Below are 144,179 nucleotides of genomic sequence, written 5' to 3'. Positions count from 1 at the left end.
TTCTGTCTCTTATGCTTTTATTCTTTTTTATCCTTTATCAGTGAAAGATACCATCCTCTTCACCTCATTGTTCAGGCCAGAAATCTAACTCCTTTTTCTTACACCCATTTGCAATCAAAGCCCAAGCCTTATCTACTGTTGCTCAGATCTATGCAATTTGTTATTCCTGTTCTTATCCCAGCCATGGCCATTCTGGACCTTTTCTTGGCTTACTGCAGCAGCTTCTCAGTTCAACTCCACAACTCCCATAATGCCTCTTCTTCTGGACATACTCATGTTGTAGCCAGAGTGGCCTTCCAGAACCTGCTAGCTTTTGCAGCCCCTTCTGTGGAAATGCCCCCTCCAACTACATGATGATCAGCTTCTGTGACCCTATGTTTCTTACTTACTACAAAAAATTTCAAACAGAATGGATATCTGGGCCAATCTGATACTTTGGGGGGGATGGGATTTGGGGTTAACACTAAGAACTTCTAATTTATCTTTATTAAATGTTTTAACTGGAAGAATTTACACATGTGATAGTTATGAGGCAGTATCTTCTGCCATGTGTACAAGGAAGCAATGAATCTAGCTCGTGGAGAGAGAAAGAAGAAGTGTACATACAGAAAGGGGCAGAGGTAAGACCTCATTGCCCCAGAAAGAGAGAGAAGTGTGCTTGGCTTTGGAATTCCTAGCATCAGCCCTGCATAAGGCTCAGCCAGTCTTTCAGGTTCATGATTTATCCCTGAGTCTATAATTTCATATAATGCATCTGAGATTCCCCAGCTGGTATGCTGAAGATGTGTGCTTCAATATTGACCCATCAAGCCCTTGGGGCAGCTCAAGTCCCCAGGCTGATTGCTTCCTGCCACAAGCAGTCTTGTCTCTTTTCTCCAGGGTGTTGTATAAATATTATTATTTTCTGTCTATGCCAGGATATGAAAAAGGTTGAAAAGCACTATAATATATAGTTAATAAATTTTTCCTTTTTGCTTAAGTCAGCTCAAGTGGGATTGTGTTTTACCACTGAGAGCTTTGACTAAGACATCTTTCCAAAATGTAGATTTGAGCTTATTTTTTCTTCTATGTAAAATCTTCCCTAATATCTTGGGGGTTTAATTCACACTCCTGGTGTAACATATAAAGAAAGAAGATACTGTTTTCTATGGAAAGTATGTTAAACTTCCTAAAAGAAAGGAGATACTGTTTTCTGTGGAAAGTATGCTAGACTTCGAAAATTGTGGGTCTTTGTACCCGCCAAATCATGTATTACAACATTCCCCCCACTCCTCTCTCCCTTTGCTTGGTTTATACCTACTGCTTTTGACACTGTTGTTATTTTCTTTTTTTTTTAATTTTTTTTTCAACGTTTTTTATTTATTTTTGGGACAGAGAGAGACAGAGCATGAACGGGGGAGGGGCAGAGAGAGAGGGAGACACAGAATCGGAAACAGGCTCCAGGCTCCGAGCCATCAGCCCAGAGCCCGACGCGGGGCTCGAACTCACAGACCGCGAGATCGTGACCTGGCTGAAGTCGGACGCTTAACCGACTGCGCCACCCAGGCGCCCCAACACTGTTGTTATTTTCAATTGAGGTGGCATGTGGTTTGGAAAGTCTTCTTCTAACTCACAAATTAGATGTTTTGTGCCTTTGCAGAGGTCTATGCAATAAGTTTCTATTTGGCTATATCATACTGAATGGTAACTTCCCATTTACTTTCCTAATCCCTGCTTGACAGCAGAGTCAGTGTCTACTTTATTGATTATGGTGCTCCCAACATCTACCACATGGGAGGTGAACAAGCAATGTTTATTGTGGGAGCAACTCTACTGACAAACCTTGGATTTGTCTTCAATTTTTCTTCCATTCCCTTTCAGAATTATTCTAAATGTACTCCATCCTCTTCAAGCCCTCTTCTCACCCCTACCCCTTATATAATCCCCTTTCTTATTCAGTGGAGGACTTGAGGCTGCCATATGCATCCTTCTTCCTCTCCTTATCCTTTCATGCACACTTTCCTCTACTCTCTGAGAATAAGACCCCACTTGCTATTCACAGCCACATCCATTTCCACTTCCCTCAACCTAATTCATTTTCACCTCTTTAAGGACAGCCATCGTCTTTCTGTATCTATCCTTAAGATCTTTGTTGACTTCTTCCCTTAACCTGTAAATATATCCAGTTCTTCCATCTTAAAAAAATTGAGATTTTTTTCCTCTGGGAGTACTAAATTTCTTGGAATTTTTTACTTGTTCTCAGTGCTTTTATATTATTTTGCTATGCAATTCCTTCCACATGGAATTAGCCACTCTATCTACTGAAATAAAATCTTAACCATCAAGGTGCATCATCGCCACCATTGCATCCATGAAGACCTTCTTGAAATCTTAACTGGATGTAAGAATTTTACTGTACCTTTCCTGAGTCATTAATTAAAATCCATTTTCTATTATAGTTTTTTGTGTGTATTTGCCTTAACACCTAAACCATAGCTCTAACTCAACACATCCAAAACTATAACTTAAATGCATTGAAAGTGAAGACTGTATCTTACTCATTATTGTGTTTTCACAGTATCTAGCATGAAATTGAAAGGTAAGGCACATTGTATAACAACAATATTAAGAAATATTTAATATTATTTACTTTTTTCTAGTCATTTTTATGAATTTATTCAATTTGCATAATAATCATTGAAGTTGCTATTATCCCATTACAAAAATAAAGCAGGTTGAAAAAGCATATATTTGTCATAATGAAGATGGAAGCTTAAATCTTGACTCAGCTACCCACTGGCAGTTAGATCTGGAAAGTTATTTAACCTCCCTGAGTCTCATCTGTGGTGAAGCCTTGTGTCATGAGGTTGTTATAAATATTTAAGGAACTGATAGTGCCTGCCTTGTACAATTTACTTAATAAACATTAATTCCCTCTTTCTCTCCTTTTGTACACACAGATACTCAATAAATAGCTGTTGAAGTAAGTTGAATATCTCTGTACGTGGGTATTACCACAGATAGGGCTAAAGAATATGTTGTTCCCATGTGCCTTCTGAATTGCTGATTTAGTCCTGAAATATGGTTTTTCCATGTCTAACCTCTAGAATTTTATTGAACCTTCATAGGAGATTCAGTGATATGGAAAGAATGGAGTAGATGAGGTAGCACTATGTCTCATCATTTCTTTAAACAATCAAGAAGTGCACCGATGATAGAAGCCAAAAATAGAAAACAAAAACATCAAGTTCATATTTCTAGTATGATGATGTTTCAGTTACTATGGCTATATAATAAATCATGCAAAATATATTTGAGTGAAACAACATTTATTATGTCTATGGACCATGAGGGTTAAGAGTTGGGGCAGGGCACAAAGGGGACAACTTATCACTCTTTCACAATGCCTGGGGCCTCAGTTGGAAAACTCCAAGGGTGGGGGTTGAAATCAAGTGGAGTTGTGACTAGCTATTGGCTAGAGTATTCCGTTTCTTTCCACACTGAACTCTTTATATGTTCTCTCCATGTTGGATAGTATGGTCTTGCATACTGCATGGTGGCTGGGTTTTCACAGTGACTGGAGACAAAGAGGGAGGATGAAGATAGAGATCTAGAGAGAATAAATAGAGACACCCTACCTCTTGATTGAAGTGTTTATTTCAGATTGTAAGAATATGTAATATGTGATGTATACATTGGTGCAACCATCTTGGGAAAATATACTCTGCCACAGAAGTTACCTATATCTGTACCTGGCATTTCCATAGCCCATTACTAAGGTTATTAAATGTACACTTCAAATTGTAACTTTCAAGGGATAAAATTTAAAAATCAAGGTGATGCCTTTGACCAATTTTTATCTCAAAGCTGACAGTTTAATACATCTAATAGTTGATCCAAGTACAATTTAAAAAGGCAAGACTTCATTTTAGAAAGTGGGCAAAATGAGGGGCGCCTGAACGGCTCAGCCAGTTAAGTGTCTGACTTTGGCTCAGGTCATGATCTCACAGTTCATGAGTTTAAGCCTCACACGTTGGGCTCTGTTCTGACAGCTTAGAGTCTGGAGCTGCTTCATATTCTGTGTCTCTCCCTCTTTGTCTTCTCCTCCCCCGCTTGTACTCTGTCTCTCTCAAAAATAGATAAACATTAAAACATACTTAAAAAAAAGTGGGCAAAATGATAGAAAGGGGAAATGATTCTGATGCCTTTTTAGTCATCAAGAATCAGGTACTTCAGCAATTATTATCTGCTTTCCCAAGGATGTCTCCATTCCCATTTCTTTCCCAAGAATATATTTTCTTTTCCTGAATATTTTCAAGTATTAAATGAAATAAGAGTTGAAATATTTTTGGCACTAAATTTGACATCATTTTTCTAAAGCCAAATATTGCTTTTTAGCTTTAAATTAAAATGTCAAAACTCTACTTCTTAATCTTTTTGGAACATCTGTCAGAGGAGCAGAGTAAAGAAAAATACTCTTAGGGTCACAAAGTCAGATTATAATCAGATAAACAATCAGCCAAATTCAGGGGTGCCCGTGTGGCTCAGTCGGTTAAGCATCTTGACTTCAGCTCAGGTCATGGTCTCATGGTTTGTGGGTTCAAGCCCCACATCGGGCTCTGTGCTGACAGCTCAGAGCCTGGAGCCTGCTTCAGATTCTGTGTCTCCCTCTCTCCCTGCTACTCCCCTGCTCACAATCTGTTTCTCTCTCTCAAAAATAAAATAAACATTAAAAAAGAAAAAAAGATCAGCCAAATTCATACTCCAGAAATGAACTGTCCTTTACTGTTTTTATCACAACCTTCCTATCACTTCTTTTCCTTATTTGATGTTTGATACTATTTAAAAGTATCTTTAGTTAGAGTTACTGCATTAAATATTAAAACCTTTTGATTAAGGTAGCTTACATTTACAAAAGAATTTAATTCATATTTATAGTACTGTTTCTTCAAAGCAGATTTTGATTGGAAGAGTGTTTTGGGGGGCTCACAAATACTGGAATGAGAGGAAACATTCAGACTGAGGAAGAAGAGACACCTGAAGTCAAGCTTCCGCTTGTTTTTTCCCTTGCCCAGGCCCATTATGTACACAGCCCTAGTTTAGACAATTAGGAAGTTGGACAGAAACATAAGAAGTACTAAGTAATGTGCATGAGTGAAATAAACATTACAGGGTTACATAATTTCAATCAGGAGAATTGAGCTATGGGATAAGAGAAGATCAGCAGCAGGTCCGCTAACCTGACATACAGAGTTCAAATGTTTAAGCAGAACTTATAGCATGGAAAATCAAGGCACATATAAACCAGATCCTTTGATGATAGCCATTAACAGTAACGGGGCCTGGTCTGCATGGAAAGGACCAAGAATTTTAAGCATTGTTCAAGTGTAACGTCAGGTAGAGATGAGGACATAGGTAACAAGAGTCACCTTTGAGTATCAAAGGATGATGACAGCATCACTACATTTCTGAAATTCTCAAGTCTTTATGATCCAAGAAAATGAGGACCTCCTGGGTGATTTATGGGATATTTTGTCATGAAATTTATTGCAGGACGTTTAGGACATTTATCTTCTTGCTTAGCTAAAGATCTTAGGCTTTCTCTATATTCTCAAAACTAAACACACACATGTTTTGCTACTTTGATAAACAAATAAATGCTGAGCTAACATTTTAGACAAAAGAGATGACTGGAGAAATACAGTGGTATATAGGTGGGAAAAGATGCACAAACTAAAAAGAAAGAGAACAAGGAAATAAGTGAAAATTCTCTTTTCAGCTATAAAGCACTAAACAGATACAAATATAAAGGTAGTGGTAGTATATATAATATTGTTATTTGGATGGCAGTTTGGGTACAAGAGAGCAGTGCTGTGTGGAAGAAGGTTCTGAATTATTCACAATAAATCTTTTTTGAAGTAAGTTTTTAACTGACTTCTAAAACATCCCTGCATAAGGAATACATACATTTTTAAAGGAATGACCAGGGGTTAAAGGATTTATTTTCCATTTAGCTCCCTGTGTCAGCTTTCTGAATCATTATTTTCCCACAGTTATTTTAATGTAGACCTTAATGGGTTCCACTCCTAATCAGCTTTTCATGGAGCAATCTAAAGCCAGGATTACAGGGCACACATATCACAGAAAAGGGTCTCTTTGTCCCACAGCAATACATAGGTAGATATTAGAAAACTATGAATTAAAAAGCATAATAATTATTAAATGTAACAATTATGTAGCCGAACTAATTACTGTTCAGGTATTTCGTACTTTTGTCAAATGATTGAGGTTTCAAATGATTACCTGTCTTGAGTGTAGTTGTTTAGTAACTAAACTAGATTAAAAAATAATTTTTATGGGTGCCTTGGTGGCTCAGCTGGTTAAGAGTCAGACTCTTGATTTTGGTTCAGGTCATGATCTCAGGGTTCATGAGATCTAGTCCCACCTCGGGCTTTGCACTGACAGCACAGAGCGTGCTTGGAATTCTCTCTTGCCCTCTCTCCCTGGCCCTCCCCCACTTGTGCACTCTCTCTCTTCGTCTCTCAAAATAAATAGATAAAGACTTAAGTTTTTTTTAAAAAAACAAATCTATGAAGTATCAGCTTGGCTCTTACAATGTGTATTGTAACACCATCACTGCATTTCTAACAACAGGAAAAGACACTGAAGTAAAAGAAACCCAGAGTAAGCGGGACGGAGCTCTGACTCCCAGTTCTGGGTCTTAGTAGCTATAAAAATTTGGGCAGACTGCATAACTTCTCTGAGCCTCATTTTTCTCATCTAGAAGTAAGAAAACTTGTTCTTTTTTTATATCTTGAGGTTTTAGAAATAGTTGGATTGAATCAAGTAGGCAAATGAGAATGTATTTTGTAAACAGAAGCCTAGGCTCTAACCCTATGGATACATTAGGGACATATGTAAGCTTCATCTGATCCTGTTTGACTTAAGTAACAATCTCTCATTGTTCAAATAACTTCCAAAATTTCTCCTCTCTCTGTAAGTTGCACTAAATTGATGAAGAAACATGAATCACTTTTATTCAACAAATTTATATTAAGTGAAGTTCATGTTCCAGGGGAATAGAGCTCACATGACTACATACAACAAAAATATGAAGATTGCTATTAATAGGTAAGATATATTTGACATATACAATATGAGAAATACATGAGCTCATGTTTACTTCTGCACCTGATTGTCTTTATGTCTATTTTCTAGCTCTTAATAGGGTTCCCTGATTTCATTTAGGTCTTGGGGGCAAGGACTATGTGTCATATGCTAGCCTGGTATAATTTATTTAATCATATAAAATGCACGTTCTCATTTTCAAATGAGTAAAGTGCTGAGAAAATAGCATTGGCCATGTTACATATAGTAAAAGTGTGGATGCTAAGAGCCAATGTAATTTAAGCAAATGGATGTTTATAGAGTAGCAAAACTAATGGTTTCTGACAGTTGCTCTGGCCTTTATCTTAACCTCTATTTTCCCAGTTACAAATAGAAAGTAGGATATCTAAGCTGCCCTGGAGGGATGCTAAAAATGTATTATGAGTATCATCCCTAGAAGTGGAAAACCTCAAGTTTAATCTTGATGATAAACTTTGGATCTCTTTTTTGTTGTCCATTTACAATATCCAACATGTGAAAACCTTTGTATCTTCTTCACCTAGAGATATATCAAAGGGTCAGTATTCTAAAATAGAATAGACCCCTTTAGACTTTGAACATATAAAATATGAAAGTGGAATATATCATTATTTAACGTTTGGAAATGTAATGTATCAGTACATTACATTTGTATTGAAAAACAACAAAAACAACAATAAATGCCCTAAGAAGGAGGACTCTTGGCTTGATCCAGTGAAGTTGGGCAATGTAATGTCTCTAGTCCCTAGTTGATTCTGATAAAACAAGACTGTATGAGAACATGGGGAGTAAATCAGCTGATTTTTTACTAGCCCTAAGATCTATGATTGTTAAGATTATAATAATGATGATATTCACCAATGACTTAGAGGCTATTGGGGTAAAATTCCATATCATAAGAATGCTTAATATTCTTCCATCAGAAACCACTAAAATATCCTGAAGTTATATTTTCTGTGTCAGGTTAATGCATTTAACAAGAACCTATTAACTGTGTGCAACACGCTGAGTGTTCTCTGAGACCCTGAGGGGAAGGAGCAGGGAAATGAAGATGAGTAAGTCACAATGGCTGCTCCAGGGGGTATTTCCAATTTATAGGGCAAATAGGCACACAAACAAATAATTACAATAGAGTATACTGAATATGATAGTGGCCATTTGCATAGAGAACTATGAGCCGAGCAGGAAATGAAAGGCTCTGGGATAAGGTTAATAGAGCAGTTATGACAAACCTTAAGGCAGTTGATGCAGCATTGTAGTATGATGGGTGTGCCACTGAATGAGGAGCCAGAACACCCAGGTTCTGTTCTTACCAACTTCTCTTCCTGTCAACTCTGCCTACACACCTGGTAACCTGGAGCAAATCTCTTACTGTTTTCATCTAGAAAATGAAGGGGTTTATGCTAGCTAGGCAGTTCTAAATTCTACTCAAGTGCTAAAACTCTGTGACTCTGGCAGAAACATCAGTTGTTTATCCGATAGTTACTCTCTCTCTTTCCTAACAAAAAAGAATCTTAATTTTATTTGGGGTTACAATATATTTGGGTAAAAACCTGATGTCCCAGCTGCCTTTATTTTTTTAAATAGGGGTGACCATGTGACACATTCCAGTCAATAGAAACAATATAGAATGTTTTAATTTCCTGATATAGACACTACTCTTCCTCCTTCTCACTTCCTTCTTCTTCCTACCTAGAATATAGCACAGCACAACAAATGCAAACGCAACATTAGATGGAAGGGTCCTTAATGGGTCCCTTAACAGCTTCATTGGCCCTAAAATACCTACTTACAGACTTGTTATCTAAGTAATGTTTGTAACCTGGCTTCTATTACAGGCAGCTAGTATCAATCCTAAGTGATACAGATACCCAAGCTTTAATGTCATAAGATGATATATTTAGAAGGTGGGCTAAATTATATTCAACATGACATAGTTCATATATTAATATCTGAGTATGTGTGTATGTGTGTGTTTGAACGTGTGTGTGTATGTGTGTGTGTGTGTGTGTGTGTGTGTGTGTGTGCGTGCGCATATGTCATATCTGGACACTTTATAAATTGTAAGTCAATGATTCCCAGATTTATATTCCCCACTCAAGACTTCTGTACACCTCTAACCAATTGTCATTTTCATATATCTTCTTGAATGTCTTAGAGCTTCCTCTAACACAAAATAATCTAAAGCAAACACTGAAAGTACACATTTCCAAATCCAAGAGTTCATTTGATATTTGCCATCTTTGTTTTGGCATTTCCACCCAATCAGATACTTAGGCCAGAGAAGTTGAAGTTAGTTGTGACATTATCTGCTCCTACACAAGATGTAGTGAAAAGTTTCTTACATCTTCTCTCATTGTACTTGGTATTTAATTTCTTTAGGCTTTGTTTTTCTCATTTGTAAAGTGGACATAATAAGGTCTGTGGTAGAGGAATGTTTTGAAGATGAAATTAGTTAATACATGTACAGTATTAGATGAATACCTGACACATGCTAAAGTGTTCAACACATATTTCTTATTAGTAATATGGGAATTACAGTTGTTCTGAATTTACACACTTTGATATTGGTGAATATTGATAGATGTATATTTTTTATTTGTTTCAATATACAGTATGAGTGTTGTGAGAGTCCAGTCTCTCTGTATATACTTTGATATATACCTTGGAAGTAAACTGAAAAATTAATGGATGAACCTTCATTCATGCAATAAATATTTAATGAGCACTTTCTGTAGGCCAGGCACTCTTCTTTGCATTGAATATACAATGGTGAACATGTAAATTCCATAATAGAACTTTGAAATTCCATGTCTGCTTCCTCACCAGCAAAGTAAAATGGTTGAATTAGAAGTAGATGTTGTCTAATTTCTTATGGCTAGAAGCATATCTAAATGTATAATTATACAAAGGGGTGTGCTATCAGTGGAATGACCAAAAACCTGGAACATGGGAACCCATGAATGCTAAGCTGTGTATGGCCACAGTTTAATGTACACTAGAGAACCAATAACAGAATTTAACTGGCACCAGAAGAGTTATACTTTAAGCAGTTTAGCTGGGAAGAATTGAGAAGGTGGGTTGGATTCAGGAGTTTCACAGGAAGAGATATCATTTACCTGAAAATAGGAAATGGTGATTAGCAGTGTACCTGGAAGAGGTAAGGCCTCTAGCCCTTCTGGAACTATACAATAAGGTAGTTCATGGAATAGCATGTGAAATAGAAAACTCCTCTAGATCTGGGCTTGTTTGAAGAAAAAAAAAAGGGTTGTGTGTTATGTGTGTATAAAGAGAAGGATATGTGTTATTAAATAATTTCCATACCCGGAGCCCAAGTGGGAGGTATGTGGAACCATGAAACCTAAGCATGAGACTATCTTGTTTATACCTTCATCTAGGACCAAGCATGGATGCAGTAAACACTTTATTGAGTAGGGCAGGAATTGTACCTGTATCAGTTATCAGTGTTAGGCAGCCACAGGACAGCAAACAGGAACAAGGGCGGTCCTCTGACAGGACATGCTTTCCGGGATTCTATCCCTGAGGTGGTAGTAACCAAGACGACCCTTCAGGTTAAGAAATTATCCCTGGGGATCTAAGAGCAATCAATAATGAGAGGATTTTGAAAAAATGGAAAAGAGCCTCAAAAAACTTAATTTTAATAAAATAAATGTAACTTAATTTTTTACCTCATGCTGGTAAATGGGACATACTGACTAAATTAGAATAGAACTCTAATAATGATGATATTATAAAAGACTAGGATCAAGTAACAGAAATATCAAGGAGATGTTGATGGAATTTTTGGAGTGAGAATTCACTCTTTGTGGAGTGAGACCTGCCACATACTCTAAGAACTGATTTATTTTATGTTTCAGGGATATAGGCTGTGTCAACTTTTATCATCATGTCCAATGTGCTTTTTCAAATACTGCACCATTTATTTAGAATTCTGTCACATCTTGCTCCATATTCTGCCTGACAGAAGCCCATTCATTGTTGAAAATCCAGCTCAGGTGTCACTTCTTTCTGGAATCTTTTATAGACTTTAACAGAGAGAATTAAGTCCTCCTTCTTTTTTGAGATTTTTATAAATGATGTACTTTTATGTTGTTGCCCTTGTCACACCATTTTATTTGTTTCCTCTATTACACCATGAGCTTCTTAGTTATGTTCATGTCAGAATGTTTATTGCCCATCACAGTGCCCACAGAAGGCATTGATAAGTATTTGTTTAATGAATGAATAAAAGTTCAACAAAATTATATTGATTACTAGTTACATACCTGTACTAAAATAGTGATCAGTAGTGATTAAAAGAGTTATAATCTCTGTCTCTAGAACTTGCAGTCTATTGCAGGGGAGAGGAGTATGCAAATAAAATGCCAACTATAACCTGGTACGAGAAGCATATATATAGTCTGTATTTATGTTTGTGGAGGCACATAGGATGAATATGCCTCCTGTGTCCAAATATTTGAGTATTCCATATGATATGAGTAATATAAAATATGAGCAATCATATTATTCAGAAAGCAATTAATTTTAAAGCTAAAGAGGGAAATGGCTAGGAATGTGGATGCTACTAAATTATGAATATTAAGCTTTGGTTTTTAGTGTTTACCCTAAACACTAGTTTAGTTACCCTAACCCTAATTACATTACTATTGAAGAATAATTTAATCCAACTTTATAAAAATATGTCTTAGGTGATGTGAACTGGACCAATGATTTTTGGAGAATGTAGGGTTAAGAGAATCAAGATGTGATGCCATCATCTGCATTCAAAGTGTAAATTATTGTTTCATTCTGACATAGTTAGATAAACTCTAAAAATGGTTTACTTTTTAAATATCTTATCCTAGGATAAAAATGGTACATTTTTAAAACTAAATACTTAAATAACAGTAAAGATCACTGGCTGTATAATGTGATAGTCAGGATGCTTTTTTTACAGCATTTCCTCCCACAAACTCCCAAGTAATTGGAGTTCACTGCACCTTAGTTGTCCTGTTTTGTAAAAAAAAAAAAAAAAAAAAAAAAGATTCATAAGCTTTGGAGTAGAGAAACTCTTCCTTATGAGTCCATCAATAAGTACATATGCATTTAAAAATCAGATGCATGTAGTTACCTGTGTGTGCATGTATGTGTATATAATTTGTATATTTCAGCCCTTTGCTGTGAGCATACGTAAAATATGAGTAGACTCTCTCAAAATAAAAATTACATCTGCAAAGTTCTCTTAGGCACAGTAGCAAATACTTTATTATTATCTTTCAACCTAGTCTAATAGATATAGTCTGCTTAATATGGTATATTTTATGATTTGCAAATAGAAATAAAGTTGTGAACTTCTTTCAGTCAATCATTTTTATTATGTAGATTATTAGAGATGAAAACAGTATAGCTAGATTTTCATCTGTTTACAACATTTCAGAATAAGTTTGTAGGGTGGGGATTGCCAAATTTTATTCATGGTTACTATCTTTAAATATTATTTTTCATTTCTGTCAGACACAAAGATTATTTTAAAATTAGATGATGAGTTATAAAAATGAAAAACCTTACATAATCAATATGACAGGTTAGTATCTTAATTCTAAATAATATAGAATAGTACATTGAAATATGCCAATTGGGAAAAACTCTGAAAAATTCAGGGATTTCAGTTTCTCAAGATTATTTTGTTACTTGTTTTCATTTAGACTGCATCTTGCATAAGTATATTGACATAGATTCTGATTACTTTTTCAACTACCAAAGAAATTTTTTAATTTAGGTAAATGATTTCCTATTAAAAAGGTAAATGTAGAGTAACAGATTGTACTTAACTAGAGCCCATAAATAACTCCCCCTGTAACTCCTCTTTTATTTTATTTTGTACATAATGGAATATTGATAAAATGTAAATAAAGTAATAATAGTACCTGATGGTATTACATTATTTGGAAAATATTAAGTACTTTTTACTGACAGACTACCAAAGTAACTGAATTGTGGCTATAAGGAAATGTGACTAGGGAGTGATGTCACCAAGATGACAACACAGGTTGTTCCTGACTTTGCTTCCCCTTGCAAGAAAAACAACTGACAACTATTCAAGAATAAGGCACCACTGATAGAATCCTAGAATTTGAGGTGAGGTTGAAGTACCCCATGACCACAGTCACGAAGACTGACCACATTAGAAGGGTAAGAGAAGTGGCTGTACATTAACCATATTGCCCACTCCCCCAGCCAGCTCCACACCACACAAAGTGGTCTCCCCTGAACCTCCAGTTCCCCCAGTGAGAAAAGATAGCCCTGGGGGGGGGGGGCAACCATACACTCCCGGGATTGCAGGTTGCTTTATGGGAGCTCCTATTCTGATCCTGTACCACGGGATTACAGGGCTCAACCTCTGGGAATTTGTGACAGAAAAAGTGAGGTGGCTTGCAACGACTAGCACATGGATCCTGGCAGACTGAGTTCTACCTGCAGTGCTCAAGTAGTATTCCCAACAAGTTCTACTTGAGTTGCAGTTCTACTTGAGTGCTCAAGTAGTATTCCCAACAAGTGGTTTTGCTCGTCTGCAGAACCAAGTCAGGAGGACACTCTGACCAGGAAACTTGGCAGGGTGTAGATCTGTCTGATTCAGATTCTCAAATGAGGGCTTTTGCTGGCCATAGAGCCCAGTTTACCCTACACCAAGACAAAATGCTGAGTCATAGCATAGCCCTACTTGCTGTGGAGAGCATATTCCAGCCCCATCTGAACAGAATGTCTGGCAGCAACTCCTAACTGCTGTGTGGTCCAGTGACACTGCAGCCAGGGGGTAGGTGAGCAAAGCTGATCACTCCAAGAATAAGGAGCATGGAATGTTCTCATGCTAGGTCAGCGGAATTAAATCCTAACCAAGGCTGAGGGTAGCTCCTGACCATAGAGCCTGTTTGGGAAATTAAGAGTAGCTTGGAGTGGTCACTTCCCCTCCAGCCCAAGCAAGGGAGCTGAGAATCCCACCCACTCTGGAGGGTATGTCCCAGTCCCATCTGACCAGAAGGGCTGCCAACAACTCCTAGAAACTGTGCAGCCCAGTGGCACTCAAGCCAAGAGAAGGGCAGGCACAGCTGATAGTTTGCAGAACAAAGCCAGTGGCCCAGTTCAACAAGGAAATTTGGGGTGCAGGTTGGATTGAGTTAAGAAAACAAAAAGCTTTACTTGTTTTAAAACTACTTTCACTGTGCCTGAGAAGGGAATCTAATTTAGAGCCCCACTTACTACTGAATATAACCTTCTACTGGTCTGACCAAAGACCTAACCAGAGCACACAGGAAACTATATAGCCCGTTCAGTAGCCCTATGTATAGTGGCACTAGAACAGAGAGCACAGCCTGTGGCTTCCCCATCTGCAGAGCAAAACCAGTGACATTCTGACCAAGGAATTCACACTCAGGCCTGATTTGGACCTCCAAAGACAACCTATATAGGCCCTGAGTCCTGGCCTGCTCCCCTGCCAGGGCAAGGAAGCTTATTCAAAGCCCCTTCTACTACTGAACTATAGCACCGGTCCTGACACTCTCATAAGCCTGACTAGAGAGTCCAAGAGATGTCAGAGCCCATCCTATGGCTTCCCTTGGGTAGGGAACTAAGCTAACATTCATATATAACTGTGGTGGCACACTCTCTTATCTCTATCTTCCGCACTCAAACAGTTGTCTTGCTCAAAAGTAGACCATAGTATAGCCCCTGCCTATTTACGGACATTATTAACAGAAACACCCAGAAACCCAAACTGAGTTGGGTAAATATAATTTAAATATATATAAATATATATACCACAAAATATAATATAATATAATATAATATAATATAATATAATATAATACCACAAAAGAAAGCTTCAGAAAGAAAGATTCAGAATAATCCTTTTAAGGAAGTTTAATGAACTACAAGAAAACATAGACAACTAAACAAAATTAGGAAACAACACATCTTGTTCACCAAGGAAACAAGATGTTCACCAAGGAAATTATAAACATCAAACAAAAATCCTAGAATTGAAAAATACAACAACTGAACTGAAGAATTCAATAGGGGGCTTTCAAAGTAGACTTGGCCATGCAGATGAATCAGCAACCTGGAAAATAGAAAATAGAAAATTTGAAGTTAGAGAAGACAAAAAGAAAAAAGAATGAAAAAGAGTAAAGAAAGCCTTCAGGAATTATGGGACACAATGCAAAGAAGCAATATTCACATTATGGGAATTCCAGAAGGTGAAGAGAAAGAGAAAGGGACAGAAAGTATATTCAAAGCAATAATAACTGAATACTTCTCAAACCTGGGAACAGAACTGCACATCCAAATCCATGAGGCCTAAATGACCTGAAATAGGGCTACATTGAGACATTATAATTAAATTGTCAAAAGTCAAAGACAAAAAACTTTAAGAGCAGCAAGAGAAGTTACACATAAGGGAACCCCCATAAGACTATTGGCAAATTTCTCAATAGCAACATTTCAGGCCAGAATAGAATGGGATGACATATTGGAAAAAAAATAACTGTCAATCAAGAATTCTGTACCCAGTAAGTTTGTCCTTCAGAAATGAACGAGAGATAAAAATATAAAGATATACCCAAACAAACAAGAGCTGAGGAAGTTTGCTACCACCAGACCTGCCTTACAAGACCTTATACAAAAGAACATGATAAAGAAGTCAAAGCATACTGATACCAAAAGATATCAACACACACAAACACACACACACACACACACACACACACACACCCCATGGATAAGAAAAAAAAAGAACAAGGAATCTGAAAAACAACCAGGAAACAATTAAGTAAGTAGCAATAGTTAGTCTTTATCTTACAGGAATTATTTTATTTTTTTTTACAGGAATTATTTTAAATGTAAACAGATTAAATTCTCCAACCAAAAGACTGAATGGATAAAGTCTGAATGGATAAAAAAATAATATCCAACAATATACTGCCTACAAGAGATTCACTTTAGCCTTAAAAACACATATAGACTGAGAGAAGGGATGGAGACATTTCAAGCAAATGATAACCAAAAGAAAGAAAGAGGAGCTATGCTTATATCAGACAAAATAAACTTTAAAAATGGTAAAAAGAGACAAAGAAGGTCATTATACAATAGTAAACAGGTCAGTATGTCAACATACAACAATTGTAAATATTTATGGGCTGAATGGTCAACACCTAAATATATAAAGCAAAAACTTGCAGGGCTAAAAGGAGAAATAAAGAGTAATATACTAATAGTTGGGAACTTTAATACCCCACTCTTAACAATGGATAGGTCATCCAGACCTATAGCCCAAATGGATCTCTAGACCAAATGGATCTAACAGACGTATACAGAACATTCTATCCAATAAGAGCAGAATACACATTCTTCTCAAGTTCAAATGGAACAATTTTCTAGGACAGACCATATGTTAGGCCAGAAAACAAGTCTTAGCAAATTCAATAAGACTAAATTCATGCCATGTATCTTCTCTGACCACAATGGCATGAAACTAGACGCCAACAACAAAAATAAAACTGGAAAACTATGAACACATGGAAATTAACACTCTCCTGAACAACCAGTGGCTCAACAAAGAAATTAAAGGGTAAATAAAATTTCTTGAGGCAAACAAAAACAGAAACATTATATACTAGAACTTATGCAATGCAGCAAAACAGTTGTAACAATAAACTCCTTACATTAAGAAGCAAGAAAGATCCCAAAGAAGTAACTTAATTTTATGCCTTAAGGAACTAGAAAAGAAGAACAAACAAACTGAAGAAAGGAAATAATAAATATTATGGTAGAAATAAATAGAGAATAGTATAAAAAAAAAGAAGAAGAAAAGATTAACCAAACTAAGAGTTGGTTCTTTTAAAAGATAAAATTGATGAACCCTTAGCTAGACTAGCCAAGAAACAAAGAGAAAGGACCCGATCAACAAACTTAAAAGTGAAAAAGGAGACATTACAACTGCTAATTCAGAAACTCAAAGTATAAGCTCCTACCGTGAACAATTATATGCAACAACCTGGGCAACCTAGAAGAAAAAGAATTCCTAGTAACATACAACTTATCAAGACTAATTGGGAAGAAATAGAAAAACTGAATAGACCCATTACTAGGTAGGAGATTGAATCAATAATCAGAAATCTTCCACCAAAGAAAAGCCCAGAACCCCAGATGGCTTCACTGGTGAATTTTACCAGACATTTAAAAAATAATTAACATCAGCCCTCAAATTCTTTCAAAAAATCGAAGAGGAGGAGCACTTCCTAACTCATTTTAAAAAACATTGTCCTGATACCAAAACCAGAAAAGTACACTACAAGAAAACTACAGGCTAATATCCCTGATGAGTATAGACATAAAATTTTTAGATAAAATACTAGCAAACCAAATTCAGCAGCACATTAAAAAAATTATTCACCATGATCAAGTAGGATTTATCCCTGGAATACAAGACTAGTTCAATGTATGCAAATCAATTGTGTGATATATTGCATTAATAGAATAAAAGAAAAGAATCATGATCATTCCAATAGACACAGAAAAGCATCTGACAAAATTCAATGTCCATTCATGATAAAAATTCTAAACAGATTCTAAAAGGCATAGAAGGAATTTATTTCAACCTAATAAGGTCACATATGACAAGCTCACAGCTAACATGCTTAATGGTAGAAGATTGAAAGCTTTTCCTCTAAAAGCCAGGAAAAAGACAATCTGCCCACTTTTACAATTCCTATTCAACAGAATACTGGAAATCTTAGTGCAATCAGACAAGAAAAATAAATGAAAAGTATCAGAATTGGAAAGGAAAAGGAAAAGTTATTTCTTTTGCAGATGACATGATTTTATATGAAAAAAATCCTAAAGACTCAACTTAGAACTAATCAATGGATTCAGTAAATAATCAGAATACTAAATTAATATATAAAATAAATAGCATTTCTATCACAGTAGTGACATTTCTGAAGAAGAAATAAATCAGTCTTATTTATAATACCATCAAACAATAAAATACCTAGAAATAAGTTTGAGGTGAAAGATCTCAGTTCTGAAAACTATAAGACATTAATAAATAAAATTGAAGAAGAGACATATAAATGGAAAGATGTCCTGTGTTTATGGATTGGAAGAATTACTATTGCTAAAATGTCAACAATACCAAAAACCATCTATAGATTCAGTGCAATCTCTATCAAGATTCCAATGACATGTTTTACAGAAGTAGAAAAAACACTCCTATCCCCAAATCCTGAGAAAGAAGAAAGCAGGAGGCATTACACTTCCTAATTTCAAGTTACTCAATAAAACTGTAGTCAACCCAGCAGTATGATATCAGCATAAATACAGACAAATAGACTAATGGTACAGAACTGAAGGTCAAAAATAAAGCAAAGTATATCTTTGATAAGGGAGTGGACAGTGTTCAATGGAGAAAGGACAGATTTTTCAATAAATGGCATCATTGGATATTCACACGTAAAAGAATTAAACTGGACCTATATTTTATGCCAGTCACAAAAAGTAACTCAAAATGGATTAAAGAGTTAAATGTAGGACCTGAAATCATGCAACCCCTAGAAGAAAATACAGGAATAAAGATTCCTGAATGGGTCTTGGTAATGATATTTTGGATATGACACCTAAAGCACTAGCAACAAAATAAAAAAATAAACCAGCAAGACTACGCCAAACAAAAAAGCTTCTGTACGGCAAAGGAAACCATCAACAAAGTGAAAAGATAACCTACAGAATGGGAAAAAATATTTTCAAACCATGTATTTGATAAGGGTTTAATGTCCAAAACATATAAAGAATTCCCACAACTGAACTCCCACAACTCAATAGCAAAAAGCTAAGTAACCCTATTACAAAATGGCAAAGGACCTGAACAGACATTTCTCCAAAAAAGATATACAAAAGACCAACAGGCACATAAGAAGATGCTCAACATCACTATAGCCTTAGTGAAATACAAATTAAAACTACAGTGAGATATCACCTCATACTTGTTAGAATGACCACCATCAAAAAGATGGTAGATAACAAATGCTGGCATGGATGCAAAGAAAAGAAAATGCATGTGCACTGTTAGTGGGGATTATAAATTGGTACAGTCACTGTGGAAAGCAATATGAAGATCCTCAAAACAGTAAAAACAGAACTACCCTATGATCCAGCAATTCCATTTCTGGGAATATATCCAAAGGAAATGAACACACTAGAAGACATCTGTACCCCCATGTTTGTAGTGGTATTTTTTTACAATAGCCACAACATGGAAACAATCTAAGTGTCTGTCAGTGGATGAATGGATAAAGAGTGTGTGTGTGTGTGTGTGTGTGTGTGTGTGTGTGTAGATACATATAACGGAATGCCGTTCAGCCATAAAAAATGAGGAAATTCTACCATTTGTAACAATATAAATGGACTTTGAGGGAATTATGCTCAAAGACAAATACTGCATGATCTCACCTATATATGGAATCTTAAAAAAAAAAAAAAAAACCCACCAAACTCATAGAAAAAGAAACCAGACTTGTGGCTACTAGTGACAGAGGGAAGGGGAAGGGAGAATTGGAGGAAGGTGGTCAAAAGGTACAGATTACCAGTTATATGATAAATAAGTAGGGGGATATAATGTATAACATCATGACTATAGCTAATGCTGTTGTATGATACATAGAAAAAAATCTTAAACTTCATCTTAAGAGTTTGTATCACAAGGAAAAAGTATTTTCCTTTCTTTTCTTGTTATTTTATCTGTATTAGAAGATGTATGTTTGCTAAACCTATTGTGGTAATTATTTCACAATAGAAGTAAATCAGACCATCACGTTGGATACTTTAAAGTTATACAGCCATGTATGCCAGTTATTTCTCATTAAAACTGGGGACAAAAGAAAAATGGAACAGCAGAGTTCACTTCAGATTCTATAGACATTAAAAGGATAATAAGTGACTATTGTGTACAACTGTATTCCAATAAATTTGATGACTTAGATGAAGTGGATAAATTTGTTGAAAAACACAATTTAACAAAACTGTTACAAGAAATTAAAATTTTAACATTTCTTAAAGAAGTTAAATTCTTAATTTAAAATTTTCCCCAAAAGAAAACCATAGCTCTCAATAGCTTTATTATGAAATCCTATCAGTGTTAAGGAAGAAGTAGTACTAATCCTATACAAATTATTTCAGAGGAAAGAATATTTCCCAAACTTATTTTATGAGGCCAGTATAACCACATTCCAAAACCATACAGAGACAATAGAAGAAAAGAAAATTACAGACTAATGTTCCTCATGATTAAAGACACATACAAAAATATATTAGCAAGGAGAATCTACAAGACATAAAAAGAAAATTAATCATTAGCAAGTGGGCTTCATTCCAGAAATGACTAAAACGCTCAGCCAACTAAGAATAAAACAAAACTTCTTTAATCTGATAAACTGCATTTTTTTAAAAACCTGCAATTAACATACTGAATAGTGAAATATTGAATGTTTTCCCCTTGAGATAGGAGCAAGGAAAAAATATCAGCTTTTATTACTTTCATTCAAGATTAAACTGGATGTACAATAAGGCATGAAAAACTAAAAGACATAAAGAAGTAAAGTTAAATATACTTCATCCTTATCATCAGTCAATTCAGCATCTAGGTATTTGTTGAAATGAATGCAGATGTCCACAAGAAACTTTTCATAAATATATGCATAGCATCATTATTCTTAATAGCCCCAAACTGAAAACAGCCTATGTTCCATGAGCAAGAGAATAGATAAACAAACCATGCATGTTCATACACTTGAGTTCTACTTAGCAATAAAAAGAAATAAACTAGTGACATATGGAAAACCATAGATGAATCTCAAACAAAATTATGCTCAGTGAATGAAGCCAGATGCAAAAGATTACATGCATTCATATGAAGTTTTAAAACAGGCCAAGTTCATTTATGGTGATAGAGAACAGAACAGTTGTTGCTTCTGGCAGCAGAGGAACGGGGAGTGGAATGGTTAAGATAGTTGGGAAGTGACACGTGGGTACTTTCTGGCATGATGGAAATGTTTCATGTTTTGATCAGGGCTGGGTTGCAGTGGTGCATACATTTGTCAAAATTGATCAAACTTTAAATCAGATCTGTTCTCTTTGCTCTGAGTTATACTTTAGTATAAAAAGTAAATGTGGATTTTTCAATAGCTAGTATTGCACCTCAACAAGCCTACTACTTTATATCTTATATTTCATCTGTAAGTTGATTTAACATGTATCAGTGTGTTGGAAATGAGGGCATGTCAAAGCTGGGCCATTTGAAGCTGTCCTCTAGTATTATAAAACAATGTCAGGTATCAGGATGCAGGTATAGGCTTATATGGAAATTAAATTTCAGTTGAGCCTCAGGCATATGTAGATGTATAGAACATCTCACACCTATCAGCTAACATACACATTTATTCACCTGCTAGTAAGAGAGTGACTGTTTTTTTAAGATCTTTGCCAAAAAAAAATGGTGACTAAATCTATATTCATATATGTTACAAAAGACAGTCAGAATTTCTCACCAAATTTTATGTTTACAGACACTGAGCTTTGAGACCATGTGGCCTTCTGATTTGAATAAAAATATAAAAGCTTATTTTTAATTACGTTACTGATTTCTTTTTGAAAGTGCAATTCACTGAAGTACATGAGGTTAAATGGTAATAAAACATACCAGCAATCTCTAAAAGCTGTGAAAGTTTATTTAATATAGTCCTCTTAATCACTAGAGGGGAAAAAAATCACACCATTTGAGAAATTCTTGTGAAATTTTGCATTCTGAGTACTGTGCCAAAACATTACTTAGAGAGGAAATTGAAATGATATTTTAGAGTATTTCCTTATCAAAATATATAGTCAAAACTGAATAGAAGATTTAAGAAATAATATTAAATTCCCTGTTTCCCAAAGATCAAATTATGGCCCTCATTCTTTATTGGCTATCAGGAATGAAATTTATGTTTAAATTTTAATTATGCCCAATTTCTGCCTAAAATTATCATGAGAGGAAAAAATGCTCTTTTCTTAACACTTGGAGCTCTTCACTATCATTGAAGCTGTATGAACATTACTCATTGAGAATGTGCTAAAATGTGGCTGCAGCAGGGGACAGGGTGAGCAGTGATTAGAAGCAGCAGTATGATATTGGTCCAACAACTCTCTGCTTTATGATTTGGCAGATGAACTAATTGTTCATCTCCAATCATTGACCTTCAAAACTATGTTCATCCATCTGTGAAATGGCCTTAACTTCATCATCAAGGAACTCTATAATGCAAAAATTATCTGTTAACTCTCAGATCATTTTCTTTGCATTGCATGGGTGTGAATGCTGGTCATGAAGCCCTCTTGATTCATATTGAGGATTGTTGCTTATAAAACGAAATTATGTTTGGCCATATCTATAATACCCATATTTATAGTTTTCCCATTTTTAGTATAGCAAGGATAACACAAATTTCAAAATCTTCAAAAATGAAAAAGTTCAGTGACTATTGGTATCTTTAGCAGGTAGATGTAAAGTTTTGAAAATATTGGATTTCCATAGGGCTGACTCCAACATTATTCTTCATGATATACTGCAAATATTTATAACCAAATATAATTTTGAATACTATAAATTAGTGAACAAGTTATAATCTATATTTCCCAAGTTGATGAAGTTTTTAAGAACCAGAGTCTTGAACATGATTTCATGAAAACATATGAACTGGTCTGAGGGATGAAAATCAACTGGTCTGAGGAATGAAATGTAATCATTCTTAGCAGTATTGAGTTGTTGCCAAAAAATTTTCCAGAGAAGCTCTCAAAGATAGCTTCCAGAGAGGGTGCCTCTGTGGCTCAGTCAGTTAAGCATCTGACTCTTGGTTTCAGCTCAGGTCATGATCTCATGTCTTTGTGGGTTTGAGCCCCGCATCAGGCTCCACACTGGCAGTACAGAGCCTGGTTGGGATTCTCACTCTCCTGCTCTCTCCCCCACTCCTCCACTCATGCTGTCTCTGTCTCTCTCAAAATAAGTAAATAAACTTAAAAAAAAAATTATTTTAAAGTTAGCTTCCAGAAAAGTATTTTAGAGAATTTGGGGGTGAAATCTCTTTATTTTGAAACACCTGGGCAGGCTTCTGTATATACTGTTATACATTTATGAAGTGATTAGTCTGCATTTAAAAAAAAAGTCAAGGCGGGGAGCCTGGGTGGCTCAGTCGGTTAAGTGGCCGACTTCGGCTTAGGTCATGATCTCGCGGTCTGTGAGCTCGAGCCCCGCGTCGGGCTCTGTGCTGACAGCTCAGAGCCTCCTGTTTCAGATTCTGTGTCTCCCTCTCTCTGACCCTCCCCTGTTCATGCTCTGTCTCTCCCTGTCTCGAAAATAAATAAAACGTTAAAAAAAATTAAAGTCAAGGCAACTGGCTTGGTATTTGTGCTCTGTCCTCCACACCACCCCAAATAATGGGATATGTTTTGTATGTGTGATATAAAATATTGTCTTAAGAGATAAACACAGAGAATAAAAGCTTGGTTACTACTGTTGTATGTAACATTAGAAGTTATGACAACTGGTGTTTTTAGGATCAGCAATATTATTTTGAAAATAGCAATAGCATACATACACACATATCTTTGTATATTTCTATATGTAGCAATATATTTATGATACACATAGGTGGATAGATAGATAATTACTGGAATATTTTTAAAAACCCTTTTTTTTCCTAAGCTAACAAAGTAAAGAGGACAGGTAAATGAGACTGAGAAGAGATAGATAGCATGCTGGGAGTCACAGATCTGATCAGCAAAAGGAAATGAGTCTGGGTACCCTGACATCCACACCCTAGTTGTTGTTTCTGTATAACCCAGATTATCATTTACACAGAGTCTGAATAATCTATAATTTCCATTTTGAATTTTTCTATAACCTAAAACATTTTTAATAATGCCTTTATATTTTCTGTAATTATAACCTTTTTTTCTGTCATTTGGTGTCAATATTGAGTTCTGTTGACCCAAGGTTAATTAAAAAAAAAAGACCTGTATGAATTCTCCATATTGAAATATATTAACCTTTTATGCATTACCTATATTATATATTAATTATTACATCTACGAGCATATGACTGTTAAAATTCACCATGTTAAAAATGTGATGCAGATCCTCTATGTTCTTATGTATTGACATGTTTGATTTGTATAGTTGATTGGCCCTGCAGCATCAATTCCTCCTTTTTCCTACCAATTATTTTTTCCATGACAGATTCACCTTACTCCCATTCTCCTTCAAATGGTTTGGGTGAGATTGCCTTTACCTCTATTACCATGGGTAGACCATCAGTCCTGACTAGCTCAGGCCTATGAAAGTGAGTGAACCCCGGGGCTCACACAGCAGCTACCAGAGCAGAGCTCTGTCTCATGCTAGATGTTGAAAAAATCTGAGATTTGTAGCAGTGCCAGTTACTGTTTGACCTTGAGGGGATGGCCAGGAACTGGCTAAAGGGTCACCATTTGGAGCCTGAAGGTGAAACTTCGGTTAACATGAAAGATTATATAGAAAACCGGAGAGAAACATCCTTAAGGCCTGCTATTTGCTATTTAGATTTTTTTTTCACTGCCATGATTTTCATTTCAAAGACTTAATTCTTTTTTCATAGCAGTCTGTGTTTTTGTTTGTTTGTTTGCTTTGGGAACTTTTCCTTTCCTTTCTTCTTTCTTTCTTCTTTCTTTCTTTCTTTCTTTCTTTCTTTCTTTCTTTCTTCTTTTTCTTCTTTTTTTAAGTATAGTAGACACACAATGGCTGTCTATTTTTATTGTGTGGATATGATAGCCCTTTGAATTTCTCTGAGAATAGTAATATTACTCATTTTAAAGTTCTCTTTTACCTTTTACATCAACATTTTCATTTGGCATTCATTCAGAATGATGATTTTGCCCCAAATGCTTGGTGATGTTGGATTTATTCATATTTATAATACTATTAGGTATATGCAGTCTTCCTAACACAAATGAAAAATGCTCTTCCTCTACCAAGGAATGATCACAGAAAGTGCTGGCTTCAGTTTGTGAGGACAGAAAGTTGCTGGTCCTTTCGTGTCTAGAGTTTGCTCTCTAGGTGGCCTCTTGTCCACCATGATGACTGCCATTGTGACTACCTGGGGGGAGGGGGTACTGCCTTGCTTTTCTTCTTGCTTCCATCTTAATTCTGAGAGTTTCCTTCAACAAATCTCATTTTATTGAGTGACTTCTAATAATAGCTTTTTCTTGGAGACAAACATTGCAACTGGAAATTGAGATTGGGATAAATATGCCACAGCTTTTAAATTAATTTTCGTGCCTACTGCTATACAGCTCACTGCTATTCTAACACCCATTCCTGATCTTGGGGTTATTTTTTTGTTTCTGTTGGGTTGATCTGTTTTTTGCAGAGATCTATGTTGGGTTTCATAGTTCGTCTGTTTCTAACTATTCTCTTTTTTCTAGAAATTCTTAATTTCAGTTCTGTTGACAGTAGTGGTTCTATAATATCAGATTTATTCTTATTTGTGTATATCTTCTTTCATTTTAATGGGCTTTGTCAAAAGAAACAAGGTAAAAGTTTATGCTTGGTCAACCATTTTAGAATGGAAAATCTTCCAGGTAGTCTACTAAGTACAATTGTCACTAATCATTTTTATCCTATTTGATATTCTTTTCCAGTAGAAAAGTATGATCTTAAGTTGCAGTAATTTAATAAAAATGGTAATTTAAAAATATATAATTACCTTATAGTCTTGCAATTCATTGCTAATAAGGCCTTTTGCTATTCAGTGACATAAAAGTAATAATTAATACACATATGGGCTCAATCTTCAGATCAGTAAGAAAACCTGATAGTCAATTTCAGGCTAACAGTGGTTGTCAATCTTCTTTACCCAAAGATTTTCAGAATTTCAAATTGAGATTACCTGAGATTCAAGGTAATAAAAGCAGGCAGTTGTCAAGCTTGTCCTCCACATCTCTCCAAATTGCACTGATATATGGACAGAGGATTGTGCTTATGACCAAGAGTGTGAAAATGAGGTGTGAAACTCTCCTTCTCCACTTCTCACTCATGAACCATTACCTTCTCTAGATTCACCGAGTCTTAACCAAGGGGTACATTCATTCCCTTTCATTATATAGTGTTGAACATCTCTGCCTTGAGAAATTTCAATAGAAAAAATATTTGTTTAGAAATCAGACCATCTCAAGGCTTATCAGGCTTAATTTCCTCTACTAGTTAGGCTTTCTATCACTGAAGATAAAAAGAAAATAAATATTGCCTTACTGAAACTGGTACAGGCTTTCGGTTATATTCAGATGATTAACTTCCTGCGTGACTTAACGAATGTAAAGTGGAAGACCTAATGCTATTTTGGCCATTTTAGAACATTTCGTTTAGGAAGGAGAGAAAACCAGAATAAACTGACATGTGTAGCTACTGATTTCCAGGAATATCACTGTATAATAAGGACTAAGAGATAAATGAAACCTATGTGCAGCGATGCATTCAAAATGATTTTTTTTCTAACCAAGGCACTGCTTTTATGAAATGACCACCAGTTGTTAACGCCAAGGTTATAGAGCTTAGAATGACATCCTATCTAATTTGTGTTAATTTAGCCACTGGAAAGAAGGTTAATTGAAGGTAGGATTGTAATGACATAATATCCCAGTGTGGGACTTTCTTTATAAAAGTAAATTCACTAACACAATACTGTCCAAAAAAACCGTGACACAAGAACTTAAGGGGTTAGTGTGATGATAGTGTAATGTGAAGTTCTTCAGTAAGGAGAAATACAGTTGAAATGATTTTTCTCTACTAAGAGAAAGTAATTTTGCAAAACAATACTACAATTTATGATATTTTTAAGAGAAAAGAGTTGACATTTGGTGGTTGTGGCTAGTTAGTGTAGTGTAAATTAAGGACAAGGATACAGACTTGATTCCCAGACAGATGTCTTTTTCTTTCCCCCAAATATCTTAATTGGCTACTGGTTTATGAAAACAAACTGTTATCCTGTGCCAAATCAGTATTCTCAGAAAAATTATCCCATGATTGCAAAGTGGTCCAGAAGAACCTATCAACATAAACAACTAAAAGCATAAGGACTTCAGGGCATGAAAATGTTGTAATATTTTGGTTACCATAGGTTAGCATATTAAGCCCAGTTAGCTATGTGGGGAGGGTTTCTGTATATACTCCTGTTTCCACTATTATGGCTTCAGTATTTTAGAGAAAATACTAATTAAAGTGTATGTTTAAGAAATTACTGAACCAGATAGCAGTGGAACTGGCTGGCCACTTAGCAATTTGTTTTAAACATTTTCCATTGCTTTAATTTATTGAAGAGTTGACTGGGTGTCAACTAGTCCAACTCTCAAATGTATTAACTCTGGTCTTCTGAGGGAAATCCCAATTTTATGCCAGTGAAGAAAAAACATTGATGGTAAACCATAAGGAAGCAGAAAGATTCAAATTGATACCATGGCAACCATTAGTGTCTAATAGGGATGGACAGAATTAAATAGTGTTCTCTGTAAGCCAAATTCCCATTGATAACTCATCAAGGTCACTTGACACTCCTGCTCTAGATGAAGAAGAAAACAGAGATGCAAGGAAACATGACAATAAGATCTAAAGAAAAGCGACAACTCTTTATGACAGAAGATACTGGGCTAGGGAGTACAATAATCACTTGGAAAAGATAGGGAGACCTTTCAGCTACTGACAAAGCTGGACTGTGTGATTATTGACACATAGGAAAATAAAACTTCTTTCTCCTGTAGTACTATGCATCAGGTTATTTTATTTGTGAATACATGTTTTAAATATATAAGTTTTAAACGAAATTACAATAGCATAGAAATAATATAGCTCTTCCCCTACTAAATTCATATTGCCTTCCAATTTTTTGGTCATATGTTTATATGCCTTTTTATAATTTCAGTCTCATTTACTCAAGTTTGCATTCCTTTTTCAATTACTATTTCACAAATATTTTCTTTCAAGCATTAGGCATGTATCTGCTTTAATGTCATGAAGAGTTTAAAGTTCACATTGGACAATGCATCTATACAACATTTTCTGTGTTCATACATCCAGAAAGAGAAAAAGAAGAATTTGGCTTAGTTTTGAAAAAAAAAAGCAACTGGATTTTTTAAAGTCCATGTTTATTTCCCAACCAACTGAGATCCTCTGGCTTACTCTTTGTGAAAAGCAATATATATATATATATATATATATATATATATATATATATAATGAGGTAAAAATGAAGTTAAAGAGAATTAGTAACAGGAATTTCAACCCAGATGTTGCTGATGGAGATAGCAATAGCTAACTGTACTGAGTATTCATTATGTGCCCGGCACTGTTCTAAAAGCTTTACATATATTACCTTATTTAATCCTTCACATAACCCAAAGGAGCACATGCTCTCATTATCCCCACTTACAGCTGAGAAAACAAACACAAGGACACAAATTTAAGAAGTGGCAAAATTGAAGCCAGGCATCTGACCCCATAGCCTTTGCCCTGAACTACTAAGATTTGCTGTCAGTGAAGTATGCTTCCCTTTCACAACCCTTATTGATTTCTGTTCTTCTTCAAAGATTTATCTTAAGTCTCATATCTTCCACAAAATCATTCTTTTCATTCCCTATAACCAATTTTCTCTGAATTTCCATGATTTCTGTACCTATTTATATAATACATTCTAGCATTTGGGACAGTGACATTTACTTTTTTGGTGTCTCCACCCCTACGCCAGGCTTCCCTCTTCTTTCTGACCCTTTACCCATCCCTCAATAGCATGACATAGACAAGCTTAATTCATAGATGTTGACTGTCTTTCCTTAACCCATTATTTTATAGGCAGCTGTAGCAAAAATCTGACAAAGAAAAGAAAAGAAAAATCAACTCTGTAAGTTTCTGTAAGGAACATGCATCTCTTACTACCTATTCTCAGTTAGCAAAATTTAAATATGATTTAGATGGCAGATATTGCTCTTATTTCAAACATTTAATACCTCTGTAAATCTATTTTTCGAACTAATTTTAGGCCTAATAATCATTCTGCGTGAGTACCAGTAACCCATGTCGCGTGACATCCTAGCTCTGCTGGAAAGCTGCTTTCTCTGAGAAATGGTTGGCAAGTACCAAATTTATTCTGTGCAAATTGTTTTTATAGCAGCCTGATGTTCTTCAATCTTTTCTTAAATTGAACATTGGTAAGATACAATGTAAACTGCCTTGCAGCTACATTGGATTTGCCATGCTAGCTCTCCACACTTGGAATTAGATTGATATTTCATTTTATACAAAGGATATTTTAAATAGCTCAGAGTATACCTCTAGACTACACACATTACATATTTCCTCATTATTTTAATATTTCTTCAGTTTCCTTCTGTGTTTTTTTTTTTTATTTTGGAGTTTTTGTTTTGTTTTGTTTTTGTTTTTTAAAAAACCAGACAGCAATTCGATTACTTTCTTGGGTCAGGAGAACAACTCCTATTTTCTTTTCTTTTCTAACCTTTTATATATTTTTGAGAGACAAAGCACAAGTGGGGAAGAGGCAGAGAGGGAGGGAGACACAGAAACCCAAGCAGGCTCCAGGTTCTGAGCTGTCAGCACAGAGCCCAACACAGGGCTAGAACTCACAAACCGCGAGATCATGACCTGGGCCAAAGTCGGACAATTAACCAACTGAACCACCCGGGCGCCCCTGACCACTCCCATTTTCAATGAGGATTCAGTGGCAGGTTTTCAGAGTTACTTCCAAATTGTAGCTATGACAGTGATCCCTTCGAGCTAATTAGAGGCTAAATCACAGAGTCTAAGCTTGAATCTTTAAAAGATAACCCTAATTTACAGGTATATTTTATCAAAATAAAAATATGCTGTAGGAGGAGAAATATTCACGGAAACACTTTTTCTCTGAGATACTTTTTAAGACAGCAGTTTTGTCAGTAGTTTGCCAATGATTATCAATTCATCTCCTTCAGCACATAATTCAGTCTTTTCAATGCGTACTATGACAATGCTGATGAGCTCTTAATTCTCCTCTACTTATTGCAGTAAATGTAGCAGTGACCTTAATGAAACATCTATTAAGACAAAAACGTCAGTGCCATACTTTTAAAGATGGGCTTAAGTGTAAAAGTTTCAAAGGTCAACATGATATTTTGAAGTGGATCAAACAATTATTAACTTTTAAAAGAATATCACTGAAATCGCTCTTTAATTTGATACATTTTAAATTTTTTAATAGAATAGGTAAGCGCAGCCTAAGTTTAGAAAGTATTGACACTGGTCTGATTTTACTTTTACTTGACTGGTCCAAATCCCCTAGAAGTATAAATTTTACTTTCTTTTGTAAATTGTTAGATCCTATTGGTAGTATAAGGTTGGAAAATGGAAAGTATAGTCAGCTGACATGGCCCTTTTGATACACATAACATGAACTGACTTAAGCACTTTGATAACAAAGAATCACATTGTCTTAGAAAATTTAGTTGTTTGAGTAAATCTGTTGAATTGATTACTTTTGGACTAATTAGCTGAATTGGATTGAATGGATACTTTTGAATTCTTTATGTCATAGTAGTCTCGACATGAAATAAGCTGTAACATCAATTTCATCACAGGTTTTAAGAACCTGCTGTGTTCAAGGTTCTCTGTTCGGCTCTGTGGAGATAAATATTAATACTCTATTCCTGTCTTCAAGGAGTTTACAACCCAGTAGGAACAATAAGAGACAACAGCCACAACAACAAATATATAAAGTAAATTTATTTTAACCTCTGACTCACTAAAAAGGTTATTCTATTTCATCACAGATAGTTCTCTAGTCACTGACCACTGCCAGCAAAGGGGCTACCTCAGTGCTATCCATTGTTTTGTAACATTGAAATGTAATTGGAAAATTCTTCATTGCACTGAACTAAAATCTGTTTCTTTCTTTTTTTTTTTTTTTAAGTTTCTTTATTTTGAGAGAGACAGGGACAGCACAGATTGGGGAGGGGTAGAGAGATTGGGAGACAGAGAATCTCAAGCAGACTCTGCACTGTCAGCACTGATGGAGCCTGATGCGAGGCTCGAACTCACAAAATTATAAGATCATGACCTGAGTCAAAACCAAGAGTCCGATGCTTAATCGATGGAGCCAACCAGGCGCCCCACTAAAATCTGTTTCTTTGCAGGATCCCCCTGTCCCATTCATTTTTGTTCTGGTCTTTTGAATCAAGAACAATCTACTACCTCTTTTGCAGGATAATCCTTCAAATATCTGAAGACCCTTATGTCCCTATTTTGGTTCTGTTTACTTCAACAAATGGCGTTATTTGTTTCTTCTAGCTAAACCTCTCTAGTTTTTTTTTTAATTATGTAATAATATTTTAAGACACTTTTGCCCCTTCCCTCATGTTCCCCCATTTGTCTGGTTTGGGTTAGAAGAAAAAGCCCATGTGGTTTGGCAATAAAAATGATTAATTAGTACAATAGCATGATAATGACCAACTATGTTCGGAAGTTGGACGACACTGAGCACATAATGCCACAGTATATCACAATGTGTGAATGCTCAGTACTTTTAAAGGGTTATTGTTGTGAGTCAGATTTTTCAAAAACTTAAAAAAAAATCTGCTCTGTCAGTGCTCACAATCTGGATGTATGGGCGTTGCTGATGCTGGAGAAAGCAAAGCGACGTTCTCCACACTGCAGACACATAGACATTGCCCTTTCATTTTCAGCTGCAGCCACCACGGGAGGATCTGTTTCATTTCCTCACAGTCTGCTTGACACCTTTAGTCAAAGAGTCACCCTGTCTTGGTATACTTCCTGCCATATTGTTCTGTCTATCAGTGATGCTTCAAGTTCATTCTCAGCTCTGCCATGCCACTTGAAATTGGGCTGCAGTGTCTCTAGAAAGCTGCTCAGTTCAACCTGTTCTTCAGCTGCCATTTGGACTCCTGCTGGTTTATGTTTGTTATGTGTCTCCCATGGGGCAGAGGTATATAACCACATTGGCTGCTGTTTTATACTGACTGCTTCAGGATCTTTTTGGCAACCCCAGATTGTTTCATTTTATGCTAATTTTGGTTGGCTGCTGACATTAACGAGATTCAGGGAAACTGCTACAGCATCAAGGTATGTCAAAGACATAGCAGGCATCTTGAAGATCAGACACAACCAGTGCACAGATCCACATTTGGGTCTGTCCCAAAGGATGTGAATTTTTTTTAAATTAATCTATTTCTTTTTTTTTTTTTTTTGTCTTGTCAATTAGCATTGCTCGACAAATCTGCGTTCAGACTGAAGAACTCAGAGATAGTTTTTGACTCTTTAATGCTCAGCATATTCTTAGGTCTGAGAAGGTTATTTTGTGCTTTCTATTTTATTCAGGTTTATAATAAATAACAGCACTAATAATGATGACAACAAATTCCTACTAAAAGCTATGGAACATGTTATATACTAGAACAGGGCCTTTTGACCAATGCACCCTTTCCTTATGTTTCTTGAAGGACTTCCTGCTCATGTTCCAGGACCTCCTTCTCTCCTGGGGATCTTTTCAGATCAATGTGTGATGGTGAGGACACAGGTGTAGGGGCACAGGACTTTAGATTTCCATCCTAGCCTAATTGCTAACTAGTGTGGGACCTTGAACATCATATGGGATAATAACACTGACTTCAGAGAGTTATGCATGTACATTAAAAGCATCTAAAGTCTAGGCCTAAGTGTATGTTGTCCTTGCTTTGTAGTCCAAACCAATTCATGTTGTACTTATGAGACCTTGTCCCATGCTCCATCAGAGTCATTTATGTATTTGCTTAGCATCCTGATGGCAGGTCCTCTGTCTCTTTCCTGATTGGATACCCAGCTATGAATGATACAATTCTTAGTAAATTCTCCCATCCAGAAGCTAGGGCTTTGCTGAAACTATGAGTCTTCTATGTTTGGATTACCTCCTAGAGACACAGCACTAGGCTCAGAACCTATGACAAAGTATTAGAGAAAAAACTATTATTTAGTTGTCATGTCCCCTCTCCAACCTCCCTGTTCCTGTCAGAAAGCCACGCAAATTTGGATCCAGAATAGGTTCTAGTAAATATTTACCTTGCTGTTTCCGAAAATGTGTGGCACACAGCACTAACTCTGCAAGATGATAAATAGGAATTAGTGAAAACTCTGATTCAATCAAGATTAAAAATATGTTTTGGTCATGAGACTTTTCAGCACTTCTAATATGCTAATATAGTATTTATAGGCACAGAAAATCAACATGGAAGAGAAAAATTGTTGAGTTTTAAGAATAGAATTAACCTTAGACAATTATAAGAACTTCTTTCCATTGTATAGCTAATTACTAGACCCCCATCATTTTGGGGGGACATCCTTATTAAGTATCTAATTTGTTTAATTTGGTATATTTAAATATTTTCTTCTTTTTTTATAGACAATGGTTATTGCTGCATAGAGTAAGCCTGCCTGCTTACACCTTAAAAACCAGAAAAAAACAAGAGTCTGGATTCTCTTGAATTCAGATAGTGATGAAATATTCTTATAGCTGCTCTGTGTAGGAGCTGTGAGCACCAGAAAGGATATTTGTTCATGAAAAAGAGTGAGCATTCAAAGGCTATTAACTAGTTAAGGGATCAACTCTCTGAAAATCCAAGAAAAGCCATGGACTCTCCCTCTTAGAAAAATTAAAATGATGTATTTATGTATAATTACAGGTGTTCACAAGAACCATAGAGTTTATAACTAAACTCCCTAGCATCTAAAGATTCCATGTTAAAACTCCAAAAAAAACATATCACCCTTTTCATTTTCATGCCTCACAGGGGAGAATAGGGTTGTTTTCCAATTGAAGGAAAGAAAAATTACCAAAGAAATGAACTGACAGATAAAGAAATATTAGGTCTTCAGATTCCCTAGTAGGTATATCCCAGGAAAAGAGATATCTCGGGATGGATCTTGGCAAAAGAAACAAAAAAATAACTGAAATTGTGCTTGATGGATGCAAGGAGTGGATTTGGTCACACACTGCTTCCAATCTTGGTCCCCGAAATGGGTATCTATTCAGTGGATATCTACCTGTTCAGCATCAGTTTCCCTTTGAGGGAAACCTCAATAATAACTTCCTGCCTTTCCCTTTGAGGAGGCAGTCTTCTATAATTCTTTTTTTTTTTTTTTTTCGTTTGTTTTTGGTTCAGATATGGCTGAGTCCTCTCAAGCTCCAGAGTCTGGCACGTAATCTGAAATTGGTACAGTGGTTGGTTTAGGGAAGGATCTGTGAGCTAGTTTGGGAGCTTATGTTCAACTTGCAGAAAAAAGAAACCCTCTGTGGTGGCTAGGTTGATAAATTGAGGCCTGGAGCTGCTACTGGTCTTTCTGTTACCATGAGAGGAAAGCATGTCTAACAGTGAGGGTAACAGAGAGTAAAGGTGTAGGGGATGGAGACCCAGCCCTGAGGGTATCCTGTTGAACTGTGTGGGATAGCTTCTATTTGCCTATTCAGAGCCACACTCCACCTTTCCCCATAGGCACTCTAGTTCAGGTGTCTGACCTGTGGAGACTATTCACATGAATTACTTCTGGCTTCCAGATGGAGGGCAGGAGGCTGAGGAGGCCCAGCAGAGGGAGATGAGGCAGTTTGGTCCCTTAGATCCCTTGACAGGACTGTCTCAGGATGACTTGTCAAAACTCCTTCCAGGGTCTAAGAACTTCTCCCTCCTCTCAGATCATCAGGCCTAGAGGTGGTAAGAGCTCTAGTCTCACAAAACCTGGGTTACTAGCTCATTTTCACTCACTATTCTCACATCTACATAGTAGCCCTTGTGTAAATAAACTGTTGTCATTATTTTTGTGAGTGTGCCAGCTGTTTCCTGTTGAGATACCCAATGATACACCAACCTTGCCTGTAGACATCACACATACATGAGCACGAACATTTTATTTTTTGCTTAATCCATTTTGAGAAGTGTTTCTATCACTTGCAAGCAGAAAGAGTCTTAACTAATACAATCTCTCTTAGCCCCCTTCGGCCACCTTGTATATTCTACTTGGAAAATAATTACTTTAGAAACATGGAAAGACACATTATGAGAGTTAAAACTCACTCAGGTTGGAATACAATTCTCAAACCAATCCATCATGTCACTCATGATCTACTAAATCTTGTCCTGTCAAATTAAAGTAACCATCCTGCCCATGTTAAAAAATATGACCTCTGCTGCCTGCAGAATTTCAACCAAATTCTTATTCACACATGTTTCTAACACATAAAATAGAAGTATGAATCAGACCAAAACATACTTCTTCCAATTAAAAGGTGTGAAAAGAGCAAAGAGAAATGGCCTTTTCTATTTACTCAGCTCAGCAGCTGAGCAGTTCATTAGCAAATCCTGATTGCACGTAGGTCATAAGCTCCAGGAAAGTGAAGACTGCTTTATAAAGCAATCTTAGAAAGGCAACCTTTAAGTCAAAAGTACTATTCCCTAGTGAGGGTTATTAATTGAATCATTTGTTTACAAAAGGTGAACGTGGCTCTAAGTGACAGTACTGTTTGCATAGTGGTATCAATATTAGGAAAGCTTATGTGTAATGCATTAGTAATGTAGAAAAAGATGCCGCCTGAGTCAGGAGTATTTGTTTAGCACTTTGAAATCTAGTAATTTTAGCAGCTCCCTGAGCATGAATTGAATTAACTTATTAGGGTTAAAAATAGTCTTTAAAAATACTGCTAATGAGTACCATGAAGTACCTACCACCTTCTCCATTCTTGGCAGAGACTTAAATCCTTGGTTGGATGTTAGAAAAGGGGGAAAGAAAGAGGTTGGTGTTTAGGTCCCAGTGTTTACTTCTTTACTATTCTTCTTTAGCCAATGTTAATTTTTACCAGAAGTGATTTCTGGAATGAAGACTGAAATTAATAATCTTTGTCAGTAATTTTTTTCTCTTATTTAAACCATAATTCCTTATGGAGAATATGCAGGAGGAATAAATATACTTAACTAAAGTTACACCTTTAAAAAAAAACAATTCAGTTTTACCTTATAATATTTCACTGATGAGCTATAATTTTAATCTGGAGTAATGCAGTTCTAAAATTGAATGAGAAGTTTAAGTATTTTGATCTTTTGACTGTGATAATGTGAACTTCTTTTTCCTATGTGCAGACATGGCTAGTTGCCCATAAAAAGATCCCCCCCCCCCACTTCTAGAGTACACAGGTGGAACTGGGGAGTTATGCCAAGCCAGGGAATGCATTTGACAGACCTTGCAGCTAAGTGTAAGCATGTGACTACCTCACAATGGACTATGAATGGAAAAGATGTGTTCTCTTCTGCTCTGTCTTGTTAGAAGTACACATGCCTCCTTTATGCTCTATTTTCCTTTAGAGAGCTAGATACAGATGATCACAATGTCCAGAGCCTTAAAAGAGAAGAAATCTGGGTCACTCCCTGAATTGCCAAGTGGAAGAGAGGTTCCCAACAGTTACATCAACTTTGGATTGTTCACAAGTAAGAAATAGGATTTTTATTGCATCTGAACCATATGTGTTTGGCCTCTGTGTTTTAAAATCTACACTTAACCTATTTTAATATAATACACCTTTTCAACCCGGTAACCACGGGCCATCTAAATATAACCCCATTAGGTAGATAAAACTCCAACATATACAATAGAAAGTGTTTGGCTGACTGAACTAGAAGTTCAGTGGTGTGGAAAATACTCCTCTCCCTCATTCCTTTTGCATGTTCTGATATGTATGGGAGCATTTGTTTGTAAGGGAAAGGAGAAGAGTTCAACTGGAAACAGGTGCTAATAGAATGTAGAGGATATTAAGAGGTCTGTTCCCTGTCTAGCTAGGCACAAGGTCTGAACTTGAACCCTCATAAATGGAGGAGAGAAGACCAGAAACTAACAAACAGAGACCACAGTCTAGGCTTGACAAAATGATGGGTCTAAGTAGTTCTATTTGGGACCAAGAAAAATAAGCCAAGAATTTAAAGAGAGAGTTAATCTTCCTACCTTTTTCCTGAGCTAAGCACTAAAGAAGGACAGCCTTGGGACACCTGAGTACAGAATGCTTGACCCAGACACTGGCATTCTCAAGATGGGTATTCACAGTGGGGGCAGTAGTGAGGCTGAAAACAACTCCCCTCTCCAAGACATGATAATAATCACTAACATGTATTAATCATTCATCAGAAGTCAGACATTATTCTAAATGTTTTACAGATGTCTCATTTATTCCTCATAACATGAGTCTGAGTGGTAATTACTAGGAGGTAGGAAGGTAGTATTATCTCTGTTTTACACCTCAGGAAACTGAGGTATATAGAGATCAAGTAGTTTGCCGATGTCACGTGGCTAGTAAGTGGCAGTGTTAGGATTCCAATCCAGAGTCTGAACTCAGAGCCTGAGCTGGTGATTGCTATGCCATACTTTTTCCCAATCCACAGGGAATAGGTTACCCAAAAAAACAGTGAGCCTATTACCTAATGACCATTCCAGTTAGTCATGTGAGAACAACTGGCCTTTCTAGAAACAGGCCTTTCTTTCAGGAACACTTGGAGAGAGGATACTATATAGAATTTCATATTGGTAGAAGCTTCAAATCATTTTTTCTGTGCAAAAATGTAAATGTCACCTTTGGTAGCCATAGTCCAGTGAGTCCAAGGGACTTACGGATTTTATTAACTCATCAGTTCCTCTTTAGGTCATGGTCAATAGGATTGTGGCATAGATAGGCAGATGACATGGGTCTGAATTAGTAGATGTTTAACTCTAATGGAAGAAATTAGTACGGTTGCCACATAGTATCATAGTATATTTTTTTTATTGTAAAACCAACTCTAGGCCACTTACATTTAACAGATGAAATATTAGGGAAAAAGAAGAAAATCATACATTAGGACAGTGAAAGAAAAAATAGATCTCAATGTTGTTACTCATTTAGCTGTTCCTTAAGGGTTAAGGGTGACTTCCTCCATCAGTGTTTTATTTATGTGAACATAAATGACTAAGAAGGGCCAATCTGGCCATACATTTCCCAGCCTGGGTTGATAATTGCATGTGCTATTTCTCCTGATCCTATTTTTCTCTCTTTCCACATGAAGGATCAAAAAATGAAGTATTTCTTGCTGGAGTGTTTTTCTTGTTCCTTTTCAGCATTAGGAGGAATAACCCAGGGTGCACTGAACACTGGGCTTCTGTTTTGAACTTTCTGAATGACTGTGCTGGTGACTGAGAGGGCGCTGCCCCATGTTGTTCTGCTCCTATATTTACCTACGTGATTTGCCATTCTGGGCCTTCTATCTCAGCTCCCAAATATTACCAAGGAGCTCTTGATATTATCCCACCACTGTTATGAATAATTCTCCCTTATAAGGCTTTGTGCTCTCCTGGCTTCAGCACTTGCCCCTGTTGAGTCTGTTTTCCACACAACAGCCAGGATGATCTTTTTTTTTTTTTTTTTTTTTTTTTTTCATAAAATATGAGTCAGATCCAGTCACTACCCTGCTGAAAGCTCTCCATAGCTTCCCAGAACACTGAGAATAGCTATCCAGCAGTTTTATAAAACCTACCCCTGGCTTTTTCTCTAACTTCATTTGCTTCCACTCACCCCTCACCCTTCCAGGGCCTCTGCTCCCACCACCCTGGCCTCCTCTTCTCCAATATGCCAAACTCATTCTCCATTTGGCATGCCCATAGTTATCATCTGGCATCAATATCCCAGACACCATCTTACCTCAATCCCATACTTCATTCTGGGCTCTATTCAAATATCTCATTCTCAAAAAGGGCTTTCCTCACCACCTCTTCTCAAATAGCACCCTTAACACTGTACAACCTCTTACTTTCTTCATTTCTGTTCATGGCTCTATTACTACCAGGTCGGTCAAGAGGGGCCTTGTTAGCCATGGAAGAGGCTTTGACATCTGTGGATTACATGAGAGGCATCAGGGGGTTTTGAGCAGAGTTATCTGCTAACTTACCTGTTCACAACTTCATCTGAGCTATGATTTTAAAGGACTATGTTGACTGTTTTGTTGAACTACTAGAAGGGATAGGGTGGGAGTTAGGAAGCTATTATATTATTCCAGTAAGAGATGATGGTGTCTTTGACTAGGGTGGTAGAGTACAGAAAGTGAAAAGGGGTCAGATTTTGGATAAAACTGGAAGCTACAACTGTCTTTCAGTGTGTACTTTGCTCATAGAAAATCATTAGGGAGAAGCATATTTGTGAACACCTGCAACTTGCCTGATCCATATGACCATGTGGGCCTGTGTGGGCCTCTTCAGTGCGAAGACTTATTCAATAGTGCCTCTGAGACTCTTTTATCCATCCATGATGATTCTGCTACCATTTTGAATGTTTTTCACTTGCAGAGTATTTCTGTGGAATTGAAACAAACTAAGAGCTTATTCTCTATTCACTGGGAGTTACAGGTTCCAATTAGAAAACTCACCAATAAATTCCTTTTTGATGCTTTTTAAAAGATTTGCAATTACTTTATATAAGTGAATTTCATTTGATCAGAAGGATACTTGTCCTGTAGTTTTACATCCTCAGTTCTTACCCCCACCTCTGTTTCAGAAAAAAAGTGATAACCGATAGTCATATGGACTCTGTCAGAAGGTTTAGAAAGGAGAAGGAGGCTCAAATGATAGTTTCTATTAAAAAAGAAAAAAAACTTTCTTTGACTATTAAAATTATCATGCATTTACTATGCATTAGATTTAGGGATTTTTATTTTAATGACTTTATGGAGATACTTAATCTCACAGAGCCAGAATACTAATTACTGAACTGTGTTGCAATAGGAAAAACAGCAAATTACTCAAATTTTAATTATGATACTCAGTTTTAAACAAGTGTATAATAATTGACTTTGTGTGCAATAATTGATTTGTCATTTAAGCAGTCATTTTTTATGCAAATGGACTACTTTATATGTGTGAATCAGTTATTATAAAATTAATTACTGAATATAATATCTTGCAGAACTGACTATCAAGAGTTCTTCTAACTGGCTTATCCATTCATGCAAAATCTGGGTTTTTATGTACAGTGATGAGCTTCATAACCAAAGGAAACTAAACCACATTTTACATGCCTGCTAAATGTGCCTTTCATTGTAATTATCCTTTTCAAGTGCTTCACAAATACTCTTCCTCAAGGCTCTTTATTAATGAATTTTCACAGTAACCCTAAAAGCTAGTTAAGCATTTTAAATCTTCCACACTTTGGAGATGTGGAAATTAATTCTGTGGCTAAATATTAAATATTTGGGTGATATTCTCTCTGTGGTATCATGAACTATATTTGCTGGGCTGGATTCTCTAGTAAGAGAGAAAAATCTTTTTTGGATGCTTTGTCTCTGGCAGGTAGAGAAATCAGAGACAATTGAGAAATATGAATGAGGATTTTTTTTTTGAGGTGTAGACTTGAAGAGGAATCCAGAAGACCCATGAAATTTGTGCACATCTATGTAGCATATAGCTTCTCATGGGCATCCTAGCACAGCCATGACAGCACTATAGGAACTTCTGGGAACTTCTAGATATTTTCCAGGAAACTTCTCAGATCTTTCAGTTAACTTAGACTGGATATTTGGTCTGAGCCATTTGTCGTCATTTTCTCCTAATTTCCATTTTTGGCCCTAAGCTTGCCAGTAGGAAAAAGTTGGCAATCACTTCTTTAAAACAATTTTTTTGAAAACGAAGATGGCTCATAATTGAGGCTCTAGAGATGAAGTAACCATATAACACATTTTTTTTTGCCTTCAGATCTATTTATCTTCTCTAACAGTGCCAAAAATTTAATATTGTTTTTGTATAGTTTAGCTTTTCATAGTTTGCAGGGATGCTCCACAAGGCAGAGATCTTGGCTGTTTACCAGTGCATCCCTGGCATTTAGAACAGTAATACAGTAGGCACTCAATAAATATTGGTGAACAAGTAAGTGGTTATAATACATCATCTTAAAATTTTTATTAAGAACTAAAAACACTGTTAGTATTACAAGTAATGAGAAAGTTTGCACTGAGTAGATTTTCTTCTAATATTGATGCTAAAAATGGAGACTACACCCTGGGAAACATAGTTATAACTGACTTTATTCTTGAGAATACTTTTGAGATCATTCATAAAATCGTCTTTAAAAGTTATTCAGTTGTGGTTAGCATATTAATAAGGATTTCCTCTCAAAATAAGTTACAGTGAAAATAGTATTAAAAGTTGTTGAGGGACACCTGGGGTGGCTCATTCGGTTAAGTGTCCAACTCTTGATTTTGGCTTAGGTCATGATCTCAGTTTGTGAATTCTAGCCCCACATCAGGCTGTGTGCTGAGCAGCCTCAGCTCTCTCTCTCCCTCTCTCTCTGCCCCTCCCTGGCTCATGCACACTTATGTGCTCACTCTCTCTCTCTCTCTCTCTCTCTCTCAAATTAAATAAACATCTCTTTTTAAGTGGGATAAAAATGTTTGGGCTTCAAATCTTAGTTCTACCACTTAATGGCTTTCCCCAATTTCCTTGAGCCTCAGCTTTCCTTAGCTACCAACCCTCTTACAGGTAAAGTTTCTCTACACCTGCCAACTGACCTTGGCTTAGACAATTGAAAGTTGAATCAAAAGAATTCATTTACATATGGGGAAACCGGGGAAGGATAGGGAAAGAAATACCTGTTTTGCAAGAGAGAAAGGGAGCAAGAAACAGAGAAGGAGGGAGAAGGCCCGAAAAAGAGAGACAGAAGAAAAGCAACTGAAATGTTTCTTTAAAAATACTTTGCTCTTCTTAAGTTTTAAGTGGAATTTAAAAAAAAAATTTAAAGGGATAAGAATTCTTGAAGTTCTTTGTTTTGGCCAGAAAGGACCAACAGGAGATGCCTAAACAGTTACCATTTACCTATTGAAGGATTACTAGAATCTGTTCTAGAATCACAGTTTGGAGAAAAAAAAAATCTTCCTGAAAAGTTCATTTAATTCCCTAAAGCCATAATATCCAGTTACAGAATTATAACAGTGAATTCATGAAACATCCCCCAAGTGGCAAACGACTGTTTTTATATCTTGTAGTAAACAGAAGAGAGCAATGAAATGTGATGTCCCCAGATACCCTGCTGGCTTTACACTTGTATAAAGTCCTCATTTGCCTTCTTTGGCAGTTGTATTTCTTGCCTGAAAGACATCACTCCTGTCAGCTTGGCTCAGTTTTTTCCATCCTTTCTTGAAGTGTTAGTGGTACAGACCAGCGAAAAACAGGGCAGACAAGAAAGTTCTCAAGTGTGAAATTGAACCCTTAGCCAAACACTGAAAATACTCTCTTTGTGGCTCAGCAAAAGTTCCATTAACTTTTATTTCTGGGTGCCACAGTAGTTCTTCTTGATTATATCTAGTCCCAGCTGTGGAAGTAATAGAAATGTCTTGTGAATCAATTAGTACATGGCAAACTGTTGTACTATAAAAAATTTACAAGCACCTGAGTTTGAGAATGTTTATCTCATCTGTACCTTAAATTATGGAAATTAAACCATTCTTATTGCAGATTAGCTTGATTTCTAAGAACTTTTAAAAGTTAGGCATCAGAATTAATGAACTAAGATTTTGTTACTATCTAAGATTTTGTTACTATCTATTTTTCTGCCACAAAACAAAATTTCCCATGGAATGGCATAAGAATTCCTGTTGGAAGGAACTCTTTCATTTACAGAGATTTTTGGTGAATATGTGTCATTTTAAAATCCATTTCTCCCAACATTATTTCTCTTTGCAATTACTCATTTTCAATATTCAAAAATATGATTATTATCTTGAATGTGTGGTTTCTAAGATGGAAAAAAGTATCCTTGGTAGGCAAATCATCCAAGAAGGTACAGAGATTTGGGTGCAGTTTATTGGTTTATTTCTTTAAAATATTTAGAGATTTTTTTAAACAAAACTATTTTCTTTTTGATAAATGTACCTAATACAGTTATTACCCCTCTTTAAAATATATCATTCAACACCAGCAACTCTCAAACCCAGTAGAAAGAATATTCCAGCTTTCCCCCTAAAGTCAGGAACACAACAGGGATGTCCACTGTCACCACTGTTGTTCAACATTATTCTGGAAGTCCTAGCCTCAGCAATCAGAAAACAAAAGAAGTAAAAAGGCACCCAAATTAGCAAGGAAGAAGTCAAACTTTTACTCTTTGCAGATGACATGATACTCTACATGGAAAACCCAAAAGAGTCCACCAAAAAACTGCTAGAATTGATACTGAATTCAGCAAAGTTGCAGGATATAAAATCATCATATAGAAATTGGTTGCATTTCTATACACAATAATGAAGCAGCAGAAAGAGAAATCAAGGAATCGATCCCATTTACAATTGTGCTGAAAACCATAAGAAACCTACCTAGAAATAAACCTAACCAAAGAGGTAAAAGATGTATACGCTAAAAACTATAGAAAGCTTATGAAAGAAATTGAATAAGACACAAAGAATTTGAAAAACATTCCATGCTCATGGATTGGGAGAACAGATATTGTTAAAATATCAAAGCAACCTACACATTCAGTGCAATTCCTATCAAAATAACACCAGCATTCTTCACAGAGCTAGAACAATCTTTTTTAAAAAATGTTTTCTTATTTTTGAGACACACACACACACACACACACACACACACACAGAATCCAAAGCAGGCTCCAGGCTCTGAGCTGTCAGCACAGAGCCCGACACAGGGCTTAAACCCACAAACAGTGAGATCAGACCTGAGCCACAGTCAGATGCTTAACTGACTGAGCCACCCAGGTGCCCCTAGAACAAATAATCTTAAAATTTGTATGGCACTAAAGAAGACCCTGAATAGCCAAAGTACCATTGAAAAAGAAAATCAAAGCTGGAGGCATCAAAATTCTGGACTTTAAGCTGTATTACAAAGCTATAATCATCAAGACAGTATGGTACTGGCACAAAAACAGACACATAGATCAATGGAACAGAATAGAGAACCCAGAAGTGGGCCCACAAATGTATGGCCAACTAATATTTCACAAACCAGGAAAGAATATCCAATGGAAAAAAAAAAAAAGACAGTTTCTTCAGCAAATGGTGCTGGGAAAACTGGACAGCAACGTGTAGAAGAATGAACCTGAACCAATTTCTTACACCATATACAAAAATAAATTCAAAATGGGTGGAAGACCTAAAAGTGAGACAGGAAAACATCAAAATCCTAGAGGAGAACACAGGCAACAATCTCTGTGACCTCAGCCACAGTAACTTCTTACTAGACATGTCTCCAGAGGCAAGGAAAGAAAAGCAAAAATGAACTATTGGGACCTCATCAAGATAAAAAGCTTCTGCACAGTAAAGGAAATAATCAACAAAACTAAAAGGCAACCGATGGAATAGGAGAAGATATTTGCAAATGACATATTGGATAAAGGACTAGTATCCAAAATATATAAAGAACTTACCAAACCCAACACCCAAAAAACAAATCATCCAGTGAAGAAATGGGCAAAAGACCTGAATAGACACTTTTCCAAAGAAGACACCCAGATGGACAACAGACACATTAAAAGATGCTCAGCCTCACCCTTCATCATGGAAATACAAATCAAAACCACAATGAGATACCACCTTACACCTGTCAGAATGGCTGAAATGAACAATTCAAGAAATAACAGATGTTGGCAAGAATGCAGAGAAAAGGGAACGCTTTTGCATTGTTGGTGGGGATGCAAACTGGTGCAGCCACTCTGACAAACAGTCCATAGGTTCCTCAAAAAATTAAAAAATAGAACTACCCTATGCCCCAGAAATTTCACTTCCAGTTATTTATGTAAAGGATACAAAACTGCTGATTTGAAGGGACACATGCACACCAATGTCTATAGCAGCACTATCAGCAATAGCCAAACTATGGAAAAAGCCCAAATGTCCATTGACTAATGAATGGATAAAGATGTGTTTTATATATACAATTGAGTACTATTTGGTGATCAAAATTAATGAAGTCTTGCCATATGCAGCAACATGGATGGGACTAGAATGTATTGTGCTGAGTGAAATAAGTCCAGCAGAGAAAGACAAATGCCATATGATCTCACTCATATGTGGAATTTAAGAAATAAAACAGATGAACATAGGGGAAGGAAAGGAAAAATAAGATTAAAATCGAGAGGGAGGCAAACCACAAGAGACTCTTAATACAGAGAACAAACTGAGGGTTGCTAAGGGGTTTTGTGTGAGGGGATGGGCTAAATGGGTGATGGGTATTAAGGAGGGCACTTGTGGGGATGAGCACAGGGTGTTACATGTAAGTGATGAATCACTGAATTTTACTCCTGAAACCAATACTACACTGTATGTTAACTAACTTGAATTTAAATAAATATTTTTTTAAAAATGAAAGAGTATTTCATATATATAAAAAAGAAATCTGTTTAAGGGCAATTTACAACTGGACAAAGAGAGCTTAACTCTTTTTCAAGCAGTCATAATTTTCAATCAGTCTCATATAGCCAGTGAACTGTAATATAAAAGTTAATGTCATCAAGAAAGATGAAACCTCAGTTGGTGGAAATGAAGTATATAAACCAGTTATGGTTAATGTTGTTCATTGGACCTCTCTGGGATATGGTCCATTCTCCCATATGCCGCATGACCCTATAATTATAGGAATCCAGCTCTTATATCTACACACAACTGTTTGTACAGGGTAATATATAACACCTGGCACACTGGTGGCCTTCATTAACTATTAAGTAATAATAATGCACATACTGCCTCACTCAAAGAGTAAAACCTTATTTTAAAAGGTGTTAATTTTTCATCTATGTAAGGTACTTTACCCTGAATTTATGGTGCTGTTTTTTTAAAATGTTTACTTATTTTCTGAGGGAGAGAAAAAGCAAGCAAGGGAGAAGCAGAAGAGAAAGAGGGACAGAAGATCTGAAGCAGGCTCTGTGCTGACAGCAGAGAGCCTGACGGAGGGCTTGAACTCATGGGCTGTGAGATCATGACCTGAGCCAAAGTGGTAGGCTTAACTGACGGAGCCACCCAGCCATCCCTCTAGTGCTGTTTTTCAATTATTTGCTTTATGGTCTGGTTTTATAAGTGAGCTAAATTGCCCAGGTTTTCAGGGTCACATGAGAGCCGTGGTGGAAAAGCAACCTTGCCTCTTCAGCAGGCAGCATAGCCAGGGGAATTGCACACACGCAAGCTGGACGGCAGCCTGCTATGCTGCTACAGGACGTGATGACTTTGCTGCTGCCGCTGTTCCTCCTGAGGCTGACGCCTGCTGTCGCAAGGGATGTAGACTGACCTGATCTTCTTCCTTTCCTCCCTCCATGGGATCTAGCGTGAAGAAATCATCACTAAAAAGATGATTACTATTGATAGAGATTATCATGCTGTATTCAAATGGCTCTACCTCGGCCTGCAGTCTTCATAGGCCACTCAGGCACACATTTTATCACAGATGTTTCAAACTGTTTTTTCTCTTTTATGGTGTAGACACACTCATACAGGTGATACACCCCTGTATACAATTCTTGGTGTCTTAGCTTTAACCTCACTCTTCCTCTGCCTCTTGAGAAAGTAAAAATAAACTCAGTGCCACCACTACTCCCTTCTGATGCCGGGGACTTGTTTCCCAGAACCCCCTTTCCTGTCTGGTTTCAGGCTAGTCTGCCAAAGAGCAGCACCTGTGGAAGATCTGGAAGGCAGTGGAAAGAGAAAGTTGTTATTCCCGGGAGACCACCATTACGGCAATGTCAGACACTTCCCCACCAGCGTCTGCTTTGCAGCCCCAGTGGCCAGACGGCAATTCTTAGATTGACCACCAGCCCAACTTTCCCAGCCACTCCAGGACTTAAAACTGAAATCACTAGTGATTGTTTCTTTGGCCCAGTGCTATAGCTGTCCAACACCTGCCACACTTGTGAAACCCCAATTTCTGTATTGAATTCTTTATTTCTAGAATAATTGCAGGGAATTTGTCTTCCTGACCAAACTGAGACTGACCAAACCCAGGGAGAGTGATATAGCTTGTAGCTGCTCTGATTTAGGAACAAAAATTATTCACAAGCTTCAGCACTTAATAGTTATAATACTTAATGTACATTTCATGAAAGACTATGGAGAACATACGAATTGTGACACCATGGTTAGGAAACTCTTACTCCATTATTGTTATTACCATCATTACTCCTCTGTCCTGTATTAGCTACTTAGGTTCCGTCTAGTAAAGCAATAGTATGAATGGATGGATGCCTCATTGTTTACGTAGTAATTCCTCAAAAATATATGTATACAAACACACACACACACACACACACACACGTACATGCTTTATTTACCTTTATTACACAAACCCTTCCTTGGGGGACATACCATACACTCCTTAATTCTCTGCTTATTTTTGTAACCTGAAAGCTACCACAGTGACCCACTGTCTCTCTTGGCTAGCCAGTTACAAACAATCCCCTTCCCCTCCTGTCACCACTTTGTATTAATTCTTCTTGTTTTTTTGAAGGTCAGGATCCTTCTGAGTGAAAAGTGATTGTTGACATTCTATCAAGCAGTGGAACAAATATGGACTTTGAGTAGAAAAACCTGTATTTGAATCCACTTTTTCCTGGACACTAAATGTGGCGTGTGCTCTTTAAGCTCTTGGGCTCTCAAAAGTCTCATGTATAAAATAGGGGAGAATTCTACATGTGAAAGTACATGATAAAGATCAAGTCACATAAAAGCCCAGCAGTGTTCTACCGCATCAAAGGTGTTCAACAAATGTTAGTTTACTAAGCAAGACTCGATTCCTCTAAACTTTAGTTTCCCCAACTATGTAAGTAAGCATTAATTATATTAATCCATGAGGGTTTTGTGAAATGAAATGAGATTATGCTTAGCACAGGACATGGCAGAGTGAGAAGCCTGTCAGTGGCAGCTGCTTCTGTTGTTAATCCCTCACTAGAGATATGATTTATGAGATTCTCAAACACAACTGTCTTTCTTTTTCCAGTCAATCTCAGGGTAGATCTGTCTTTCTAAAAATTACATTGGATGTCCAGAAAAATCTCCTTTGGCCCCGGAGCCTCCCTTGCCACTGTGCAGAGGCTTTAACACACACTTTGCTGACTTGCTGTTCCAACTCTGCTCAGGCATCTCTTTTTATTCACTGAAATCTGTGGTAGTAAGTTTTATGTGTCAAGTTGGCTAGTTTTTTAATCAAACGCTAGTTGTGTGAAGGTATTTCTTCAGGGATGATTAACATCTACAACCAGGTGACCTTAAGTAAAGGAGATTATCCTCCATAATCTGGGTGAGCCTCATCCAATCTGTTGGAAAGCCTTGAGGGTAAAACTGATGTTTTCCTGAGGAAGAAGAAATTCCCTCTGTAAACTGCAAGGTCAGCTCCTGCTCAGAGGTTTCCAGGCCACTAGCCTTTGGATTTCATACGTAGCTAGCCAGCACCCCCTATCATGTAAGAGTTTTTTGCACTAAGTCTCTTAGTGAACCCTGCTTCTACCTTCTCTGTGGACCTCTGTTTGATTCAATATCCTAATACCGTATTACTATATCTGCTTCTATCTCACTAATTGCAATTTAGAGGAATACATAGTTTGCTCATTATGACTTTTAAGATTAGCCTTAAATGATACGCATATTAAAACTCTAATGAAGGGGCGCCTGGGTGGCTCAGTCGGTTAAGCGTCCGATTTCGGCTCAGGTCATGATCTCACGGTTCGTGGGTTTGAGCCTCGCGTTGGGCTCTGTGCTGACAGCTCAGAGCCTGGAGCCTGCTTCATATTCTGTGTCCCCTTCTCTCTCTGCCCCTCCCCTGCTCACACTCTGCCTCTCTCTCTCTCTCAAAAATAAATAAACATTAAAAATTTAAAAAAAAAACAAACAAAACCAAACAAAACTCTAAAGAAATAATAAAGATTGAATAAATAACTGGGATCCATGTTTTGCCAATAAATACACTTTTTTTCACTGAACTTCGCATGGATTTGTCAAATGCGTTCTCTGCATTCATTGAGAAGATCATGTGGTTCTTTTCCTTACTTTTATTGATGTGATGAATTACATTGATTGTTTTGCAGTTATTGAACCAGCCCTGCATCCCAAGTATAAATCCCACTTCATTTTCCTACCCACTGTATTCCTACTACCTCTACTCTAGGCTAAGAAAAAAAAAATTAGCTTAAATTGTGGAATTAGTAATTAGATGCTTAAGACAGTATGTATTTTATTTAGGATAAACAAACATAAGCAATAAAATCAAGTATTATTAACAAAGATTATAGGTGGTCAAGTGAGAAGGAAAAAGATGAGGAAAGCTACTGACTTGTACATATTTGCATAGAACATTTCATGAAACTTATAGTCATTACTACAAAAAGAGTAGGTAACTTGTAAAACTATATATTCTTAAAAACTTACATAGGGATAGGAGCCAATAGTATAATATTTTCCTTCTGCCTGCCTTTAAAATCCTCACTTCGTACCTATACTGCTATAGCACTAACAGGATTTGTTATTATTTAATGGATAAAATGTTTCTATAACTAGTATTACTGAGTGTGTACTAATAAGTAGTGGAAAGTACTAATACTCTAATCTTAGAATCTTAATTAAGTAACTCAATGCTATGAATGTAGAGATCAGGGATCCATGGCTTTTTGTAGTTTCTTCTGCTGGTCTTCACATGCCTTCCTCCCGCATCTTCCTTTCCTTCTTATGTCTCTGTTCTCTTTATATGCCATCCATGGTCACTTCTCCCTCTTTCCTGTCTTTCTCCTCTAATTCAAATTTCCTTCTTTCCTCCTCCCCCTCTTCTTTTGCATTAGTCTTTCCCTCCTCTTCAGGACAGTTTCACAAGCAACTCCTTCTTCTCTTCTCTAAAGCGTGTTAGCAACCCAAGACTCCTTCTTCTCTTCTCTAAAGCATGTTAGCAATCCAATCCTTTCACAAGCCAGTGTTTCCTCCAAGGCTCAGAGCCACACTGTCAGTTCGTGTGTCTGCATCTGTTGGTTTGACACGGTACTCTGTGTGCCAAACATTGTTTTCTTTTAGTTCTACCTAGCACTGGAACACATGTCCTGTTTCTGGAGAACTCCCTGCTCCTTTGTCATTGCGGTCGTGAACATATGAAGTCAGCCTACCAACAAGCCATAGCTTCAGGAGATTTAGACTTCTGGAGAGGTTCAGACACGGAGAGTCTAGTTCTTCCACCTGATGGGGAGCAGGCAGAGGGTACTGAGGCAGGACAGTAGGACAGTTAGAGGCTTAAGCAGATCAGGCCTATAGTTTGACTCTGGCTGTGTTCTCTTTACAGAGCTTAGTTCTTTTGACTTTCTGTGAGTTCTGTGAGCTATGCAAGATCTTTCCTGTATATTCCTTTCCTGCTCAATGTAGCCAGTGTTGTTTCTCTTGTTTTTAATCAAGAACCTGGAGTGGCTAACAGACTTTAAATGTTTTCTGTCACTTTAAGTGGGGTGTTGTGGTGTCTTTGCTAAATGATATAGGGGATTAGGGGTTAATGGGCAGGGACTATATCTGCTATTTGAAAAGGTCTCCTTACTCCTGAATATCCTGATACAGAGACCTATACTACTTGACTGCTTAATAAATGGTAGCAACTTGATAATTGTTTGAGTTTTAGGACCTTTGCCAGTAGTTTCTAGGAGAGGATGATGGGCAAACATTCCTAAGACCTTCTGCCATTGGTTCCCTGAAATATTATTTGCAAGTTACTCATTGTGTCTGTAAAGTGAGAATACGTTAGGCTTCAGCCTTGCTAAGAAACATGTCAAATTACAAATGAGTGAGTATATATGAATTTACAACTCCTTGAAAGAAATTATATAGGAATGACAGGTTTTGTTATTAGTCATTCATCAAAAAATTGTAAGAATTATTCTTCCCATTTATAAAATTAGTAAATACCTGGGTCAAAAAACTTAGAACATATAGAAAAGCATAAAGGAAGAATAATAATTTGTAATCTTGGACTCAGTACATAGTTAATATTTTGTATAGTCACTAAAGATTTTCTGAAGGCAGAAATCTTTCTTTTTTCATGGTTTTAAGAATAGAATTTAGTGATTCATCACTTACATATAACACCCAGTGTTCATCCCAACAAGTGTCCTCCTTAATGCCCATCATCCATTTAGCCCATCCCCCTACCCAATACCCCTTCAGCAACCCTCAGCTTGTTCTCTGCATTTAAGAGTCTCTTATGGTTTGTCTCTCTGTTCTTAACTTATTTTTCCTTCCCTTCCTCTATGTTCATCTGTTATGTTTCTTAAACTCCACATGAGTGAAATCATATGATATTTGTCTTTCTCTGACTTATTTCACTTAGCATAATACCGTCTAGTTCCATCCACGTTGTTGCAAATAGCAAGATTTCATTCTTTTTGACTGCCGAGTAATATTCCAATGTATGTAAGTAGATAGATAGATAGATAGATAGATAGATAGATAGATATAGGTATATATATATACCTCATCTTCTTTATCCATCCATATGGGCTCTTCCCATAGTTTGGCTATTGTTGATAGTGCAGCTATAAACATTGGGGTGCATGTGCCCCTTTGAATCAGCAGTTTTGTATCCTTTGGATAAATAACTAATAGTGCAATTTGTGGGTTGTAGGGTAGTTCCATTTTTAATATTTGACAAATGTCCATTCTATTCCCCAGAGTGGCTGCACCAGTTTGCATTCCCACCACTGTGCAGAAGTGTCCCCCTTTCTCTGCATTCTTGCCAACATCTGTTGTTTCCTGAGTTGTTCATTTTAGCCATTCTGACAGGTTTAAGGTGGTATCTCATTGTGGTTTTGATTTGTATTTTCCTGATGATGAGTAATGTTGAGCATCTTTTCATGTATCTGTTAACCATCTGGATATCTTCTTTGGAAAAGTGTCTATTCAAGTCTTTTGCCCCTTTCTTCACTGGATGATTTGTTTTATGCGTGTTGGGTTTGGTAAGTTCTTTATACATTTTGGATACTAACCCTTGATCCAATATGTCATTTGCAAATATCTTCTCTATTCCATCAGTTGCCTTTTAGTTTTGTTGATTGTTTCCTTTACTGTTTTCCTTATCTTGATGAGGTCCCAATAGTTCATTTTTGCTTTTGTTTCTCTTGCCTCTGGAGACATGTCTAGTAAGAAGTTGTTGTGGCTGAGGTCACAGAGGTTGTTGCCTGTGTTCTCCTCTAGGATTTTGATGGTTTCCTGTTTACATTTAGGTCTTTCATCCATTTTGAATTTATTTTTGTGTATGTTGTAAGAAAGTGGTCCAGTTTCATTCTTCTGCATTTCTCTGTCCAGTTATCCCCACAACATTTGAAGACAGTCATACTTCTTTGCTGTTCTGATTATAGAATTTTATGAAAGATTGAGAATTGCTTAAGTTCATATATTTTATTTATGCAGAATATTTATTTTTTAATGTCATAGTATTTTTAATCTAGAGATCAAGTTACATACAACTCTAGGGGATGATTAGACATTAGTCAGCCTTCTTTGGTGAGTGTTTGGTGCTTCAGGCAAAGACAAGGAGAGGAAGCCAAAGTCTGTGGATGTGAGAGAGTGAGTTTTGTCCAGGGATGTGAACAGAGTTCAACATGGCTGGAGGTCAGTGTAGGGAGGAGCCATAAGCATCACATCACAAATTGCTCAGACATTTGAATTTTATCCTGAAATTAGTGAAGATCCTTAGAAGGAATCTCAGCAGCATAGTGAGTTCATCAGATCTGCTTTTTTAGAAATCTGACTCATCAGCAATTCAGGAGAGGATGGGGGGTAGAGCAACCCAACAAGGAAGTTACTTCATCACGATAGTCTAGCAACAATGCTAAAACTGACGAAAGCAGTGGCAATGCCATGGAGATGGGGCGAAGACTATGAGTCACTGGTTAAGGGCCAGTGGAGAAATCGCTGACTGGATGTAAGGGTGTGGAGTGAAGAAGGCCACCTTACTAACACTGTGTGGTTGATTACCCCATGCTTAATTGCAGAAGCAAAAAGAAGCTGCTTAATATCCACTCTAAAATTCACTCTCTTACTCAAACTCCTGCATAATGAGACTGTGTAAATGACGGTGGTTTAACTCACATTCTCAACTAAACTGTTCTTGCTTGGTTCCATCCAGGAACTCTCAACTTTCCCCAGAGGAAAGTAATAAACAAGTTCATACTAATATGTTGCAGAGTGGTTTCAGACAATGTGGACCAAGGATTCCCTGTATCAAAATCTCAAAGGGGTGGGGCCTGGATATCTGCATTTTAACAAGCATCCAAGATTATTTTTATGCCCAGTAAATTTTGATAATCACTATGACAGAGACTTAACATCTCAACTCTCCCAGGATTATTTTAAGAGAGGAACACACAAAACAAAATAATCCAATTCAATATGTGTTTATTCAGTATGTTTAATGCCTTCCTAAATGCTGTTTGCTCTTACAGATTACACCCATACACAGGAGAAGAGAAAGGAGGGAAGGGAGAGAAAGAGGGAAAGGAGAGAAAGAGGGAGGGGGGAAAGGGGGGAAGGAAAGATCTGCCCACTAAACAAATAAGTAAATAAGCACTGCTACAATTTAGATATTCATCAACAGATCAGTACAAGAGATATTTTTGTAGTGTGAGTGAGATAATCCCTCTCAAAAAGCCCTACATCCCCATCCTTGGGCGAATGCCTATTCCGTTTCTATATACAAACCCTATATTTTCAAGAGAAGTCAAAACATAAATTTTCCTAACTTTTTAATCTTAGAGATTTTCTCAACTGTTATTAGTGCCACAAATAGGACCCAGCCCAGACCTGCCATATGTTTTTATTGCCTTTGTATTTGCAATTGTAAATGGTTTTGTAATGTTCTAGATATTTTAAACATAATTGATTTTAACAAGGAATTAGCAATAAAGCTTATTCCAGAGTCTTTTAGCTTTAAGTGGAAGTTCATAAAAAGAGAACTAAGAAATGCTGAAAAATTGATTGAATCTTATAAACTAATGTATGATCTAAAATAAACATTCCACATCACAAAACAATTATCTTCAGTGATTTAATGGGAAAAGTTAAAAATCTGATTATTTCATTCTTAGCTAAGCAGGAAGAAGTTGAACACACCACACTGAGAGTGTTTAAAACAGAAAATGTATTCAACATCTGTTTAACCACAGTTGGAAAGAGATCTCCTTGAAAGTATTTTTTATGCATTTTAGATTGCTTCACATTATTGAGGGGCTCTATTTCCACAATATATAACTAAGTATCTAAAGGGCTGAACAGCTTTATAGGAGGATTGGGCTATAGTTGAAAATATAAGAAATTCAATAGATATAAAAACCTGGCTTAGTTTTCATTGCTATTGTAATAGAGTAATGTTAGATCATTTTAGGTTAATAGAGCAAAGTATTTTTAGAAATTACTGGACCTTAAATAGATTCCAAGGCAGTAGAAATAAGATTTGAGAACTTTAAAAAAATGGAAAAAGATTCACATTTACAGCTTTGTCATAATGTGAAAGCATTAGAAGACATTTTGCCTTATTATGATTTTTAAACAGTGAGCCCTTTATTGAGTATAAGATGAGCTTGACAAAGAAAACTTATTTCAAGAGTAATAGTTGATTTTCTGTAACATTAATATGAGCATTCATGTCTAACTCCTGCCCTCCTAGTTGACTAGTGAAATGGAAAATAGAATATAAAAGTGGGAAAGCTACATCAAGTGAAGATTAGGAGAATGAGATATTCATGTCCAAAAATTTTGAGAAATTTCTGCAATGTAAGTGCAGCTAAGAATATAGCTAAGGAAGGGAAGGACAGTTTATGGATCTCCACCTGTGAAGTCATTCCTTGCAGGGGAAACAAATACAAGGCTTCAACATCCTCCCACCCCTACCCTAACCCACCCCACTGCCATACAATTACCCCCAACTCATAGGGGCAGAGGCTGGAGGCACACACCCATGTGACTGTCCACATTAGTTGGAGAACCCTTGATAATACTCTCTGCCCCCTTCTCATACAAACACTTTTGATGTGGGCTACCAAGTCAGGCAAAGAGTTGGCGAATGGCTATGGTTGCCTTTCATCAAGAGGAAGTAAGGACAAGCACATAAGAGAAATGAAGGTTGAAACAGAATACCTCAGCAAATTTCTGACTGCCGTATCAAGGGGAAAGACACCCTCAACTGGAAATAAAGCTTTTTGTTGCACCTGGCTTGGCCTCAGGTGCCATCCAGACTGGTTCCCAGAGAAGTGAAATTTGTAAGTAACAAAGTAACACTACAGTAAGTCTAAATTTTATTTTTCTCTTTTAATCTAATCTATCAGATCAAAATAAAACTCCAAGCACTCCTATAAAACCAACCTCTGCTCCTGTCTAGACAATAATAGACCTTCTTCTATAGTGATAATGATGATGGTTATGATGGGGATGAGAGCGATGATTATAATGGCAGCATTCAGTCATTAAGCAGTTATCATATACATTGCACTATGCTAAGTTTTTTCTTGTATTATTTTAGTTAATCCCTATAAGATCTCTAATAAGGTAGGTGCTATTATAGGAATTTTTTTAATAAGCAATCTGAGTTTGGAGAGAACTACTAACTTACCCAAGCTTATATATCTAGAAAGAAGCAGAGTTAGAATTTGAATTTAGGATGAGAAAACAGAAACATCACTGAGTTCAAGAGGTAGTACCTATTCTGAGGAATCAGAGCAAATGAGAGAATGAAGAAGGCTAAAGTTTGGAAAATCTCTGACCCATCTTCTTTAAAGGATACTATGCTTTAAAGAATACTATGCATAAAATTAGAATAATCCAGGATCCGAAAGGCCTGGCTGCAGTTTTAAAGAAATTAAAAGTTTTCTAAATTAAAACGTCCTGTTGTGGTAGAGCATAATAGACTTTTAAACATTAAATCAGGATTAATTAAAGTCAAAATCTTGGAAAAGAAGAAAAATAATGAGAGAAAAAAGAAGAGATGTGAAAAGCAGCTCTGGGGGCTATAACATACAAATAATAGGAATCCAAGGAGTAGATAAAGAAAACAAATAATGAGAAGGACAGTGTCTTAAAAAAGATTTGTGTGTTTCAGGCAAAAGATCTAGAGAGGAGAAATACAAAAAGATCTGCATAGATACAAGAGAAAAATTAGAGATAGGAAACAAAGATTTCCTACCAAAAAAAAGAGTATAGTCTAGCAGAGAGAAAGAGAGAGAGAGAGAGAGAGCGAGAGAGAGAGAGAGCGAGAGAGAGAGAGAGAGAGAGAGAGCTAGAGGAAAAAAATATTAATACAAATCTAGAGAGTAAAGGGAATAAAAGATTGTCATTCAAGAATTCTATTTTGTCAATGAGGCAGGCCAAAAAAAATTTTTTTGGAGTGCATGGGTGGCTCAGTTGGTTAAGCAGCTGACTCTTGATTTTGGCTCAGATCATGATCTCATGTTTTGTAGGTTCAAGCCCCACACTAGGCTGTGCATTGACAGTGTGGAGCCTGCTAGGATTCTCTCTCTCCCTCCCTCTCTGCCCCTCCTACACACACACTTTCTCTCTTTCTCAAAATAAATAAATAAAAACTTAAAAAAAAAGTATTCTGTCAAATTGTTGTTTATGAGTAAGGATAATTGAAAGCTATGCTCATGGGTGGAAGGATATAGAAAATCCCACATTTATACCCTTACTGATAAAAACATTCTTTTTCTCATATAATTAGTTGTTTAGAGTAAGATTTAATCCAAGTAGAAAACAGGAATAGTGAAGCAATGGTATTAAGAAAATTATTAGTGAACAACAAATCAGCAGAATATAAGTAGCTATGATAACTATGATGCATGAATTTCTATTATAGTAACAAGTCACCACAAACTTTGCAGCTTAAACAATACAAATTTATTATCTTACAATTCTATATATCAGACATCTGGCATGCATCACACTGGGCTAATATCAAGGACTCGATAGGTCTGCATTCTTTCTGGAAGCTCTAGGGGAGAATCTTTTTTTTTTTTTTCTTTTGCCTCTTTGAGCTTCTAGAGGGTGTCAACATTTTTTTTTATTCATAGTTCTCCTTCTTCACTCATCTTCAAACCATTAGTATTGCATTTCTTTGACTGATCTTCTATAGTACCATCTCCCTCTGGCTCTCTTCTGCTTCCTCTTTTTAAAGCACCCTTGTAATTAGATTGGACCCACCAGAATAGTCCTGGAAAATCTTGTCATCTTAAATTTCATAACTTAATTACATCTAAAAATCCTTCTTGCCATGTGAGGTAACATATTCACAGGTTCCAGGAATTAGAACATAGGCATCTTTGGAGGGGAGGGGAGTTTTCTATATATCACATATGGCAATAAAATGATGTAAGCATTCAAACTATTCTAAAATTTAATAATTATAAAAATTAGTATTTTAACTCTTATTCTAAGATTTCTTGGTTATTTGTTTTCCTTGTATATTTCTTTTGAGTCTGTCCTTTAATGTTCCTGTTCTTGACTTTGGAAACTGACTCCTCTAAGTTCCTACCTTTGGCTTTGAAACCTGGCATTGATTTCAATATCTTCTTCTGAGTTGGGGTGAGAATAAGACAGTTCTATAGGAGGACACTATACAATATCACAGTCCTATGTAAAACCTAGAGATAGAGATGAAATGAAACTTCCTATCATTACATATATTCTTCTACCTTAGATGGGTTTTGTGAAAGAAGGGAGATAGAAGTTAGTATACTTACAGAAAAGTAAAGAGAATTCAAGGAAGCCAAATTTTGGAAGATGACAAGAGTAAATATAAACTCATATATAATATTAACCAGATATAAATGACAAGATTATTCTTAAATTTTTCAATTGACGTGGTTTGGTCTGCATTTAAAGCATTAAATCATGATTTCTAGTACCATCTGTAACTTAAATTGATAGAAAAAGTATGTATGTATGTAAAACAGACATATACATACATATTTACACATGTATGTATATAGATGTATATGAAGTTATCATGGAAGAAGTAAGACTTCATCTCAGAGAAGCTGTTACTTGAAGCACTTTTTCACATGCCGTTGCTCAAAGGGTGGAACTAAGAGCAACACGAATGTAGGTTATGCTTGAAAACCTGCTTTGGCTAAAACCCTGAATTCTTTTTAACTGATGAAAGAAAAATGGAATTACAGCAGGTATTTCCAATCCAGTTAAAAAAAATAGTGTTAACTTTTGCCTGGTAAAGGAGGTCATTATTTGAAACTTAAATCTGTTGATATTTTTGTTGGACATTGATTCATTAAAAAAAAAATTCACAGGCAAGCCATTTCTGCCAGTTGTCGGAAAAGCAAACTGAAATAAATTGGCATGAGAGGTTCTGGACAGGAATGAGAACTCAGGTTCTTGCTACCTTCCAATGTGTGTAGGAAAAAACTTGTGACATTATTTCCAAATGGGAAATTTTGGCCAGACTATACCCATGCTTCTGCATTTTAAAGAAGTAGATACATAAAGAAAGTTTGGCAGGGTTTCTAAACTATTATATATTCAATGAAATATATTACTGGAACTATGAATTTAAAGCCACATTTTATAATGAACTCCAGGTAATTGTGCCTGAGGTGGTAGGAACCATGCCATAAGACAAATGAGTGAATGAATGGGAAAACTTCCATTTGAAGAAAATAAATTTAAGAAGGACACAGAGCAGATTTATTCTGCATTGTACCCTGAGCTAGATGTCTCCTAACTGCCACTTCAGAACCACTCTACCTTTCTAGATCCATGGACCTACAATTCCTACAATTTCTACACTCTACAATTTCTAGACCAGAATAAGAAAACTTGCTCTATAAAAGGCCAGATAGTACTTACTGAGACTTTGTGGATTATATGACCTCTGCTGCAAATACTCACCTCTGCCATTGTAGCACATATATATGTGTTATATATATTATGTATATAAACATTATATATATAACATTATATATATGTGTATATATATGTATGTGTGTGTATATGTATGTATGTATATATATGTTTATATTATATATAAAAAGCTGTGGGCCTGTTCTAGACTTCAGCCTGCAATACCCTATTGGGGTATGTAGTGTATGGATGATCAGCCATATGATATGGAGAGAACTCAGAAAATAGGATTCGTAGAATACCAGGAAAAAATAACATCATAATAGTAGAAAGATAGAGCTCCCTTTTAAATTATAAGACAGTCATCAGATCTATGAAAAGACTTAGTTTTCTAGAAAAACAAGAAATCATTCTGAGGAATCATTTTTTAAGCCTCTATGATATAAATATATTTATGAAATAAGAAAAAAAAAAACATGGGGAGGGGCAGGATCATTGACAAAGCTCCAGCTCCAAGCTCAAGGAGCACAAGGCCTGCCTGAGAATGAGGCCTGAGCAGGACAACAGAGAAACTCATCACTAATATAATAACTTTAGGAACTACCAAGTAATAGGGGCACCTGGGTGGCTCAGTCAGTTAAGCCTCAACTCTTGACTTCAGCTCAGGTAATGACCTCAGTGTTCATGAGTTGGAGTCTCGCATCAGGCTCTGCATTGACCATGCAGAGCCTGCTTGGGATTCTGTCTCCCTCTCTCTTTGCCTCTCACCCACTTGCTATCTCTCTCTCACAATACATAAATATAAACTTAAAAAAAAATACCATATAACAGACAACAAATGTCTGTCCCTGAGAAAGAGGTAAGAGAATTGAGACTCCCACCATGAGATGAAAGCACAAAGGGAAGGCTGAAGGCTGAGGGTGGAGCAAGAACATTTAGGAAAAACCTTCTGGAAGCATAGCTCCCAAGATTAACACAAGATAACCTGAAGGAAACAATAGCAACAACAAAACTCAAACCAAAGCTCAGAGACTCAGTAGATTGACTCCACCTCCCACACTACTGATTAACGGAAGAGACATACCCATTGCCCAGCATAAATATTATTTGCCTCACTCCCTACTTGTGCCACAGGCAATGACTAGCATTCAATTAAGAAATACATATACATAACACACAAATAAGAAAAAAGAACCCACTATCAAGAGACAAATCAAATTACAGAACCAGACTCAGAAGTGGCACAAACATTGGAAATGTCACTTAGGAAATTTTAAGTAGCTATCATTAGTAAATAATAAATTATAATTTCTAGTAGAAAATGTAAACAGGTCTAGACAGATACAGAATTTAGCAAAAAGATGAAAGCTATGAGAAAGTGTTAAATAGAAATGCTAGAAAGACCATTTAAAAATGGAGGTGAAATAAAGTTTTTGAGACTAAAGGATAAGTTAATTAATTAATTAACTAATTAATATTAGCAGGCCTGCACCACAGGAAATGTAAAACAAAAAGAAGTCTTTAGGCAAAAGGAATATGACAGTAGGCAGAAACTGGAATCTATACAAATACTTGCAAATAAAGAACTCTAGGAATAGTTAAAATGAAGATAAATGTAAAATACAGTTGATCCTTAAACAATGCAGAGAGTAGGGGTGCTGACCCACTGCACAGTCAAAAATCCACATGTAACTTTGGACTCCCCCAAAATGTAACTACCAAGAGCCTACTGTTGATCAGAAACCTTACCAATAGCATATATAGTCAATTAATGCGTATCTTATATGTTATGTGTATTACATACTGTATTCTTCCAATAAAATAAGCTAGAAAAAAGAAAATGTTAAGAAAACCACAAGCAAAACATACTTTAGAGTATTGTATTTACAAAAAAAAATATGTATAAGTGAACCCATGCAATTCAAAATCATTGTTCAAAGGTCAACCATACATTTTCTTTACTTTTATCCATTGCAGAAAATAATTAAGTGTTGAAAGAAAAGCTAGTAGCAATGCATGAGGGGTTTATAGCATATGTAAATGTAAAATGGATGACATCAATAGCACAAAAAACGAGATGGAGGAATTGACAGTGTGCTGTTTTAAGAATTGCACTCTAAATGAAGCAGCCTAATATTTGAAAGTACATTGTTATTAATGGCATACATGGAAAATTCTGGGGCAACCACTAAATTTTTTTAAAGCAGTATATATAATAAGCTAATCATGGAGATAAAATAGAATTATGTAAATTATTAAATCAAAATTAGCCGAGAGAAGGAGACAAGAAAGAACAAAGAACAGATGGAATAAATGGAAAACAGCAAGATGGTAGATTTCAATTAACTCTATCAATATTTATACTTTATAAAAATGGATTAAATACCCTAATTAAAAGAGATTGTCAGGTTAGATAATGTCTTAGTCTGTTCAGGCTGCTATAACAAAATACTATAGACTGAGTGGCTTATAAACAACAAAAATTTATTTTTCAGTTCTGGAGACTGGGAATTCAAGACCAAGGCACTGTCAGATTTGGTTTCTGATGAAGGAGAGAGCCCACTTCATAGACAGCCATCTTCTCTTGTGTCCTCATATGGCAGAAGGGGTGAATGAGCTCTCTGTAGTCTCTTTTACAAGGGCACTAATCCCATTCATGAGAGCCTACCAAAGGATTCCCTTGTAATACCATCACATTGAAGTCTAGGATTTCAACATATGAATTTGTGGGGGACACAAACATTCAGTTTTTACCAGATAAAAAAATAAGATCCAACTTTACTTTGTCTAGATGAAACCATTTAAGTATAAGGAAAATGTAGATTAAAAGCAAAACAACACAAAAAGATATATTATGCCAACACTAATTAAAGGAAAGCTGGAGTGACTCTATTAATATCAAACATACAGACTTCAGATCAAGGAAGACTACTAGGAAAAAAAGAGGACATTATGTAATCATAAAGAGTGCAATTAAACAGTAAGACATAGCATTCCTAAATGTGTATGCAACAAAACTTCAAGTTCCATGAAGCAAAAACTGAGAGAATTAAGGGAGAACTTGATATACCCACAATTAATTTTGGAGACTTAAGTGCTCCTCTCACAAAAATCAATGGAAGAAGTAGACAGAAACCCAGAAGGATACAAAAGTCTTGAAAGACACTATCAACTAACTTCATCTAATTAATATTTATAGAATTCTGCATCCAATAATAACAGAATAAATATTTTTCCAGTACTCATGGGACATTCACTAGTATAGATCATACCCCAATATATAAAGCAAATGTTAACAATTTTAGAAGAATTTAAATCATATAATAAATTCTCCATAACATAATTAAACTAGAAATAAATAATTCAAAGACATTTGAAAAATATTCTAATATCTGGAAATTAGATAACACATTTTTAAACGATCCTTGAGGTAAAGAAGAAATCACAAGGGAAATTACAAAATATTTTGAATTTAATGAAAATCAAAACATATCACATATCAAACTTTGTGGGATGTTGTTTAAATGGAGCTTACAGAGAAATTTATATGTCAAATGCTAATATTAAAAAAGAAAAAAAAGGTTTTAAACCTATCATATAGGTTTATACCTTAAGAAATTACAAATAGAAAAGCAAATTAAGCCCAAATTATGTTTAGTCAGAAACATAAAAATAATAAAATGAAGCCAAAAAACTATTTTTGATCAATAAAATGATAACATTCTAGTGAGGCTGATCAGGAAAAAAAGAGAGAGAGAAGAAGAAGACACAAATGACCAACAGCTGGAGTGAAAAAGTGCTATCACTGTAGAAATAGCAGATATTAAAAGGACAATAACAAGCTATCAGTTCTGTGTCCTTAAATTTGACAACGTGGAAGAAATGAACAAATTCCTTAAGTAATGCTACTATAATGCACATTGAAGAAGAAAGAGATAATCTGAATACTGTGACATCTATTAAATAAATTTTGTTTATGGTTAAGAAGCTTCCAAGAAAGAAGACTCCAGACCTAGATGCCCTCACTTGCAAATTTTATCATGTTTTTAAGGAAGAAATTGTGACAATTCTACAAAAACTTTTCAAGGAAATGGAGTTAAAAAATACATTGCTATCTTGTTTTATGAGGCCAGTATTACCCTGGTATCAAAACCAGATAGAGACAGTACAGGACAAGTCCAAAACAGTTTTCATGAACATGTATAGAGACAGAGGTGACAAGACCAAATGAGATTCATCCCAGGAATGCAGCGCTAGTTCAACACCTCAAAATGAATCAAAGGGCCAAGTTATATTGATAGAAAATTGATTAGTTGTTGCCAGGGACTGGGATTCTTCTTGGCTTGGGGGAGGAGTTGACTACAAAGGAGCCTAGAATTCTGGGTAGGAATGAAACTTGCATATTTTGATGGTTATGGCAGTTATATAACTATATATACATTTGTCAAATCTCATGCATCTATATGCTAAAAAAGGTGACTGCATCTCAACTGTACCTTGGTGAATCTGTCTTTGAAAAAAGTTGTCATCCTACATTCAAGTGAAGTAAGTAAGCAATACATTTATTTCCACAAATATTTATTGAATGTTTGCTATACAAGTGACAGTATTTGAAGACTATTTTCTAGATATACCTCTTTTCATTTTCTTTTCAATAGACACGAATTGTGTGTGGCAGGGTGATATCTTACAGTAAATCTTTTCACTGACATCAAATATTACCTTAAAGTATCAATTAAAGAGTATTATTTAAGAAAGCTTTTTATACTTTTTCTTTTATTCTGAATCCCCCTTCTTTTCATGCCAAGTCTGTAAACAAGTAGGTAAAATCATAAACAACACCATTTTGTTTGTTTTAAAAACTCAGAAATTCATTGTGAAGTAAATAATGTTTTTGTTCTTATTCCATTACTTGGGAAGGAAAATTCTTATTTTGATGATTATTTTAAAATTAAAATTGGTAGAGCTTTTTCTATACAATCCTTTTGACAATTAGCATGCCATCATATGGAAAGAGAAGTAGGAGTAAAAGTATCAGAAGTGATGTAGAGACTTTGAAGTACTTTTTTTTTCATGCAGTGCCATTGATAAACCACTCATCTCACCCAGTAATCCATGCTCACTACAGTATAAAACTCATTACCATGAATTAGAAAGAAGTGAGAAATGTTGGCTTATCCTTTAAGTGCTAATGCTGTAATACTTGGCATCATTTTAATGAATTGCCTGTGACTTACTCATCATCTAGCTTTAATTGGAAAAAAAAGGTATCTCAGGTATTACTAGACATTGACATAGATAAAGAAGAATTTTTGGAAATAAGGCAAAACTCCATATAAAATTTCTTTCTAGACACATATTTGGAGTCACAAATTATTTTATGAACTTAGAGTTAAAATGTATTTCTGAGAGAATATATGTGTTCTCACACCTGAAGCTCTCTATGCCACATGTTTTAGTTGATGCAGGCTAAAATTTGTTCAAAGGAAGGTAAATATATGTAATATTGACTAGTGTGAATTAAGCCATCTCTCTGTTTCACAGTGCACAACTGATTATCATGTGTGTTTATATTCCTGCTTTACGTGAAAGGGAAGAAAACACCCCAAATTTTCATTTTTATTTCTTATTATACAAATATTTTAGAAATTGTAGTTAAACACCAAATAAAAAGACATTTGTTCATTATCCTGTCACCTTAACAAATCATACTTTTTAGTTTTTCATTATCCTTTTGAAGCTTTGACAATATACATATAAAAAATTTAACATAGTATTTACATAGCAACAAAACTATTTATCCATTCATTTGCCAAATATGTATTAAGGCCAACATCATTTTAGGAAGTTTGTGATGTATAAGACCAAAAAAAAAAAAAAACAATAAACAATAAACAAAAAACAACAAAAAAAACCCTCTGCTTTCATGAAGGTTAAATTCTAGGGGATTGAAGACAATAAAAAAGTAAATTTATATTACTTTTAGAAGACGATAAATACTTTGGTTAGAAAACAGAGAGAATATGATGGTGTCTGGAGTACAAGGGAGGAGGAGGGACATTATAGTTATATAACATATGCATAAACAGAGTAGGTCTCCTTGAGAAAGCAACATTAGAACAAAGACTTAAAGGAAGTTAGCCGTGTGGCTTTCAAGGTTGAGAGAGTTCCAGACATAGAACAGAGCCAGGCTAAGGCCTCTAGCAGGAGCAGGACAGGAGGCCAGTGTGGGTGGAGTGCAGGGAATATTGCGAAGAGGCAAGAGATGAAGTCAAGAGAGTCAACGCAGGGAGGAGTCAGAGTAGGGCTTCGTGAGCCACTGTAAGGCCTTGAGCACTTTTATTCTTGTTGCTTATTTTTTCTCACTTACCATCATATCAAAAGTATTTTCCTTATCATGTCATCCTCTCCTATGATGACCATATGGCATGATAGAAAGTAATTCCCCAAATGTTGTTAGTCTGACCAGCAGAGCATAAGCAACCCTCTATACAAGATGGATGGATGGATGGATGGATGGATGGATGGATGGATGAATGGATGGATAGATGATATAGATACAGATATAGATATATGGATGTATATAGGTCTATACAAACCAGATATATTCCCTCTTCTTTCTCATAGTTTATTTCAGTTTATCCTTTCCCATCTCCATTACCTCATATAGGTGCCCAGAGGGGAAAAATAACTGTTCTAATATTCATATACCTTAAAGTGTTAGGGACTTGATGTTTAATTACTGTTGATATATTAATTTTGGATGTGAAAGAGGCAATGTTTAACACAAAGGGAAAGTACAAAGAAAGCATTTCAGACATTGGAACCTTCAGCTGGCATGTGTAAGGAAGACCCTGTCTGAGGGAATGCTAGAATATGAACACAATAATAGTTGATCTAACAGATGAGTCCTTAGTAGGCCAGTGTGTTTCTCTCCTATGAATGTGCATGGATAAAACTGGAATTTACTGCAAAAGTGACTAATTATAACCATATCATTCTGAGGCATTTCTTATAGCTTTAAGAAATTCTGTCTTTTTCAGGCGCCTAGGTGGCTCAGTCAGTTTAGCGTATGACTTTGGCTCGATCATGATCTCAGGGTTCATGAGTTTGAGCCCCATGTCGGGCTCTGTGCTGACAGTTCAGAGTCTAGAGCCCGCTTCAGATTCTGTGTCTCCTTCTCTCTGTCACTCCCCCGCTTGTGCTTTGCCTCTCTTCTCTCAAAAATAAATAAACATTTAAAAAAAGTTAAAAAAAAAAAAAAAAGAAATTCTGTCTTCTTCCGGGGAGATAGTATTATAATTGATCTGTCTCACACCAGTGTTTCATATCTCTGTGCTAGCTATTCTGAGAGCTTTACTCATTTTTCCAAAACTATTGTCAGTATCCTTTGTATATGCAATAAATAGAAACCAGACCCTACTCATTACTATGAAATGCTTTCATGATCTCACATTATTATTTCTTTTTAGATGCAGCCAACTAAAATGTGTTTTTGAAATGTGGCAATTAAACAACAGATCCCAAATTTCCTTTTTCACTTTCAAGTGACTAGTTAATTAGATGATTTACTATGTAAGTTCCACCCAACCTATGTGACTGTTCATTATATTTATTTCCAGCATAAATATAAACTTAAAAACAAACAAACAAAAAGCTTAGGATAAATAGTAGTTACATAAAATTGAATGCACTCATTTCATTTTATGTGATTTTGCCAGTTTCACATTAGATGTGTTTCTATGCAGAAGCACATTGGTCAATCAAATTAATTCTCTCACATCTTAATCATTTATTCTTTATAGGAGTCATCATTCCTAGGAAGTACAAAGGAAATATTTCAGATTTTGTTACACTTAGAGCCATGGTATATTTAGACAATCATTTCCCTTGTAGTCTAACTTGAGATACTATCAGTTTGTAAAAACATAGTTTCAATTCCTATAGGTCTATACTTTATTTCATTGATACAAGTATGTGGATTTCAGTACATTTACACCATTTATAGGACACAGAATTATTTTGTTAAATAGAGTAGGTATCCTCCTTTTTCCTCATTTTTGCTTCTAAAACATTTCTGGTGCAGCAGTGCCACCCTCTTTGAAGTACATTCTATCAGCCTTTCTTCTTCCTTTTTGCTGTCACCTCCCAACTCCTGCAACTGCACTCCCCACCTGGATCCCATACGTGACTCACTGTAATCATCTTCATTCTGGCCATTTATTATCCATAGCGATGACCCATCCCACAGCTGGCGTCCAGTTCCTTGGCATGCCCCCCTCAAAGGATATGGTCCTCCTTAACTGCACTACTTTAAAAATTCTCCGTTTCAAGCTGTTGAAGCTGTTGCTCTGGCCTTCAGTCTTTTCCATCTGTTGCTGTGTGTTTGCATTCCAACCACTCTTTGACACATCAGGTCCTCCAATCCATTCACTCTCCTATTTTTCACTCTCGGTCGCCTCCATGTCCTTCTGTCCTTCCTTACCCAGCTTGGGTTCTGGGTCTATCAAAATAAACACACCTTTTCTCTCAATACCTTTGCCCCTCCGCAAATCCAAACATTCTCTTACTCTTTATCCACATCCATGAATCTTCATGACCATTCACATGCTGCCAGGTAATCATACTTCTCTAATGAAAATGAATATTTCAGACCTGTTTGTTGTGGTGGTAGTGGTGGTGGTGGTTGTTCTTTTTGAGTTTCTGACATTTCCTGTTGTTTTCATCTTGGCTAATTAATTGCTGTCTCATATTGAGAGAAAATTGATGCTATCAGATGAGAACTGCTTCCTGTTCCCATAAGAAAATTCACCCTACATCTATACACAAATCTCCATTGAAATAGAAGAAATGTCTTTCTCCCTTTCCATTGTTAACCCTCTAGTTGTGTGTCCTTCAGTTTTCTGAGGTAGTACCATGCAGTCCTTAACACTGAAGATAAAATATTTCACCTGTGCACTTTAGTTTTCTCATCCATTACCTAGGGACGATAGAAGTACCTCATTCAAAGTGAGTGGGGAGTAATTAGTATGTGCCAAGTGACTACGTTAGGACGGGGCATAACAAGTACTTTGCAAATGTTAACCATTTTTATTTTTTCTCAAAATTTTTGTTCCTGCAAATTTTCCCATTATCTCCTGCATCATTTTCTTGCTCTGACCTAGATTGTCCCCATCAGTATACATAGGTAACTTCAAAACTTCCACTAGATACCAAGAAGTTCTGCTTCCGTCTAAGCCCTATACTCACTATATGTATTCACTGCCTATGCTCCCTGTCTCCACCTCCTCAAGTTTCACTTCTCTCTTCAATTCTCTTTAATCAAACTTTTGAACCCAGCACTGAATTAAATCTAAGAAAGGTCTCATAACAGCAGTTGATGTGGTTGACTTCTTTTATCTTCTAACTCTCCATTTTATAGGCTTTTCTTTCACTGCATTCAATAATACTTACTTTTGCTAATTTACCCACTTCTTCTAATTTATTTCTATTATTTATTTCATTTTGGGAAACATTCAGCTCATGTTGCAAGCAAAGGCACTGGGTGTCTTCATTTCATACTATTTTTTTTCCCATGCATTTTTGTATAGCAAATAGGTGGTGTTTCTCCCCAGTACAAAGGATAGCTTTGTTTACTGCCCAGTATAGTAAAAAAATGTGTTTCTCTGGGCCAGAAGTGAAAAAGGCTTACTCTCTATTAGAAAGATTTGAGTCTCTAAGTTCACAGTTCTTCAGTTATGGCACAAATCTACTACATGTACAGTACCCACCTGGACCCCTTGGCATCGTCTACCATGAAACTTGGGAGCAAGGGGAGTTGATGAAAACATGCTCATGCTCACGCTACCTGCTCTGTTAGGAGTAATAAAGCCCTTTGCTTTTGACCCAGGAGCCTCATGTCTTTTGCAAGGACCCCTGAAACTTTACCAAGCTAACTTGATAGCTTTCAAGAAAGTCAAAATCTCGGACTTCTCACAATTTGCCACTTCTTAGTAACCAAGTCCTCTTCTATATGTTAGAACGTTAGCCCTTGTCATGTTTTCTTCTCTATTAACATGTTCCCCCTTGTCAATCTGAGGCAGTATTCTGGCTTTAAATAGTTTCTACCCTGCTAACTCCCAGATGTCTGATTCCAGCCCTACCACCAAGCTCCAGATATTTAGATACAACTTACTCTAAACTTGGACCTAGCCATCTAATAGCTCTCTTAAATTTAATATGGTAAAAATAAAGCAATTAATATTCAGCACTCTGTGCTATTCTCCCAAATCTATTCCTCCCCAAACATTTCTCCTCTCAGTAAATTCACTATTATATACTCAGTTGTTTGGTGCAAAACCCTTAGCCCTTTCATATTTAGCTCTAATTTATATAATAAATGCCATCAGTTTTGGGGCACCTGGGTGGCTCAGTCGGTTAAGTGTCTGACTCTTGATTTCGGCTCAGGTCATGATCCAAGGGTCGTGGGATCGAGCTCCACATCAGTCTTAGCACTGAGTATGAAGCCTGCTTATAATTCTCTCTCTCTCTGCCCCTCCTCTGCTTGCACACACGTGTTTCTCTCTCTCTCTCTCTCTCTCTCTCAAAATAAATGAATAAACACACATATATACATACATATATACCATCAGGTTTCATCACCCCAGCACCATCACTCTGGTTTGAATCCCTTAAAGCTTACATCTATATTACAGCAGTAGATTCCGAATGACTTTCTTAGCACTTTACAATTATCTATGTGTTTTTTTTCTTAAGTTGTAAGCCAAATGATGCCACTCTCCACTTAAAAATCTTAATTTTTTTTTATTCTCAATAGAATAAAGTCCAAATTTCTTACTTTGAATTATATACATAATTTCAAAATCCAGAGGCAAACATATTTAATAATCATTTCCTCCTAATCTTTTTTGCTACTTTTGTGCATAAAATATATCATTTATAAGTTCAGTTTTACCTCTCACTTTTTAATTTAACAGAATTAATATAAGAATTCCCTTATGTCATTAAAGTTCTTTATGATTCATAGTTTTAATGGCAGTACAATATTCCATCATATGAATGGAACATAATTTATGTAACTAATATCCTAGTGTTGGACATTTGATTTTCCTGGATTGAGAGAATAGGATCTCAGTTTGACTTACCAATAGAATCTTATGGCACTTGCAAGAAAATGCATTTTCTAACAAAATTAGGAAAGGAAGGTATAGGTTTAAGAATGGGCCATACCTAGATTATTAGTTCCCAACTGAGGACTTTCCCAATAAAATAAAGTTTGTTTATATACAGTAAGTATATGTTAAGTAGTTTTCATGACATTTAAAATAACTGATCTGAAAATAACTTTGGAAGAGTTTAAAAAAGAAGTAAAGTGATAAGGGGGAGCTGAGTGCATACATTTTTGAGGTGTAACAAATGTAAGACCTAGAGACCTTTAACCAGGACTGGTTTCTAAGACAACAGGGCCTGCTGTTACACTCAAAATGAATCATGTCAAAATTAGAGTGGTTTGGAGGAAAAGGATCTATCAAAGATCTATCCTTCCCAAAGACTTCAAAATAAATGTGTATGGTTCCATAATACTGACAAAGAATAAATTTTTACATTAGTATCATATTTACCCAGAATTTACCAATGATAGTTTTAACAAGCAGTGATGCTGTATTTTATCACGAACAAAGATTATTGCCATAAGGCAACATGGATTTCTTTCTTGATTTCTTATTTTAAAAGAATTTCTGTCCAGGAAATGCATATACATATAGAGACATAAAATTTTGTGTGCCCATTCAGGAGACTCAGAGATACTCTAAAATAAATTAAGGTTTCATTCTAACTTAAAAATCACAATCAAGATGGGGTGCCTGGGTAACTCAGTCAGCTAAGCATCCAGCTTCGGCTCAGGTCATGATCTCACAGTTCATGGGTTTGAGCCCCGCATTGAGCTCTGTGCTGACAGCATGGAGCCTGGAGCCAACCTCTCTCTCTCTCTCTCTCTCTCTCTCTCTCTCTCTCCCTCCCTCCCTCCCTCCCTCCCTCCCTCTCTCTCTCTCTCTGCCTCTCCCCCACTCACACTCTGTCTCTTTCTCTCAAAAATAAACATTAAAACTTTTTAAAAAATCACAATCAAGAAAATGAGAATTAATAGAAAGTATTCAGAAATATTCTCATAGGCAGTAACAAGCAATGTAGCCTTCTGGTAAATGAAAAGTAAAAAAAGAAGAAAAAAATCTATAAAATAATTACAAGATCTCAAAAGGCATGGGAATTTATTATAGTGGCAAATGGCTTTATATATCTCAGGTGATAACTCCATGATTGTTTAGTTGGATTTAAACAGTATTATGATAGATGTTCACAGCACATTCCCAGAAGTTATCAAGAATGGCTGAATCATCTTTGGAGTTTCTATCTTAAAAGGCACTTCAGAAAGGGTTCTACTAAAAATGGCCTAGTATTAGAAATTTTAAGCCACATGCTTAACAATTCCCCAGAAGAGACCATTTCATTCCCCAATGATGCCAGATATAAATAAGTTGCTACCATGACAATATCAGTCTTCAGCATTTCAGCTCTCTCCTCACATAAAAAGTTTTCCTATGTTACTATATAATTTCAACTGAGAGGTGCGTTCAGGGCATCACCTTCTTCTAGTAAGAAACCTTTGCAGTTTTGCCAAATTTGATTTTTGTAATAAGCTGGCATAACTTAAATGAACAAGAGAACTCATAATCTAAAGAAATCCTGTGGTTGGCAGCTTCTTCAAAAAGTTAAACACATGACACAAGAATTTCACCCCTGGAGCATGTGCCCAAGAGAATGGAAAACGTATATCCACATAAGAACATGTATGTGAATGTTCATTGCAGTCAAAACATGTTAGTAATGGCCAACAAGTGGAAACAACCCACATGGTAAACAAAACTTGCTATGTCTGTGCAATGGAATATTATTCAACCATAAAAAGATTGAAATATTGATTCATGCTTCAACATGGATAAATTTGAAAATGTTATACTAAACAAAAGAAGCCATACACAAAAGGACAAATATTATGTAAAATATCCAGAGTAGGCAAATCAACAGAGACAGAAAGTAAGTTAGTTCAAAGACTGATAGGAAGAGGGAATGGGGAGTGATTGCTAATGGGTATGGAGTTTTTTTCTAGAGTGGTGAAAATGTTCTGGAATTAGAGGTAATAGATGCACAACTTTGCCAACAGATTAAAAATCACTAAACCTTACAGGTTTTTTTTTAATTTTTTTAAATGTTTATTTATTTTGAGAGAGTCAGACAGAGCCTGAGCCAGGGAGGGGCAGAGAAAGAGCGGGAGAGAGAGAGAATCCCAAGCAGGCTCCATGCTATCAGTGCAGAGCCCCCTGCGGGGCTCCATCCCACAAACCTACCAACCATGAGATCATGACCTGAGCCAAAACCAGGAGCAGGACACGTAACTGATGGAGCCACCCAGCTGCCCCTAAACCTTACATTTTAAATGGATGAATGTTATACATGTAAATTATATCTCAATTAAAAAGTCACTTTTAATACATTTGGATCGTTCATGTGTCAGCTTTTGAAATGAGACACACCACGATTTATTTTTCCTGGTGTATGACATTTTTGTAGCTGAATCCAGAGGCTTTAAAACAAAGGGGTAGCTCTGATAGAGCAAAATTATATTTGTTTTTTTTTAATTTTTTTAAATCTTTATTTATTTTTGAGAGAGAGAGAGAGACAGAGCATGAGCAGGAGAAGAACAGAGAGAGAAGGAGACACAGAATCCGAAGCAGGCTCCAGGCTCCAAGCTATCAGCACAGAGCCCAACGTGGGGCTTGAACCCACGAACTGCGAGATCATCACCCGAGCTGAAGTTGGATACTCAACCGACTGAGCCACCCAGGCGCCTCTGATAGAGCAAAATTATTAAAAAGGAAAAGGGATAGCGATTTTAAGGCCTGGTCATATCAACAAAATGACAATTAGTAAATTGTTAGGTAAATATCTGAGAACAGTAGGGCCCAATTATATTAGTGTCTCCTTCTCTTGCTCCCTTCTCATCCCCCCTTTCCTTCTTCCTCCTTCCATCTCTAATTACAGACTCCTGAGGGATATTTCTGTGGCAAAGTAAACACCTCTGCCAAGAAGTTGCAAGAGGGAGCTGAGCACTTTCTTTGGTACTCTATTTCTTCCTGATTTATGCAGTTCAAATTAAGTATTTGATCTTTTAGCTACAAAGCCAATGCACCCCAGCCTGGGGATGCTGAAAATTGTTAATTAGGAAAATGACAGAGGGAAGGAGAAGAAATTTCGCAAATACACTTAAGCTTTATATGCAGAAAAGTAATAAACTTCTAAATAAACATCTGTGGTTTATGAAAGCACTCTATACTTTATTATTAAGCAAAAATCATGAGGCAGCAGAGAATACACTAATGATGGCATATATTTGCCAGAACTAGATAAATTGCCTGAGAATAGAAAGGTTACATTTGTTAATAAAAACATCATAAGATTATTTTATTATTTTCCCTCAGGAAAGGATTTTTCAATATTCTACAGAGTGTAAAGGATTCCCTCTCTTCAGTCACGGTTTCAGAGACCTTGTGTGTTTTTATCTAATGGAAAAATAACACTCATTCAACAGTACAAACTATTGTATAAACTCTGAGGCTTTTTCCTCCTGGGCCTTAGCATCTGAACCGTATATAATTTGTAGCCCTGTCATCAAACGACTGAAAGTTCCTCCCTTAATTCTCAGTTGACATGAGTAGACCTAGAGGATTCTGGGTAATTGTTGCATTGGAATTTTGCTTCTTTCCTGGAGTATTTTGTTATAATGATGATATGCTTGGTTACAATGCCCAACCTGTTCATTTCAAGTTCATCTGGGAGACATTTCCTTTTAGAAGAAAAATAATCGTTGTGAATCATTGCATCCATAAAATTTTGATGATTGCTTATAAGACGGTCAAAATGATTCAGCAAGTTATGTAACAGTGTATAGTGTTCAGTGGTCTGTAAGGAATTACAACAAAGGTTGACATACTTGAGGCATGGAAATCACAATTCAGAACTAGTTTATTTTGTTGTTTTTTTTAATTTTTTTTTTAATTTTTTTAACGTTTATTAATTTTTGAGACAGAGAGAGACAGAGCATGAACGGGGGAGGGTCAGAGAGAGGGAGACACAGAATCTGAAACAGGCTCCAGGCTCTGAGCTGTCAGCAGACAGCCCGATGCGTGGCTCGAACTCACGGACCACGAGATCATGACCTGAGCCGGAGTTGGCCGCTTAACTGACTGAGCCACCCAGGGGCCCCCTTTTTTTTTTAATTTTTAAATTTACATCCAAGTTAGCATTATAGTGCAACAATGATTGCAGGAGTAGATTCCTTAATGCCCCTTACCCATTTAGCCCATCCCCCCTCCCACAATCCCTCCAGCAACCCTCTGTTTGAATTCAGAGCTAGTTTTAAATAGGAAGATAAGAATGTATCCAGAGCATTGCTAAAAAGTTCCATATTCAGAAATCAAGACATGTGGTCAGTTTTCTTTAAGGAAAGAAGAAAGAGTATGTTAATTTAAAAAAAGTGTCACTGCATAGCTGTTTTTGTCAACTCTATTTCTGGCTGTAGAGGAAGGAAGATAAAGAAATGTGTAAATTCATAGATGAAAAGTGTCTCTAAATATAGAATGGAGGATTAATGGGATAAAGAGGGCCGGGAGGAAGTCAGTAAAATATCAATATTTCATAATGTTAATTCACACTAGTCATGGTTGAAGAGAAGGTAAAACTGAGTTCATGAAATGATCAGGCTCGGCTGTAGCAAAGGACAAGGATTTGGTGTCTTGGAAATAGGTGCTCTGGTAGTGACAGATATGGGAACATTTAATGTTAGTGACCAGTTTACAGGAAGCATATGGAGGCAAAAAAAATATCTTTCACTGAAACATGAATAGAGAGATTCCAATAGTACTTTCTCCAATTTCTGAAACTATTTCCACCCTGATTTTTTTAGTCATTTCTTTTCAATCTCCATCTCTTTCTGCGTGAGTCATCTCCATGATCAGCATGACTGCCATAGGCTAGTTCGAACAGCCTAGTCTTACTCTTCATTATAAGAATGTGGCCACAAATCCTTCTGATATTGACAGAGAAGATCAGATACCACCAGGTCTGATTGCACTGAATTGATGTAATAACCTATGAAAAATGATGACCGTGTAATATTAGTGTCAAATATTTTGTGAGCTATAGGCACAGTTCTTTGCGCACCTGGAAATATTAATTCCAGACAACAGTGACACTATTATTTATATAATCATTACTAATTATTAGGTGACTTCTCAACACTTTCTGCAGTTTTATCTTTTTAGATATGACTGGTTCTATTATCTTTTGAATGACAGTTTTAATATCACATCAGATATGTGATCCTTTGAAAATAGGAAAGAGTAAGCAAGATATATTTAAGGAAACTATTCCTAAAAGAAAATATTATATTGTGAGAAGTTTAAAAAATTATTTCTTAGGAGTTTCTTCCAAAGATATTTTATTTGTTTGTTTATTTATTTATTTTGCTCAGACATTTTCACTGAGCTCATGCATCCATTTCACATACGGGTGAGCAAGTGGAATAAATCTTCCATCAAACATAGCAGAAAATGGCCCATGACCGAGATCATGACAAAGGCCATCTTCTGAACACAAAGCACATCTCATTCACTTTATGCAGCTCTGGTTGTTTTTCACGCAGTGCGTGAACCAGACATCCTGCTAGATATCCTACACCTAGACTGTGTTCAAATCAATTGTGAGAAGCACCTGTAAAAATATAGTAACTGCCTCCCAGCTGTGCGATATTTCAAAGCCACTGAAATTCAGGTGTGTCCATGATTCGGATGAGGAGAGGGTGGAGTTCAATGTGGCCCTGGATAGGATCAGTAATTATCTTCGTTGCATCAACATGAATTTCACTCAGTTGTTGGGTATAATTACGCACCTTCTTTCTGTCGCCCAAGATACTTATTCCAAGACCTTCAAGATCACACTCATTAAGGTGGAGCAGTATTGAACCTGTGATTTTATTTGCTTGGAAGCGTTCTAGCAGTCCGGGATTACTGAGGCCCCTGCACTTCAGGAAGCAGCACCCCTGCTTGGGGCCCAGGTCTAGTGGTCAGGGTGGAGTTTGGGGCTCAGGGACCTCTCTGCCAGCCTCAGACTGGGTGTTTGGTGGGCGTTCCTGGGCTGCCAGTGCATTCGGGAGGCTTGAAGGGCTGGTCTGAGTCTGCTCCCTGCATGGCTACAACAGACGCCCGGCACAGCACAGTCAAGAACCCCGGCACTTGGACTGAGCCCAAAGATATTTAAATCTACCCAAATTTAAAGTTTCACTCTGGTTTCTTTAACATTTTCTATCTAGGCCTCCTTATTTTCTAATTTGTTTTAAGCCTTAACGATGTATGGATTTGTTTGTATTTTTGAGTTGTGTTAAGTATAAAGGTGTGTTAGTTATACCCCTCAGCTAACTGCACATTGTCATCATTGGTCACTTCAAGTCTTCAAACTACTATTTTTCTTCTTCCTTCTAACACTGCTTCCATTCTCCACATACACATAGGTACCACCCTATTTGTGACACAGGTCTGTGCACACATCCCCATAGTGCTGTTGTGTAGGAGGGTATTTTTTTAACTTGCATACAGGATATTTTACTGCTAATCTTGCCTGTTTCTTACTTTTCATATCGAACACATTTGAAATCTGTCCACTTTGTGGGATGTACATTCACTTACTTTCCTTCTTATTTTTATTTATAGATGGTTTTCCCATTATCTTCATGGTTCATGTTTTACAACAACCCAGGTAGTTTCCACCTTCCTGGAATCATATGTATGAACATTGTTTTACATGTTCCCTTAGGAAGCTGTGTGAGAATTTCTCTGGGTGTGATTCAGGTTTGGAATCCTTGGGTTATGAGGAAAATGAATAGTTTAATCCAGTAAATAAAATACCAGTTTTCTTTCAGAAACATCGGTACCAATTTATATTCCTAGTGGCTGTTTCTGAGAGTTTCTCTTTCTTCTCACCTTTACCAACATTCGTTATTAAATTTTTTTTCGTATTTTTGCCATTCTGACTGATGAAAAGTGATATCTCATTATTGTCTAATTTTGCCTTTATTTGATTAACAGTAGCATCGAGCATCCTTTCATATGTTATTGCTTGTTCATCTTTTTTGCCCATTTTTCTATTGAGATTCCTTTTTCTTACTGATATATAAGTATCTTTCTCTGTAGTCCATATATCTGCTAACTTTTCTATATAGTCCTTCATTAGAAAGAAATCTTTACTTTGATGTAATAAAATCCATTTTAATTTTTGCCTGATACTTTGTATGTTTTTGGTTTTATGAAATTTTCTCTATTCCTAGGTCACAAAAATTTTTTCTACATTTTTAAATCTACCTATTTATTTTTAATTTTAAAAATTTTTAACATGTTCTTAAACTGCCATATATGCTATAAAATATATATGGTTAACTTTATTTTTCTTCATATAGTGAGCCTGTTTTCTAAATACCACTTATAAACAATCCTTTTTCCCATTGCTTTGTGGTGCTATATTTTACTTCCAAATTCTATTCCTATTCATTGGTTTGCTTTTCTGTTCCAGAGTTAACACTATGCTGATTTTTATCACTACAGCTTTGGTTCTGTCTTAATATCTAGAAGGGGAAGTCCATCCCCTGCTACCCCACCATGCACCTTTTATCTTCTTGTTTAAAGCTGACTTAGCTATTTATGGGCTTTTCTTCTGCTGTATAAATTTTAGTGTGAGTTTTCAAATTCTTCCCAAAAAACCTTTTAAATATGTCCCTTAATGACCATACATAGCAACATAGCATTACATTTTATATAGAAAGCTATTTTCGGGGTACCTGGGTGGCTCAGTCAGTTGAGGCTCCGACTTCAGCTCAGGTCATAGCCTCACAGTTTATGAGTTGGAGCCCTGCATTGGGTTCTGTGCTAACAAATAGCTCAGAGCCTGGAGGCTGCTTCAGATTCTGTGTCTCCCTCTCCCCCCCACCCCCTGCTCCCCTGTTCATGGTCTCTCCGTCTCTCAAAAATAAATAAATGTCAAAAAAATTTTTTAAAAGAAAGCTATTTTCTTAAGCCTTTTGAAAATGTTATTCCACTCCACACTCAAGTGTGCTTTTTTGATGTGTGACTTGTTTTCCTTTATGAGTTGTCTACTTTTTTATCAAGAAACTCTTGATTTTTTCTGTCTTTAATATCCATACATTTTACCATAATGTTTATAGATTTGGATATCTTATTCTCTATGCTTTTTGGTTCTGAAGCCCTTTGAATCTGAAGTTTTCCAACCCCTTTCAGTTCTTGGGTGCCATGTCTTGAAATGGTTTCTTTTCTTTGTCTACATACATTTTTTTCTCTTTCCTAATGGGACTTCTTAAATATATATTTTGTTATTTCTATTGCTGACTATATCTTTTGACTTTTTTGCCTTTTCTCTTTCTTCTTTTCAAATGCTTTTTTGGGGAAAATATTCTAGCCTACTTTCCAGTACCCCATTTTATTCTTTGGCTGTATCCTTTTAGTTATTTATCCAGTGCATTAATAATTTATTGAAACTCACATATCTTTCACACCAAGTATGCCTACCTGGTTCTTATTTTAAAAGGCTTGTTTCTGCTTCATATTCCAACTATTCTCTCCTAATCCTCTGAAAATTTTCATTAGTTTTATTTTGGGTAATAAATAAGATAATAAATAAATAAGCAAATAAGTAAAAACTAAGAGTTGGCTCACTTAATATTTGTACTTGAGTTTGTTGCCTTTGTTTTGTAGCAGTTATGCTCCTCAGATACCTAGTTATTTTTACCTTTAAACTTGTTTCCCTGTGGCTGGTTTTGTAAATAAGGAGTCCCAGGTTCTAGCTTTTGTGGTTTCTGAGAGCTGAAGGTGACTGGCAGGGGGTGGGGGGGTGTGCTGATGATCCTGGGCAAAGAGCCTAATATGCCGTAGTCTGCACTTGACCACCCCTCTTTGCTATCTCCTCATCAATCTTACTTACCCCTTGGTTGTAGCTGGTTATTGCCAGAGATGGGTTTGATGATGCTATGGGGTTTGCCATAATCACTGGGCTCTTTTGTTATCTCTCCGAGCCCATTGCCAATCTCCTGTGCAGCCTGTGAGTATAATCTGCTCACCCAGTGCCACTGGATAGGCACAGCTGTCCCTGGAACTATCATGTGGCCAGGATAAGAAAAAAAAAACTGTTTCAAACCCTCCACATCTTTTCCCTCCACCATGGCCTTATTCCTCAGCCACATCTCCATTTTCAAGCATTTCTGTCAACTTTTGTCTATCTCTTTTCTTCAAATTCACTTTGTTTTACCTCCAGGACAACTTCTGGGATGAGATGACAGGAGAATGTCAACATGTAGGCTAATTCTCAATTTTGTTGAATCCCATCCATATTTGTTTTTAAATGATGAATATCAAAATAGTATCAACTTCAGTTGAATTCTATGTGCTAGGGTGATGCTAAGTGTTTTTATATGCATGATATCATCTTATCCTCACAGACCCTCTAGGAAATAGTGCTTTTATTATATTCATCTTACAGATGAGAGAATTAAAGTCTAGTTAAAATACATCACAATAACAGCCAACAACAGGGTCAAGGTAGAAATTTAGGGTATCAGTTCCCAAAGGCTATTTTTTAGACTTTTTGTATTTAGTATTTTGGTTTAAAATAAGATTGTTTGGAATGGATGCCCTCATGATGTCCAAGACCCCCCTAAAAGTATGCCCAAAATTTTGTTTGTCCATACAAGATAATTTTTATCAGGGATTGAGTTCAATGTTTTGTTTTGTTGTTTGTTTGTTTGTTTGTTTTGGTTATTATCCTACTCTAAGCATTTTACTTTTTTTTTTTTTTAATTTAAGTTTTACTTAGCATGTAATGCAGTATTTGTTTCAGGAGTAGAATTCAGTGATTTATCCCTTACATACAACCACAGTCTCATCACAATTTCCCTCCTTAATGCCCATCACCCATTTAGCCCATCCCTCCAGCCATCTTTCCTCCATCATCCCTCAGTTTGTTCTCTATAGTTAAAAGTCTCTTGTGGTGTGTTTCCCTCTCTTCTCCCCCCACCCCCTTCTCATATGTTCATGTTTTGTTTCTTAAATTCCACGTATGAGTGAAATCATATAGTATTTGTCTTTCTTTCAGTGAGTTTTTTTGCTTAGCATGATACATCTAGCTCCACCCACATCATTGCAAATGGCAAGATTTCAGTCTTTTAGATGGCTGAGTAATATTCTATTGTAAATATATACCACAACTTCTTTAACCATTCCTCAGTCAATGGACATTTGGGCTCTCTCCGTGGTTTGGCTTTTGTTGTTAGTGGTGCTAGAAACATTGGGGTGCATGTGCATGTATCCCTTCAAATATGTATTTTTGTACCCTTTGTAGTACAGTTGCTGGAAGGTAGGGTAGTTCTGTTTTTAGTTTTTTGAGGAACCTCCATACTGTTCTCCAGAGTGGCTGCACCATAGTACTGGAAATCTTCATTATTTGCAGATGACATGATACTCTTATGTAGAAATCCCAAAAGACTACCAAAAATTCCCAGAACTAATTACATGAATTCAGCAAAGTCACAGTATATAAAATCAATGTGCAGAAATCTGTTGCATTTCTATTCACCAGTAATGAAGCCGCAGAAAAAGAAATCAGGGAATCAATTCCATTTGCAATTGCACCAAAAACAATAAGATACCTAGGAATAAACCTAACTAAAGAGGGAAAAGATCTGTACTCTAGAAACTATAGAACACTTATGAAAGAAATTGAAGAGGATACAAAGAAGTGGAAAAGCATTCCATTCTCATGGAGTAGAAGAACAAACATTGTTAAATGTCTATACTACCCAAAACAATTTATACATTTAATGCAATCCCTATCAAAGTACCACCAGCATGTTTTCACAGAGCTAGAACAAACAATCCTAAAATTTGTATGGAACCACAAAAGACCCCAAATAGCCAAAGCAATCCTGAAAAAGAAAAACAAAATTGAAGTCATCACAATTTCAGATTCAAGCTTTATTACAAAGCTGTAGTCATCAAGATAGTATGGTACCGGCACAAAAACAGACACATAGATCAGTGGAACAGAATAAAAAAACCAGAAATGGACCCACAAGTACATGGTCATCTCATCTTTGACAAAGCAGGAAAGAATATCCAATGGGAAAAAGTCTTTTCAACATATAGTGTTGGGGAAACTGGACCACTTTGTTACACCATACACAAAAATAAATTCCAAACGGATGAAAGAGCTAAATGTGAGACAGGAAACCATCAAAATCCTGCAGAAGAACATAGGCAGCAACCTTTTGGACCTCAGCTAAAGCACTTACTAGACATATTGCCAAAGGCAAGAGTCCATTGTTTTTATTAGATTCTCAAAAGTGTCCATGAATTCCCACAAGGTGAAAAGCCACTTTAAGTGAAAACTTGCATGGGGGCTTGGGCACTAAAGTTAGCCAGTGATATAAAATATGGAGCATAGTGATTTATCTCTAAAACTTTCTTAAATGAACCTCGTATTATCTAGACTGAGCCACTGGAAGCTCAAAAGCAAGAATCAATAGATTATATTTCTCTTTGCCTTTGGTGTTGGTATTTCTTTTTCTGCAGCAGTGGAGAACAAGTTACTTTGTAATTATGATGAGGGCAGAAAAAAGGAAGGATGTAAATAAAGGCTTCTCTCTCAATAAGCTTGTACAATTGTGTTCATTTATTTCAGTGTTCATGCAATGAAGTTAACTCCAAATTGAGAGAAAAAAATTGACTCAACCTCAACCTAGTATGAAGAACAGATTAATAGTAATATGTTCAGTGTCTGGTTCTCTATGCCCCAAATCTTGTGAAGACATTTACCAGCCCCAGGAGTTGTCACTATGACCTTCTTGAGTATCCACCTGACCCTGTTCATTCTAGTCAGAATCTGGTGGATTTTCTATTCATAGACTTTCAGGAGGACAAGGCCTGTTGAACAAAACTACTGGCAAATTGTTTCTGGCTAATGAAATACTCTATGATGAGGCTTAGATAACAATCCCTCCAAGATGTCGGAGGCTCAACCTGGCTCAGCTTCAGAGCTGACCAGAGCTCACAGGGCTCCTTTGTAGCAGGGGTACCCCCAGTTCGATTTTCCCAAATCTGTTTCTGAGCAGCTAGATGATCCATGCTCAAGGGAAGCTTGAACTGAACTGCCCTATGGCAACAGATAAATATACTGGGCAATTAGATCAACCTTTGCTTTTCTGAAGTAAGCTGGAAAGCACAAACATGTTTCATAGAAAAATACTTACATGATAGACATCTAGGTCTCTTAAAAATGTATTTCCTATCAAAAGAGGGCAGCATGCATGATTTCTTTAATGGAAAGAGAGTACAGTATGCTAAGGTAAAATGAGAGATGAGCTAGTTTACATATCTATTTCGGAAATTGAGAAGGTAGAAAATGTCAAAACATACTCTAAGCTACTTTCAGAATTTAATCATGCATTTAGAATAATACTGAAATAAAAATAATACTGAAAGAAAAGGGAAAAAATTGTCTTCCAGTTTCAGTCTTGAGGTATTTTGTGTTCTCTAGAAAGTGTCAATTTATTGGTTTTAGTTTTCTGGTCCCACATGGACCTTAAATAAAACTCCTCTGTGAGGTGTTAGCCAGTAGCTTGTAGAAAATGTTTTCTTGCCAAAGGCATAGAACGTGGATCTTGAGTTGTCCCATAAGGAGTAACTGACTCTGAAGGTGTCAGGAGTAAAATGACTCCATTTTATAATCTCTCCCAGAGGCAAGGAGCTTCTCACTTCCAGAATAAATTGATGGTGAGATCCATTTTCTAGCTGGCAGGATGATGATCAGCAAAGCTTTCACTCCAGCTTGCTGACAAGGGAAAAGTGCCTGTCCCAATTGGCAGGTGTATGTGATTTGTGAAATGGAAGGCTTTATAACCTGGCATGCATGCACAATGGTTCTACTCAAAGTCTTTATGTGTTATAAGTACAACTATTTGCAAATTGCACTCGCATGGGGATACCACTTCTCCCTCCTGCATGAGTGGGTTTGATTCTTCCTTCTTGTGGTTATCCAATGTGACACTGTCCATTTGATAGCCCCTAAGCATCTCATTCCATTCAAAATCCCAAATCTGGTATTCTCATGTGCAAACCTTCGTGCAGCTTGGCTTTCACATTTGTTTTCTATACCCATTTAATTCTGAGCAGATAACAATGTCTTATTTTACAGCTGAAAACACAGAGACCCCAGATAGGAACTACTACCACACAACATGGGTTCCCTTATTCCTCTCCTTTTTTCACTATTTTCCTTTGTCTGGAGTTCTGAAACTTAAATGTGTATGAGACTCATTTAAGTTGTTCGCTAAAAGTAACAAGAATGATGGTTACTATAGTGCTTAATATATGTATCCGGTACTCTTTTAAGCACCTCACACATTATCAACTGTTTTTTTTTTCTTTCTCTCACACCCTGAGTTAAGTTTCCTTTCATAGGAAAGAAAGTGGAACTGCAAAGAAGTTTTGTCAGTTGTTCAAAGTTTAACTCTTAATAAAGTCTGGAACTAGAATTCAAACTGAGGCAGCCTCGTTCCAAAGCCTGTGTTTTTACCCGTTCTGCTGGTCCTAAGAGAACTCCTTCTTCCCTTTCCAGAGATTTTGGAATTAGAATATCTGGGATGGTGCCCAGGAATCCAAACTTTCAAGATATACTTCCCCCATCCCCTAGATGGCTCCATTGCTAGGGGTTCTCAGACCATGCTTTGAAAAGCATTGACTTTGGTATCCAAAGACATGGTTTGGTCTTCAGTAGTCACATATTGCAATGAAAATTCACCTAGTGGAAATTATGAACTAATAGTTCATAAACAGTAGAGCAAAATATGGAGTGTGGGGTTGGGGTTGGATTGATGTTTGATGGTTAGAAAAAGATAACAGGCATCAAGGAGAATATGGATGGTAGGAAAAACCACAAGAGAAAAACAGACATCACCTACCTTGCCATTTTCCTTGGAGCTAGATTTACACAAGACTACTCAAATCCAGTTTGGAAATTAATGTAAAATTAATATAATTTTTTTCAAGTGCTTTTGAGAAAAGCCAGTAGAGAGATAATGGCAGAGGGCTTAGATTCAAGTTATTTACTAACTGGTAATAACTCAGGTTTCCTGCTTTGTAGGCTCTATGGCTGCACTGTCTATAATGATAAACACTAGCCACATTATATAAATTAGTTCAAATAAATACGATTTAAAATTCAGTGTCCCAGTCACCCTTGCTATATCTCAAATGTTCAATAACCACATATGGCTAGTGACTACCATATTGAATAACACACAGATGTAATATCTTGCCATCTTTGCAGAAAATTCTGTTGGACGGTGCTGATCTAGAGACCATTTACCAACTATTATCACTTTTTTCCTTACCATTAGCAAAATCTCCTCCATTAAAGTAATTAAATGATGGACTTTAGCGTTAGCAGTTATGCCTGTTTCAAGAACACCCAAAGGTCTAATTTGTAGTTTTGCAGTGGTGGTCACTTAGCATCACATCTCAACAGGGATTTACTTTCCCACTTTGTTTTATATGGGATTATGTGGGTTAGAGGAGGGTGGTCATGTGAGAATTATAAACCATGTCAGGCTTCCCTCAGATTTAAATAGGCTATCGTCCATGCAAAATGACAGACTGAAAGAGTTCCGAATGAACATGTATCCTGGAATGGATGTATCAGGAGGTCCAGGAACCACATCAACACCACAAACGTGACCTCTTACATTTCATATTTAGCTTGGATAAGACTTTTTCACTCTCAGTTGTTATTGAAAGTCATGGATGACAGATTTTTAAGACTTTGTGCCCTGGTATAAGTCAGGAGTGTTTTATTAGATTCACATACACAACACACTGTCACACTAACTAAAGCCATCTGCTGAATACGCTATGTGAGGGCTCTGGGTCTTCAAAGACTCCTAGCAGCAGGGTATTTCAGTTACAGCCCCCTTCCTCCTGCAGGATAATGAGCTATTGGCCATGATTCAGCCTCTCGTGGCTGGACTGCTCTGGCCTTGCACTGGACCCTAGAGCCATGAAATTGTTACAGCGCTGGCCTGCTATTTCAGGGTCAGATTCCTGCTGTTATTTTAGACACTTTCCTGGAAGTGTGGTTTAGCACATAGATATCCGTTCTCTGGAGTGACTTTTACAAGAGATCCAGTTAGCCCTAATACAGTAGATTCTGTGTCCAATGGTATAAACACCAAATAATTGGAATAGACTTTGGTAAGGAATAGCTCTTAGCTGTTAACTAAATAGGTCTAAAATGTTTTTTCTTTCAGCTTCAAATATGAATTATTATATTATACATGCAATTATTAGCAATTATGAGTCATAGCAAATTTCCCTCTCTAATCTAAATAGAACCCTAAACAAAAACTCAAAATCATTGAAACTTAGAACTGGAAGGGAATGTTGAGAATACCTACCCTAATTTCTTTTGTAAATAAGAAATGGTATCTCAAAGGCTAAGAAATTACCTGAGATCCCCAAGCTAATTAAGAGAATTAGAGCTTCCAGCACGTATCTCTTAATTCCTTGTTCAATACTGTTTCTACTGTGCCATCCTTTTCGGTGGGTATAAAGAGCTACACGATCACATAGATAGAAGGGAAATATTTTACTTCTACTGAGGGAAGATGCTTAGACTCAGTTCCAGTAAAGACACAATTTAACAGTAGCATATATGGTACTTTAGTCCTCATGACAACCCTGAGATACTGAGATCCTATTATTATTCCCATTTTACAGATGAGTGAGCTGAATCACACTGAGATTAAGTAACTCACCTGAGAGCATACAGGTAATACTTCATAGAATTTCAATTCATGCTCAGGAAATACAGTTTAGATGCCATGTTCTAACCACCCTGTTTTGCTGCCTATCAAGGTCATATCTGAGATCACTAACCAAAATGAGTAAATACATGCAGATGAGGTTGAAAAATAAACAAAAACACAAAAAACAAACTTCTGTGTGCATAGAGTACTCTATTATAAAGCAAATCTTGCTTTAGAACATTTTCTAGTTAACATGAAAAGAAAAGCTGTTATTTCCATTAAAGCATTCATTATTGAAGACACTTTTTTTTTGTCTTGTTATTAACTAAAACCTTTCAGTGATCTTAATGAGTCCTGTGACCAAGTACACAGAGAGGCAAAACCTGCCACTTAGGTGGCGATATTGAGCAGTCATTTCCCACTGGGAACAGCCCTGCAGGCTAACATTGTTCTCGGCTCTCTGGGGTGCAGTACGCCACACACGAGGTGGGGGGGGGGGGAAGGGGGGGGATTTCCATTTGAAATGGTGAAATGGTTCAGAGTTGTTAGTCTGGGAAATTCTATTCCTGTTTTCTGTTGAATAAGTGTTGATAACACAATGAAAATGTGAAAAAGTATTCTGATGAAAATGGACTCAAATATTTAAGATAAACTTGCTGATTTATATATAAGGTAAATCCCTGGGACTGTCACAAAATAAGTTTTTGAGCTAGAAGTTAAGGAAAAGTGATTCCCAGAATGAGCCCTTTACCCAGTGTGAGGTATATCATGTTTATAAGACAATGACATGAGTACTTGACATATTGAATTAAATAAACATAAAATATGGAAAGGATGGTCTATCCAGATTATAAGCTCCTTGTTGATGGGGACATGTGTCATGTTTCCTTGCTTTCTGCCTAGCATCACACACAGTACCCAGCATTGGTAGGTGAGAAGGACACATGGTTGAGTGAATAGTATTAGAGCCAGAGCCAGAGACCCTGTGAGGAGGGGAAGTCATAAGAATGGTTCTTCCTTGTTTAAACTTGGCTAGTGGTACAGAGGGAAGCTTTGACCCAAGGTCACATCACTGATTTGCTCTCCAATATTTAGCCAGATGTTAATGTCTTTAAACTGCTCCTAATTAAAATGCTTATCCCATTGTGTAGTGGTAAAGTTAAAATTTGTAAAATTCTTTATAAAATCTAAAGCTACATATAGGTGTGATTACTAAATCCTTTCATAATCAGACAATTAATGATGAACAAAAGAGTTATGATCAGGAAGACCATATTTACCTCTTAATGCCCCCATTTTGACTTTCCTAACTCTGAGCACCTCCTATCACCATCACTGCTGAGGATTAATTATAGACAAAGTTTCTTCTTATACATATTCCATCTTGCACATAGGTCATGTATAACCTAAAGTATGTATTTTTTTCTCAAAATATCACAGAGAATAAGTCTTATACAAAACCCTGAAGTGACCAAATGTCCATTATCAGACTTCAATCACTTCGAATTATAGCAGCATTTATTTGCCAATCAGAACATTTAAGACAGAAAGTAAAGAGCCTTGATAACATAGAGGGAAAAAAAAAAGTTCTCTGGGTAATGAATTTTTAACCACACAAGTACTTGTGAAACTGTAATATCCATACAAATCACCCAAGATCTTACTAAAAGGTAGATGTTGAATGAATTGGTTCTCGAGTGCAGCCTGAGTTTCTGTACTTCCCAAATGATGTCAACAATGCTGGTCAGTGGTCTACGCTGTGAGTGACCAGAGCCCATGTGGTGATTTCTAGACTTTTTCCAAGTATGAGGATACCTTTGAATGTCTAAGTATTGGCATTACCCTGATTATAAATTTTAAAATACATAGAAGCAAAAAATCATAATATCACCAGCTAAAGACATTAACCACAACAAAGTTGGTTTATATATGGTATATATAGATACCAAATCAAATTTGATGTCCTAATATCCACATTATTTCAAAGCTAGTTTTGAATAACTTTAAAATTACTCAAGTAATGCATATTAATTTTAGAAAATTCATAAAATAAAAATAAGCAAAAAGAAATAATCTGTAATCTCATCACTTGGACACAAGACACAAACAATATCAACATGCTAATCTATTCTGTCCCCTGTGTCCACACCCAACCCCAACTCTATGGCTACTGCACCATGTACCAATGTCATGGTAAGATTGGCAGAAAGACACAGACATGGCTAGGTAAAATTGCTTGAATTAAAGATTAGAAAAAAAGTTAGGAGATTTTTAAACAGCATAGAGTAGGGCATAAAAGACCTCCATGCTTCTCAAAGTCCCCCATGGCACTTACAGAGGGTGGAGTTATCCATTTCTCCCCTGGCATTTTGTTAAAATTCAGTGCTATCATTTGCTATATCTTATAATGCTGAAGTTTCTCCTAGGGAAGGGGAATGCCCTGGCTTTTAGGTTGCTTTTTCAATTCAGGGCAAGTTGATGGGTACATGCTACTTTGAATACTTCCAAGCAGTTTTCTGACTTCAGGTCTTACACATTTTCCTCAACACGATAGTTATAGATCAATGCTAAGGTAATAAATCACATAATAATTTTTTTGAAAAATAAATGAGAAAAACCTACTGGAAGTGGTATCCTATGAGCTCAGTGGTTGATTGCTACCAGAATCTGGCCTGCCAGAGGTCAACATGGGTTTCCCTTTATTCCTTCCCAGAAGTTCATGGCAATTGTGAAAACTAGTGAATAGGTATGACAATAACACACTCTCTCACTAATTCTAATTACTTTAAATGGAGGTGAAACAGTCACATCTGTGCAGTTTTCCAATTGAATCAATATCAGTCAGGAAGTGGAAAGCCAGCAAGGCAAATTTTTCTGAGTACTAATAGCTGAATAACCCTCTATTTCCTCGTATGAAATGATTACCTTTGATGCTCATTACTACCAAGTTGCTCTGAAATGGAGATAGGGATTGGTACTGATGAACAGAGGTGCTAATGTATAAATTAAATTCTTACAAAGCACAAAAGCATGCATATATCCACAGCCACACTTATATGCTTACTCTTGTATGAAGGATAGTTAGAGCCTTTTCTCAGCAGCAGAATTTTTGGAGAGCAGAAAGGCCCTTGAACCAGGATTCTGATGCGTCCAGTTCTAGTTTCTTTCTTTCTTTCCCTTTTTTTTTTTTTTTCCATTTTAGTATGTCACCATAATTGCTCAAAATTTCTAACTAATATGCTTCTGGGTCTCAAAGGCTGCAATCAAAGTGTTGTCTGGGACTGTGGTCTCATGTGAGGGTTGACTGGGGATGCCTCTACTTATATCCTACCATGTTTGTTGGCCGCACTCAGGTTCTCATCAATTGCCAGTCTGAGGACCTCAGTTTCTTCTTTTTGGCTGTCAGTCAGAGGTTGCCCTCAGTACCTTGCCAGATGGACTCTTCCATCATGACCCTTTGCTTATTCAAAGCCAGCAAAAAGGAGACACTGTTAGCCAGGCAGATGCTGAAATTTTATATAATGTGATTATGTGCATGTAATGACATATGTCCCATCACCTCTAGTAGTCACAAACAAGTGTCAGGTCCTGCCCACACTCAAGGAAACAGGATCACATAAGGACAATAATACCACATATGTATGTATATGATTATTAATATAAAGAGATGTATCTTATGGAATTGGAGCATTAATTGTTGGGACTGGCAAGTCAAAAACCTGTAGGGCAGGGTAGACTAGCAGGCTGGCAACTCAGGCAAGAGTTGATGCCGCACTTTTGAGGCAGAATTTCTTCTCTGGGAAACTTCATTTTTTGCTCTTAAGGCCTTCAACTGATTAAATGAGATTCATCCATATTATCGAAAGAAATCTCCTGTACTTAAAGTTAAGCACATCTACAAAATACCTTCACAGCAACACTAGATTAGTGTTTGAACTAATAACTGGTACTATAGCCCAGCCAAACTGTCTGTGTTAGTTTGCTAGGACTTCCCTAACCAAGTGCCACTGACTGGATGGCTTAAAACAATCGAAATGTATTCTCTTGTAGTTCTGGAATTCATAAAGCTGAAATCAAGACGGTAGCAGGACCATATTCCCTCCAAAGCCTGTAGGGGAGGGTTCTTCCTTGCTTCTTCCAGCATCTGGTAGCGTCAGGCATTCTCTGGTTTATGGTAACATAACTCTAGTCTCTGCCTCTGTTTTCACATGGGCGACTTCCCTCTGTGTCTGTCTAAATTTTCCTCTTCTTGTAATGGTACCAGTCATGTTGGATGAGAGCCCACCCTAATCCAGTATGACTTCATTTTTCACCAGGTTAGATCTGCAAAGACCCTATTTCCAAATAAGGTCATATTCACAGGTGCCCGGGATTAGGACTTCAACATGTCTTTTGAGGGGACACAATCCAACAGTCAGAGAGGACCCTGATCATGATACACCATCTCCTGTTTTGCACTGGTTGAGGACCACTCCCAAGGCTGTGGACTCTGGCAATTCATCCTGCCTTTTGAGTGTTGCAAGCACACTGAGGCCAGAGAAAACCGTCAGGCAGAGCCTGCTCACAGCCATTAGCATGTATGAGAACAGTGAGTACTGAGGGGATATGGGGATGTGAGTGGAGTATGGACACTATTCACTGCACATGGAAAATACCAGCCAGGGTGCCTCCAGAGGTGACATTTACCAAAAAGTTCACACTGCGTCCACAGTGAGTTCATCAATGTCACAGCAGCTAAAAAAAGACACAGGGTGCCTTATACCCTAAAGCCCAAATGACCAGAGAGAAGACAAGCTACTATTTTACAGTTCTTTCCTGAAATGATATGCAGAATTCAACCTTGGGAAGAAAACTTTTTTATTTGGGGCAAATGCTTTAGGGGTCTCTTTGGTTATAAAAGATAAAGCTAAACATTACCTTGTAATGATGAGGTTTGAGACAACTTCTCTCACTATAATCAGAATTACATCTACAGAACTCCTTTTGATCCTGGCTATGAAATAGACCTGATACTAGCTGTAAAGAAAGAATTTTTTTTCTTCTAAAATGTCACAGGGGACACAAGGAAGTTGGTTGCAGGGCTTAGGCAGTAGGTAAGGAGAGCCCAGCATCCCTGCCCCTGAGAGTTACAGATTTATATATAGGTGATCTGTTCCCTGCAGTGTGGCAGCCAGCTGGGGCCCACATGCAGCAGGACCTATGTTGAGGCCTAGTCTGAAGTTTGAAGGAGCCATAATAGCAGGACGAGTTTGCTACGGCTGCTGTAAAAGTACTGCAAACAAGTGCTTTAAACCAGAGAAGTTTATTGTCTCACTGTTCTGTAGGCTACAAATTCAAGATCAAAGTGTCAGCAGAGCCATGCTCGCTCTTCAGGTGCCAGGGGAAGATCCGTTCCAGGCCTTTCTCCTGGCTTCTGGTAGTTCCTTGGCTGTGGGCATCTAACCCCAGCCTTCCCATGGCGTTCTCCTGGTTTATTTTTCTCTTTCTTCAAAAATCCGCTTTTTATGAAGACACCAGTAGCGTTAGATTAGGGACCCACTCTCCTCATATACAGCTTCATTTTAACTTGACTAATTACATCAACAACAACCTTATTTCCAAACACAGTCACACTCTGAGGTACTAAGGGCTAGGTCTTCAACAAATCATAACAATATTTTCATCTCACAACGATACTGTTGTGCAGTTTTGGGAAGTTTTTCCTTTTTCTTCTGATTCTTTTTCATAAGCCCGGATCTTTTTTTTAAATTTTTTAACATTTTCTTTCATTATTATTTAGTTTTGAAAGACAGAGAGAGAGACAGCACAAATGGGGGAAAGGCAGAGAGAGAGGGAGACTCTGAAGTAGGTTCCAGGCTCTGAGCTGTCAGCATAGAACCTGGCACATGGCTCAAACCCACAAACTGTGAGATCATGACCCGAGCCCAAGTTGGATGGTTAACCAACTGAGCCACCCAGGTGCCCCTCATAAGCCCCCATCTTTAATATGAAGTAAACTGGGTTTGTTTTCAAGCCTGTGCCAGGTGATGATACAGGTGATGCTGTATAGGGGTGCCTTCCTCAGCAGCATGGTAGTGCTAGTTAGGATATGCAAAAAGCAACTGGCCAAGAAACCTGCTGGGAGGGGGGAAAACCACTGACAGAGATGTCAAGTGACCACCAGGACGGGTTTCAGGACTTGTCGATATTCCTGAGAAACTAAGAAATACTCAGAGGGGAAAAAGACAGGACTCACTACTAATCAGGCAGCATAGAGACCAAGACTATTGTTGTTTGCATTTTAAAAGGAAGACTGAATCCAAAGTCTGGAATACTTGAGGATATGTACTTTTAAACATTATCTTGCCAGAATCTTTAGAAAAGATCCATCTCTCAGGGACAGACCCCCGTTAATAAAGCTCACTGAGAAGGATATATTTCAAGTACAATGCCAATGAATTAATTTAGAATGAGAAATACAATTTTAGGTAGACTTAAATACTTGAGCTGGCCACTTGGTACATATACTCCCTGAGACCCATTTCTCATAGGAAGCCCACCAGAATGCATGTTTACTTATTTCCAAAAAACATATAACCATAGGAAAACTGGATATGGATGTCAGTCTTCCCACTGCCTTCTGTCCCTGTGGGCCAACAGATGCCTGCTATGAGCAGAATCAGAACAAGGCAAGTGAATATTATCTGATTGGAACACACATGCATCGATCTCTAGGGGCTGATCTGCCCATCCATCTTCACAGAGGGAAATGCCTCTCGCTCACACTCCCAGACTCAGAACTGGATAGATAAGTAAATAATACAAATCTACATGGCCTTCCCTGATCCATTTTCCAGGGTGACTATGCATCCTCTGTTCACATCATCCTCCTTCAAAAAAAAAAAAAAAAAGACAATACGTGTTTAGATTTTAACACACCCAGATGTCTTCACTTCTATTTCTGTGCTTCTGAGTTGCAAGTGTTCCCAAACCCTTTGACCACAGAATCACATGCATTTTCCCAGTTAAGTCTCCTTGATGACCGTTCACAACTTTAAGTGTGAATGTTGCTACTTTATCTACCAGAGAGCATCATGTCCTTCCACATCAATTTCTATGGGGAAGAGCATCTCCCTATGACCAGCATATTCTAACAAGATTCTAGACATTGGAATTCTCAGACATATGTACAGAGTAAGGAAGATCCTTTAGAGACTGAAAGTGATCTTATGATCTAGCTGAACCCTCTCATTTTATAATTACTTGGAAAAGGTCTGCAAGATGCTTGAATACACAGAGGTAGTGAGTGAGTGACAAGGTGGAGGCAGAACCTGGCCTCTCTGACTCTTGTTCACTACCTCTTTCTTCCAGGCTGCCTCTGGCTGCTGGGTTTCCAGATTTCACTTGCTTCTGACATATACCTAAGAGTTCTCACTAATAACAATCTGTCCTTTTCCTTATCCATTGTTTCATTTCCCCCCCTCACATGGGATAGAATGTCGCAGAACCAAATCACTGAAGTGTAAAAACATTTAGAGGGTTTAGCTATTTTTTCCCCCATTTCTTGTCTGGCGAAGAACACACCTCTTTGTCATCAAGACAAAGTGGATTCTTTAAGAGGATTGTTTTTCAACAAGGCTTCTCTGTAGTGGATATTGGCCATGACCTGCTAGAAAATGAATTGAGCCATTCGAACATGTTAGTGGTCTACTATTGAAAATTTATTTTCTCATTCTAATGACAGATGATGGCTTCTTCAATCATAAACTTAGTCTGGCTTTATTTAAATATTCTAAGTGTCATCAGCACAGGATCTATTGTGCTGGGCTTCTGAAGAGAGAAGCAAATAGTCACTTACTGAGCTTGATTGGGCCTGATGTGATATGACATGCAGGATAATTTATTCTTTGCTCTAAGTCTAATTCAGAGGAAATAGTCCCCAGTACAGCAGAGATTTTGATGGCCTGGGTTTGTATGGATTACAAAGATGTCTTTTGGAAGGAAAATTTACTTTTAGATGGTCCATTCCACAGCTTGAATCAGAAAAACAATTTCTCTTAGAAAATGTACTGTTACTGATAAATACCAGAAGTCAGTTCCTATCTTTGAGTTAATCGCAGCAACTATAAGGCTGAATGCTCAGCCATCTTTTACTGCTCTACAAGCATAAAATGTGAGAGGAAAATGTGATGTAGCAGAAATGGGGGAAAGCACAGGTTCTGGGGCCACACCAGCTGAGTTAGAATTCTATCTCCTTCACTGCTTAGTGTCCGCTTTCAAAGCTGGTACACTAATTGAATATTTTAGCACTATACTAGGTAAGAAAAATTCCTGCTGCTAATAAGACTACACAAATATTAGCCAATATAATAATTGTTAGCACATGTCACATTGTTAATAGATAATACTCAGTTAGAGGCCAAAGTCCAATATCATTTAGATGAGCAGATATGAATCATATAACCTCCTTTAGCATTATTGAAGCAACTTAAAATTGACTTCAGGTTTTTTTTATTTATATCACCTATTGATTTACATTCATATAATGGGCAGAAAATGTATCTTGGAGCCATGTAGTTCAAAAGTTAAATCATGGCTCCCGTTCACCATCTCAGTAACCAAAGATTAGTATTATTGTGCTTTATGTTTCTGTCTATAGAATGGAATAATAATACTTATCCATAGCTAGTATTTATTGAGCACTTACTACATATCATACCCTGATTTAAACATTTTAGATGTAAGAATTCATCTTAACAACCACTCCTTGAGAGAATAAGCCCTTGTCCCTACTCATACAGTTAATAAATAGCAGAACTGAGATGGAAATTCAGGCAGGTTGATTCCAGAATCTGAGCTCTTAATTAGTGCATCTATAATGCATTCAATCATTCATTCATTCCACACGTATTTATTTCATGCCTCATATGAAATAAAGGGTGGTTTGGATACAGCAGCATATAAAATAAAGAACATTTAAAAAATGCCTTCTGACAAATTCAGCTCTCTGTGGTGGCATCTGAATTAATGTAGAGAGCACTATGGTTCATTTGAAATATAATGCAATCCACAAATACAAACCACATGTGAAATTTAAATTTTTCTAGTAGCCACATTATGAAACAGGTCAAATTAATTTTCTTTTAACCCAAATATCAAAAATATTACCACTTTGATGTGTAACCAATACGAACAATTTTTTTATATACTAAACTTTCATAATCCAATGTATATTCAACACAGCACAGCTTAATTTGTACTAGCCACATGTTAGGTGTTCCCTAGCTCATGTGGCTAGTGATGACTGTACTGCACAGAGCCAATCCACGGATAAGCAGGAGCCCATGAGAAGAGCCTGGTGCAGAGACACTCCATAGGGCTAGCAGCAGCTGAGGAAGTGGGAGAGTGGAGGTTTGAAGGGGAGGCAGGGGCTGGATCATCCGGGATACTTGGAGGTCACGATCCAGGTAAGTCATCTTGACAGGGGATTTCTTTGCCCTGTTACTTTAATGTTTATTTATTTTTGAGAGAGACAGAGACAGAATGCGAGTGGGTTAGGGGCAGAGAGAAAGGGAGACACAGAATCCGAAGCAGGCTCCAGGCTCCCACCGGTCAGCACAGAGCCCGACACGGGGCTCAAAGTCACAAGCTGTGAGATCATGACCTGAGCGGAAGTCGGACGCTCAACCGACTGAGCCACCCAGGCGCCCCTTTGCCCTGTTACTTTAAAGCACGGCGTTCTATCTTTTCAGAGTCTGAGTCCTGAATCCACTGAGTGTATAATGCATAACTAAGTCACCCCCAAATCTTGTTAGCAAAAAAATTGTTTGTGGCAGTGATCTTTTCACTGTGGCTTGTTCATTTTATCAGGCAAACTAATGCCTCATTTCATCTGAGTTATAAGTGGCTGTAATACTAGCTTCCAACAGAGCTGTCAGCGTCAGAGCCAATCGAATTTCACCTTTGAGAACAGCATACATACATAATCAGCTTTGAGATTTGATGTGAAATGAGCATTTTCATCCAGGGTTGGTTTAGTTCATTAAAGCTGGCTTTGATTTAAATTCCAAGTGATACTTTTAGCTTGTGAAACAGTTAAAATGGAATGATATTATCTGATTCCAAAGCTTCATCTCTACCCTTCAGTAACCTTAGAATCCAGTAGGTGTGTGGCATCAGGTCATATAAAGCGTGAGTGTTTGTCAGTACAAGAATAGCAGGATTCCTGTGTTATTTGTCTTTCGAATGTATATACCATATTCAGGTTCAAGGATGACTTTGAAATTTTATAAGCTGAAGAACCTGGAAGCACTAGAGTCCACAGAATCTTTAAACTCTAACAATAAACCTTAACTAATTGCTGGACACAATTACAGGTATCTCTCCATAGATAGGCAAGAAGCATTCTTTATAAGCTTTATAAATTTAGAACAATATCTACATGTGTCTTTTTGTATCCTTCACAGCCTACTGCCAACTTATCTTACATTATACATTTAAAAATACTTCAATATGGAAATATTTTTGTCTAGGTAGACAAACTTAATGATGATGAATTATATGTCAACAATATCTAAAGACCTATTCTCTTATCGGAAAATGCTGATTCCTGGATTTCCCTGTTTTAACAAAAGCCCACCTTCTCATTCCACTCCTACTACATAGAGCAGTAGTGTGTATGTAATTATCAGAAGACTGAGTTCAGATCTGCACTAAGTAAGTGAAACAATTTTGGAATCTGGTTTTTGCAAATTGACCAGTGTCTGTCTTTCTTATCTTCACTTTTGCACTCTCCATGATTCATTGATGCATTTGTTCATTCATTCGGTAGACATCTACAGAGCTTTTATTTAAGGCACTAAGCTAGGTGCTGTGGAGGGTATTTATTTTTTTAATGTAAGTGACTCCTCATTGAAAATGTTACATACATGATTATAACATGATTTAGAATATGCTGAATGTCCCATAAGGTAAATACAAAGTGATAGGAAATTTAGGGAAAGGAGGGATTCCTGGTGAGATTCAGAGATGTAGTTACTGAGATTGGTTTTCAAAAATACATGGACTTTCAATGGGAAGATCTTTGAGGGGGTAGGCATTTGAGAGAAGGAACCTGTTCGAAAGAATGATCACTGTATTCTGTGCTTAAGTTGAAGTCTCCAACAAAGGGCAATAAGAGGGCAAGAATGGAAGAGAAAGCAAGCTGGGTGTGGTTTAAGAATGCCTTGATTGGCAGCCAAGTATCAACCTAATTCTGTGGAAAATAGGAAGACTCTGAAATTTTTTTCAGCTGAGAAACTAGTATTCTTTAGACTTTTTTTTTTCCTGGCAAAACATTTAGGATGAATTGTATGGGAAATGGACAGGAAATAGGCCAATTGCAAAGTAATTGTAACAGTCCAGTGGGAAGATAATAGGGATTGAAGCTACCAATCTTAGTGACATTTTGGAATTTTAATCTCAAGGCCCAGATCTTTGAGACAAGCAAGTGGAAAAAGTTGATGATGATACATAAATTTCTAATCTGGCCAGTGTGAGGAATAGGAGGGTGAGCAAGCAGCTGGTTTATGGAGAGCATGATGTGTTTCAGACAAACTAAGTCTGACAGTCTATCCATTATCCTTTCTAGATTGCTTACCTAAACGCCAAACTGAAGTGAAAAGAGGGGTCAAGGAGGAGGTGTAGAGACATGACATTCTAGAGATAAGTTGTAAAGATCCATGACAAACTCTTCCCCTTTAGATAAGACTTTGCTGTTCTAACACAATCCCATACAGACCAATTTCAGATTGTGGCTATTGGTTTTCTTCCTTTTTGTGATACTGTGATTTATAACAAGAAATATATATTTGGTCTTTGTCCCTATTTCTGGCACAGAGCTCCCCAAACCCTTGGAATTTAGGAAGTGCTGAAAGTAAGAAAGGTGTCTTCTGTTAAGTTAATGGGTGGCTTTTGAACCCCATCTAAGAATGGGGGCAGGTTGCCAATTAAGTCAACCGTGTGATTAGAAGGTTGGAACTTTCAGTCTCACCCCCAAACCTCCATGGAGGGAAGAAGGGCTGGAGATGGAGTTCAGTCACCAATGCTCAATGACTTAACCAATCATGCCTATGTGATGAAACTTCCATCAAAAAAAAAAAAGGATGGGTTCAGGGTCAGAAATCTTCTGGGTTGGTGAACACATGGATACTGGAAAGAGAAGCATACTCAGAGGACATGGAAGGTCCACACCCAATCCCCATACCTTGCCCTATACATCTCTCCCATCTGGCTGTTCCAAAGTTATATCCTTTTATTGAAAAAAAAAAAAAAGAGTAAGTAGTAGTAAGTGAAATGTTCCTCTGAGTTCTGTGAGCCACTCTAGCAAATTAATCAAATGCTAGGAGGGGGTCATGGGAACCTCTGACTTATATCCAGTCAGTTACAAGTACAGTAACAACGTGGACTTGCAATGGCACCTGAAGTCCAAGAAGGGGGTTATTGAAATCCCCAAGGTTGTCAGAGGCACAGATGACAACCTGGGCTCTTGACTGGCATCAGAAGTTGGAGGGGCTGTCTTGCAGGACCGAGCCCTCAACCTGTGGATTCTGCTGCTATGCCCTGGGTAGATAATGGCAGAACTATTCTGAGTTCTTGGATGCCCTGGTGTCTGAGAATTGCTTGGTGGTGTCTAGGGAAGCCCCCCACCACACACATTAGAAATGGTCTAGGATGACCGAAAGACTTCCCTAATTAAAAAATGAAATCATCGTTTTATTGCTTCATAAAAAATTAAAAACACAAACTAACTGTTTGTGGAAGATTAGGACACTGAAATGACTGACCTCAATTTTCTTCTTTAATATACTTTTCATTTGTGCCTAGAAGCACATTCTGTGCATTTGTCCAGAAAATGGGTAATGTACCTACTGTAAAAGAATGATAGACCCTAGATTTTTTTGGAAGAGATTTTAAGATTATCCGGCTATCTCATCTACCCAGGTCAACAAGTTATTTCCCACCACCTTTCCTCTACCTCTCCAAAATGCAGCCATTCTTCCAGGTTATGTGTTAACACACCTCATCCATGAAGCAGTCTCTCATCTATACTCATATATATGTTTTCTGTTCTTTAAACTCTTTTAGCAATAGATGTATAGCCATTATTGACATTTATTTAATGATGTGCAAGTTTCCCTGTTAGATTCTATCTTTGAGAATGTAGAGTGTCCTTCGTTTTCCAAACTGCAAGTACCTTGCACACAGGGAAAGTTTAATAAATAATTGGTGAATTAATGCATGTGCAATCACCTAGTTTACTGAGGACATTCTATATGCCAAGCAGTGTTTTAAGCACTTTGCACATGCTACCTCATCTAAACTTTACCACACCCCTATGAGATAGGCTTTGCTATTTTGCCTAAAGAAAGGTGAGGGTAAATACTCACTTACTGGCCATTTAAGTAGCAGAACTAGGATATGAATCCAGACAAATTGGCTTCAGAGCCTATGATCATAGTTACTGTGTATTGTTACTTATAGGTACTACAGTACCAAATTTGCTTCCTGTGTACCTTCAGGAAGGCAAAGGGGCACGATAATGCTTAGAGCGCTGCCTTTGTAATTATGGATTTTTTTGTATAAGTCATAAATGAATTTCTCACGTTCTTGATATACAATGGATTTTGAGTAGTATTTATTTTACGAAATTTTTGTGAGGATTAAATGAGGCAATGCATATAAAATGCACATAACAAAAATGAGCCTTTGTGATGATGGGGAGGGTATTCCTAAAGTGTGTGACTCTCATCATCTCCTTACAGAACTGGGAGCTATACTGTGGCATCTGCCTTTCTGTGTTTGGTGCTACATTATTTTTCCTAAGAACAATGATTTCTAGCCATTTGAACTATTCAATAATAGTTGTGAAAATACAGAAAATAGCACTCATTCACTGTAGTGGGAGTATGCAATGGGCCAAAAAGAAAATTAAAAGCCTCATAATTTGGGGGCTCCTGGGTGGCTCAGTCAGTTGAGAGTCCGACTTCGGCTCAGGTCATGATCTCACAGTCCATGAGTTCGAGCCCGTGTCAGGCTGTGTGCTGAGAGCTCAGAGCCTGGAGCCTGTTTCAGATTCTGTGTCTCCCTCTCTCTGACCCTCCCCCGTTCATGCTCTGTCTCTCTCGGTCTCAAAAATAAATAAACATTAAAGAAAATTTTTAAAAAATAAAAAAATAAATTTAAAAAAAGCCTCCTAATTTTATAAACACTATAAATCTCCCTCAAATGTTAAATTGTGGGCATCTCTTAGTGTCTTATTATTGAGTGATCATTAACCCCTTAACGTTGCACTTTACCCAGTGATGCATTTTTCTTCTTCAACCAAACTGTTAGGTCATATGTTGTCTGTAGCACTTGGAATGCATAGTTAAATAATCACATGAGTAGGAAAGAAAGGTCATTTTCCAAACATATTTTTTGGTTTGTTTATTTTAAAAAGATCTTTTTTCTAGTTCTTGGAGATTTTTCTGGAAAAAAAGAGGTAGTTAATCTCAAAATTATAATGGAGAACAAAATGATACTAACTTCACTGAAGGAGATGAGATAAAAGTGGTTTAAGAAGAAATGTATGCTGTAACTCTCTTTTATTCCTCAGATAAAAAATGCACCTAATGCTAGTACATGCAGCAGGCAATGACAAGAGAAAATAATTATTTTAGTGCAGTGGATCTTTGTATGCAGAATTCAAGGGCAGGACCTATTCTTATCTTTGGGGGGCCGTGGGGGGGGGGGCTAAAGTATCTGATTTACGATATCTACTTATCTCCTTAGAAGAATGTCTTGTGTAATGTTGGCAAGTCTTTGCATAGCATATTAATAACTTGAGAGTCAGGATTTGTCAAGAGATTTGAGGTTCATATTAGTTTTTCTATAACTTTTTTTTCTCACCTCTTTTGAATTATGGACATGGGAGCAGTGCTTTAAACTATTTGGTGGGCCTGTCACTGTTCGTGGTAGCGTTTGCAATGTATGCTTTGAATTTGAATGTGTATAGATGACAGCTGCAACAAAGTGGCCTGTAAGATATTATTAGTTTCTTTACACAGAATCTACTAGGATATGACATTTTGAAATTTTACGGTATAAAATACAAACTTTCAAAATATTAATTGAAACTCCATGGGAAGTGATGTAGCATATAAGAAGCATAGTGTACTGTTTTGAGTTGCGGTCTTAATAAATCTCACCATGCTAAAATGATGACTGTTGTATTTTGCCTGCATTAAAATCATTTTAGAAGGTAATTGGTTTAGCTTATTGTAATACTGCCTGATAATATTTCTTTTGTTTTTCAAGGAAAGAATAAGGTATCATTAAATTATTGTTGCATGGGGAAGTCACGTATTATAAATGTTAGTGAGTACAGAATATAAAATAGACTTGAGGAAAATAAATACACTTCTTCACACAGGAGACTTGCTACAGGTTTCACTGAATTATTTTACTCATTCAAATATGTTTCTACTTAGTAGGCTATAATTACTTTGCAACCCACTTTGGTTACTTTTATTATTTTTATTTTACTAATTGAAAAATATATACAAATAAGTAAAGCATTAAAGGGCCTATTTTCGAAAAGTCACATGATTCTACTTCAGTATTAAATGAGATGTGTTGTTACTGTTTGAATATTTAAATAATAGAGTATAGCAAAGCTTTTTGTTGGTGTACCTGAAGAGAGAGAATGCCTAGTATTTTATAATTTTAATGTAATTTTTTGAACATTAGAATTTCCATAACCAGAAAAATTAAACTATTTTAAAAACTGAAAGATTCTTGTAACCTATACATAAGTGTATAATATATAGAAATATGTAGCTATATATGCATATATGTATATTTATGTGTATGACATATGTCATTTTATCTATTTTCCAATGATGACTTTTTTAATGACTTAAGACAGAATGTTATTTCACTAAATTGAGTATGTTTTTAACTGAGTAGAGTCATCCAATCAGCTAAGCATTTTCCTTCCATACAGATTCGTAGGAAAAACAACAGCCCGTTGCTTTTTTCCCAGGCTGAGGTGAATTGGCTGAAGTGGTCAATTCTGAGGGAAGGTAGTTCCTAAAGTCAGATCCCACCTTAATGTTATGTCTACCCTTGTCCCTAATCTTTTAATAATTTTAGCACATGCTTCTCACTTACTTAACCTACTATTTCACCAAATCACCCAGCTGTAATTTGGGGGCCAAGTGCCTTATGAGCTATTGGCAAAGTCTCAATGAGCTGAGCACACACAGTATGTAAATATGTTGGAAAAGATAATGGATGCATTGATGGATGCCTCCCCAGCAAGGAAAATCAGAGGCTGTCCTTCAGCCCAACAAAAGAAAAGAATGGAAAATGGGACAGACCACTCTGAACTGGGAAGCTGAGGTGGTCTAGCTGAAGCGAGGAGTGGTGGGTAACAATCCTGCAGGTAGTTAATGGCTGTCTGCTGTATAGAATCCTAGTATATAAATCTAAGCAGCTTTCCAACTGGAGAGGCTTGGGAAGGCAAAGAAGTAGTCACCCTACTTTTATTGCAACCTGGGTAAAATGAATGCTTTATTTTGAGGGTAGATCAAAACCATTCTCTAACTACCAACATCTGCCTCAATAAAATGATTATATATGCAAGTACCATACTCTGTTTGTTTGTCACGTTGTGGAATGTGTGTGTTGGGTTTTATGAAATTAGGTGAACTTTAAGACTTAATAAACTAAATACCTTGGCACATGCAGATTTCAGAGCTAATTTATTTGTAACAAATCACACAGTCAATGCCTCAATCAAGAATAAGAGGGAAATGTCCAAAAACTTGTCACTTAAAGCATGTGCAAGGTATAGTAAGCTTTAAAGGGGTTGGGCATTTCAGTTGATAAGAAAGGAAGGATGATACAAGCCAAATCAACTTAAGGCAAAAAGCTCAAGTACCAATTAAGATAGGGTCTAATAGAAACTATTTGTCAACTATTAAGTGACTCTATAGACATGGAAAGTCTATTTGCTACAGAGGTTTGTTCATGGTTTTAACTACATTTAAGTAAGAGTTTTAAATACCTTTAGATTTCAGCTCAACAGAACTGTTAGAGATTAGGAGAAAAAAATTACTATCATTAAATTTCAAAGATTGTCTAGGCCTTTGTTTTTTTATTTCTTCAGTTTTGGCTTTCTTTCTGCTTTAAGATTCTGTTCTTTAATCTATAGTAATCATTTTATGTGGGAAATTCTAAATGCCGTCTTTCTTAATTATTTACCCCAATGAATGGAAGCAATGACATCAATAACTGGACACCAAGAAACTAGATTTTAAAAAAATCTGAAAATATTTTATTTTGATATATATTGTGATGAACTTAGAAAATTTGCCTGATTTTTATACACATATACTGCATATATACAACAAAAATTTTTGATTGAATACTGTATTTTCTCTCTCTCCCTCTCTCTCTCTACATATATATATACATATATATATACATATATATATGATTATATATAACTAGCTGACCATGAAAATTGTAAACCCCCCCCACACACACACAAAACAAAAACATGTTGATCCTGACCGTTAAGCCCTTGACTCGAACCAGCTATCCCAGCTTTTTTTTTGACAGAGCATGAACGGGGGAGGGGCAGAGAGAGAGGGAGACACAGAATCGGAAGCAGGCTCCAGGCTCTGAGCCATCAGCCCAGAGCCTGACGCGGGGCTCGAACTCACGGACCGCGAGATCGTGACCTGAGCCGAAGTCGGACGCTCAACCGACTGAGCCACCCAGGCGCCCCAAGCTATCCCAGCTTTTAATACATCTCCTTGCCTTGCTACACACATGGTCTTAATGAAAGCATTTACTTGAGTCTCAGTTTCCTCATTCACAGAAATGGAGTGAAAAATGTCTATCTTGTTGATCTTGCTATAGGGAGCAAATGAAATAAGGTATGTTACTCTATTTTAATAAATAGATTAATTAAAACCCAATGGGCTACAGAGAAATGAGCTTGACCCATATCTTTAAAAAAAATCCTAAAACGGAATAGAAAGAAAGTAGAGTTTACTTGGAGGAAATAAGATGTATCTAATCTCCTTTTTCCTTGTTTCACGGAATTCTTTTGTTTCTTGGTCAGGCAAATGTAAAAAATAATACTATATACAAGCTTAAAGACATTTGAGAGAAACTCTTTGACCTCTTGTGAACAAGTTTTATAAATACAGAGTGAATTCAAGAAAAAAGAAATATAATTCAAATTTGCAGAACATCTTTATCTGTGGAAGTCACAGTGCTTGGTGTTATCCTACATCATCTTGTTTAGTTCTCCCTACCTTGAGACCAGCCTCTGAGGAGCAGTATAACATGGGTGGATGGAAGTACATGCTCTGGAACTGGAATAACTGGTTTAAATTCCAGCTTCTTCACTGTCAAGCTGTGGGATCTCAAATAAGTCATTTAACTTCAATGTGCCTTGGTTTTGTCACCTGAGGAACATAGAGGTTATAAATAAAATAGTGTATACCTTTATAGGGTTATCTAGAAGATTAAGTGAATAAATACCTGTAACACCCCTTAGAATACTTCTTGGCACGTGGATAGCAATTAATAAAAATAATTGCTAGCATTTTTTTATAGCGCAAAGGTCACATGTTAACTCAGAACATGGCATCTCATTAAGACATTTGCCCAAGATTCCATAGCAATTGAAAAATGGAACAATGATTCAGGTTTATCTGAATAACACCCACGGCTATTATGGCTCCAACAGTTTATCCTTTAAACACCTCTGTTCTGAGCTCATATGGACTGCTGGAGGCTACCCACAGAACAGGTGATGGAGCAGGTTTATATCACAGCCCTGGGACCAACTAAAAATGAAGTGTTTGGTATTTCTGTGCTAAAAATGACTTCCAGCTCCTCACCACTGGAAACTTCTCACTGATCATGATTTTATGCAATCCTGGCCTTCTACCATATATTCTAATATTTCCTTTTTTCTCTCTCTTCTCTAGTCTTACTCTTCCTCCTCTCTTCTATGGGATCCCTCACCTTTACATTCCTGATCACTTCTTATGCAAAGTGGTTTTGCTTTTACCTTGTTTATCCTTTTTCAGGCCATGTTTTCAGGACTTTATCTGCCACTTTGAAGTAGTTAACTAAATATTTATTTATACAAAAACAAAAACAGTTTCTTATGTTAGAGAAACTTTGGTACCAATTGTTAAGATATCTTTCTGTCTAGTCATCTGACCATTTTGCTTCCCTTCTTTAAAAACCTGGAGTTTTTTTGTTACCTCCAGGATAAAATTTTAAGTCCTTTGTATGGCTTTAAAGACCCTTTGTAATATGTACCTTAACTATTTTTCTACTATGACCTTCATTATTGTTTTTAAAAAGTGAAAAATAAAGATAATAAAAGTGAAGACAAAATTTTTAAAAACCACTCATAGTATCTAACCATCCAAAGATAAGCCATGCTACTTTTTCAATGTCTAGCCTTAGAATGATATCTTATGTATATAGCTACATGGAATTTTATTTTACAAAATTTAAACTTTCTGTACTTTCTTATAACCTGTTTTTTAAGAAGTAAGCAATAAATTATTGGCTAATATCAATAAATATTCATCTATAATATCCTTAAGTGCTAAAAAGAATGTTGATAGAGACCCCCAACATTAATTTTATCAATCTACATAACTAAATATTTAGTTTTTCCCAGTTTTTGATACTATAAAAAGAATGTTATTAATATTCTTACAGCCGAGTCATTGCAGAGCTCTATAATATTTAATATGAATTTACAGGTGTGGAACTGGTGTGGAATTGGTTGGAATTGGTGTGGAATTGGTGGGTCTGTATATAGCTATAAAAACTGTGTATCACTCAATCCCTATAAGGTATATAGGGTAGGGCTATATGTTATCAAGTTGTAAATATTTGTCATATTTTTTAGCGACAATTATATCTCATGGTTATACCCAATGTTGCGTAACATTTTCCTAGCACCTAGCACATTTAGGTCTTTATTCATATATATTTAAATATTTCATTTTAAGCTGATGAAAAATGTTCTTATTTATAGCACTTAAGAAATCTAATGATCAGTGCTCACTTTGGTGGCACGTATACTAAAATTGGAACAATACAGAGAAGACTAGCATGGCCCCTGTGCAAGGATGGCACTCAAATTTGTGAAGTGTTCCATATTGAAAGAAAGAAAGAAAGAAAGAAAGAAAGAGGAGAAAGAAAAGAAAGAAAGAAAAGAAAGAAAGAAAGAAAGAAAGAAAGAAAGAATCCATCTTTGTCAGTCTCAAAATTAATTAGAATTCTGTATGTGTGTGTGTATGTGAGATAAGTTAAAAATAGAATTTTTTAAATGTTACACCTTGTTTTTATGCTGAAATTAATTTTAGATAGAATAAGTAATGAAATACTAAGAAACATATAGCATTCTCATTAGAAACCATGATCGAAAGGTCTTTGGTCATTGATGTTAGTTATAACTTAAGAGTTGGTGATGGTCACATAATCATTAGGTGCTGGTACATTCAGTGGCTGGAGTTATAACTTGGAAATAATATTCTGTAGATCCTTAGAGAGCCAGTGTTTCATCAAATAGAAGTATATTATATAGCTAGGTAGAAGATAGTACTTTGGGCCCTGCAAATTATCTCATCTTGACCTCCCTGGGATGCCTGCAGTACTGGGACTGGTTGACAAGAATAGGTGATCCACAGTCTATGGTGGTCTGTTTGCCCTCCAAGGTGGAAGCTCTGGAATAGTGTATCTCTCTGAGAGAGTTGATATGTTGGGAGTTGTGATGGTGGCCACCCTGTTAGGAAGATCCAGGGCAATCGGGTCATATTTAGAGTGTGTGTTTAGAGTAGTCATTCTATTGGTGTTCAGACCCATCCTCCTTCTAAGCGTCAGTGTCCAGAGTAGCCTGCATGTTATTGCGGCCAGTGCATCAGTCTCAGAAAATGTGCATGAGGTTTTTCAAGGGAGGCAGAACAAGCTTTCAGTGCCTCTAGTGCTTAGTACATCCCAGCCATCAAAAAGTCAGGGTATCACCCATATCTTTTCTTTATTCCCAAACCTCCTTCTAGGTTGATATAAAGGCCAATTTCCAGTTATGAATGAAGCTGTTATCTAGGGGAGGATACTAGAAATGGGCTCATATCCCCTTTCCTGTTTTCTGTATGGGGACAGGAAGTGTGATTCCACCCAGCACTCCTACTAGGCTGAGTAAGAGTCCTGAAAATGCCATAAACAAAGTATTTTTAATACTTTAATTATACTGCTAATACAACACTTTAGATTATATTTGATAGACTTCAGACTCTTTAATATGGCTTATAAGGACTTGCATTATGTGGCCCTGTTTTAGAGTGTATTCCCCAGAAGTAGACACTGAAATGATTTCAGCACCATGAAGGAAGCACTGGTAGAGAAGTGGAGAAATGAGATGCAGAAGAGAAGTCAGCCAACAGGGGTATCTTGTCACAGCAGTTACCACTGAAGATAACTAAAGCTTAGTCCACTGAGGGAAAATCTGGGATCATTATAAAACATGTACTGCAGAATTATCCCACCAGAGGGACAGATATTATTATATTCCACCTCTCATCAGTGTTTGGTTGAGAGCAGCTAAAGGTGGGGAGGGGGCACTTAATTTCCCAGCACTTTTGTCTGCTTCAGGGGCAGGCAAAGTAGCTTCAGTACTATTTGTCTAAGACCTAAAGGGATGTGGGCACCTCTCATGGTATCTGCTGTAGGTCCCTTCTTACGTCCCTCGCCTCACTTTCTTCTTATACCACATGCTCTAAGAATTCTTACTTGCTTGCTTGCTTTCATTATTCAGGTTATTTACGGAGTACATACCTGAGCAGAGCACTGGCTAGGTACTAGAGATACAAGGGAACAAGATAGAAGTGGTCTGTGCCTTCAAGGGCATGACACTCTCCCTTCTTTTTAAAACACTGTTTCTTTCCTCCCTTACCTAATAAACTTGTTTACAAATGACTGTTTACCTGTCTTCGCTCCCCAACAAAAAATGAAGGCTGCTGGATTCATCTGCTGGATTCCCAGCCCGTGCCAAAGAGCTTGGCATGGAGTGTGTGTTCAGTATATTTCAGTTGACCATGTTGTGCTATAGATTAAATACAAGGATTGGCTTGGCTAGAGTAGGAGCCACTTGAGGGCACTCATTGTACCTTGTTCAGATTTATATCTCTGGAACCTGGCACATTTCTGGCACATGGTAAACATTCCATATTTTTTAACAGAGTTGAATTAAGTTGAATCAAACCAAATTATTCTTCAGAATACATTCACCCAGATATACCAGTAACTTGAAATCAAGTTTCATAAAGAATTATCGAAAGAATTAGAAATATTTCATATGAAAATGGTAAGACTTGAGAAGGACATATACTTGTCTTCAAATATCAGAGAGACTGATAAAGAAGAGAGACATTGGGCTTGTTGTGTCTGTCCCAAAATAAAAACAGATTTTAGCACTGAATTAGAACTATCAGATTTACTACATTACTGTCATGAGTAATGTAATGTCCATGATTGGAGATACCCAAGCAAAGTCTGGGGATGTGGTAGACAAAATATAACAATGATATGTAGAGTCAATGTAACTGCCTGACAGCTGAGATTACATGGTTTTTCTAGATAATTACAAAGTAATATATTTCTTCAGTCTTTTATAATTTTACAAAGGGTGTTGTAGAGGAAAAGTATCTCTATCTTTCAACAAGAAAGCTGGGTTGCTTTGTACTTTACAAGTGGCTTTCATGTAATTCTTGCAGAGATACTTTGAATAGGTAGACCAAGTATTATTTCCATTTTACCTGAAAGAAGATAGATGCTATACAGATTCATTTATTTGTAAAAGGTCACACTTGTAATAATTGATGTAAATAGAACTTGAGCCCCTGTCTTTGTGCCTTCTTCTTCCCCAGAGCTGTCTATCACACCATGCCACTTCTGTTATGACTGAGATGAGAAAGGAAAGTCACAGCCTCCTTTTCAAATACTAATGCAGATCTTCCCTCGTAGAAGGATTTTGATAAGCTGTCTGCAATTTATAGTTAGCATGAGTTTAAGTAGTATGATTGAGAGCAATGGACAAAGAAAAACAAGATCCGGTTAAGAACATAGGGCTCTGGTACCCAATGTTGCTATTTGCCTCACAGAATCTGACTTTTTCCTGGGAAGGAATTATAATGATGCTTTTATGTTCCTGCCCAGGAAATGTTTATAAATCATAATGTACCATTTGCAAGTGATGTTACCTTATGAATATTAAAAGATTAGGAAATGACATTGGCTTTTGTTGAAAACCTTGAGTGACCCTGTAAGCAGACACAATAAATGATTGCTTTTATTGCAGTGCCCTCTAAATATTATTAAAACTCTTTATAGTAGGCAATAAATAATGGCAAACGAATGCTTGATTTATAGCAATTACAGTACAGATGAGTTGGATTCATGTGCTGCACTGTAATGAAGATAATAGCTCAAAACACATGAAGAAACAGTCACTCAGTGAAATATGAGCTGATTTGCATGATCCATGTCCCTTGAGTAACCTGTAATTGGCTATTATGAAATGGACTAAGAATGATTTAGTCTGCAAATAAGAGAAGTGATACCAAATTACCATATAATCTGTGTGGATATCTTTTATTTTCAACACCAAACTATTTTCGTGGCGCATAGGATCTGTGCTCCCATATCTAACATGTGTGAGTATTCAACAGCTCAGGACCATTCTTCTCTAACTCCTGTGAAAACGTTTTCTTTGACAGTTGCTATCACTTCAACTTTATTCATAGGGAATGTACAAAATTGCTTTATTTTAGCTTCCCGATGTACTACATTCTTTCCTAGTAACCCTTTTAAGGATGGATTTTGGGGGTGAGGCTGAAATGGCATCATGAAATTCTGAAACAACAGGATCCAAAGAATACGTGTGACTTATTTTATTCAGCAAAACACATTTAGGTAACCCATGTTAGTATTTTCGATTTCAGGAAATTTCTAACAAAACTTGGCTTTCCCAAGTTTTTTTTTTTTTTTTTTAACATTTTCCTAAGTCACCCTTTGACTCCTCCCAGTAGAAAACCACACCAAAACAATAACAATCCACATGAAACTTTTTTTTTTGGGGGGGGGAATAAGCTGCCATTTTTGAAAGACAGTGAAGGGAGCTGTGCCAAAACAGTATTTTATGCCTAGACCGTCTGTCATGCTCCTGAAATCTCATTCTCATTATCACACAAATAACCCAAGGGATACAGCTAGTCCCACTGGCAAGGGGGAGCATCAATGTTTATCCTAAGCTGCTGTTACAGTGGCCATAATGGGAAAAAGGTATACCATAATTAAGAGCTATAGCCAACTAATTAAGTCAAATTACATCTAATTATAAATCCAATAATCTATGCCAAAACTAGTTGTTGATAGCTAAGGGAAAAATATACAGTTTTAATTAACCTTCATTATGGATTGGTGTTAAAGGCATTTTTTTAATTCAAAATATATTTTTTTTACAAAATAAATGCTATGGCTCTCTTCTATCTAATATTTTGATTTAGAAATGGAAAAATAAAAAAATGGAAAATCCTTTGACAAAGAAAACTTTGCCTTTAAAATTTATAAATTAATTATGTTAATCATTAAATATTCCTAGAAAAATTGAAAGAAAAATTACAACATAATACCAGTGCTGGATAATTATTTAATGAACTATGATGAAATATTCTTAAGACAAATTAAGAAGGATATATAAAAACTAGAAATGACCAACAGTGGATTTATTAAATAATAAGATGGAATATAAGGTGTACATAATGAAAAAATTTGAAGCTATATAATCTCCATGTTAAGTTAACTAGGGACAAATTAATAGCTGTCTTCAAATAATTGAAAAGCGCAAGTAAGGAAAGAAGAAAACTGATGACAAGCAGTTTTGAATATTTGTCCTGCATCTGAGCAAAATTACATTAAAAACAGTTTAACATAAGGAACTTACTAATCACAAAGGTGGTTAGTGTTATATAACCTCCTGAAGAAAGCTATGGAACTTTTATCTCTGGATATCTTTTAAAATAATGTTTGTGTGTCTAGATATAGATATACATATGTACACACATATATACATACACACACTCATATACATACATATGCACACATGAATATGAATAGCCCTAAATGTCTTGCCATTCTAGCGTTGCTTGTAATTTAAAGAAAAAAAACTATAAAATTCTTAAATTTAAACTTAAAGAAGATAAAAATTTCTATTTGGCTTATGGTGTATTCGTGTAGGGATAAATTCATTTTGCACTACAGGTGCCTAAGCCTACCTTCTTCTAGGTAAAAAATGTGATAGACTACGTAACCACAGAAATCCAAAAGAATGTGAGTTTTCTCAAAAGTTTGTGCTTCACTGCTCCCCAGATATGACAAGGCTATTATCCTGGGACTGAGGATTTTACAACTGAGTTGTTACAGCAACTGATGTCGGAGCATAATGACTCATTCCTGCATTTATTAAATAAATACTTATTGGCCATCTACTACATGTTAGCCATTATGCTAGACAGATGTGTAGAATACAAAGTTGAAAAAGACTTAGCTTTTGACCTCAAGAAATTTATGAAATAGAAGGAGAGATAAGATCCATATATAAATTACTAAAATAAAAAGAAAATATAGGTATTGTGATAGAGATAACCAACAAAGAGCTGTGGTTTCCAGGAGGAAGTAACCATTTCTTGGAAACAATTTATCAGGAGATTTTATAAGAATTATGCTCTTTGATGATCATGAATGGTGGGTAAGATTTGGATAGCAAAACAAGTTTGATGAAGGTTAATTCTTTGCACATCAAGTGAGAGTGATGAAATTAAACAGCTATATAATTAATCAATGTCGTTTTTGTTATTGTAGTTCAATTCAGTCACATATGCTTTTAGTATATGCCAGGCTCTAAAATAGAGGCTGGAAGTTTATAAACCATTTTATCCTCATATAGAGCTAACCTTTGTTGAATTACAAGTTTTGTACTGGTGAGTCTTTCTTCTTGAAGAGCATGGGCATTTTCTGTCTTCACTCTCCTCTCTTCTGAGGTGATCCAATTCAGACTTTTTTTATTATCCACAAACCTTGCTTGTAAACTTGTTTCTCCAACCTAGAGTTCTCTTCAGAGTTCCAGACCATATGTTATTTGCCTAATTGATATCTCATGCACCAAACTAAAACTGTCTAAAACAAAATTAGTAATCTTTCCCCCAAACTTGACCTCCCCCTTGTATTTTCTATCTCAGTAGATGACACCGATATGCATCTAGTTACACATATCTGAATCCTAAGGAGCATCTCCACTGCCTACCTCTCACTACATGCCACAATAAATTTACCAATCAATGCCAGTAATCCAACTTTACTATTAAAAACCTCTTAAATTTGCCCAGTTCTCATCATGTTGCCCCACAATATGCTGACTCTCATTTACCATTTTCTTTCATAGGGATTATCATTGTAATAATTTTTTCCCTGCATCCATTTTTTTGTCTCCTTCATTCCCCATACTGCAACTGGGATGATTTTTGCAAAGAGAATCTCATCATGTAACTTCCTTGATTAAATCTTCCAAAGGCCATCCGAATGAAGACAGCATTTCTAAATAAGTGTCCAAAGTCTTTCATGATCTGACCCCTGTCTAGTTCTCCAACTTTTCCTCAAAACTGGACTGTCCTTGCTATCTCGGGTGAAGCCTTCATTTGGGTTCTCAAATGTGCCATTCTCCCTCCTCCTTTGTGGATTCTCTGCATATGCTTCTCCCTAGCCTGGGGTGCTTTCTACTGATGTCCATTGCCTTACTTTCAATTGATTTAACCTCCACTTATTTATGAGCTCTCAGCTCAAATACCACTCCATTAAGAAAACTGTCTATCACCATCAGTATTTTTCCTTTGTGATCTTTTTTTACCTACTCACAAACAATTCAAGTGAGAAGTAATGTTAAATAATGTGAAGATGGATTTATAGTTTAACATGGTGAAAAGCATATGCATTTATCTCTTCTCTAGTCCTCAACTTCTTACTCAAAATGTATAAACATACAGGAATAAAGAGAATAGAACACAAATCAATAGTAGATTAGAGAGTTAAACCAATTAATTAGAGATTGAAAGTGAACTGAATGAGTAGAATCTGTTTTCAAGCAGTGCAGAGGTTACTATCACATACAAGATTTTTGAGAGGAATACCACAGAAAGATAGGCTAATTTATATCCACAGAAATCCAGAAAGTCTCAAGAATTGGGAGACACCAAGTATCATGGAAGCAGGGTAAGGTAAGTAGCTTAAAACAGTGGAATTGTTTGAAAGTCTGCCTAAAAAGTATTGGACAACAAAGATACTACTCTTCTACCCCATGCACATTGAACTACCAGATGATGAAGCCCCTGTCTCCCGTCAGATGAAACAGGGAGGTATTATCCAGAGAAGCTAAACCAGAAAAATCTCTAGATTCAGAACCATGAGACACCCAGATAACAGAGATTATAAACAGGTTAAAATCAGATAGATCTCTGTAAACAGAGATTACACTGAAATAAGAAGAGTAAGAATCTGCACATGAAATTGTGAGAACCTCATGCCTTTTTGTTATATTCAGCTCCCAGAATGCAGGCAGAAATGGATAGAATATAATGCTTTTCAAGTAAACATGGGGATATCCTATTCTAGAGAAACAGATCAGCTCTAGATAAAAAGCCTACACATACTGACAGTTGCAGATTTCCAAATAAAAGAACTTTGTCTCTACATAATTACACTGCTGAAAGCTTACCAGCCAAGTCACATCCATGAATCCATAGCTTCTAATTGGGTTTTTGATGCCTTATTCTTAAATTTGATAAGTAAGAATAACCAAATAATTAAGGAATATGTATAACATGGAAGACAAAGAACAAAGACATTCATAGGAAACAGAAACAAAGCAGGCAACAAAAGAAAGTGTTTTAGAAAATCCTGTAATTACTTCAATGGTGGAATATGATGTTGCATAAAAGAAACAAAAGAATTCAAGGAACGTTTTGGGAATGACAATGTATTATTGGGTAATTAAAAATATGATATCCAGACTGAAAAATTCAATTGAAAGTTTGAAGAATAGCCAATGAAATCTCTAAGACTCAAGAATAAAAAAAAATCTGTGGACAATACATGAGAAAAAATTAAATTGGAGAATTAATCCAGGAAGATTAGCATCTGGCTGAAAGGAGTACCAGAAAGAACAGAGAAATTGGAAGGGAAGAAATTATAAAAGAAATAATACAAGACTATAAAACTGTTTTTCCAAGCTAAAGAACTTCAGCTTCCAAGTCAAAATGGTCCACCAAATGCTTGGGAGTGAGGGGTGGAGGAAGCTTTAAAATACAGTACTTTGTCACTCTATAGCACTTGCCCACCCCCAGGGGTGACCACAGTCTTGGACCTTACATTGTTTCCTTGTTTTGCTTATAATTTTGCCACTTAATGTATGATTCTCTTAAAAATGCATTGCTGGGGCGCCTGGGTGGCTCAGTCGGTTGAGCGGCCGACTTCGGCTCAGGTCATGATCTCGCGGTCTGTGAGTTCGAGCCCCGCGTCGGGCTCTGTGCTGACAGCTCAGAGCCTGGAGCCTGTTTCGGATTCTGTGTCTCCCTCTCTCTGACCCTCCCCCGTTCATGCTCTGTCTCTCTCTGTCTCAAAAATAAATAAACGTTAAAAAAAAATTTAAAAAAAATGCATTGTTTAAATTTTGTTTTGAAACTTACAAAAAAAGGAATCATACTGCTAAAAAATAAAATATAAAATATAAAATAAAATAAAATAAAATAACTTTGTAATTTCAAAATTGTGGGGATAAGAGAAGTTCATAAAACCCAGATCACAAATTATTGCTACAGCTTCAGATATTGGCAAGAATTATGACTAATGATTTAAATGTATCCTCATGTTATTTCTTTGTTTTTGCTTTTCAAGTTTTAGGTATTTAATATACAGGGCAGGAGCACCTGGGTGGCTCAGTCAGTTAAGCATCTGACTTCTGCTCAGGTCATGATCTCACCATCCGTGAGTTCGAGCCCTGCATCAGGCTCTGTGCTGACAGTTCAGAGCCTGGAGCCTGCTTAAGATTCTGTGTCTCCCTCTCTCTTTGTCCCTCCCCTGCTCATGCTCTGTCTCTGTCTCTCTCTCTCTCAAAAATTAATAAAAACATTAAAAATTTTTTTAACATACAATGCAATATTGGCTTCAGGAGCAGAAGTCAGTGATTCATCATTTACATTCAACACTCGTGCTCATCACAACAAAGCCCTCCTTAGTATCCATCACTCATCTAGCCTATCACCCACCCACCTGTGTCCATCAACCCTCAGTTTGTTCTCTATCATTAAAGGCCTCTTGTGGTTTCTTTCCCTCTCTCTTTCATCCCCCTTCCCATATGTTTATCTGTTTTGTTTCTTAAATTACACATATGAGTGAAATCATATGTCTTTGTCTTTGTCAATTTGTCTTTCACTAACTGACTTATTTCACTTAGCATAATATACTCTAACTCCATTCATGTCACTACCAGTGGCAAGACTGCATTCTTTTTGATGGGTATTATTCCACCATAAACATACACCACATCTTCTTTAGCCATTCTTCAGTCAGTGGACATTTGGGCTCTCTCCATACTTTGGCTATTGTTGTTATGCTGCTAGAAACATTGGGCTGCATGTCCCTCTTTGAATCTGTAACTTTATATCCTTTGGGTAAATACCTAATAGTTCAATTGCTGGATTGTAGGGCAGTCTATTTTTAGTTTCTTGAGGTAGCTCCAAAGTATTCTCCAGAGTGGCTGCACCAGTTTGCATTCCCACCAACAGTGCAAGTCCCTCCACATCCTCACCAACACGTGTTGGTTTTTTGTGTTGTTAATTTTAGCCATTCTGATAGGTGCGAGATGATATCTCATTGTAGTTTTGATTTGTCTTCCCCTGATGATGAGTGATGTTCATCATCTTTTCATGTGCTTGTTAGCCATCTCGATGTTTTCTTTGGAAAAGTGTCTATGCATGTCTTCTACCATTTCTTAACTGAGTTGTTTGCTTTTTGGATGTTGAATTTGGTAAGTTCTTTATAGATTTGGGATATTAATCCTTTATCTGATATGTGATTTGCAAATATCTTCTCCCATTACAGTGAGTGCCTTTTAGTTTTCCTTTGCTGTGCAGAAGCTTTTTACCTTTTTCAAGAAAATGTTTATTTATTTTTGACAGAGAGAGAGACAGAGCATGAGTGGGAGAGGGGAAGAGAGAGAGGGAGACAGAATTTGAAGCAGGCTCCAGGCTCTGAGCTGTCAACACAGAGTCTAATGCAGGGCTTGACCTCACTAACCATGAGATCATAACCTGAGCCAAAGTTGGACACTCAACCAACTGAGCCACCCATGCACCCCCAGAAGCTTTTTTATCCTAATGAAGTCCCAATAGTTCGTGTTTGCTTTTGTTTCCCTTGCCATTTATGACGTGTCTAGTAAGAAGTTGCTCTGGCCAAGATCAAAGAGATTGCTGCCTAGCATTTGGATAGTTTCCTGTCTCACATTCAGGTCTTTCATTCTTTTTGAATTTATTTTTGTGTATGGTATAAGAAAGTGGTCCAGTTTCATTCTTCTGCATGTTGCCATCCAGTTTTCCCAACATCCTTTTGTTGAAAAGACTGCCTTTTTTCCTTTGGATATTCTTTCCTGCTTTGTCAATGATCAGTTGACCATAAAATTGTGGGTCCATTCCGGGTTTTCTATTTTGTTCCATTAATCTATGTATCTGTGTGCAATACCATACTGTCTTGATGACTAGGGTTCATAATAAAGCTTGAAATCTGGAATCATGATGCCTCCAATTTCATTTTTGTTTTTCATGATTGCTTTGGCTATTTGGGGTCTTTTGTGATTCCATACAAATTTTAGGATTGTTTGTTCTAGCTCTGAGAAAAATGGTGGTGGTATTTTGATAGGGATTATATTAAATGCATAGATTTCTCTGGATAGTACAGACACTTTAACAACGTTTGTTCTTCAATCCATGACCATAGAATGCTTTTCCATTTCTTTGTTTCAATTTATTTCATAAGCTTTCTGTAGTTTTCAGAACATAGATCTTTTACCTCTTTTGTTAGGTCTATTCCTAGGTATCTTAATGTTCTTGGTGAATTTGCAATTGGATCAATTCCTCTATTTCCTTCTCTTTTGCTTCATTGTTGGTATATAGGAATATGACAGATTTCTGCACATTGATTATATACCCTGTGACTTTGCTGAATTCATGTATTAGTTCTAGCAATTTTTTGGTGGAGTCCTTTGGGTTTTCTACATAGAGGATTATGTCATCTGCAAATAGTGAATGTTTGACTTCTTCCTTGCCAGTTTAGAAGCCTTTTATTTCTTTTTGTTTTCTGAATGCTGAGGCTAAGGCTTCCAGTACTGTGTTAAATAGTAATGGTGAGAGTGGACATCCTTGTCTTGTTCCTGACCATAAGGGAAAGCTCTAAGTTTTTCCCCATTGAGGATGATATTAGCTGTGGGTCTTTCATATGTGGCCTTTATGATGTTGAGGTATGTTCCACCTGTCCCTAGTTTGTTGAGGGTTTTTATCCAGAATGGATGAAGTATTTTGTCAAATGCTTTTCCTACATCTATTGACAGGATATATGGTTCTTATCCTTTCTTTTATTAATGTGATGTATCATTTTGAATGATTTGCAAATATTGAACTAGCCCTGCACCCCAGGAATAAATCCCACTTGTTTATGGTGAATAATTACTTTAATATACTGTTGTATTTGATTTGCTAGTATCTTGTTGAGAATTTTTACATCCATGTTCACCAGGGATATTGGCCTATAATTCCCTTTTTTAGTGGGGTTTCAGCTGGTTTTGGAATCAAGGTAATGCTGGCTTTGTAGAATGAGTTTGGAATTTTCCCTTCTATTTTTATTTTTTATTTTGGAACAGTTTAAGAAGAATGGGTATTAACTCTTCTTTAAATGTCTAATAAAATTCCCCTGGGAAGCCATCTGGCCCAGGACTCTTGTTTGTTGAGAGATTTTTGATCACTGATTCAATTTATTTGCGGGTTATAGGTCTGTTCAAATTTTCTATTTCTTCCTGTTTCAGTTTTGGTAGCTTGTAAGTTTCTAGGAATTTGTCCATTTCTTCCAGATTGCCCAGTTTGTTGGCATATAATTTTTCATAGTATTCTCTTATAATTGTTTGGATTTCTGTGGTGGTGTTTTTAATCTTTCCTCTTTAATTCATGATTTTATCTACTTGGGTCCTTTTTCTTTTCTTTCTGATAAGTTTGGCTAGGGCTTATCAATTTTATTTATTCTTTCAAAGAACTAGCTCTTAGTTTCATGGATCTGTTCTACTATTTCTTTTTAGTTTGTTTGTTTCTATATCATTTGTTTCTCCCCTATTCTTTATTATTTCCTTTAATATACTGGCTTTGGGCTTTACTTGATGTTCCTTTTCTAACTCCTTTAGGTATAATGTTAGGTTGTGTGTTTGTGACCTCCTTTCTTCTTGAGATAGGCCTGAATTGTGATATTCTTCCCTCTTAGAACTACCTTTGTTGCATCATGAAGGGCTTGGGCTATTGGGATTTCATTTCCACTTACTTCCATGTATTATTTTTATTTCTCCTTTGATTTCCTTTACTTTCATTCTTTACTAGGATGTTCTTTAACCCCCATATATTGAAGGGCTTTAAAAGTTTTTCTTGTAGTTGACTTAAAGTTTCATAGCTTTGTAATCTGAAAATATGCATGGTATAATCTTGATCTTTTTTGTAAGTGTTGAGGGTGATTCATGACCCAGTATGTGATCTATTCTGGAGAATGTTCCATGGGTACTCAAGAAGAATGTGTATTCTTGGTCTTTGAGGTGAAGTGTTCTGAATATATCTGTTAAGTCCATCCAGTACAGTGTGTCATTCAAAGCCATTGTTTCCTTGTTGATTTCTGCTTAGATGATCTGTCATTGTTGTAAGTGGGGTGCTAAAGTCCCCTACTATTATTGTATTATTATCAATGAATTTATTTATGTTTGTTATTAATTGATTTATATGTATTGCCTCCAACTTGGGGGCATAAATATTTACAATTGTTAGATCTTCTTGATCGGTAGACCCCCCTAAATATGATATAATGCCCTTCTTCCTTTCCTGTTACAGTCTTTGGTTTAAATTCTAGTTTGTCTTATTTAAGTATGGCTACTCTTTCTTTTGACATCCATTACCATGATGGATGGTTTTCCATTCCCTCACTTTCAATCTGCAGGTGTCTTTAGGTCTAAAATGAGTCTCTTGTAAGCAGCATATAGATGGATCTTGTTTTTTTTTTTAATTCATTCTGATAAGCTATGTCTTTTGATTGGAGTGTTTAGTCCATGTACATTCAGAGTGATTATTGAAAGATATGAATTTAGTGCCATTTTGTTGCCTGTAGAATTGGTGTTTCTGTTGATGTTCTCTGGTCTTTTCTAGCCTTTGTTGCTTTAATCTTTTGGGTTTTTTTCCTCAAAGAGTCCACCTTAAAATTTTTTTCAGGGCTAGTTTTGTGGTCATGAACTCCTCTAGTTTTCATTTGTTTGGGAAACCCTTTATCTCTCCTTCTATTCTGAATGACTGTCTTCCTGGGTAAAGGATTCTTGGCTGCATATTTTTCCCATTCACCATGTTTAATATTTCCTGCCATTCCCTTCTGGCCTGCCTAGTTTCAGTTGACAAGCCTGCTGCTAACCTTATGTGTCTACTTTTGTAGGTTAAGGAACTTTGTCCTAACTGCTTCCATAATTCTCTCTTTATCCTTCCTTCATGATATAATAGTTTTCTTTCCCTCTTCTTTTCAGCTTCATTATTTTCCATAATTTTATCTTCTTTATTCCCTCTATTTCTTCAGCCCTCGTTGTTACCTTATCCAGTCTATTTTGCATCTCAGTTATAGCATTTTTTATTTCAGCCTGACTAGTTTTAAGTCTTTTGTGTCTGTAGCTAGGATTTATCTGGTGTCTTCTATGCTTTTTTCAAGCCCAGCTAGTAGTCTATGGCTGTTGTTCTAAATTCTTGTTCAGATATATTACTTATATCTGTTTTGAGCAAGTCCCTAGCTGTGATTTCTTCTTGACCTTTCTTTTGGGAGGAATTCTTCCATCTTGTCATTTTGGCTAAGCTTCTGTCTTTTGCATGTTTTGAGTGCTTGTTATGTTTCCTGTACCTGAGAGTAATGCTATATTAAAAAGGGGTCATACACTGTCCAGGGCCTGACACTTCAGGAAGTGTTTCTTGTGTATGTTATGTGCACTCTGCTGTTGTGTTTTGGCTGCTTTTTCCCACTGGTCAGACCTCTGCAGAACTCCTCCTTGTTTACAGTGGGGAATGTCTGAAACTGTAACGAGGCATGCTTTGATTTTTTTTTTTAAATAAGCCTGGAAAAAAAGGAAAAGAAAAGGAAAGGAACCAAAAAGAAAACAAAACAAAAAATAAAACAAACAAACAAAAAAATGACAAAGAGTCAAATTCCAAAGGAAAAGAAAGAAAAAAGAAAAAAAGAAAGAAGGAAAACAAAAGAAAAAAGAAGCTTGATCTAAAAGAGTAAAGGAAATGAAAATCAAACTAACAAACAAAAAACCATACACCTAATTCCAAAGAGAAGAGAAAAGAAAAGAAAAGAAAAGAAAAGAAAAAGGAAAAAAAGTGAGCCTTGTCCTATTTCCACCAGTACTGCAGGTGACAGTTTGAAGCAATCTATGATCAGTACACTTGGTATGTGCAGGGTGCTGCCTGTGCTGTTCTTCTGGAGGAGAGGCCCTTTGCTCTCAGAGTCAGTCTTGCCCCAGTAAATATGCAGTTGCCAGGCACAGGGGAGTGAGGTTTGGTGTAAGTGGGTCCCGCCTCCACTGGAGGCTGCTGTGTTGCTCTCTGAAGTCCCACTGTGTTGGTGTTGGGGAGGAAATGGCACCACCCCAATCTCTCATCCATGGACAGGGGAATCTCACACCCCCTGCTGTTCAGGAAGCCCTCACAGAACAGTGAGGGTACTCAGCATGTCCTGCACCATAACTCTCCTGCATTTTTTCTTTGACATGTAGCAGGGATTCAAAACTCAAAATCTTAAAGGACCCAGCACCATGCAGACCTGCCCCCTCCTCCAGAGTAGAGCCTCTTCACACTGTCTAATGTCTTTTGTCCCTGAGTAACAGTACCATGTCTGTGTGGTATGGGGAATCTATGGTGTAGCAACACGAAAAGCAGCAACCAGGTTATTCACCCTCTGTGTGTGCCTCTGTCCCCTGCTGATGAAAGGCATTTCACTGGAGCCTGCAGGGTCTTTTTTTCTCTGAGAGGCAATATACTGTCTTCCAAATGTATTCCAGGAAGGGGAATGTTCTCTCCCATTGCACCTCAGGAAATCCCTAAGCCAGGCTTACATTCTGGGGCCAGCAGCCCTCCTCCCCAGGAGCGCTCCAGACAAAGTTGAGCACTTCCAAAACCTCAAAGTTTGAACTCTACATGCTATTTGCTAAACAAGGTGACACTCAGTGCCCCTCACTCCATAGTCCATGGTTCACAGAGGTTTTCACCTTCTTCAACCCCACACTGTACTCTCTCAACCCCTCTCTCTTTCTCCCCCTTCTGTCTCCCTGGGGAAAAGGTTCCCTCCTCGCTGCAGCACCACCGTTATTCTCTCCCATAATTCACTTCCACACACATTGCATCTGCTACGCTGTGTCCCTCCAACCATGGAGATCCTTCTGCCAATTCGCAGATTGATTTCCTGGGTGTTCCAAGCGACCTGACCCCAATACAGCTGAGTTCAAGGGACAAAGAAAGCCCAGGGTCCCCCTACTTCTCTGCCACCTTAACTCCTCCCCTCACTTTATTTCTTGAACTAACCAATAACAAGCAGTTCAAAGATATATATAAGACAAGGACACACATAAACAAATATGACTCTTGTGGTTCAGATAAACACTCAAAGCTCTGTGTGCAGGGCAGGCCATGGGAGTGTGGAGAACCAGGCTAGAGGAGCTCAGAAGTACAGGAACACTGGCATTGCAACATTGGGTAGAATAGGACCACATTAGCTCTCATGGGTCCATAACTAATAACACATGAAGAAGTCTTGCCATGCCACAATCTACACTTCGGTGTTCTGTTTCTTGTTCCTCATTAAGCCAACATCAGGGCTTGCCAAAGGCTTCCCAACAAATGAAGGCACAGGTACTAGAATAGCATCATACATCTCAAAAACAATATCAGGAAGAAAAAGGGATTGAAGCAAAACCTTCAAAATTCTAAGGTAGACTGACTTCTGACCTAGGCTTTATAACCAGTGCAACAAGCATAAAGTGTGAGCGTAAAATAAAGACACTTGCAGACCTGTAAGTTCTCAAAAATTTTATCTTGCATGAATATACTCCACCAAGAGACAAGTTTCGGGAACTAGGTAACAGGCGATCCTACACAGCAAAGAGCCAAAGGGATTTTCTAGGAAATGTCAAAGGAAAACCCCAGGATAAGGGCTGGGCACAGATTCTAATATCAGGACAGAAGGATCCAGGAGTAGACCTGATTGATCACCTAATTAATTTGGCCTTGGAGAAAACAATACAACTGAAAATTATTTAAAAAGCATTTTTAATTTCAAAATGAGTAAAACAAAATACAAAAAGGAAATGTAATCATGCCATTTCATTAAGCAGTCAATATTATTGATATTGTCATAACACTATAAACACCGGGATAATGAATAAGAGGACACAAAATATAAGACCAAATTCTTGTCTTCTAAAATATGCATTTATCTTTTGACTCTGAGATATCATTTCCATGAATCTGTCTCCAAAAATACATATCGCAAAACTTTTTTAATGTCTTATGCTCGGGGTTATTTACTCTGACATTATTTCCAATAGCAAAAAAAAAAAAAAAGTGGATGTGATTCATTTGTTCAATAGAGAACTCATTCAATAGGTTAGAGTACATTCTCACAATGAAATATTATGAAGCTGTGGAAAAAGAATAAGGGAGATCTCCTAGATATATTGTTAAATGACAAAAATTAAAGTAGAGATGTCACTCTTTGCAGAACATGATACCTGATCTTTGATGCCTGACTAAAAACTTCAGGGCAAATTAACTGAATCACTGTTTTATAATTCTTTGAGAAATAAATAATTCAGGCTAAAATCATCATTTCATGAAACCATTAGAAGGTTTAACACTGAACTGTACAGTGCAGAGATTAGAATGTCATCCCTTACACCCAAGTTTGAATCCTAGAAGATCTTGTCCAGACATTATATGCCTCTGGAGGTCTGGAGAGTAAACTGAAGCCATCATCTTAAATTCAAATTTTTAAACTATTATTTATCTTAAAATTTTCACATATCTGGTACATTCTATTCCATCACATACACACTTGTTTTGATAGAGCAGTATCACTGTTAATTACATGCTACTGGGCAAAATTAATCCTCCAGAAATATGCACCTATCTCTTCTGTTGTTATTCATACTTTCTGCCTTTCCAGCTTAAACTCTTTAGACTGTGTAGGAAGTGTGTAGGAGGGGGGCAGGGGAAAGAGATGGGGGGAGGGAAAGGAATCAGTCAGTTTAGGCAACATTTTCAAAAAGTTGGGTGGTAAAAACAGAATTGGGAACAGTGTCTAAAGATGATACTAGAAATGCCTTCTTTGATAGGTTGATTTGAAGACAAAAAAGACATAATTAATGTTGTTAGCAAGTGAAAAAAAAAGGTAAGTAGAGGAATAGGGTGAGAAAATGACAGGAAGCATGAACAGTAAGAAGGAAGAAGAGAAATGGAAGAGAACACAGAAAAGTTTGCTGAAAATATAGTAGCTGGTAAACTGATTATGGAATGCACATTTTTACTCAAGTTATCACCAAGACAAAATAGGTGGGACTCACTGCTGTATCCAGCATCTAAATTCTAATCTACCCTCTCTAGAATTGATTTACCTTTCTGGATGGTCTCAGTATATTTTAATTTAATTTCATTATATAAAAATTAACTGGCATTTGCTATTAACTGGCATTTGTTGAGTGCTTACTGTGTACCAGGCACTGTTCTAAGTGCCATGAATTTATTAATGCACGCAACCCTGTGAGTAATATTGCATACTATTTATATCTCCAATTCATGGATCAGGTACTTAGGTTAGAAATGTTGATAGAAAGATTGAACTTACACAAATCAGACATCAAACTAAGGTACACTGGTTCTAAATCTTACATGCTTAATCAACCCTAGTATGAGCAGTCAGTTTTTTTATCATATGAAATTTATTGTCAAATTAGTTTCCATACAACACCCAGTGCTCATCCCAAAAGATGCCCTCTTCAATGTCCATCACCTACCCACCCCCCTCAACCCTCAGTTTGTTCTCAGTTTTTAAGAGTCTCTCATGCTTTGGCTCTCTCTCCCACTCTAACCTGTTTTTTTTCTTTTTTTTCCTTCCCCTCCCCCATGGGTTTCTGTTAAGTTTCTCAGGATCCACATAAGAGTGAAAACATATGGTATCTGTCTTTCTTTGTATGGCTTATTTCACTTAGCATAACACTCTCCAGTTCCATCCACGTTGCTACAAAGGGCCATATTTCATTCTTTCTCATTGCCACGTAGTACTCCATTGTGTATATAAACCACAATTTCTTTATCCATTCATCAGTGAGCAGTCAGTTTTGACATCTTATGCATTATCATTGTTAACATTTTATAATGTTTTCTGACTTCTAACACATCTTTAAAACAACACCAAACTGAAGCAACTTGAGTAGATTTAAGAATTAAAACCATTTCTTAAAGAAAAAAATTAAAAAGAACTTGTATTCCTAATGTACAATAGGCCATTCCTTTTTTTTTTTTTTTTTTTTTTTTTTTTTTTTTTTTTTTTTTTTTTTTAAGAATAGGCCATTCCTAAGAGAAAAACAATATTATTCATGTCTGGTAACTTACTAATATAAATATAACTGGTTAATCTCAGAATTATGCAAGATGACTGGTCAAGGTCCTAAATGATCCATGGAAAATTAGTTTCACATATAAATTCAATTGTGTTAATAATGGTCATTAATCAGTGTCAACAGTGGCAAGTGGAATAAAATTGGTGAGTTCTATTAATAAGTAAGCACAATTGGTATTTTCTATTACTGAACAAAGATTATGTTAAACATTAAATTGCAAGCATTCTTTTGGTCATAATATACATAGCTTTTCCTCTTATTAGCTTTCACATGTAATGATAAAAGGGCTGATACTTATAAATAAATATGTGTATGTAGTAAATACTCTGCTGTAAAAATTTATGGCATGTATGGCTATGGACATTATTTAAGAGAAATTGTTTAATTGCATTTTAGACATTTTACTATTTGCAAAAAAAAAAAAATCCTAATGTTTACTTCCTTTTTTTTCTTTGTGTATGTACCAAAAGCAAAATTACTTAATTGGGTGAAAAAAAAACCCAGGAACCTTTGATTTCCTTTTAAATAGAATAAAATGTTCATATGTTCTATAATGGTGCTATCAACTACATCTCTTAAGAATAATATAATTGAACTGACATTTAACTTGGCAATTATTTTTTTTTTGTCACCATTAAATGACTGAATTTTATTTTATTTTTTTTTATTTTTTACTATATGAAATTTACTGTCAAATTGGTTTCCATACAACACCCAGTGCTCATCCCAAAAGGTGCCCTCCTCAATACCCATCACCCACCCTGCCCTCCCTCCCACCCCCCATTAACCCTCAATTTGTTCTCAGTTTTTAACAGTCTCTTATGCTTTGGCTCTCTCCCACTCTAACCTCTTTTTTTTTTTTTTTTTTTTCCTTCCCCTCCCCCATGGGTTTCTGTTATGTTTCTCAGGATCCACATAAGAGTGAAACCATATGGTATCTGTCTTTCTCTGTATGGCTTATTTCACTTAGCATCACACTCTCCAGTTCCATCCATGTTGCTACAAAAGGCCATATTTCATTTTTTCTCATTGCCACGTAGTATTCCATTGTGTATATAAACCACAATTTCTTTATCCATTCATCAGTTGATGGACATTTAGGCTCTTTCCATAATTTGGCTATTGTTGAGAGTGCCGCTATAAACATTGGGGTACAGGTGCCCCTATGCATCAGTACTCCTGTATCCCTTGGATAAATTCCTAGCAGTGCTATTGCTGGGTCATAGGGTAGGTCTATTTTTAATTTTCTGAGGAACCTCCACACTGCTTTCCAGAGCGGCTGCACCAATTTGCATTCCCACCAACAGTGCAAGAGGGTTCCTGTTTCTCCACATCCTCTCCAGCATCTATAGTCTCCTGATTTCTTCATTTTGGCCACTCTGACTGGCGTGAGGTGATATCTGAGTGTGGTTTTGATTTGTATTTCCCTGATAAGGAGCGACGTTGAACATCTTTTCATGTGCCTGTTGGCCATCCGGATGTCTTCTTTAGAGAAGTGTCTATTCATGTTTTCTGCCCATTTCTTCACTGGGTTATTTGTTTTTCGGGTGTGGAGTTTGATGAGCTCTTTATAGATTTTGGATACTAGCCCTTTGTCCGATGTGTCATTTGCAAATATCTTTTCCCATTCCGTTGGTTGCCTTTTAGTTTTGTTGGTTGTTTCCTTTGCTGTGCAGAAGCTTTTTATCTTCATAAGGTCCCAGTAATTCACTTTTGCTTTTAATTCCCTTGCCTTTGGGGATGTGCCGAGTAAGAGATTGCTACGGCTGAGGTCAGAGAGGTCTTTTCCTGCTTTCTCCTCTAAGGTTTTGATGGTTTCCTGTCTCACATTCAGGTCCTTTATCCATTTTGAGTTTATTTTTGTGAATGGTGTGAGAAAGTGGTCTAGTTTCAACCTTCTGCATGTTGCTGTCCAGTTCTCCCAGCACCATTTGTTAAAGAGACTGTCTTTTTTCCATTGGATGTTCTTTCCTGCTTTGTCAAAGATGAGTTGGCCATACGTTTGTGGGTCTAGTTCTGGGGTTTCTATTCTATTCCATTGGTCTATGTGTCTGTTTTTATGCCAATACCATGCTGACTTGATGATGACAGCTTTGTAGTAGAGGCTAAAGTCTGGGATTGTGATGCCTCCTGCTTTGGTCTTCTTCTTCAAAATTACTTTGGCTATTCGGGGCCTTTTGTGGTTCCATATGAATTTTAGGATTGCTTGTTCTAGTTTCGAGAAGAATGCTGGTGCAATTTTGATTGGGATTGCATTGAATGTGTAGATAGCTTTGGGTAGTATTGACATTTTGACAATATTTATTCTTCCAATCCATGAGCAGGGAATGTCTTTCCATTTCTTTATATCTTCTTCAATTACCTGCATAAGCTTTCTATAGTTTTCAGCATACAGATCTTTTACGTCTTTGGTTAGATTTATTCCTAGGTATTTTATGCTTCTTGGTGCAATTGTGAATGGGATCAGTTTCTTCATTTGTCTTTCTGTTGCTTCATTGTTAGTGTATAAGAATGCAACTGATTTCTGCACATTGATTTTGTATCCTGCAACTTTGCTGAATTCATGTATCAGTTCTAGCAGACTTTTGGTGGAGTCTATCGGATTTTCCATGTATAATATCATGTCATCTGCAAAAAGCGAAAGCTTGACTTCATCTTTGCCAATTTTGATGCCTTTGATTTCCTTTTGTTGTCTGATTGCTGATGCTAGAACTTCCAGCACTATATTAAACAACAGCGGTGACAGTGGGCATCCCTGTCGTGTTCCTGATCTCAGGGAAAAAGCTCTCAGTTTTTCCCCGTTGAGGATGATGTTAGCTGTGGGCTTTTCATAAATGGCCTTTATGATCTTTAAGTATGTTCCTTCTATCCCGACTTTCTCAAGGGTTTTTATTAAGAAAGGGTGCTGGATTTTGTCAAAGGCCTTTTCTGCATCGATTGACAGGATCATATGGTTCTTCTCTTTTTTTGTTGTTAATGTGATGTATCACGTTGATCGATTTGCGAATGTTGAACCAGCCCTGCATCCCAGGAATGAATCCCACTTGATCATGGTGAATAATTCTTTTTATATGCTGTTGAATTCGATTTGCTAGTATCTTATTGAGAATTTTTGCATCCATATTCATCAGGGATATTGGCCTGTAGTTCTCTTTTTTTACTGGGTCTCTGTCTGGTTTAGGAATCAAAGTAATACTGGCTTCATAGAATGAGTCTGGAAGTTTTCCTTCCCTTTCTATTTCTTGGAATAGCTTGAGAAGGATAGGTATTATCTCTGCTTTAACTGTCTGGTAGAACTCCCCTGGGAAGCCATCTGGTCCTGGACTCTTATTTGTTGGGAGATTTTTGATAACCGATTCAATTTCTTCGCTGGTTATGGGTCTGTTCAAGCTTTCTATTTCCTCCTGATTGAGTTTTGGAAGAGTGTGGGTGTTTAGAAATTTGTCCATTTCTTCCAGGTTGTCCAATTTGCTGGCATATAATTTTTCATAGTATTCCCTGATAATTGTTTGTATCTCTGAGGGATTGGTTGTAATCATTCCATTTTCATTCATGATTTTATCTATTTGGGTCATCTCCCTTTTCTTTTTGAGAAGCCTGGCTAGAGGTTTGTCAATTTTGTTTATTTTTTCAAAAAACCAACTCTTGGTTTCGTTGATCTGCTCTACAGTTTTTTTAGATTCTATATTGTTTATTTCTGCTCTGATCTTTATTATTTCTCTTCTTCTGCTGGGTTTAGGCTGCCTTTGCTGTTCTGCTTCTATTTCCTTTAGGTGTGCTGTTAGATTTTGTATTTGGGATTTTTCTTGTTTCTTGAGATAGGCCTGGATTGCAATGTATTTTCCTCTCAGGACTGCCTTCGCTGCATCCCAAAGCGTTTGGATTGTTGTATTTTCATTTTCGTTTGTTTCCATGTATATTTTAATTTCTTCTCTAATTGCCTGGTTGACCCACTCATTCGTTAGTAGGGTGTTCTTTAACCTCCATGCTTTTGGAGGTTTTCCAGACTTTTTCCTGTGGTTGATTTCAAGCTTCATAGCATTGTGGTCTGAAAGTACGCATGGTATAATTTCAATTCTTGTAAACTTATGAAGGGCTGTTTTGTGACCCAGTATATGATCTATCTTGGAGAATGTTCCATGTGCACTCGAGAAGAAAGTATATTCTGTTGCTTTGGGATGCAGAGTTCTAAATATATCTGTCAAGTCCATCTGATCCAATGTATCATTCAGGGCCCTTGTTTCTTTATTGACTGTGTGTCTAGATGATCTACCCATTTCTGTAAGTGGGGTGTTAAAGTCCCCTGCAATGACCACATTCTTATCAATAAGGTTGCTTATGTTTATGAGTAATTGTTTTATATATCTGGGGGCTCGGATATTTGGCGCATAGACATTTATAATAGTTAGCTCTTCCTGGTGGATAGACCCTGTGATTATTATATAATGCCCTTCTTCATCTCTTGTTACAGCCTTTAATTTAAAGTCTAGTTTGTCTGATATAAGTATGGCTACTCCAGCTTTCTTTTGGCTTCCAGGAGCATGATAAATAGTTCTCCATCCCCTCACTCTCAATCTAAAGTTGTCCTCAGATCTAAAATGAGTCTCTTGTAGACAGCAAATAGATGGGTCTTGTTTTTTTATCCATTCTGATACCCTATGTCTTTTAGTTGGCGCATTTAATCCATTTACATTCAGTGTTATTATAGAAAGATATGGGTTTAGAGTCATTGTGATGTCTGTATGTTTTATGCTTGTAGTGATGTCTCTGGTACTTTGTCTCACAGGATCCCCCTTAGGATCTCTTGTAGGGCTGGTTTCGTGGTGACAAATTCCTTCAGTTTTTGTTTGTTTGGGAAGACCTTTATCTCTCCTTCTATTCTAAATGACAGACTTGCTGGATAAAGGATTCTCGGCTGCATATTTTTTCTGTTTAGCACACTGTAGATATCGTGCCAAGCCTTTCTGGCCTGCCAAGTTTCAAAGGAGAGATCAGTCACGAGTCTTATAGGTCTCCCTTTATAAGTGAGGGCACGTTTATCCCTTGCTGCTTTCAGAATTTTCTCTTTATCCTTGTATTTTGCCAGTTTCACTATGATATGTCGTGCAGAAGATCGATTCAAGTGACGTCTGAAGGGAGTTCTCTGTGCCTCTTGGATTTCAATGCCTTTTTCCTTCCCCAGTTCAGGGAAGTTCTCAGCTATAATTTGTTCAAGTACCCCTTCAGCACCTTTCCCTCTCTCTTCCTCCTCTGGGATACCAATTATGCGTATATTGTTTCTTTTTAGTGTATCACTTAGTTCTCTAATTTTCCCCTCATACCCCTGGATTTTTTTATCTCTCTTTCTTTCAGCTTCCTCTTTCTCCATAACTTTATCTTCTAGTTCACCTATTCTCTCCTCTGCCTCTTCAAGCCGAGCCATCGTGGATTCCATTTTGTTTTGCATTTCGTTTAAAGCGTTTTTCAACTCCTCGTGACTGTTCCTTAGTCCCTCGATCTTTGTGGCAAGAGATTCTCTGCTGTCCTGTATACTGTTTTCAAGCCCAGCGATTAATTTTATGACTATTATTCTAAATTCACTTTCTGTTATATTATTGAAATCCTTTTTGATCAGTTCATTAGCTGTTGTTATTTCCTGGAGATTCTTCTGAGGGGAATTCTTCCGTTTGGTCATTTTGGAGAGTCCCTTGCGTGGTGAGGACCTGCAGTGCACTTCCCCTGTGCTGTGGTGTATAACTGGAGTTAGTGGGCGGGGCCGCAGTCCGACCCGATGTCTGCCCCCAGCCCACTGCTGGGGCCACAGTCAGACTGGTGTGTGCCTTCTCTTCCCCTCTCCTAGGGGCGGGATTCACTGTGGGGTGGTGTGTCCCGTCTGGGCTACTCGCACACTGCCAGGCTTGTGTTGCTGGGGATCTGGCGTATTAGCTGGGGTGGGTAGGCAAGGTGCACGGGGGGTGGAGGGGCAGGCTTAGCTCGCTTCTCCTTAGGTGATCCACTTCAGGAGGGGTCCTGTGGCAGCGGGAGGGAGTCAGATCCGCTGCCGGAGGTTTGGCTCCGCAGAAGCACAGAGTTGGGTGTTTGCGCGGAGCGAGCAAGTTCCCTGGCAGGAACTGGTTCCCTTTGGGATTTTGGCTGGGGGATGGGCGGGGGAGATGGCGCTGGCGCCTTTGTTCCCCGCCAAGCTGAGCTCTGCCGTCCAGGGGCTCAGCAGCTCTCCCTCCCTTTGTCCTCCAGCCTTCCCGCTTTCCGAGCAGAGCTGTTAACTTATGACCTCCCAGACGCTAAGTCGCGCTTGCTGTCGGAACACAGTCTGTCCGGCCCCTCCGCTTTTGCCAGCCAGACTCGGGGGCTCTGCTTGGCCGGCGAGCCGCCCCTCCGCCCCGGCTCCCTCCCGCCAGTCCGTGGAGCGCGCACCGCCTCGCCGCCCTTCCTACCCTCTTCCGTGGGCCTCTCATCTGCGCTTGACTCCGGAGACTCCCTTCTGCTAATCCTCTGGCGGTTTTCTGGGTTCTTTAGGCAGGTGTAGGTGGAATCTAAGTGATCGGCAGGACGCGTTGTGAGCCCCGCGTCCTCCTACGCCGCCATCTTCCGGAACCTCTATAACTTGGCAATTAATGAAATTATCATAGTTTCATGTCCGATGTGCATTGGGAAGCTGATGTTTTTAGGTTAACTGAGAGTTGGTATTTTAAATGGTGGCAAAGTTCCAGAGTCAAATGGATTCATTCATGGAAGACTACTGCTTCCAACTGGGATAAACTAGCTTAGGACAGACAATATGTCTACCAGAAATCACCAGAAAATCTGGATTTATCCATCTATAAATGTATATAAAGATAAACATATATTTATAAATAAATAATATAAATATAATATATGATATGTTAATATATTATTAAATGATATATATTATATATAAATACATGATAATTTTATACATATATGTTTAAAGCATCATAGGGTTGCTGAGGCAACCAACACTTGAAAAACTAAGACTAGAGGAAGGAGGACAGAAGGGTGAGTCACATTTTTTCTGTGAGCATCTGCATCTGTTGGCTCTGATTCGGAGGTGGAGTCCGGCAGACTCCATGAATTTATTAATGCGTGCAACCCTGTGAGTAATATTGCATAGTATTTATATCTCCAATTCATGGGTTGAATGTGGTGAAGAAGTGGAGACACCAGCAGAGCACAGTCTTACAAGACAAATTTGGGGAGGTCAGGGGGCTGGATTAGAGAGGCCAAGATCCTGGCTAGATGAGAGACACAAGATAACTCCAAATCTTAGTAGTTTTCCCCTCTCGACATCTGCCCTATTTTTAAGCTTCTCCAGCAAAGTGGCTGAGAAGCTAGGTAGAAAGCCACTGAAAAGCAGAGTACCGTTAGAAATAATGAAATTTGCAAACTCCCTGGATGCAAGGCTCATCAATGAAGTCCTATGTTATGGGGTGAATTGTGCACCCCCACAAATTCATGTGTTGAAGGGCTAACCCCTAATACCTCAGAATGTGACTGTATTTGGAGACAGTGTTTTCAAAGAGGTAGTTAAGTTCCAATGAGGTCACCAGGGTGGGTCCTAATCCAATATGACTGGTAGGGATCCTTATAAGAAGAGTAGGACACCGTGGCACACGGAGGGAAAACCATGTGAAAACATAATGAGAAGCCAACCATTGAGAATAAGAAACTATCCATTGATCTCCTACTTCTAGCCTCCAGAATTGTGAGAAAATAAATTTGTGTTGTTTAATCATGTCGGCTGTGTACTTTTGCTATAACAGCACTAGCAAACTAATACATCCTATGTGCCAGCAATGAATAAAAATTATAAATTTTAAAGCAATAGTTTCGGTAACACCAAAAATCACAAAAACCTAGGAATAAACTCACTAAACCATTCTTTCCTATGTGGGTACGCTACCCTATAGCCAAAAACTACTCCCTTGAATCCTGCTCTTTTTGAGGCATTTTATAATTCTAGGAGCAGTTCTATGTCATATATCATCATCAATTCACTAAGCTTTCATTCTTCCAGAAGTTCTGAGTCACAAAAAACTGAAGTGTTCATATAATGGTCAGAGTTTCCAGAGCTTCTTTGCCTCAAACAATAATGACTGTAAAATTCTCCAGTGTTAGTTTAATGGTAATGGTCACTGAGTAAATGTATAATTCTTAAGAAGACTGAGAACAAAAATGATAAAAATATTAAAAGAAAATGCAGAAATCTGTGTTCACAATTTTCATATAGGGAACATCTCCCTAAATGAAAAATGAAACACAAGCCATTATGGAAAATACTGGCAGCTTTGACATCATGAATATGAACATTTTCTGTGGGCAAAAAAAACACCTTGAACAAAGTTAAAAGACAAACATCAGCCGAGAACATTTTCAACATACACCAAGAGTTCTAATAAATGAATAAGGACACTTAATTCTTCATATCAGCTGCAGCATATGTAGACAAGATATAATATTCAGAGAAGTAATATGTTAAGCTCTGGGAGTACAAAGAAAAATAAGGCAGAATTATTGTCATCCAGAGGCAGATAATCCGATGGTGGAATGTTTGAATAAACAGTTATAAGACAAAGTGAACTTTTATAATGAGGTTGTGAACAAATTTTTATGGGTACATACAAGTGGGAGGGCCTACTCTGGATTGGGGTCAGTGAGTTGTGATGTGGAGAAGAAAGCAAAAGGCAATGGTTGATGTTGCACTAGAAAGAAAACATATCAGCAACCTCCCAGAGGTAAAGGAAGAAGCTAGGTGAACAAAAAGTTAAAAGGAGTCTGGAGCAAGGCAATAATGTATGATTTAAGGGAAGACATTTCAAACATATGCAATCACTTGTAAAATATCAAATGTTTTGTCCAGGTATCCTGCTAGAACCTAACTAACTGCCTACTCTAACACTATCCTCAAGCAAAATGCAAAGATTGAAAAATACTTTCCATCACAAAACAAAGCACATTTTCATATCCTGGGTGTAGGAGAATGGACGTTCTATACTACATGCCACCACTGATGGTGAAGAGGTAGGATGTGGGTGCTAATTTAGAATATTCCTGTGAGGCCAACCCATGCAGGCCTTAAACTGATGATGATTCATTTCTGATACAACTCCAGGTTTATTAACTTGTTACTTCTAATGTTACATCTCTTTTTCCTTAAGTCCTGACCCATTTTGTCTCTCCTTAAACCTTCAGTCCCAGTTCTGTTTTCATAAATGAGGTCTCAAATACTATGCCACTTACCACACACGGAAGTCTCCATCTTTGGCAGGGTAGATGATTCTTTCAAAAAATGACAGCAATTTCTAGAGTGCTTTCTTAACATGGGTTTATATAACCACAGCAAACTGCATTAGAAACACAAGAGGAATAGCACTTATAGAAACTTTTCCTTATTTTGTTTCAAAATGACTCATCCTAGCTGCTAAGTAGACCTCAGAGAAACAGGTTGGGTCATTGGTTACTATCCACTGGGGTTTGTTCATCACCACAGCCTTCTCCTACCTTTCTCTTGTGGCACAATGTTTTCTAAAGTTAAATTTCATTATGATTAACTTCCAGTTACTTTGTGAGATCTAATTACAAGCATTTAATGAAGTATTCAAATCCTCCATAAACATAGCAAATTATAGCTCTATTCAAATTTTCATTGGATTGAATTATCTAGGATACTTCCTAAAGTTTACATTCTACATTCTGTGCTGTTTATAATCATCAAAGTTATAACACAGAAATAGGAATTTGAGGGTTCTCATAAAATTCTAGTGACCTAAATTATTAGTGACAATGTAAAGCCCTAAAGTTGATTTAGTTAACAAATATTTGTTAATCATCTTCAATTGTCATTGGAAAATAAACACCCTAAAAGAGACATTTCCTTAAATAATCATAAGCATAGGGGGCGCCTGGGTGGCTCAGTCGGTTGAGCGTCTGACCTAGCCTCAGGTCATGATCTTAATGGTTTGTGGGTTTGAGCTCGGAGCCGGGCTCTGTGCTGACAGCTCAGAGGCTGGAGCCTGTTTCAGATTCTGTGTCTCCCTCTCTCTCTGCCCCTCCCCTGTTCATGCTCTGTCTCTGTCTCAAAAGTAAATAAACATTAAAAAAAAAATTAAAGAATCATAACCATAGTTTATATGCAATTTCCTTTTTCTAAAAACACAAACAAAATCAACTTCTTAACATTACATCGGTGAAGAATTCAAATTGGCTAATTAAAAAAAAATTTTTTTACATTTATTTATATTTTGAGAGACATAGAGATACAGAGCACAAGTTGGGGAGGAACAGAGAGAGAGGTAGACACAGAATCCGAAGCAGGCTCCAGGCTCCGAGTTGTCAGCACAGAGCCCGACACGGGGCTCGAACTCACCAAGCGTGAGGTCATGACCTGAGCCAAAGTCAGACATCCAACCAACTGAGCCACCCAGACACCCCCATATTGGCTAATTTTAAAATGCAAAATTCAACTAATATAAAAGAAAAATGGTTACAATATGGTTATGTTTTAATTTCTCACTTTGATGTATACTCAAAATATTGCATGTACTCGAGCATGTGTTTTCTACAAAGAATACAGTGCATAAATAACATTAATAAAAACCTGAATTGACCAAATGTTACATTATTCTACCTTTATTTTGTAAATTGAGCTGAATATTATCACATTACCATGTTTAAAAGTAAAAGGTGGTGTGGCAATTTGGCTGATTATCACCTATCAAGAGATGAATGATGAATATCAATTTTAAAATTTGCATGATACTGTGTATAGTTTCTCTTAATTTGTTCTACCTATGATTTTATGTCCACTAGAGGTATAAATTTCGTTAAATGTCAAAAATGGATTTAGTAGTAATTTAATCATAACAAGTCAGTTTTCCGAATCAAATTAACTCCAACACATTGGAGTATGCACTTTTAAAGAATGGTCATATTGACAAGAACAAAAGCATTTTGTTGCTTCGGGTTCATATACATTGTTAGCATCCGTGAATTTAAACCCACATAAAACATATGGTTAAATAAAAACATAATTTACCAAATAACACAGTGATAGTGAACATATTTATATCAAGGTACTAGAAGTAAATTCTCTAAGAGGATTTTCAGCATTTAAAATTCATTTTCAAATTGAATGAGTTACCATTTTTGCCTGGGGAAATGTACTAAGTCTCTAGGGAAATGTAGACAATCAAGTGTATTTTGTTTGTGCCCAGCATAAAAGATAGAACCGGTATTTTCCAATTAATTTTCTTTATGTAGCTGTGCAGTGAAAATTTTAAGATGAACCTATTATTGCCAGGTGGACTGGGGAGTCCTTGGGCCCCGGGGTCTTGACCCACCCAGACCCAAAGGAGTCTCTGAAGGTTCTTGGTCTTGTCACGGGAATGAATTCAAGGACAGACACGGAGCACAGAGGATGAGTAACAGGAGCTGGGAAGTTTATTAAAGCAAAACGTACATTCTCAAGATCTGAGAGCAGGCAAGCTGCAGAGAGAGAGAGAGCACATGCTGGAGTAAGCACTCAAGGAGCTGCACACCCTCAGGTTGGGTTTCTATTTTTTATTGACAGTTGTCAACTAGGGAGAAGAATATTCATTACTCTCAGGGTGGGGATTTCTTTGAAGCAGAGTTTCCGTACCTTTTCTTCCTTATTTGGTTAGAGGTTTCCTGTCATGGGCCTGTTTGGTTTGCTATGTCTTCTCGTGAAGTGCCCCTGACCTTCCTAAAAGCTGGCTGTGACTTCCTCATTTCTGGCCTCCAGGTATCCTGTTAGAACCTCATTAACAGCCTACTCTAACACTATCCTCACCTTTACAAAACAGAACAGGTATATTTTTCTATAAGTTAATAACAACCAATCTCAAATGGATCCTTAGTACTATTCAGTTCCAATGAACTAGTCACCTTTTCCCATTCTTGTGACAAATATTTTAACTGATTTCCCTTTCCTCAAACATCCAGCCTCTCTCTGCCTCACCTTTCTTTATATATTATCTTAGCAAATAATCTCATCACCTATTTTACTAAGAAAATATTGAGCCACTTGATGGGAATTCCTTCATTTTCAAATATGCAATCTACCTGTATCAGCATCTGTTTTATGGCCTCTCCAGCTTTTGCAGTTAGGAACATTTCCCTCCCGCTACCTAAAGCCAATGCCTCTTTCTGTGCTTAGATCTCTACCACTCCTGCCTTTTCAAAATTCCGCACTATTGGTTTTCCCTTCTGTCTATGGAATGTCAAGCTTTTGGACATTCTCCTATTAAAAAGAAACAACAACAACAACAACAACAACAAAATTAGGCAAAACCCAAACCCTCCCGTGACACCATATTCCCTCCTCACACCCCACCTCCCCACAGCCAATATCTACATTCACACAACACATTTTCCATTTCCTCGGATCCTGCACTCTCCTCAGCCACTCCATTTCAACTCCCTGATCACTCCATCCAAAGAGTCATCTTCAAATTCCCTGATCACCTCTATGTAGGTTAATCCAAAGGGTATACTTTTTGGTCTTCATCTTTATTCAATATTTGATAATTACTTATTGAACACCTGCCATGTTCTAGGAATATTCTAAACACTTGGGACACATCAGAAAACAAAATAAATATCTGCCTTTGTGGAGCTCTTGGACATGTCATGAGCATGACATGAATGCTCTTAACCACTCACTTCTTTTTTTTTAATTTTTAATGTTTATTTTTGAGAGAGAGAGAGAGCAAGGTGAGGGGGAAGGAGGGACACACAATCCAAAGCAGGCTCCAGGCCCTGAACTGTCGGCACAGAGCCTGATGCGGGGCTCAAACTCACGAACCATGAGATCAAGACCTGAGCCAAAGTTGGACGCTTAACTGGCTGAGCCACCCAGGCAACACTTAACCACTCACTTCTTGAAGCACATCCTTCCCTTTGTTTCCTTAAAGTCACAGCCAGGTAGTTTTCCTTCTCCTCTGTTGGCCATTGCTCCTCTGGTTTATCCTAGTGTAACAGGTCAATAAATAACGAAGTTCCTCAAATTTCAATCCTATTCTATGACTCTTCTGTCCCAATACTCTCTTCTCTGAAATGCAGAACCATCTATCCAACTGTCAACTTGACATCTCTCTTGGATTGTTGAAAATACATCATATTCAACAAATCTCAAATTGAACTGATGATATTTCCTCCCAAATCAGTGTTTCCTGCTCAGAAGATGGCACCACTATCTATCTGTTTATAAAATCTTGTTATCTTTCTTTCCAATCTAGTACCAAATTCTGTCAATGATTAAATTGTATTCTTGAATGATTAAATATCAAATATTTAAATAAGATATTTAAATAAAGCTGAAATCATTTAATTATAAATTTATTAATCATATTAAATAACATAAAAATGAAAAACCTGCAATTCTCATATTCACTGTCCATCTAATTACCAACATAAAAAAGTGTATTTTCTTGCACTTTCTGTACATCTAGATCTACATCTATGCAAAATAAGAGTTATTTAACACTACAAAATGTTCCTCAGCCACCATTTGCTACTTTTGCATATGTAATGCTAATTCATGAGTATCTCTAAATCATAAATTAGAACAAAAAGAAAAACAAAAAATAGATGCTGTGCACTACTGGGAAATGATACTTCATTATGCAAGAATGTACTGTATTCTTGCTATCTGAGAGGAAGGATTTGACAAGTTAATTAATTTGACTTTTCTTTTACCTAAGCATTTCGATGGCTCAAATTCTCGCCATGTTTCCTAATCATTTCCATCTCCAGTGTAAGGAGCAGCACAACTCACAGACCCTAATGATATGAAAGAAATCTATGCTTTCAGGAATATAGGGCAAGATATGTGGAGGAGCATTGCCTGGTTCCTGACTGGGGTCAGATCATCAGACCTGAGATTTATGATTTTAGATGGTACACAATGCAAGCTCTTGAGTGACAGGGGCCTGATAGTTTAATGTGTGTGTGTGTGTGTGTGTGTGTGTGTGTGTGTGTGTGTGTAGCTGATGTAAAGGGCTTTCTCAAGTAGCAGTCCAGGGCAAGGGCCTCCTTCTTTGTGTCTAAGCATAGTAAGGCCAGGGAGTGAGTGTGAAATCTTCCCTTAGAAGAATGTAGTTAAGACTAATATGTGAAGACTAACCATGCAAAGAGGTGGGTGGGTGGAGAAGAACCACCTAAACAGAGGGAACACCAAATGCTCTGTGGCAGGAGAGCTCATAGTTTGTTCCAAGACCTGAAAGAAGGCCAGTGAGTGGGTGCACAGAGAAAGAGAAGCATAGTGAGAGGTGGGCAGGACCAGTCTTAAATGTCCAGAGGTAGCTACTGATAACAAAGGTGCTAGTAGTCATATCAGATTTTCTAGCATTTATAAAGCAGAACTGAACAAATCTCCAAGTTCTTAGACACGTGAAAAAAGGAGGGTAAGTTCTCAAAATAGAGACACTAGGATTTCCTTCTAATAATGTGGTGGAGCTTAGAGTGATTAATTTGAAAAAAACTTAAGGAGAGATGGCCATTATTGTGTCCTGAGCTAGGGATATGGTTTATGTAAGTCCAGAAATTTATTCTAAAGAGATTCCTGATAAATCCAAAAAGTTCTCATATATGAATATTTAGCACAGTATTGTTTATAATGATGATAAACCTGGAAACAACCCAAATATCAACTAGTAGGACTTAGATTATTTGAGCCTCCCTAAAGCAAATGAGTGAGCACTGGGCTTTCTTATCAACTTGCCCAGGTATGGAACAGAACGGGAAGGGAGAATGGTGGAGCTTGAAAACTGTCAGCAGTGAAACATCAAAAATGAAGTCAGACTCTTTACTACAAATGGAATGTTTAAAAATTACTAGAACTATACATATACTAACATGGATAAATCTAAAAAAACAAGGGTGAACAACAACAACAAAAGAAGATTTGAAGAATCTTTGAAGAATTTGTTTGAAGAATGATAAATGTGGCATTTCTAGCAAAAATACATATTTCAAACACGTTAAAAATAACACTGCATATTGTTTATGAAGATATGTATGTACAGTAAAAACATGGAAATATATGTGGGGATGACAGACTTTGGGAATGAAGAGAAGGGAATGAGATTAAGGGTGGTTAGGTTACAAAGGGGTCTTGCAATATATCAATAAAGATTTACTTAAAGAATATTGTATCAAAATGTTATAAATGTTAGTTTGATAAGGCTGAGTAATGGGTAGGAGTGTTCATTATATTATTCTTCTCTATATGTTTGAAATATTTTATTTAAAAAATTAAGAAAGAGGGGCACCTGGGTAGCTCAGTCGGTCAAGTGTCCAACTCTTGATTTAGGCTCAGGTCATGATCTCATGGTTTGTGAGATCAATCCCCATGTTGGGGTCTGAGCTGACAGTGCAGAGCCTGCTTAGGATTCTCTCTCTCCCTCTCTCTCTGCTCCTCCCCTGTTCACTCTCTCTCTCTGTCTCTCTCTCAAAATAAATAATAAACATTAAAATAATAAGAATAAGAAATTAAGAAAGTAGTATTTTACACTAATGAGAATGGAAGACTTTTATAATGCAAATTGTGGAGGCTCAATCTAGCTTCCATGCCCAAATGGAACTATAAAAGGGAGTTGGTTTGCTCACTGCTACACGGTCTTGCCACGGAGCCCGTCCTACTGGTGGACTGCTGTGGTGATGTCTTGACAGCACAAGAACTTGCACATACCCCTCCCACCAGGAACCAGTTCATCCCTTTGTATCAGTGTTCTGGTTTCTACATTGTACATTTTAGCTTGCATTTTGTTTAGTTCTTGATATACAACCACTGTCATGGGCACCAAATGGCTTCAGGAACACTAAGCAGGGAATTCTGGTACCCTCCACCTCACGGACCTAAAACCATCGTCCTCTGTCTTCCCTTGCAATCCACCTAGGGCAAATTTCCTTTTAAACCCTGAAAACACTGAGGCTGTAATGATACTCCCTGTAATTCCTCCTAAAGTAAGTGACCTTCAGTAATTCTGGAAGTCCTCCCATCACCCCTCTGAGTGTATTTCCAATGTATCTAAGGAGATTTGCTTTCTTAGGCAAAGTCCTCAATAAATTTCAGGATTTCTAGACCTGCCCTTTTAGGAAAGGATATGACAGCTATTTGCATTTATTCTAAGGTGTCTCTCTTGCTGCAGAGGAGAAAAGAATACACATTTAATTACTAGCAGAGCATTATAAAAATGATTTGAGGGGCTCCTGGGTGGCTCAGTCAGTTGAGTGTCTGATTTCCACTCAGGTCATGATCTCACAGCTTGTGAGTTCGAGCCCCGTGTCGGGCTCTGTGCTGACAGCTCGGAGCCTGGAGCCTGCTTTGGATTCTGTGTCTCCCTCTGTCTCTGCCACTAATCCACTCGCATTCTGTCTCTGTCTCTCTCAAAAATAAATAAACATTAAAAAAAATTTTTAAATGATTTGAACAATCATTAAAATAAGATTCTATATCTGTTTTTAGATAAAATACATTTCATTTAACTTAAGTTTTTCATTAGCCTCGCAGGTGCTCTTATCAAAAGTACACATGTGCATGTACTACTTTGCTTTAAATCTTTCTCAATCCCTCACGCATGGCAAAGCTGCAAGTTCTGCCTGGCGTGACCAGTGATGGGAGTTCCTTTTTCCAAAAATGCTGCAATTCCAAAATCAAGAATGTGTGTGCTACTGAGACTTGAGCAGGAAGCCCAAGAATATGGTAATATCATGTATCTCCAAGTGAGATTCTAGGGGAAAAAAATAGAATCTAAGATGAAAATCCAAGAAGGGAGAAGGGTGCAGGAAGCAAGGGCTGGAAGCAGGAGCTGTGGAGAAAGCAGAAAGAGGATTTGGAGGAGCGTCCAGGGATGCATCTGCCGCTTCGGTTTTCAGTCCATCGCATGTGCATAGCAGTGGCCTCATCCATCATGGTCAGGCTGAATCGTGAAGTTATAACTGCCTCTCTTCCCTGGAAAATAAAACAGGGACACTCTGAATATCTCAGAATCTGAAGATTAAGACACACCAACTCTCAAGGTGGTCTTTCCATCTTCTTCCCAGTGTTAAACTAAACTGGGGGAAGACACCTGTGAATATATTCTGAAAACCTAGATAGGCATGTCGGGACAATTAGGGCAACCATGTGACTACCACAGCAGAATGTTATCGGTGTGTTTGTGTATGATGATCCTCCCTTATCAGATTAGTAACTGTGTCACTTTCTGAGCAGAAAGAGGATTTACAACCCAGAGTCTCCTGTGAGCAGCTTTTATATGTGAGGCCAGATGCTGACAGAGAAAAATATGCACAGGGACAGACAAAAAGAAGATTTAAAAAAATTTTTTTATTTGTTTTCTGCCTTCCAGTGGTAAAGATTTTTTTTCTTTTTGCAGAATTCTTTTCTCTCTAAATTTCAGAAATCTTTACACCACCACCCTGTCTTACGCTTTATAATGAGTGGGTTGCCTCTTTCACATGGATCATTCCATGACACTTTTCTATTCAGGTCTATGATCTTTGTCAGTAAGTTTTGAGATTGTCAGTGTGTCCAGTATCTCTGTGTGTCTTTTGGAGATCTCAGGCCTCTGTCTCCTTCTGCTTGGGCTGCGGCATTTCTGGATCATTTATCCCAGTTGTGTTACACTGTTGACTGGCTGCCGGCAGGGAACTCAGCTGCCTGGTGGCTAATGCTCTGACTACCAGTCTAATGCAGCTGGTGACCTCTGTCCTTCCCTCTCGTCACACTCTCTCCACGACAAGACTGTTAGGTTCTTCTTTTCATCTCTTCTTCCTCCTCCGGTCCATCTCTACACAGGATCTGCAACTGACACCTGAAAGAGCTTCTATCTCAATTCATCAATCCAAACATATAAATTCCTTCCTTTGGTACATTTCCACATCGTTTTGTGTTAATGGTGTGCCCCAGTACATAGACACCTCGCTTCCAAAGCAATTTATTCCTGTGTCTGTTTAAACATACTATTAATCTTCATCTTAATCGACTCATGTGGCACAAAAATAAGCTTTCATGCCAAAGTGTAGCAGACCCAAACAAGTCTATTGACCAAAAAGAAGAAAAAAACACAAAAAACATGACATGTGTCACCGTGTGTTCTAAGCTATTTCTTCTCCCCCCACCCTCATTTTGGCAATATATGTAGACCTAACCTGACATTCTGTTTAATACATGTTCACTGGAGAGTGCAATGTTACAAAGGACAGGTGATGTTGGCTCTAATCACACAACCCTCAGGAGATAGACTGGTCAGAGCAGAACAGAATGAGAGAGGGGCAAGAAACATTTGACAGTTTGCAATGATCATTTTCTATAGTATCATTTTATTCTCTCCCTTCTTTTTTCAATTTCCATGTGGTACCTTTTTGTAAAGGGTCTTTGTCCTCCCTATCATCCCTATAAACAGCACGTCTGCTGTAGCATGGAACATGAATACCGTAGTTTGACTTCACTTAAGAGTTCTGAAGGCTGGGAAGTCCAAGATCAAGATTTGGTGTCTGGGGAGGATCTACTTCTTGGCTCAGAGATGGCTGTTGTCTCGCAGTGTCCTCACATGGCAAAAGGAACAGAGTTCCCTAGGGTCTCTTTTATAAGAGCACTAATCCCATTCACAAGGGCTCCATCCTTATGACCTAATCATCTCCAGAGGCCTCATCTCCAAATACCACCACATTGGGCATTAGGATTTCAACGTATAAATTTTGGGAGACATGTTCAATCTATTACGAGCCCACTCATCTTCCCATTCCCCTTCCCTCACATAAGCCATTGTTTGGCTCGAAGTCAGTTGCCTTCAGGAAGGACTGTGCCGGCAGGGATCAGACATACGTGGAGTTCCCTAGGCTAAGCCCAGAGAAGGAAACAATTTAAGGATAAGAAAGAAAAGTCACTGTCAGAAGTACAGTAAAAGAGGAGTGCCTGGGTGGCTCAGTTGGTTAAGGGTCTAACTTTGGCTCAGGTCATGATCT

The 144,179-nt window shown here is 37.0% G+C and overlaps 1 non-coding gene across 1 annotated transcript; it reads left to right on the top strand.

The window, feature by feature from the left end:
- The first annotated feature begins 106,182 nt into the window (after positions 1-106,182).
- Positions 106,183-106,289, top strand: LOC125911947 (U6 spliceosomal RNA). The gene has a single exon (XR_007454526.1). It is a non-coding gene; the product is annotated as a U6 spliceosomal RNA (small nuclear RNA).
- The last annotated feature ends 37,890 nt before the right edge of the window (positions 106,290-144,179 follow it).

This window comes from Panthera uncia (assembly GCF_023721935.1).
Source record: "Panthera uncia isolate 11264 chromosome C1 unlocalized genomic scaffold, Puncia_PCG_1.0 HiC_scaffold_3, whole genome shotgun sequence".
NCBI lineage: Eukaryota > Metazoa > Chordata > Mammalia > Carnivora > Felidae > Panthera > Panthera uncia.
The sequence above is the reverse complement of the archived record's forward strand: the minus strand, read 5'-3'. Positions and strand labels throughout refer to the sequence as shown.